Below are 144179 nucleotides of genomic sequence, written 5' to 3'. Positions count from 1 at the left end.
ATATCTTTAATTGTATCGTTGCACAAAATTTTTTGTTAACTTTGGTTAAGTTTTTGAAAAATATTTTTTGAAAATATTCATATAATGGTTTTTGATACGAGAAATTAATTTTTGAAGTTGGTTTTTTTTATTAGCTCTGCGCTAGATGGCGCATATTAAATTTCATTGAGTTTTTCAAATATTAAAGTTAGAGGCCTATTAAAAAATTCAGTCGCGATGTGAAATTTACATTAGTCGAATTACAAATACCTATTTTAAACACCACAATCAATATTTAAAACATAAAAATTTATTGTATTTCCTTTTATTCTTTTGTCTATTTTTTGAAATTTTTTCTTCTTCTTTGCTTTTTATTTCGATTATCAAAATCATCGTCATAATTATTAGATTACTCTCTTTTGAGTGTGTAATTTTGCTATTTTAGTCTTAAATCGCTGCAACAACTATTTTGATGAGCTATTTCATTTTGTATGTTTTCGATAACGGCAATTTATCCCTTTCTTTGGTGTTTTACTTAAAAAATTGGTGATTGGGAAAGAAAATGACGTAAATGCTTCACATGACAATGATGACGATGATTTCGAAAATCAAAATAAAAAGCAAAAAAAAATAAGCAAAGTTTTAAGAAGTAGGCAAGGGAAAAAAACAAAATACAATAAATTAATTAATTTTTGTTCAAAGTATTTTTAATAAAGCACTCTAATTTGAGTATTTATTTGAAAAAAAAACTCATGTAAATTCAATAAAATTGGCCTACAGCCAAAAAGGAAGTCCTCGTATCTGAAAACCCTTATATGAGTATTTGCTAAGAATATTTTCCAAGAAATTAACCTAATTATCAATAAATTGAGTGCTAGGATTCAATTAAGGATATCTTCTTTATTTGAGCCAAACTCGAAAAAAGCCATTAGCGTAGTATTATGAACATCTAAAGCTATCACTTGCATTTAGTTTTACTCGATACCGAGCCAACAAGTTTGATTTGATTTGGTCGCATAGTGTAATACGAGACAATATTAAACGATGTTAATTTATTTGCTGTATGTATTCTAACTAAGAAGCGCAATTAAGTCGTCCTCTATACTCATGCTGAGAGGACTTTGTACTATGCATAACTGTAAATTAATTAAGTTTTCCATCTTCCCGCAGATATGTATTGTAATTTTGTTAGTGGCAATCATTTTCCGTCTACGGTGATAGCGTAAAGCTCATAATATGTTTAAAAAGTAAACACATTTATAAATACATACATTCCCTTGGGGTCAGCTGATTAAGCTAAGTGACATTTTGACCAGTTTTGGCTACTTTTTATTATTTTATTTATTTTTTTTGTTTATTTAGGGCCAGTTTTTCAATGCCAGCTTAAACTTAGATTACGTAAACTGCGTTTATATTGAACAGCTAGCTGACATTTGATTGGCTAATATTATTTTAAACCAGCCAGCTCCAGCGTTTAAACTGAGTTCAAACCACAGCAATGGCCCTTAATGTCTTCAACAATTGCACACAAAAATGTTAAACTTTTTATTCAGAACTTTTAGAATTTAGGTATGCAGTTTTATAGCCCATTAAATTTTAGTAGATTAAAGTGCAAAATTCAAGACGCCAGCGTTGATTTTTAATAATTTTTTTTTTTTGATGGCGGTGCCAGACATGTTCTTCTGTACATTTAAAAGAAATTGTCGAGCATACATACTTTACTCTGAAATTTGCTTTTTAACCTATTAAAATGTAAATGGCTATAAAAGTGCATAACTAACATTTTTCTAAAAATTCAGAATAAAAAGTTTAAAATCTTTGGGTGCAATCGTTAAGCCTTCGTCGGGCGCAACTGTTCTGTGAGACACAGCCAGCACATTTTTTTACTTCGCCGTGCCCTTTTATACCGTTAACTTTGCTGACGCTCAGTAGCTGCCTCTTTTGAAGTGCTCAGTTTTTGTGTGACTCCCAGAACGGGAATTGAAGAATTCAGAATTTGATCTGAGAATCTCATTGCGCCCAAATTCGTCAAATGTATTATTTTTTGCATTATATTTTTAAATTTTATTACTCATCTAAAAGTAGCTATTATGTACATGGCCCAGAGTTGAATCTTTATGGAATGTTTGAATTTTTTCTAAACTATTTTACGTTGTATATTTTACCCAGTGTTGGCACCAATCGATTGATTTTTTAATTAATTAGTTAATTCGATTAAATTAAATCCGATTACAGTTAGTCATGATTAATTTTAATCGGATTAAGCAGTTAATCGTAACAGCAATTAAAAAAAATTAATTTTTAATCATTGACCCATGATTTGATTAAGTAGGTTTGGTGATTAATTAATTTATGGTGCAATTTTCATGTGCACACAAAGCCAGTTGATCGGTTATAGCTAAGTCGGGTTTCCTCATCAATTTAAGCAGTTTGGTGTGCATTTTCATTAAAATCTATACCAACAGACGTTTTACAAACTAGGTTTTAATATCCCTCTGCACATGTGCGCTGGGTTGTAAAAGCTCCCAGTTTAATTATTACTGATAATAATAATTATAATTTTTTTATATTATGTGCTTTTTATAAGCGTAAAACACAAAATAAATACAATAACTGGAGTTTGGTTTCAAATTCGGACCAACTAGATAACCTAATCAGATTTTCTTTTTAATTGGATTAACGATTAATGATTAAAATTAATTAATCGTAATCACAGCCAGCGATTAACGATTAAAAAAACTTAATCATTAATCGTACAGTTAATTACGATTAATTAATTTTAATCCTCAATCACGATTAACATTTTAATCGTTAATTGTTAATCGTTAATCAGATTAACATTTTGCCAACACTGGTTTTACCTTTTGATTTTTTAACTTTATTTTAAGATTTTTGTAGTAGCTGTGAAATTTGTGTCAAATATATGGTTTTTTACGAAAATGTTTACATTTAATTCTTTTCAACATCCCTAAATGTCGTGCCAGTATTCCCCAGATGTATGTATAAACAATATAATTCTTTGTTTAGTATGTGTTTTTAAAAGTGTGCCAGCTAGGCATATTGCGCCCTTATTGCGCCTGACGAAGGGTTAAAGTTTGTTGAATTTTTATAATTTTTGTACGAAGTTTGAAATATGGATATACATATGTGGTGCTGGTTATGTAATGTGTTAGACTTAAAAAATTATAAGCATTAAATAAACAAACATTAAATAATATATATAGAAATATAGCCAAAACTGGTAAAAATTTCACGTAACTAATTAGCTGACCACAAGTGTACATAAATATTAACAAATGTATGCATGTACGATTTCCTACAAAAAAGTTCCGAAACACCGAATGACTAACATCAATACTTCTCGAAATATTGGGATTTGATGTTGAGGTAATGTGGAATTTTCATGGACTATTGAGCTAAATTGTAGAAATTCTAGGTCAACTTCAAAGCCCAATATCTCAAGAAATATCGATGTTAGCGATTTGGTGTTCCTGAACTTAGCTCTTGTTATTTACGAGATAGGGCAAAGCAGTGGCGTAGCCAGGATTTGGCTTTGGGGGGGAGTGAAAAAAAATTTCTTCGATAACTTAAATCTGTGACACACAATGGCTAGAGGTGTCGCCTGAGTGCATTCTTTCATATATTTTGTATCTTTTCCTTTATTCCATGGAGTCTTCATGCTTTATTTAAATTTAAAAAATTTAATTACTATACCGTTTTAAAAATCTGAAAATTCACTGCGGGAAATTTTTTTATTCTCTTTTTGTCTTCGCCTTCTCGTTTTTGCCTTTATAAGTTTTAAAACAAGGTTTTGAACGAACCATTATATCACATTCCTATGCAAGTTTTGAAAGAATATTTTCGATACTAAATTTTATTAAAACAAAATGTTGAAATCAGCTTCATATAGAAACAGTGTCATCGTTAATTAAGAAAAGATGTTCTTAAATATCATAACTTTACGACACTCACATATTGACTAGATTTGACTATTTATTATATTATATTTTAATTTTAATTATTTGTGTATAAAAATGTAGTTTATTCCTTAACAAACACTAAATGAAAAAGGTTTAATCTTTGAGCAACATTAAAAAAAATCGACAAACTTTCGTAAAAGTTTCGAACTTTCTATTTCAATTTTATCTCTTAATATTTTGCATTTTTTTAGCTCATTCAATTTTAGTCTAATAAAGTGCAAATTTAAAGTAGCTGTGATTTACAATTAATTACAAATAATTTTCTTCCATATAATCTAAGTATGTTCGACGATTTTTTTAATGAAGAAAATGAGCAACGCCTTCATCAAAAAATAAAAATATTACAAATCAACGATTAGTCGCAGCTATGTATTTTAAACTTGCGCTTTATTTGAATTGAACTGCATACTCAAAAAAAAGCTAAAAAGCTTTACGAAAGTTTGTTGATTTTTTTAATGTTGCGCAAAGATTAAACTTTGGTACCCAAATTCATAAAAAATAAAGAACACTTTAACTGCTTTATAAATCGAAATTTTGTATGAAAATGTCACTTTATAGAGCTCTTTAAACCTATTTTATTTTTTATGAATAAGGCCATGGATTTATACGGGTTTTGANTGATCATAAGTGGGCGGTGTCACGCCCATTTTCCAAAATTTTATCATAAACGTATTTCCTGATAAAGAATTGTTACAACCATCAATTTTGAATAAATTAGCTTTAATATTTACTGATTTATCGAGGATTTCGTATTTCTCAAAACTACCGTTATATGGGATATGGGCGTGGTTATTGTCCGATTTTAAAAATTTTCGGCCATTTGGTATGCTGTACCAGGGTCAACAACTGTGCCATGTTTGGAAGAAATTGGTGCAGCGGTTACCAAAATATACACATGTAACTATAAGTGGGCGTGGCTACGCCCATTTTTCAAAAATTTATAATATTCTTATTTCTCGTCTAAAAATTATTGTAAATATCAATTTTGAGTGAATAATCTTCAGCAGTTACTAAAATATCGCTGTTTTCGTATTTCTGAAAATTACCGTTATATGGGAGGTAGGCGTGGTTATTGTCCGATTTCGCCCATTTTCAATACCATCCGTCCTACGCCCAAAATAAGTGCATATACCAAGTTTCGTTAAGATATCTCAATTTTTACTCGAGTTATCGTGTGCACAGACGGACGGACGGACGGACGGACAGACAGTCACCGCTTAATGGATTTCTCTTTTCATTCTGATCATTTATGTATACATTTGTCTATATCTATCTCGATTCGTTATGCCTGTTACAAACAACCGTTATGTGAACAAAGTTATAATACCCTTGTGCACAAGTGCGCTCGGGTATAAAAATTATAAATCGGAAGGGTAAAGTAGTATTGTGTTATTAATTAAAACAAAAAGTTTCATTTCACTGACGAAGGGGGTTCTATCCCCCCAAATAGTGATAGCACGATACCAGTACCGAGTGTAGAATATCGATACTTTTCATGAGTACTGAGTAGTATCGAGGACTCGATACTTTTTGACAAGTACTGAGTAAATATCGCGAATACGAAAAAGTATTGACGTTTTAAAAGCTTGTTTAGGTAAAAAAAAAATTGTTTGTTTTCGATTAAATTGAAAAATGTTTAAAAATTACTCCATGGGCATAACGTTCATATACTTCAATACTGTCATAACTCAAAAAACCGAAAAATTAATATATATTTTGTTCTGCTGATACTACTACTACTACTACTACTGCTACTGGTAATCGCTATGAAATTTTTATACAACATAGAAGAAGAGGTAGCAGTCATGTAGACATTTGGCTCGGTTAAAACTTCTTAAATAATTGGAAAACGAATCTCTTGCCGTACCTTCGATAACACTGGCCCACACAAAAAAAGTGGTCTTTGCTTTTAACCAGACCCACATATCGACATGTATTGAGGTCCATTTGACTCGTACACCTCCTTAAATTTGGAGTTAATTACGAAAATTGTAAAAAAGGCAAAAACGAGTCAAACGGACCTCAGATTTGGATTGAGTGGATCGAAATATGTGGCGCCAAGTGGGTCTGGTTAAAAGCACATACCAATTTTTTTTTGTGCCGGTGTAAGGAATGGGTTAGGGGGTGGTCTTCGGCTCGATAACTTAGCAATTCTCCAGAATAACGGAGCCCTCGTTTTCCAATGTATTCTACCTGGCTTTTAAATACGAAATTCAGCCCGGTTTCGAAAAAAAATGTTTGTGAAAGGGAGCTTATGTTTCCGTTAGACAATGGCTTTAGTTGCTTTTAAAAGCTTCAAATAAGCCTTTTGCTATAAACATTTATTTTACGCTTTTAAACTTATTGCAAGTTCTTTTCAAAAACTCCGTTAGAAATGCTTGTTAGATCAGACTTCAGTTATTAAAAGCAATGTCTATTCAATTTACAAAAAGAAAGAGGTCATATGTATATGTAAACCAAGCAATCTAATTGTTGTTAACTTTTCGCGTTTGCCCTAAAAATACTTGGAAACAAGAGTATTATCGATACTTTTTTGCAAATATGAGTACTGTCATCGACTCTTTTTCAGAGTATTATAAATGAGTACTAGTATCGATACTTTTCTAAAAAGTTCTATCACTACATTTACCACGTCCAACTCGGAGTACGTATGTATATATAGTGAGGAGCAAAAATGTCAAATGTTTGTCCATGATACAGGTAAGACAGATGTAATCAAAGTTTTAAATCAAAGAAAAAAATCAGAAAAATCCTTCAATTTTTCTGAGTATGTAATTTTGTGAATGTTTTAATATGAAAAAATATGCTAACATTACAAACAGTAAATATTTTGAAATTTTTGCTACTCACTTTATGTACATTGTTATCTTGTCTCTAAAATTTTGTCTCAATAATCCCGTGGGGTATAGTCGTTCTCTGGGCATGTAATTACAGTTGCACGGCCATACTTAATCGCTACTTGCGTGTATTCGGTTAAAAACCCATCGCAGCAATGGGTTGTGCGCTGAGGTTGGGACCTGCCACATAAAAACATTTAACCAATGAAATGATCCAATTGGCCTCGGATAACTGCCCTCCGAGCGTTGACGGCCCGCGCTTACGAAATAATATTTACATCTTTATGCACCTGGAACGTCCGGAATGGCCGCCTATACGGCAGGTGCCTTAATTGAATTGCTAGATGTCCACGCCTTATATTAAAATTGCATTGGCGACTTTAACGCTAAAGTGGGTAAAGAAGGCATATTTGAAACAAACGTCTAGAAGATTAGGAATGCGGGTAAAAAATTCTATCGGAAAATAAGGTACCAATCAAATTGTGTAAGCCTAGATGCCTGTAGAGACGAAGATGGAAATCTGGTAACAGATGTCCAGAGTACTCTTAACATATGGAGGGAAGGACCCGAACCGATGTATGGGGACGAATGTCACGTTCCCCAACTCGACCAAGACGGGGTGAGAACAGCAATAAGCCGGCTCTAAAAAACAACAAGGCCCACTGAATTTGCTTTGATGAATACGTGCCCGCAGAATGGAATTTCGCTTTTTCCTATCCTCAAGAACGGAGGCTCCGCCGTTTGCGCCAACTATCGAAAAATAAGCGTTCTTAATATTGCTTATAAGGTCCTGACGGCGATGTTGAATGAAAGTCTGTAGCCTTCATTTACCAACTAATTCGACCTTATCAGTGCTGCTTCAGACCTGGTATGGTTAGCATTCTCCAGATTTTCACAGCACATTTAATCCTGTAGAGGACACAAGATACGCAAATCGACACACACCATCTTTTGTCGATAACACGGCGATGCAGAGTGACATTGAGCACAAACTTCAGCGTAATAAGAGTCACCGATCTGAACCGCAGCGGCACCATAATGCTTTTTTAACGACAAGGACATAGTTAAACGCATAAAAATCTATCGATTGCGCTGGCTTGGACATGTACGCTTGGATGACGAGGATCAAGTGAAGAGATTCTTCGACTCCGCGTCCATGGATGGCCCACGAATAAAATGGATGGACCAAGTGCGCTCGAGATGAGAGACCGGCGCAAATTCGCAAACGAGAGAGGGAGTTTGCTAAGTTTTTTGGTCAGGCACAAACCAACAAACGGTTTTCGTGCCAAATGAGAAGAAGAATGCGATTTTTTTAAAATACTCGGAATGTTTTCCGAGGCTTTTTTTTTGGTTATTTTTCTATAAGAAGCTCGGCCAAACACTAACATATGTGTAAGCGCTAATCTATTATTATTATTATTATTTTTCTATAAAATTCATATATGTTATACTTCTATGTTGGGAGTATCCACAAGTCCAGTCAGTAAGGTTAAGGGGAGTACTCTTTTATTCCTCACATAGAGAGATCTCCCTTCAAGTTCTAGTGGGCTATTACGCAAAAAACACCACACAAATATAACTACATACATACTTAACATACATACATATGTGTATATGATTTTTCTTTCACCCAGAAGATAATTTTCTTCTTACTTGAAGCCACTATAAAAGGCTTACCCAAAAAGGGCTGAAAAAGTGTTTCCCTACATGCCTTCTGGAAGGGCCTTTCCTATGTACAATTTACGCATATACGTATATAAGTCTATATTATTTAGCATTACAAATGAATTTCAATACACATTTTAAGTTGTAATAAAACATATTTGATAAAAACCTTAAGTAAGCACTTTATAAAGAACTAAACTTTAAAAGAACTGTTCCAAAAGGCCATCTGAAGTACTTTCTACAAAAGCCTTTCTTGAAGGCCTTCTATGTCAAGTGAAGGCAGAAGCCTTACAGTTTTTTTCACTTCATACAAAACAGAAACGAGAAAGGAATGCAGAGTGGACGGCATCTTGATTATCAGGAAGGCCTTCAGAGAGGGAGAGCTTTTAACTTCTGAAGTTATCTACTGGGATATTGTGCTTTATAACAGTTAGACTGCAATATTGATAAGCTAATTAAATAATTTGATACGAGGGCAACTTGAGAAGTAAGTGACTTTTGAATTAAAGATGTATTTTTCGACAAAAGAGCGTTTTATTTCAGCGTTTTTTAAATTTTTTTAATTCCTACCAAATAAAAGGTTTGTTTTTCAAGATTCTTAAAATAAGCTTTTGTTTCATTCAAAAGAAAATTTCTTACCGCCCGACAATTAGGAGTTCGTAGCCCTATTGATGGATCTTTCTTTGTTGGTGATTACACAAGGGTGCATTGTCTTGATGGAACAGCACTTTTTCTTGGCCAAATGTGGTCGTTTTTGCTTCAAATCAAAATCGACTCTGTCCAAAAACTGTGAATATTATTCGCTAGTGATTGTTTTGTCCTTTTCAATTTAATCGATGTGAATGACACCGCGGGCATCCCCAAAAACTCTGTGGCCATGACCTTGTTGGCCGGCATTCCTACTTGGGCCTTCTTTGGTGCACTTCTTGAATGTTCCTTGGCCTCTAGGGTATTGTGGTGTGTGCTTACAAACTCAGCCACCTCACACATGTTCATTCTCCAATCGTTCAATATCATTCCATGGGTTTTATAGACAATTTCCGGCGTGACGGCATCTTTTGGGCGACCTGAAAGTTTGGAGTCACTTGGCTGGTACGACCACAACGGAACTCAATAAACCACTTTTCAACTATTGAAATTGATGGTGCAGAATCCGCATAGTAAATATTTATCAAGCCTTTCCTTGTTTTCGGTAATGGATTTTGTACGCAAAAAATAATGCTTAATCGCACTCGAAATTTATTTTTATCTAATTTCGTTAAAATTCACGAAGTTGTCTACTTCAAAAAAGTAAATGACGCAGCTTGCTGAAAATTTTACGAGATATATTAATCGTTGACAGTTGACCGGAGCAGTATTGCATTTAAAGTTACTGCGCGTGGAATTTAAAAAACCACTGACTTTTCAAATTGCCCTCGTATATTAATTAGTATTTTATATATCTTAAAAAACTAATTAAATTTCTCCCTCCGATAAAATACCAAGATATATTTGACAAATTTAATATTTTTATGATAGGCATATATTATTTCTTTGTGTTAATTAAAGAACTGCAACATGGGCCGAATCTCCAGAAGATCCTTAAATAGCTAGGTTTTACTAATATTAAGCAAATAATACAGCCGCGGTGAATGAGAGTCTTTCACAAATCCCAGTTCTTTGATAAAATGTGAACATGTATGTAATAAAATTAACAAAGAAATTAATGACCTTTACATATTTATAAGTATTAAAAGAAAAACAAGAATTGAACACGAGTACATTTTTTTTTAAGACCTAACGGCTAAATTTTTGTAGAGCTATTTCACTCTAAGCAATTTCAAGCAAAATCTTAAACTTTTCGGCCCTGGTTATTAGTTTCTAATCTGAATGCCTGTGATTCGAATAGAAAAATATATACAGTGACCCAAATATAAATTAGGACTCTACATTTTAGCGACGTTTGGCTATTTTTCTTTTGTTTATTTTATGTTTCGTATGCTTTTTATAGAAGTAAAACTCTTTTCCTAACAAAAACCGTATATGTAAATCCAAATTTTCGACTTTGTGCAAAAAACTATAAAAATTAATTCTGCAAAGTTTCTACGAACTTTCCATCTTTTTAATCAGAACCTTTAGAAAAAAATTTGGTTTGAAGTTTTGTAGCTCATTAAAATTTAATATAATAATGTGCTGCTCTCATTTGCTTCTCTTTTAAAAATATTATCGAACATACTTTGTACGAAAAAAATGCGTAACACCGTAAAAAAAGTTCCAAAAATTAAAGGTAAATCCTAGCTACTTCAAATTTGCACTTTATTGTACTAAGATTTAAGGAATTTTTTGGAACAAATTTTGTGGGGTAAAAATCTCGAGAAAAATATCCTATAAGTTTGAGATGCTACTTCAAGGATGCTCTTTCAGCTCTAATACATTTATGATCATTGAAGAAGGTTTTAGGATCTGTTAGCTTAAGAGCAAAATAATTGTTTGTCCCGTCTTCGGAGGGGAAGCTCGGCCAAACACTAACATATGTGTAAGCGCCAATCTATTATTATATTACACTGGTCCACAAAAAAAAAATCTATGAAAGGTTCGTTTGACCAAACCTAGTCTATTGCATGTTTCTGGGGTCGCTGAACACGAATCTGAAGTCCGTTTTGCTCCGTCACGCCTAGATTTTTTCCTAACCTCAAAAAACACCTCGGATTTTCTCTGTCAGCGACCCCAAAAACATATAACAGACTAGGTTTGGTCAAAGGAACCTGTCATCGATTTTTTTTTTTGTGCGATAACATACATAACAAAAACAAAATATTCCGACGAACTGATAACCTTCTCCTTTTTTGGAAGTCGGTTAAAAAACAGCAACACCCTCCACAAAAAAAAAAAATCTAACAAATCAACGGGAATTTTAAACGACTCGATACTTGCACTTTCTTATACTACAATTGCATGGGCTACAAAACTGAATACCCGAAATTTTATAACAGTTTAAAAATATGCCTTTTTCGCGTAAAACATGCCTTGTCCGACCACTTTGCGGTATAGAGCATATTTTCCATATAAAAAGCGTTCGGTACATGAAAAAAAAACTACACAAGACCGTCAGCAAAAAAGAAATCAAAAATCACCGATAATTTTGAGCATATATTTAACTGCCTTACCTAAAAAAGAGCGTCAGCATTGTCTGACTGTCAACAAATTGTCATACCCATACAATTTGTATGAAGCATACCGAAACAACGCGGCGTCAACGCTGAGCGGTTGGAAAATCTGATTTTGAAAGGGCTTTAGGTATTGAGGTTGGCTGCAGAAAACGGCGCAACTGTCATTTTCGGTTTACACATAAACAAATCTGTGCTAATTGTTGGTGTGATTTCTGCATTTGACGTAGCGTTGACGCTTTTGTTTAGGTAAGTATGTCACTTCGGCGTTAACGCCAGGTGTCAGAAACCGCTCCCCCAACGCTTTTGTTTAATAATAATATTAATAGATTGGCGCTTACACATATGTTAGTGTTTGGCCGAGCTTCTCCTCCGACTTGGGTGCGCCTTGATGTTGTCACACAAAGCGGAGGGACCTACAGTTTTACGCCGACTCCGAACGGCGATTGTATTTTTATGAGAAGTTGTTTTTCATGGCAGACGCTGTTAAGAAAAAACCTTTTTTCTATATTTTTTGCGATGTTGCTTTCACCAGGGTTTGAACCCAGGTGCTGCGGAATGGAAGCGCGCACTGCTTACTACTGCACCACAGCGGCCGACAACGCTTTTGTTTAGTGCTGACAATATTAGAAGTATTATAGTGGAATTAGCGGCGTCATAAAATATATGTATGTATATACCGTTAAAATAATAAAGTCAACTTAAATGCATCATTATGTTACATGCATAGTCTTTTTTTGAACAGGGATTTTTGGAAAATCCTATAAAGCGAGCAAGCAATTCATTTTCAAATTAATTAGCTTTAAGTAGAAATACCATGTGACACTAATGGTATTTTCGTTTCTACCAAAAAATGTCATCTTTTCATTGCCCCTTTCTCTTTTCGTGTGTGAATAAGGACAACATTTGCAGTGATACGCTTTTACAGTGTTGAGTATAACATCAAATACATTTTGTACCGTGGAAGGGCAACATTTTTTTGAAGAAACGAAGTCACCATATGTAAGCTCCATTTGGTGTTCCCAACGCAGATAAGTTATTCCTCCTCTCTTGCCAAAGCAACTACGAGCCTTTTCAGGGGTATGGGAATGTTTTCTATACCAACATGACCTTGCAATAACAGAATTTGTATTTGAACTCCCTAAACCACAACGCATTCGTACATACATATGTATGTAGCTTTTGTTATATGCTTCACTGTACCATACCTGAACCAAAGTCGAAAGAGGGTTAATGTAAACAAATATAGGAATTGCTTACATTTAAATATTCAAATAAGCGTACTTCATATATCGCTTTCACTTTGTTTATTACATTAAATAATAAAAACTTTACAAAATTGTAGCGAATTAAAAAAAAATAAATATTGGTGGTAAGATTAGCGTGGCCACGAGGGTATGTATGTACATTAGACTGCATCAACAAAAAAAATTGCGGTTTTTTCGGCGGGATTAAAACAAAATTTATTATGTTTGAAGGCGTCCACCAAAATATTACGTGAGCTGGACCGATGTGGAAATACCTCCAAAAATGGATTTTTTTTATGAATAAAAATAGTTTCTTCAAGAACTTTTTGAAAAGAATCCCTTCAGCTGGCAAAATAGATTAAGCTTAAAAAATTTGCATAAAAGTCTTTTCAACGGAATCGTAATAATGAGATTTTCGACTTATGGGGTCTCGGTAGAAAGGTATTTTCTCACTCTTTTTTTCTGTGCGTCATGTGCGTGAGAAAATACCTTTCCAATGATACCTCACAAGTCTAAATCGAAATAGTTTAGTTTCCGTTATTCATTATTTTATAATTCCAATGGAAACACAGTACCGATTTTTTTTTTTTGTATGGGAAACATTTCATGTCAATACGGCCACCTCTGTGCGCGACCTCTAAGGATTTGGATGAAAGGTGAAGAGATTGAAGGTCTAGGTGACATGAATATACGTGCAGCATATTTTGCCGATATGACGCAGGGTTGCCTATTTACACGGGACTTAAATTTTAAGAAAACGTCATACATACCTTCTTTAAAGTGCTGTATCTTGGAAACCTTTTAACGGAACTTAATGAAAAAAATTTATTTCTTCCGTCTTATTATGGGCTTTAATTGTAAATTTTTTACACTGTGTGCACTATTTAACGGTTATTCTATCTGTTTCGAGGGCGCGCAGCTTCTTTATAAATAGGTTTAGGTTGGTACGCACAAACCGCAGGCTGGTACTTCCTTTAGGGATGCATTACCCACAATACTCAACACTTTATTTTTAGTACCTCCCTGGATTTTCTTAAGCATTCGATACTTAGCACCACACTACCTTCCGTGCAACTCACATTTATTACTTAGAGAATCCATTTCCGAATATTCAACAAATCGATAAGGGTTCCGTTGAAAAAGCTATAATTAATGACGTTAAAAACGTTATTAAATACCAGTTGGGACATCCGCAGTAAAATCGGGAGCGTATATAAATTTAAACTAAATTTATTGAGTTATTTACATGCAGACAAACATGCATAGTACAAGATATGTAAATATGAATGTTATTGAATTAAATTATTTGCCTTTTATCTTACTTATTCTAGGTCGATTCGGAAGAAGAAAAATTACCAGAGGAAAAATTTGTTGATGAACTGTCCAAAACTCTTCCTCAAGGAACGGATAAAACGCCGGAAATTTTGGATTCAGCTTTGAAGGACCTTCCAGATAGGTAATTGAAACAAAATATAAAAAAATCCAATTAAAAGGGGAATGTTTTAAGATCTTCTGAAATAAAAATAGAGAAAAACATTTTGCAAATGTTGAATGTATACACTTACATTGTTGAGAATGTTAGTTTCATTTCAGTACATATTTCATTAAAGATCTAATTTATCTATCACCAATTGGCACTTCGCTTAAACGTCTTTCGTTTTTTGATTTAGATGGAAGAATTATGTTATTCGTGGTATCTTTACATGGATAATGATATGCGGGTTTGCACTTATCATATACGGTGGGCCTTTGGCGCTTATGATTACGGTAAGTAAATCAAGACTAGGCTAAAAAGAGAAATTATTAGTATAAACTATTTTATTCCTTTCTAGACGCTGCTTGTACAGGTAAAATGTTTCCAAGAGATCATTTCCATTGGCTATCAGGTCTATCGCATACATGGCCTACCCTGGTTCCGCAGTTTGTCCTGGTATTTCCTGTTGACATCCAATTATTTCTTCTATGGTGAAAATTTGGTCGACTATTTTGGCGTAGTCATTAACCGTGTGGTACGTTGGCGTTGTTTTAAATATTTTTTTTTTTTTTAATTTCTACAACTAATTTTTTTTTGTATTTCCTCTATTATTATTATCGTTTATCTATCTTTTAATTTATAACAGGAATATTTGAAGTTTCTGGTGACCTATCATCGCTTTCTGTCGTTTGCATTGTATTGCATCGGTTTTGTCTGGTTTGTGCTGTCGCTGGTGAAAAAGTATTATATGAAACAGTTTAGTCTGTTTGCTTGGACACATGTCTCGCTACTGATTGTGGTCACCCAAAGTTACTTGATTATCCAAAATATTTTTGAAGGTACGTGCTCATATGCAAAAATAAATTTATCTTGTGTTTTTTATACATATGTATTTCTATGTACAAGTATGTACATAAAATATAAGTATGTACCAGTATACTGCACGAGCCGATTCATTTACGTTTTCAATACAATACAATACAATTTTTGGTCAATATCTTAAGCTCGCCCAAGTCCATCAAAGTTCAAGTGCGAAAAAATCGTTTTCTTAGCTTACTTCTATTCACTTCAAAAAAGGTTCATATACCAAATTATGTAGGACTAATACTTTCGAAGATACTTGCAATTAAAAAAATAATAATTACTAATAAATATATTTAATTTGTTTTGAATTTTTCACATTATTGTTGATTTTCCACGATAAGTTTTTCATTAAAAACGTCCTCAAGCTCATTAAAAATTGTTGAATATATTTAATAATTTTTATTTTTTTGAGCACATTGAACTTTGATGGACTTGATCGAGCCTAATATATTGACCACAAATTGTCATCTTTCGCACAGATTGTTTTTAGAGCATAATGAACCATATCCAATCAAAATTTAAAAAAGCGGATTTTCAGCCAACGTTAATGTATATGCACATGGCCGATTCTACACGGAATTTAAATTTTTGTCACATGGCCTGTGTCCTTAAGACCAAATAATCTGTTTACCAAGTTTCCATTAAGAACAAATAATCTGTTAACCAAGTTTTTGCGCAGGACGCTAAAACAAAAAATAAGTAAGCGTTTCTGCGCTAAAAATGTTAAAGAAAATAGCACTGCCGATATTACAAACACTTTTATATCCTTTGGAATCGACCGGATAGATATGCCTTACAATCTTAGGTGGTACTAGGAGTGCCAGTTTTAGTCGAAATTCGACAGTTTTACTAGTTTTTTAAGAGCGCTGGAGATGTTTTCAAACTTAGCACGTCGATTAACACGTCGGCAAAACTCCTCCTTTAGAACTAAGTAAAGCGTGACTACAATTTTTTATATCTTTTTTTATTTTAAATATTTTATTAGCGATAAAGCTTAGTTGGCAAAAATTTCTCTATAAACTGTGTTTTTTTGTAAAAACCCTTTGATAGGCAGCCAAATGACCTTGATCTGAAGTATCTTAGATGTTGAACCAGAAATCAAAAATCAAATTAAGGAATTCTACAGGCAGCAACGTATAATTTTCCATGTGAAAATACAGGTGCTCGTAACAAAATATCAACCTTAGGAAATATTTGTCCCTGAGATTTGTTTATAGTCAAACGAAAAGCGGGGATGATTGCAAACTGTGTGACCTGGGACGAAAAGGGCAAGAGAAGACAAGAATAGGACAAATGAATGCAGGGGCTAATATTCGCAAGCCACATGAAATTCCAGTTAAAACTTCACAATCTAAAGACCTTTTATGCATTTGTTTCACACGCATGCGGGTACCATTGACCAAAGCGTTCTTTGTGTTTAGATTGCTTATAAGTAATGCAGTAGTATTTTTTTTTTTTTGAGTACCACTTTATGTGGAGGTAATCCGCTCCCAGTTAAAGAGTTTAAAAATTCAATAGGGTATATGTTATGATCCCGAACATTATCACAAATATTTTTATCAATACTAAAATATGACTTCTCTTATCCCGGCATACGCTCCAAAATGTCTACATTGGTAAAGGAGCAATTATACTTTTTTGGGGCAAGTATAACAGAATGCCAAATATTATCAGAAAGAATGTGTTCTCCAATATTCCCAATGATTTCTTCAATTATGTATATTATTTGAAATTTCAATAGTGTCATTTCCAAACTCACGGAAAATTTTCGGTCACCAAGTAATTTGAGAAACTCTACAAACTCAATATCATGTGGCAGGGCTCTCATATTAAGCATCAAGTCAACACAATTTTTGAATTAGGGGGACTCGGGGGGGCCATGGGGAACACCGGCAAAAATTCGGCGGAAATCACCAGACATTAAAATGGTATTTCTCCCAAATGGAACCTCTTTATTTTCCGTTGCACTTAGATCACGTAAAAGTCTGATAACTCTATGAACTTCAAAAACACTAAATTCTGACAACTTGATTAAAATCGATAACTCGACACATTTCGGTAACTATCGATAAATTTCCATAACTGTGCTTTTTCATCACTGGATAGCTCAATAAATCTCGATAACGCGATAAACTTTGGCTAACTCTATAAATTTCGATAACTCGAAACACTTGTATTCCGATGGAATTCGACAAATAGTGATAACTCGATCAACTTGTATAACTCTGTAAATTTTTATAACTATATACTTTGAAGATTCGGAAAATTTGAATTCGACAAACCGACAAATTTCGATAACTAAATACCAACAAATTTCGATTAATCAATAAATATCTATAGCTCGATAAGTTGAAAGAACTCGATACATTATGATAACTCGATAAAGATTCGATAACTACATATAATCTTGGATGTCTCGATAACTTGATAATTTTCGGTAACTAAATTTTTCATGGCTGGATATACATATTTCGATTCTTATCGAAAAATTTCAATAAATTTTCTTACCCCTTCACCATTTCTTATCATTTCTATTTTCATCTTCACATTTGTCTTTTCTTCTTCACTTCAAATACGAAGTAAAAAAAAATGCGAAAACCGCTCAAATTGAACAGGTTGCAACAACAACTATACGCAAATACGTAAATTTTAAAAGAACAATTTTGAACCAATTTGGAAATCATAAAAACTCTCCTCATCTATAGAAAAATACCTTTCCAATGGTGTTATTGGTTTTGACATCGGTTTGATAAAATCGCCAAACGAACGGAGACAAAATAAGACGTTGCAAGTTATTTTAATTATGATGAATGCTAACCCAACAAACATAGGGGTTAGAGAACGATTAGAAAGCGATTCGAATTATTATAATGTGTCTCTCTAAGCTAAAAGATTAGAAGACGATTAGAGAGTTCGTTGAGAACTATAGCATTCTCTGCAAAAAGGGGACTTAAAGCTCAGTTAGTCTAGCCTTAATTTCCGTAACTTAATTCAACTTAATATTTTGGCCAACCTGTTATATGAGAAACTGTATTGGCGGTTAGTTAAAACTTAACTTACTGTAAGAAACTTAAGAACCTGTAGATTTTAGGTTCTTAAGTTACGGCCTTACGAAAATTGAGAGCGGTGAGAGAATAAGGCTTGCCAGACTCTCGTTTTTGTATTTCTTAAAAATAAATGAACGCAAACATTTTTGTTTGCATGCATTTTTTTGATGTGGCATTTTAGGCGGTGGACTGGTAAACAGCTGAAAAAGAAAATACAAAAACAAATTAGGTCCGCTTCTGGCTTAAGTTGACGTGTTGAGTAATTATTGATGATTTCATACGGTAAGTTCAATTAAGTTAAGTCTAGACTAACTGAGCTTTTAGTTCTCGATATCGAGAAAAATGTTAGATATCTAATCGTATTCTAACGTTGAGTTTCTAATATCTAGTATTTTCCTAATCATTCTCTAATTGAATCCTAACATAGTTCTCTAGCCTGATTTTCTATTCGAGAGCTACATTCTAATTGTTATGTAAAATTAAAACATTTTTCTAATGTTAGAGAATGTGTTTGCTGGGTAAACATCCACCAGAGTCTATATTTTTACGTAAACATTTGCTGTGTTTCCTTGGACAATGATCGGCATCCGTATAAAAAATGTGCACGCAAATGCAGCAACAACGATGTTATCCTGATAGAGATCTGGTTCATTTTATGCTCCGATGTGTTGGCTGCACGGTTTGGTAGCACTGACAAATGAATGTATACACAAACAGATATTCTACCATTTGTTTCTCTTAACTTGATTCAAATAAATTGCCATTATAATAATAATAATAGATTGGCGCTTACACATATGTTAGTGTTTGGCCGAGCTTCTCCTCCGATTTGTGGCGTGCGCCTTGATATTGTCACACAAAGCGGAGGGACCTACAGTTTTACGCCGACTCCGAACGGCGATTGTATTTTTATGAGAAGCTGTTTTTCATGGCAGAAATACACTCGGAGGTTTGCCATTGCCTGCCGAGGGACGACCGCTGTTAAGAAAAACCTTTTTTCTAAATTTTTTGCGATGTTGCTTTGACCAGGGCTTGAACCCAGGTGCTGGTGAGTGAAAGCGCGCACTGCTTACCACTACACCACAGCGGCCTTTATGTTAAGAATTTGTTTAAGTTTATATTATTTTGTTTACATGTACTTTTCCTCATTTAGTGAGTTCATTTTTATAATTTCGTTTTCCTCGCGCTAGTAGTGTAAAATTAGTGCTGCCAACCCCACAATTCCTGAGTATTTTTTATCAGTATTTGGAAAAGTGGGTAAGCTAGCGTGACAGACGTGGAAAATGTGCAGTGCGTAGAACTGCTTGTACATATTGTCCTTTTGGAGCTCTTTTTCTCTAGGAACCTAGCCCTAAATTAGGAAATATTATGTTTATTGGACTTTATTTCAAATGCCCAACATTGAAATGAAAATTGTGGTCATGATAATTTTTAATCGCCTTCAAAGGAGAAGGTTATCAATTCGTCGGAAATTTTGTTTTTTTTTGCGTATGTTACCACATAACTTTGGACCACGTTAACCGTTTTCGATAGTTTTTTTTTATCGGAAATGTGATACCTTATGGGTGGCCTCATATTAGTTTTGTTTAAATCCGACAATTGGATCATGAAGAAATTAACGGTACTCTTATATTTTTATATTAGAATTGAAGTCGGTTTTGTTTTTTGCTTAAAAATTACTTGTGTATTTTTTTCCAGGTCTGATTTGGTTTATTGTTCCTGTATCGATGATTGTTTGCAACGATGTAATGGCGTACTTGTTTGGCTTCTTTTTCGGTCGTACTCCGCTAATTAAATTAAGCCCGAAAAAGACATGGGAAGGTTTTATTGGCGGCGGCTTCGCCACAGTTATCTTTGGCATCGTTTTCTCATATATCCTTTGTCATTATCAATACTTTGTTTGTCCTATACTATATTCTGAGGAGTTGGGACGCATGACAATGGCCTGTGAACCGAGTTATTTGTTCACAAAACAAGACTACAGCCTGAGTGTGGTAAGAAGCTAATAATCAGATTTTTCTCACTAGCTGCTTAACTTCATATACTTAATTTACTTTTACTTTAATTACAGTTTGGCATCGGCAAATACATCAGTATGTATCCATTTGTATGGCATTCAATTTCCCTAAGTTTATTCAGCTCGATTATTGGGCCTTTTGGAGGTTTCTTTGCTTCCGGTTTTAAACGTGCATTTAAGATAAAGGTAATAAACTCCAAATTGCTTGTGCAATTTACGCAATCTATATATTTTTTTTTCTATTTTAGGATTTTGGTGATATGATACCTGGACATGGTGGCATTATGGACCGTTTCGATTGTCAATTTTTAATGGCAACATTTGTTAATGTTTACATTTCTAGCTTTATCAGAACACCAGCTCCATCCAAAATTTTGACACAGGTACGTCGTCTATATGATTTGATTTTTTTTTTATGTAAATGAAGTTAACATTTTTATTCTCTGACAGATTTACAACTTGAGACCTGAACAGCAATTGCAAATTTACCAGTCACTCAAAGAAAGTCTTGGGGACTTAATTACAACTTAAAAAGTTTCCAAAAACGATTAAATCTAAGCGTATTATACAGACAAAACGACTGCGGATACGAATACTATTTGTTTTAAACATTATAAGTAATAATTTAACTTGTTTGTTTATTTTTATTGTAAAATTGGAATTTGTTGTTGATACTAGGTCTTCATCTTAGCTTTGTAACAAAAATAGAACATCGATCTCCGCTGTTTGTTAATGCAGACTATGTAGACAAGCAAATACATAATTAATGCATAGCCATAAAAGATCAATCAATGACTAGCAGATTCATCAATTACATGTGGATCTTTGTTCAAAAGTTGTATGCAAAACCTTTAAATGATTCCATATAGCAGGAAAACGAAAACAGGAGCAATATTGTGATTTTTTGTTTGGCTGATTGCTTCACTGGAAAACGAAAAGAATCTTCCTGTGGGGACAAAGAAATAACTTGAACTGTGGCATTCCTTATCTTTCTCTTCGAATCAAAAATAGTCAAATTCATATTAATAACCCAATATCAAATTTAATTTATAATATTTTTTAATACAATTAGGAAGTCCACAAGGTGTCGTAAACTTCAAACGGCTAAAAATATGCGACGCACGTTCGGTACCATAAAAGTCATACCTATTACGAATTTTCACAGCTCTAAAAAATAGTTGGTCGTATTTTCAAGTCCTCTAAATATTTATTTAAGCGTTTAAAGTCTACGACGTACAATAATGCGACAGTATATCACTCCTTGTGAACTCCCTAAATATTCTCCTTTTACTATTACTGTAAACTAAATGTATGTGCATAAATATACTACCATTTTTACCAAACTATCAAATTTTCAGATTATCAGATTATGCCATATATGCAACTTTAAAAGTATAATTGGGGTCCAGTTAATCTTTTAACATTTCGCTCTTGTTGTTGTAATAGCAAAATATATTTCCAAAAATGTGCTAGTGAAATCATTCAGTTCGATGGAAGAAATTTTTGTGTAAAATTGGTTAATTTTTTAAGTGATTATCTCAGATGGGGAAAGAAGTTTAAGGATGAAATTACAAAATAAGGCTAGTTTTAATGTATTTAATGGAGAAGGACCGCTTGAATTATCATTTATTTATTATTTATATTTTGTCATTACACTTGTAAACCGTTAATTTTCGAGTTGAAAATTATTANCGAACCGAACACTGATTTTGGTAATAAAATTCAATGATTTGCAAGCGTTGCTCGTTAGTAAGTCTATTCATGATGAAATGTCAAAGCATACTGAGCATCTTTCTCTTTGACACCATGTCTGAAATCCCACGTGATCTGTCAAATACTAATGCATGAAAATCCTAACCTCAAAAAAATCACCCGTTATAAGGTGACTTATATGAAGCTAGTGCAATACATAAAACTTACTAATTAATACATTCTTGCAAAGACGTGAGCGATTAAGATTAATGAAGAAAAAATAGTTTTAGTTTTTTAACTTTAATATTTTCGATATAAGAGTACATGTGTTTTTAGTCGGTATTTTATTGAATCAGTTGTTAACGATCAAACTACAAATGTATAAAAAATATACATACATAAATGCATCCATAATATTTAAAAAATAAAATAAATCTGATTGTGTATTACATAGTACATTCGATTTGATGTCCAATGAAAAACGATTGCATTAGTAATCAAATCTGTGTTGAATAAGTGAAAGTCGGACCAAGGTATTGACAAAGATTATTGATTGTCAACAAAAATGTTGAGTCTTACTGCAAATTTCACGAAAGCAATTTAAGTGAAAAATGATTTTATTTTTTTGGATGTTATATAGAAATTGACAGAAAATAAAAAAATAGTTTTCCATTTAAATTGCTGGTGAAACCGGCTATTAAAGATAATAAATATCGTTTATTTTCAAAACTATGCAAATTTATTTGATATGTTCTCTGCTCGTGGCTTAAAGTTTTTGAAACGATTGGAAATATATCTTCGTATGCACTAATTGCAAACTTAGATTACCGCTATTGTTGCAGTTCCAGCGGCATTTTTCTTATATTATTTTGCGTTCACTTGGATAAACATGTGATTTTTTTTCTCCATAGTAATTATATGTACGTGGACGAATTGAAGAAATGATCGCAGGGGCGATACTTATACACTGCCTATGGTATTTTTTAAGGCACTTAAACTTGAAAAAGGCAAAACGAGCATCAAAAAAAGGCAAAAAAGGCATTTATTTTTTTAATTTTGTTATGTACTTCCTTTATGTACAATGTGCCGGTCCAATAAAAGATATAAAAAATACATACAGTGGTCAAAAAATTATAACCGAACCATTTTTTGCCAAGTTTTAACGTATTATATTTGTTGTTATTGACCTTTTGTTATATTTTTAAATAAAAAATATAGTTCGTTCTTTAACAAAGCCCGTGGAAACCCATGTTTCCAAATTTGAGCAGTCCACTTGCAAAGGCGCGAAGAGCGAACGCGAAAAGCAAACAAAAGATAGCTATGTAAAGCTACTGTTTCAAAACTCGCTTTATTCAATTTTTATATATAAAATTTGCAAAAACTACCACATTGCCATATTGTTTTTTAATGTTATTAAGCTCTTGTTTATCCGAATTTTCAGATAATAAAGAGAAATATACAATTTGGATGTTACTTGTTGTTGTAGACGTTTTTTTAAATTATGGCTCACTATTATAAAATCGCATAACGCTGCTTGCAAGTGGACTACTCATTTGTGCAATATTAAAAAAAAATCAACAAACTTTCGTACAAATTTCAAACTTTTAAAAATTCTAAAAAATCAATCGACATTTTTAGCGATTTGAAACTACTACTACTACTACTAGAATTCATTGGGCTACAAAACTGCATACTCAGAATTTAATTAAAAAACTGGAAATTTTAACGAAAATTTGTAGATTTTTTTTAAATTGCATAAATTTTTAAGGCAGTGTCACTCGATTGGTACATTTGTACAGATTTGTAAATTTTTATATTGGGCTATTGGTAAAAAAAAAGTGCGACAATTTATCAAAATACGGACAAATCAAAATCTAGACAAATCAAAATACAGATAAATCAAAATACCGACAAATGAAAATACTGACAAATCAAAACACAGGCATGAGGGGAAAAAATGTCGGTATACAATTTTTGCAAATCAAAATCGTGTCTGTTAAGTCGTAGTTAGGCTCGCAGAGAGATCTGCGCAAAAATACTGTGGGAAAAATACTGGGGAATACTTTTCTAAAAAAATCCCGAATCCACCCCTAACCCTCTTCATCAAAACAATTTCAGTGTACCGGTATTTATTTAAAAAATTTTAATTAGTAAGTATTTACAAACAATCATTAACTACTTATATTAAATTGAGATGCTTAGCTATATTGGCTAAGTATTCTTTGGGAGCATAATTTTCCCTTTCCATAACAATTGTTTTAATAAAATGTTCTCTGTTTTCCAGGCGTCGCCGTTTAGCTTGTCTTTCTCCACTAAGCACCTTTTCAATTTTAGGTTCTACAAAAACTTGCTCTTTTATCAAATTTGATATTAGATTGAATATATTTCCATGGTATTGCCCAACTAAACATGAAAGACGCGCGATTTTTCATTCCAAATATTCGCCTGTGGCGTTTTTTATATTAAATTATATTTTAAGAAATACTGAAAGAGTGAGTGCAAAACTGTAACATCTGCCTTAATTTACATTTTTGTCTGCTGGGTTTTATATTGTTGTTGTATTGACTCCAAATCGTTATGAGAGGGAGGAGGGATGTACCAACAAGAAAATATACTACAAAAGGATGAAAGTCGTTCGAACTTGGAAATATGGCGATGGCTGAAATAAAAAGTGTTTCACCATGTTACAGTTTTGCTCGTCACTGTAAGTAGTTAATGATTGTTTGTAAATACTTACTAATTAAAATTTTTTAAATAAATACCGGTACACTGAAATTGTTTAGATGAAGAGGGTTAGGGGTGGATTCGGGATTTTTTTAGAAAAGTATTCCCCAGTATTTTTCCCACAGTATTTTTGCGCAGATCTCTCTGCGAGCCTAACTACGACTTAACAGACACGATTTTGATTTGCAAAAATTGTATACCGACATTTTTTCCCCTCATGCCTGTATTTTGATTTGTTAGTATTTTAATTTGTCGGTATTTTGATTTGTCTGTATTTTGATTTGTCGGTATTTTGATTTGTCTGTATTTTGATTTTTCTGCATTTTTGAATTTTGTCTTTATTTTGATATGTCTGGATTTTGAATTTCCGGATTATGAATGTAACCGATTTGTTTTTTAAATAATGAACACTAAACAAACAAAAGATTAAGTCAATACTGTTAAAAATGATTAGGTCCTTTCGTTTTGTTGCCTGCTCGAATCCATCGTATTACAATTTTTCGTGAAAACTACGAAAATGCGTTTAGTGTATATCGGTGAGTATTTAAATTATATGCTACGTTCGTAGCTATTCGAATTCAGTGATATAATTTTCGTAGATTTTACGAAAAAATTATGGATTCAGTGATAGGCCTTAATGTACCAATTTGACGCACTTTGCCAACTATTTTCATAAATAACACTGCCCTACAAAATTCTGTTGCGCAATATTGCAGCCGATTCTTATAGGACTTTTCCCTTAGATTTCGAATCTGGCCGTAAAGATATTGGATTGGCTCTAGTTTTCGAGCAACATAGGTTTAAAGGTGACGAAAAACGCGTTTTTGGACATTTTCGAGCCTTTGTAAAATAATAAATTGATGCAATATATCTGTCTGTGTGGGAGTATATTAAAGACTAAACACTGCCTTTTAATACCCAAAATCAAAAAATTTAGTCCGAACACTGAAAGCAATTGGATACAGTTTTTTTTATACGAGTACGCACGATTTTTTTTATTCTTGTTTTGCCTGTTTTTGATCACTTGTGTTAAATGAATCTGAGATACTGGAAATTTCAAAAGGGGTTGAAATTGAAGCTCAAACCTTCATCTAAGGGAACATAACAAAGGCCAACAAGATTGATGTGTCTTCCTCATCTTCATTTCCGCTGCTAGAGTCAGTGTCCATCGGTATTTGGGGTTAATCCATGAAACCTCGAGTTGTACTTCAAAGATTGGTACAGAAATTTTTCCATAAATTTTTGATTTTGAGTATTATAGGGCAGTGTTTGGGCTTTCATATCCTCACACACGGACAGATATATTGCATCAATTTATTGTTTTACAGAGGTTCAAAAATGTCCAAAAACGCGTTTTCGTCACTTTTGAACCTAAGTTGTTCAAAAACTAGAGCCAATCTAATATCTTCAGGGTCAGATTCGGATTATACGGCAAAAATCCTATAAGAATCGGCTGTAATATTTTAGTCAACATAACATTTTTAAAATTTTGTTGGCCTGTGTAATCTATGTGTAAGATAGAAGAAACTGTGTCAAAAGTTCGGAAGTGGCGGCTATGCCGGGCGAATTTCGATAGACAATTTATTTTTTCGAACTGTTTCTGCAGCTTATATGAACTCCAGTGTTGCTTGCAGGTACTTCAATACCCAAGCCGAAATGAGAAAAAATTTTTCGAGAACGTTCTCAATGGAAATTATATAAGAACGCCACCCGCGGAACGTCCCAAAAAAAAAAAACAAAATGAGAGCAATACTTTCGGGAACAGTTCTGGCTACGAACAAAATGGAAACAAAAGTATAAGGATCTTTCTTTCGAAGAACACTTTGGGAACTAAAGTCTCAGGAACTTTCTGACAGAGAATGCAACGGTAAAAACTCTTCTCTGAACTATTCGCGAAGAATGGAACCATTGGCATTGCAATATTAAAATTAATCAAAAAAGAACTGAAAGATAATTTTGCAAATTAGGTCAACGAAAGACTTAAGACACGAACTTTTCTTACACAGAAAATGAAAAAAATGTTCCAAAAATGGGCAGCTCATCCTAATGATAAATATTCTGGAAGTGGAAATGATCCAGCTTTCCTCTGACTTTGAATTAACAATCATGGTTCTCATTGAAATGATTTTTTATCCCAACACTCAGACGCTCCTTTCATTCTTAACGTTAAATTTTCAAAACTTTTGTTCTCGTTTTATTTTCCAGAGGAACGTTCCTCAGATTTTTGTTGTTATTTGAAAACGTTCTCGATACTTTTGTTCTAGTTTCTTTTCCATTGGAAACGGACCCAAAATTTTCGTTCTCATTCTGTTCTTCTTGAGAACATCCTTGTTCTTTCCACCTTTGTTCTTTTTGAGAATGTTCCCGAACCCTTTATTCTCATTTTGTTCCTATTCAAACTGCTCTCAATACTTTTGTTCCCGTTTGCGAACATTCTTGACATAACATTTTGTTCCCGTACAGAACTAAATCAAAACCGGAACGCGTTCTCGGTTACTGTTCATAATATACATTTTCATTTCAGTGACGATGCCGACCTATAATTTTACGATTTTCTTTTTAATTTTTTTCTTTAATCTTCCGACAACCAAAATTTCTACATTACGCCTTGGATTTAACTTTTCGAGTACGAAACTCAAGTCTGCGATGGATTCCATGATAGGGGTGATTAGAAGACAATACTAACAGATATAGTTTGGAAGATTTTAATTAACACTATTCTACTGTATTATACTTTTATGAAACTGAATTGTGTGTGCATTGTTTAAAGGTAAAAAAGAAGCGGATTTATAAAATAATCGGCCCTTAATTGTTAAACTTTATTCTTGTAAGACACAGTGGAAAATAAAGTCAGCTTATACAGAACGTACTTGATCTAATGGAAGCAAAAGATATTTATCAATAAAATTATAAGTATGTAAAAGAAATTGAATACCTGAGTATTGTGAAATAAATGTGTAAATTATGAAAAACCCCAGAAAATATATTTATTCTTTTGGCACTTAAAAATATACTTCACGAATTATTACATTTATACTCGCTTAAAAATAATCTTTGTTATACATTTGTGCTGCGTACACTATACACTTGGTATGTTCTTGAATCAGGATTTTGTTTTTTTAATTTGAACGCGTGCTTTTTAACAAGACCCCTGTATTGTCGTTTATTTATTTTAATATGAATTTCATTCTCTTATTTCATAAAAATTGTTTAGGTCCTACGATGACATGGAATTTTTCAGTATTGAAATTGTGTTATCCTATTTTTGGTTTGAGTACAAACACAGACGGATTCGTCAGGTTGTAGAAAAATTTCAAGTGAGCGAGCTTCAAATGACTTCAATAATAAACAAAACTAAATGAAAATCGAAAAACTCTATGTCAGCGCAGCTATGCTTACTTGCTGTCTCCACAGGCAAAAGTTTTTATCTTGATAATTTTATCAGGCAAAATTTTGCCCATGGAGACCGCATATTGCTCTTGGTAAGCAATAATTATCAGAGCTTTTATCTTAATAAATATTGCCAGCAATTTGGTACTTTGACAGCTACATTTTCATTTGCGCGATAGCTTCGTGGAGATAACATTATCGATATTTCAATATAAAAGCAAAAATTGAACTGTTTTCTATTAAAATTTGTGTTATTATTTGCTTGGGTGTGAAATAGCATATTTTTTAAACTTTTTAATTGATGAAATCCGGCAAAAATTGCCATCTTATAAATGCTTTTATCAAGATACAAAATGCCCACGCACAAATATTGCCGCTGATAAAATTTTTATCAGGCAATAAAAATGACAGTTGGTAGGCAAAAACTTTTGCCTGTGGAGACGGGCCGTTACCGTTAACAGTAGCAACAATGCTTCTGAGGCTATATGGGTATCACTTTGTATAGCAAGTTAATAGACTTTATAAAAACTAATTAATCCGTTACTAATAACTAAGTACTATGCTATGTATACAAAAGCAGTATGCTGATTGTTTGGCAGAGCTATAAAGTGTTATGATACACACATACAAATGTATTCGATTTTATAATAAATGAAAATGCTTATTTCCCAGCTAGCAAAATTGTCAGAAATCTGTTAGATATCCGTCAGACTCGTCGGCAAAAAAGTCAGAAATCCGTATGATTTTGGCCGATATCGGTCAGAGAAGCGTCAGAGAGGTTGACAGGAAGTTTAACCGTCACGACGTGGGAAATTCTGACTTAATTACCGACGATTCTGACCGGTATCTAACATGGAAAATAAGAATTATCAGACGTGTATGCCCGAAATCGGACATAATTCGATCAGACATATCGGATGAGGAAATAAATAAAATTCTCCAGACATTTCGCCCAGAAATCTGTACGAAACCTGTAAGACTTGTCTAAATAGTCAACTTTTTATTCCGACTTGTCTGATATCAGAAATTATCTGGCAAACGTGCTACCCGGGTTATTAGGAGCATTAATATGTTAAGCCTGTGTGTAATTTAATATATCACATTAAATTCAGTGAAAAATATGCTCTAACTATGACAAATGTGGAATTATTCCAGTCTATATTAAGATTCTACGTAACAAAACTTTCAAAGCTCTTTAACATTGTTTGTACATGCCTTATAATTTTATATATGTAAATTAAAGAAAAACGATTTCGCAAAGAAATATTCACTTGTAAATAGTGAATGGAGTACAGTAGAAAATAATATTTTACAGCCTTGAGTCGATTACATCCTCATCTGACTGAATTTCGTTTTCTCATTGGTTTAATGTAGGAACTACCGCTAGTAACTCCTTCCTTGTTGTTGCTGTCGCCGTATCTGCTGTTACTGTCGGTTTTGAAATCTTGATCTTTGGAATAACACTTCGGTGCATATCGTCCATACAATCGGCACTAAGTTCATGGTACAATTTGCGCTCGCGTGCCGAGGCTAACAGGCTACGCCAAGCCGGCACTGCCTAAAATGAGAAATTTAAAAGAATTAGGCAAATAATATTTTGCATAAAATGACTACAATATAATTGTTAATTTTCTTCAATTGCCCGAAATAATAGATAGAGGGCCTGTTCGAGACACGTAATAAAAGCGACAGCACTACCGTAATGATGAAAGTATGCAACACTATTGCAACTGCCCAACTGATAAAACATTACGTATGTAAGTGAAAGACACAGGAGATTTTCACATTTTTCTTGTTTTAAAGAACTGTCTGCATTTCTCATGACAAATCACAAAAATGTACCTTGGTCTTGCTGTAAATTTTCTGAAGAAATAAAAATACGAGCACTTTTATAAGCTTTAATTATTATTATTATTATTATGTCATCATATGTGTGTTATCAAATCTTGCAGTTAATTTTTAGCCAACTTCCGATGAACTAAAGAAATGAAACTTCAAACTTAGCCCAGAACTCGATAACAATGCAATATGAAGGATGAATTAATCAGCAAGAGTCAAGATATTTAAAAACCTGTATTTATAGTCCGATATAGTTCATATTTAGGATGCATATTACTTACATGAGAGGGAATACATACAAATTTTTTTCAAAACCAATAAATATTACTAAAAAAAATTTAATAACAATTTTTGCGTTTAAAGCTAAAGCTATTAAAATATACAACGCACATTTATCACCCCTATTCTGTAAATCTGCCATATTCGAATTTTGCTACGAATCGTAGAAATAGAATGCTGCAATCCGAATAGTATTTTGAAACTTTCGAAATTCGTAACAATGGCATGCCCAAAAACGAACAAGTAAGAAATTGAGAGCGTTTTTTGCGTAATCTTGTACGAAAACAATTCTGTGTCGGAGGCGAGATAAAAGATGTAAATCGATGTGTATTTGCAGGAAATATTAGTGGTGTTCATTTAAACAGATAAATTGCCTTTCGCATATACGTATATTTTTATCCCCTGCTTTATATAAACCAGTGATTCCCAAAGTGATCCAGGTGGACACTCAGGGGTCCACGGGAGACTCGTCGGGGTCTCCGTTGCCGGGAAAAAATATGGGGGTCCACGAGTTGTAAGAGGTGGTCGATAGTAAATAACCAAAATGGTTGCTTGATAGCCTCGTTATTTAACAATAATTTTTTTAGTGGTGTATAGTGCTCTTGACGCACTTTGTGTCTTCATACTTGAGGAATCCTTAAAGACCACCTGCAGACTAAAAGTAAACGGATGTTGGTATAACACTGAGTGTGGCGAGGCGGAAATTGCTGGTGGCAGAGATTTGAACACTTGTGTTTTTTCAATGCTACAGTCTCTTTTATTTTTAAACTATAATTGATGGAAATGTAAAATATGCGCAACCACTGTTTATTGGAACTTAGTTGCGTAAATAAGATATTTACATCAATCATAGTTTAGAAATAAATGATACAGATGCTTTGGCTTGATGCATTTCTGAGCGCACGCTCTATGACGTTGAGTTCCCCGACGCTGAATGCCGTTTTAATTCCAGCACTGAGCCTGGACTCACACATGTTCGAATCTTTACTGATGGCTTCACAACTGAGCCTGGTTCAGGAGCTGGGCTCTTCTTAAAATTAGTGGGAATAAGCTTCACTGTTCTCTGGGCAAAACTCATGTTGCCTTCAATATCAGAAGTTCGATCTAGTTTTTTGCTCTCATTGAGCAGATGGGACTGAAGACAATTTCTAGAACTGCTGACTGGTCACTTCAAACACCTGACTGTGATAAACGTAAATGACAACTCCATTTGCCCATCCTGCCTTGAAGAGGATGAGACGATGGAACACTTTTTGTGCTTCTTGCTTGCTTGGTTGTTTGTCGTCGATTTTTCTAGATTCGGTCTTTTCTTTATTGTCAGTTTCTGATTTTCAAGTTTGGCGTAAAACGTTTTGCGGTTTTGTTGTTTCTAGTTTTGTGTTTTTAAAATCTGTGATAAAATTTTTTAGCATCACTTTAAAACTCGGAGGGATAAAAATAAAAACTATTTTGCAAATACGTCACATGCAAAGTCATAAGTGATCGAACATATGTATGAGGACTTTATGGTGAACATAATAGGTTCTTTCCCGTACGCAACGCGGGATCGCGCGGGTACACAAAAAAAGCCCAGAAATCATACCCGTACTCAACAAAATGGGTAATAGAGAGCGAAAATTCGAACGTTTTGGATCGTAAGTGTCTTCTTCTTCCTGCCCGAAACAGCCCGGACTCCAGGTAAAAATGGATACAGTGTCAAAGTACATATCAGCTGCTTTGTGTTTACATGTTGCCTGCATTTACTTGGTGCTTTTAAGGAATAGTGAATGTATTTTTTTCAATCTCTATATACTTAAAATCAAATTTGTGAAACAAAAATTCAATTTCCAAGAGTTTGCAATTAAGTGACAAAAACAGAAACAACGCGAATAAGCTCTTTCTCAAATTCTGAGCACGAAATGTGGTTTTCTGCGTTCCCGTACTTGTGGATTATGTTTTATTTTTGAGAGCAAACTTTTCGCTTATTCTCTAATTACCGTATCCGGTCCGGATTGTTAGGGAAAGAACCTAATGTAAATAACGCTAGCGCTCGGAGAGCTCTGTTTTTTTAAACTTCCAAGCGTGAAATTATTTTAATAGATAGAACACAAGAAAATGTTTTATCTTTATTTTTGCCCCTCCGAATTTAGTTTTGGAACTCACCCGCGATGCAAATTTACATCGTCAGACTAATCTGTATAGTTTTTGACGAGCTTTGGGAATATGTTAGAAATGTGGCAGCAGGGGGTCCGCCGAAACCAATAAAGTTTTGAAAGGGGTCTACGAGAAAAAAGGTTCGGGAACCTCTGATATAAGCGAACAAAAAAGAATCTTTGTTGCCCCTTATCGAACCTTATTGCCGGATATTCCAGTTGAGTGCCCTCAAATCATAGTCCTTTATACATTTGCCGTGATCGTCATCAAAAGATGGCGGATATCATCCGAGGCATGTTTTTTTTTCATTGGGCTGGGTTTTAACCCAGTGCACGCGGGGTTTTACGCCCTCTCACTTTAGCTCGCTCAAAAACGGGTGTTTGGCCGTAAGCACAGGAATCACTTCTGACCAGTTCCAAGTTAAATGTACAGAATATAGTGGTCAAAGGCGAATATCTCAACTAAACCCTGATGTATTTAAATTCATAGCTCTACATACCTGTATAGCAAAACAAATAGCCGGACAAGACGATATTTAAAATAAAAAATGTAAAAAAATAAACTTTCATATTCCTTCGCAATTTTGTAAGATAAACTTACAATTTATACATCGTTGCTTTGCACCGAAATATCTTCTCTTAAATGCTATACATACATACACTTGTGATCAGCTAATTAAGCCAGCAACATTTTGATACATTTTTGACTATTTTTCTTTTGTTTATTTAATGTTTATTATTTTTCCGTATTTTTTATGCTGGTTCCATTTATGCTAAATATATTGATTTTTTGTTTTCTTTTGTCACACCGTGTCATAAATAAAAAATTCATTAAGGGCCGTTAACATTTTAAAGTACGCTTAAATCATAAGTTAAACTTAACTACAGAAAATTCTGTGTAATTCCACTACCTGTCTACGCCCTTGAGCGGGTAGAAGGTGGAGGAGCAGGAGGAGTTGGTTTGTTGCTCATGTGAGCGCGGTGAAGCCGAGGGGACCCCTTGCGTTCTTTTTTCACTTGCGGGTTGGAGGCCGTGGAAGCAAGGACTGTCGTATAACTTGAGCAACAAGGGACCAAATACCTTGTGGCTCACTCCCTATGTGACCTAAGGCCAGAACGAGTTCTTATGAGGCTCTTATCTGTGCAAATGTTGCACCCCCTGGTGCGGGGTTGGACTCAATGCAAGCCCGGAGCAGAAGGTTGTGGAACATGGATTTAAGGGGTCTGCCAAACTACATGGGTCGGGGAATACCCCTCCAGAGTTATTCTGGTGCGTAGGCTGTCGTGGGAAGTGATTTAATTATTCTTGGGTTCGGGGCTTGATCTCGAAAATCTACTGCCGACTGTCGACCACCACCCAAGCAGTTCGTTGCCCACTGTTTTACTCCCTGTGTTAGAGAGGAAGCCTCAATGTCCTTTAGCAGCGTGCAATGACAAACGGTGTCGAACGGCTTTCCCCAAATCCTGTCTTACCAGGAAAGGCTACAATATGATAATTCGCTATAGATGATAATTCACAATAGTTGATAAGTCAATTCTGCTGCAAAAATGCAACTTTTTTATTTCTAACCGCTTCTGTTCGGTGATACAAAAATTTTCTTAACCCAAAATAGTCACAGAAGTTGTTACAAGTCAATGAATACAAAAACTTTTCTTCTGTGTTGTGGAATTTGATTCGATTGGAGTTATTTTAGCTTGGAATGCGCGAACTCTTGTATTAAAATTTTTGCAAAATAAGCGCCTCAGGAAAATGAGTTGGAAAGGTCTCCTTGAAAATTTAAAAAACTAGACGTAGTAACTTTTCACTTTAAGCTAGAGACATATACATACACACATAAGTATTTGCGATAAATTTGTTTAGCTGGGATCCCAAAATTTTAAAATATCAATAAAAATATACTATTAGCCTACATTAATGTGTTAACAGCGGCTTCGAGCTGATCTAGAAAAATTTCGAGTGAATTCATAACCTAAACTACGAATTTCAACTAAATTATTATCCGGAAAATGGAGTATTCGATGACTATGATAGGGATGAATAAAAATGTAAGAAGATTAAGCATTTTAAATTGCATACTTCTAGGCGCATTATTTTAAAACTCAAAAAATGGTGGGAAATGCTGGATGCTATATAATTTAGACGTGTAGTGAATTTTATACTTCGACGCGGGTATCCGATTCGAAGGATCGAAACAAAATATTAAAGAAGAGCAAGTTGATGCGGATCGTTCCTCCACTGAAAAGATGGACATGGCTCTCCTCCACCACACACATAATCATATGCCACTTCTGATATGCCACTATTGTTATCTATATACATATATAATCCGCAAAGAATTTTTTTGTCCAGGACATAACATCTGCACCGTTAGCTCGATTTTCTCATAAACCTGATAAAAAATTGCATTCAAATTATTTTAATTAATTAATGCCATCAGATCCGCATCGTTTATTCGATTTTCAAAAATGAGGTATCAAATTAAAAGAATTGACCTTTGGATGTGCAGCAAGATCTTATTTTTACAAAAGGATATGCAACAAAAACAATTAAATTGGAATCATTTAATAAGCTAAATAAATTATTAGAATATTAGAACATGAGTGCTAAACGAAATAGTTTTAAGAAAACTTTAGTCTGAAAATATTTTTTATTAAGGTGGCACCTATTCGAAAAGTAATATCTCTCTTACTATCTGCATATGTTAAACGTGGTCCATATAGTGTTTTTTTTTAGTCCTGTCTTATTTCGACAGTGTCAGTTCCTTCCCGCTGGAAATCTTGACAGAAGTCGTATCATATCTCCGCGGAACGAAATGGTAGCTTTACGTTTGAACAACGTTAGGAAATAATGCAAACGAAATTTCTTTTCTAATGAAGCGCATTTTCATCTCCGGGATCGGGAAACCCGCACGTGATCGTGGAGAAGCCAATGCATCTTCAGAAAGTGAGAGTTTGGTGCAGATTTTGGAGCGATGGCATAAGTGGGCCACTTTTGAAAATGCTGCTGGAAACGCCATTTCGATTCACGGTGGGCGCATGATAAAAGATTTATTGTAGCCGGATGTGGAAGACCCGGACTTAGACAATTTTTTGTTTCAGCAGGATGGCGCGCCATGCAACACAACCCATGCCACAATAAAGCTTTGGTGCGGCAAATTAGGTAATCGTGTTATCAGCCGACTTGGTGATGTCAATTGGCCACCTCGGAGCTGCGTTAGACTTTTTTGTAGTGTGCGAAGAGTTCACGAACGATTTACGCCTTTAAGGTGAATATCCAGCAAGCCATTCATGAGATAGAGCCAGAAACCGTCACGAAGGTCTTGAAAAACTGGGTTAACAGGATATGCTACTGCTCATTTGTTTGAATTAAAAAAAATTCAAAAATGGTTTGTGGAATTAAATAACTGGGCCTGTAGATTAGCGTGGGCCGAAAATCCGCTTTTTTTAGAATTTGGATTGGTAATAGCAAAAGTATGGTTCATTGTACTCTAAAAACCATAATACAAAAAAAGAAGGTGCTTTCATTGTCACTTTTTCGTCGCCATATTAACAACCTGACAATTAAGGAGATTGTAACGATTTCGAGTTACTATACCCAATACCTAAAATCCTTCAAATTTTATTATTAATTTTTTTGTTTGTTTCAAAAAATTTTTTCTAATACCGAATTTCCACTAGGCATTGAAATGACAAAAAATGTATGCCATTTAAAATTATGCCAAGTGGAAATGAACTCAATGACTATTTTTTTAATGTAATGACTCGATTATTTTTTAATGCCCGACTTTATCATTTGTCATTTTTGCCATTTATTGCCTAGTGAAAACTCAGCAATAGAATCGAAATTTCAACTAGCAAATGGTGTTTTGTTGGGCACGGTTCGGTTATTTGTACAGCAATTTTGGGTTATTGTCTCCAAACGCGTAACCCGAATTAAAAAATTCTAACATACATGTGTGGTGAAACGATAAAACGTAAGTTCAAAATAATATCTCAAATGTTCGAACACAAAATTATTAATAAATTCGGTTTGAAATATGTTTTTCTTTATAAAAAATACTGTGGTCAGCGTAGCCGAAATTGGACTAATGATGGTTATTTTTTTTTAGCGCGGTTGAAGGCCTCAGCGAGGAAAGGTATTTTGCGCAAAAATCCTGTGGTTGGCTTTACCTGAGTTTTAATTTACTCGGTCAAAATTCTAATTTTATCCCATTTACCAATGTGTCCGAAGTCTGCAGAGCGGTAGCAGAGAGAAAGGGTGATTTTTTTTTTTTATTTGAACTGTTTTCTTTCTAATGGCCATTGCACCCTTTGTTTTTGAAAGAGAAGAGGGCTATTGCTCAATAAGTTGATACTTGTAGCTCTAGTTTGCGTACTAAATAGGGATGGAAAAATCGATTCCGATTCCACTCCGTAATCGTAGATTTTCTCGAAATAATTAATTTTGGTGAATCGATTATAAATTTTCTGAATCGCTCGAGAATCGATTCTTAGAACTCGATTCTCTTATTTATCATACATCTTTAGATACGCGTCATTTGTTAGAATTGTGAAATTTCTGTCATGACTAATATAAATATTAAGTAAGACTAATTGGCACATATTCATAGAGATGCAAGAAATGAGTTTATGAAAAAAAAAAACTATTTTAAGGAGCGTATTCAAATTTATTTCCTTTCCATATCAAACAGTACCGTGAATATGTTTCAATCGCACATTTTATAGCAAATGAAGCAAATTTATTATTAAAGCTCTTCTAAAAACAGTTTAAATTGACTCATTATAATAGCCATGAATGATGATAGATGATAGATTTAATAAAATAATTCGAATCTCGCCGTCGATTGATCGATTCCAAGAATCGCAAGGATTAAATAAAACTCGAGAATCGAGAATCGATTATTTTTCAAAAGTTTCCATCCCTAGTACTAACAATAAATCATCAATTTTGTTTTACACCCCTCCAATATTAAATACTAAAATATATTTATTTTTACCCAAAGAAACGACGATATTGTCAAAATATACTAGAAATTGATAGCACTCACTTCTCTGAAAGTCATGAAGCCCATGGATCCCACAGTAAATTCCACTTTCGACTTACTTAAAAGACATGTAGTTAAATGGCCAAAGACAATATGTCTGTCCGATATAGAAAACTGTAGTAGCCCTGGCTAGCTACATTGTGAAATAATCAAATAACACATATCATCATTCATCAGAGTTCAATGTGCTCAAAAAATAAAAATTATTACATACATTAATAAATATTTTTTTAAAATAAAATTGCAAGTACCTTCGAAAGTATAAGTCCTACATAATCTGGTATATTGGACCTTTTTTGAGTAGAATCGAAGTAATCTAAGTAACATTTTTTTTAGCACTAGAATTTTGATGGATTTTGGCGAGCCCAGTTATGCACACTTCGCGTTGCATGAGAGTTGTCACATAAAATCTGTTAAATGGGTTTTGCGTGTAAGCGGTTACCCAACGCATAGCACTTAACATGTAGAATTCTGTTGGATTTTGATTTTTATTGATTTTCGGACCACGCTACTGTAGATGCGCAACTAAATGATGTTTCCACGGCAAGTGATTCGATCTCCTATTCGTAATTCGCTCTCTCATTCGTGATTGGCGCCCCAATTACGAACCGAATCACGTAATTCGCCATACAAAATTTTGAGAGCGAATCACTTCATTCGTAGGTGATTCATTTGTCATCTAGGGGCGAGCGCCCACTCGTGGGCGTCACCATAATATTGTTATAATTTAGGAACTACTTGCTGTTTAAACCTCAAACTTTCCGAAAAACTTTCTTGGATATTCATCTATAAATCTGCATTAAAAAAAAGTTTTAATTTTATAACAAAACTTTTGCATTTGAAAAAACGTTGCCATTTTGTTTTTAATAAGTACTAAGAACCGTAGAAAAACTCAGGTTCTTAAGAATAGTATCAAGTGTATTGTGTAAAAATTTGAAACCAATCGATAATAAAATGTGTGAGATATAGCGAGTTTAAGTTAAAATTTCGCAAAAATTTGCCGCTGTGAAAAATCAGGTTATTTGGCATATTCGACATGAAGGCATCAGTAAAAAATTGGGTAAAATTAACGGAAATGTATTTCTGTGTAGGCTATCGATTACAATTCGTTTCAACCGATTACTTTGACCCAAACACTTTTTTAATTTCTAGAGTACTTTTTGGGGATAATCCGCACGCCTATATGTATATATGTTTCCACATATGGCCACCATTACAAAATATCCTTTCTGTAAGAGACGTTTTGGGAATGTATCTGGAATCAAACTATCGAAATATCCCTTAGGGCCTTTTGTAATGATTACGATGTTGAACATTAATATATGGATTCGTTTAGAGGAGCAATAATAAAAGCCAAAGCATCTTTGTAAGTAAAGTAAAATAAAAATTTCAACTATTTTGTTTACCTCCAAATTTTTGAAGTTTCCACACAGTATAAGGCACTTTTTCGGTCGAGTTAAAGCCACATTCAAGCGCTGATAGTTTGCCAGGAATCCAATGCCAGTGGTACGTGCATTTGAAATTATGATGACATCACATTCCATGCCTTGATAAGAGTCGATGGTATTTACCATTACATTCAAGAATCCATAATTACTATAAAACCAAAGGAGATACTTAAAATGTGATGGCTATTTGAGTACAAAAAACTCACCGCAACGCCTTTTCTAAGGCCCCTCGCTGCTGTGCATAGGGCGTTATCACACCATATGAGTTGTATTTCATAGGAATATAACCGTCCAACGTTTTAACCAGCCGAGCCACAAACTTAGCCTCTAGCTCGTTAGCAATTTGACCGCGATGACAGTTTTCATCTTGCGTATATGTCAAATTAAGTACTGAAAATGGCTTCAATGGTGTTTTGAACTGATGAGTTTTGGGATCATCGATTAGTTCGTTTTTGTAAAAGTACGAATTTGGCCATTTACAAATTTCAGGATGCATGCGGTATTGTGTTTGCAAGCTAAAAATTATATCATTGCTATCGGATAAGAATATTTTTTCTTCATCAGTTAATCCATTGGCTGCATTTTTGAGGTTGACCGATTCTATACAGCGCTGAATACGTGTGAAAAGTGAAGTTCCAAGACCGAAATCTGAAGCTTTCTATCAATAAATGAATTATGTATAGGGATTTCTTTTCAAGAGTATAAAACCAATGCAAGAAATTTTCCTGGGAAAATATTTTTGCATAATGAAAAATAAGAGCTCAAAAAATAGGAAGAATTTCAAAATCGCTTTCTTCTAGTTAAGAAACAAACCTTTGATAGCACCGTTGCGGGAAGTTGCTGCGTATCACCCACAAGCACCAATGTATTAATGCCAAATTTTAAAGGCATTAGAGTCCATGGTTCTGTACACTGTGTTGCCTCATCAATGATACAAACATCAAAATAATTCACATATCTGAAAAAAGTTACTTATATACATTTGATCAATCATAAATACTAAAACGAAAAACACACTGTGATAATTTCACGCAGCTAGACAACGTCGTGCACACGACATTAGCATTTTTCAGGTGCCAATTGTATAGACTACGCTCATCCTCTGGACGCAAAACTCCGTTCACTATATTCCGCATTAATTGGACTTGTCGTACTTTTGCAATCAACTCTTCTTCTTGCGCCGTTCCTTTCACATTTTTCTGTTTCATATGTTCGATATCAGCTTCGATTTGAATGATTTCATTCCGTAAGTACTCCTTTATGTCGATTTTATCATCAATTTGAAGATTTGTGCAAGCCACTTTAAGTTTCCTTATCTGATTACGTTCAATGATCTTTGGTAAAGTTGCATGTCGAACCTTGGGGCTGATGCGTTCCATCAAGCCAAAACGAATCAATCGAAACTGCACATCTGGCAACTTTTTTTGACCCATATTAAACAATTTTTCAGCTATAACGTCAACGGCTGCATTGCTTTGTGCACATATTAATACTTTCTGATCGAGGATGCGAATCTCGTTCCCATATAACAACTGGTGTACCAAATTTGCAATCACACAAGATTTACCCGTACCAGGCGGGCCTTGAATTAATGTTATGTTTGGTGTCGGCTCGATAGCTCGCCTATATGTACGGATCAATACCTCCTTTTGACGAGCATTTAAATCATCACAGCCGTTATATTGAATGTTGCATTGCGTAAACGGTTTGCGTTTGCATAACTGCATTGGGTCGAGTATCTGCGCGAGCAGTGGGGATTGCTCCAATTGGTATACCGCATTAAAGGCGCCAAATTCTACTCGTACAACATCTATCATTGGACGGACTTTAATTGGATTATTGGAGTTGGCACGCAGCTCTTCTAAAGACAAATCATTTGCAAGCACTTCATACACAATGGTAGTGTAATTAAACCCTAATTGAATGAATATTGTTAATAAGAAAATTAAAATGTATTTTCTTTGTCCATACCAAATCGCTTTGAAGACATATATGCGAATGTTGTAAACTTTCCCCATTCCAAAATTACGAGTTCACTTTTGGATTCAGAGCTGTTTGTGCCGGCACAGCGCCCTATTATTATGAAACGATCCAAATAAGGAGTTACTTGCTCGGCGGAGACAATAAACGTCTTACTTTTACATCGACTTTTTTCACGCTCAAGTACACTCATAAACTCCAATTTCATTAACGGTATAATTATGCTAAAAAAATAGAAACGCATTATGTCGTTAAGCCGACATAAATCAAAAAGTGGTTAGCTTAAATTACGTACCTCTTATAATGATTAAACGTAGTAAATTGATTTGGCATCGGCAATAAAATGTCACTTGCAGCGTCTACTTGCGCATTACGATTTACGAGCCATTCATTGCTCCAGCCCAATATTTGAGATATTATTTGTGCAGTCTTATCAACCATAGCGTACGCCATACGCACCATATGCGCACGATCTTGACAAGTTGGACTAGGCAATATATCTTTTCGATCAACTCGCTTATTGGCGCCGCTTACGCGTTCGATGTAGTATACAATTGGTGTCTCATTAAAGCGCACACGTTTCTTCAGTCGTTCCTTGTCGGCATCGCGTCGTATCACATTTGTTAGGCAGGAACGGTGACTAGCAAATCTTTGCAATAACTCTTGATTTTTTTTTGTTTCGGAAAAATTTTTTTGCATAGAAGCAAATGTAATTTTGTTAGTTTTACGCGCAGGTGCATTACAAGGCTTCGCTTCTGTTGGTAGACTTCCATTTCTGTTTTCTTCGGTCGAGGACGATCTCGATGTTTTCCTGTTACTACTACTAGATATACGGCGGGAAATAATTTTATCTAATTTGCTCATCTCCTGAGCAAATGCATCCACAGCTTTGGGTCGATTAGATTTAGGCGTTGTTACAGTAGCACTTGTTGAGCTCTCTTTGTGTGGCTTTGTCGATTCTGATGAACATCTCTTTATTTTAGGTATTCTGTACAGTTCAACATTCTTCTTACTGGCTTCGATATCCTCAGCTAGAAGAGCACCTCGATTCATTGTAGTGATTTTAACCTTGGCTTTTTTCTTTTCAACAACTTCAGTCTCAGATGCATGTTTGCGTTTTAGCAATTCTTTTGAAGTGTCTGCTGATTGCTTGTCAGCAAGTTCTTTTAAGCGCTCTTTGCGAGACTCCCTAATCAGACGTTTTTTCTCGATCTCCCTACGTCTCTCATCTACTGGCTTCCCAAGCCACTTCCTTTTTAGTTCATCCATATAACGTTCTTCTTTCAGTTGACCACTGAAGGCTGCGGCTTTTGTGCGAACCTCTTTTGTGGATGATGCAATTGAACGCGATTCTGCAGAAACTCCTCTGTGTTTTCCCTTATGCTTAGGTAAATTTGGGGCGTCGATTACAGATGGTGGGTGATGCAAGCGTTTTACTGGTTTGATCACCTCCTTTTTACTCACCTTTATCTTTTCTTTAGAAGTATCAGTTTTTTTGCTATCAGCGACCGTTGGCTTACTACTAGTGGACGCTTTTAGATCTAAAATGGAATTTTTTAGCTATTAATAAAGAATATTTTATAAAAGTTATGCATACCACAACCTTCAGGTTCATCGTTTAATTCACGAGTTGTCTTTATCTCCACTGGTGCTTCCTTGTAGTCCTCAATTGATTTAATTTTATCTTTTTGGTGTACAAGTTCTTTACTTCTATCGTATTCGTAACTGTCTTTTGACATTTCCTGCTCTAATGGTGACGACTTTGAATCGCTTTTAGTTTGGCCAGTTTTTTGAGCTAATGTCGCAATTACGTCATCCACAAGAGCCTCGTTGAAAAAATCATCAAGATCTTCGCTGGCACAATCTAAACCCTGATCCTCTTTGCCTTCGGCATTTTCGTCGTTATCATCTAAATTTTCTGCTTTATCATTTTGAAATTCGAAGACCTATAAACAGATGTTTTAAAACCCAACAAATAACATTACACTCGCAATTCAATTAAAGTTCAGACTTCAGCGATGAGAAACTGAAGTCAATCGTTATCATATAATACGAGTTAATTTTGCTATACGTTAGAAATCTGCCTTATTACGTACTATGATAGCCGGTTTTTAATTTCAGTTATTAAGGATACTAATTTTTTAGATGAACTTCAAATGAGTTTTCTGGTTAACAAAATTTTTTAATGAAGCAATTTAATATTACATGTATCTTCTGATAGTCTGCATACCTGTGACATATTCATCGTTTGTGATAGCAATTTAGAGCTCCAGTCAGATACCTTATGCTCGAACTCTTCATCATAATATTCATCGTCATCTTCTATTGTAATCCATACATCATTTCCTATCTCAGGATCTTTTAGTTTTTGTTCTACAGGAATCGCAGCTGAGTTCGTCTGTTCGTTATCAACTATCTCTTTTTTAATATGGGTGTCTATTAGGTTTTCTTGACTTTGTTTTCTAATCACATCATAGGGGTGGTCTTCATCAGCAAACTCAGCTTCATTATTATCAGCCATCATTTCGGACTTAATGTCGTTTAATAAAATTTGTGAAAACAACATATCATCATCCATATCGACGAACTCAGCCAATTCATCTGGAGCTTTTGCAGAATTTACCGTTGAAGGCTCAAGGTTACGATTATCTTCCGGAATATCTGCGTGCTCAATGATACAATTCCTTTGCTCATCGCCATTAGAGCTGTTAAGTGAATTATCAAAAACATTAGGACTTTTTTTTAAACTAGCATTTTGCATTAGCTCATTTTCCACAGCTATATTTTTTGTTTGATCGGCCTTTTCAGAATGTTTGTTGTATTCTGCTGCCGGCAATAGTTCACCGAACGTTTCTACATTGTGCGCAATATTAGGATCGTCATCCTCATTATCACTTAGCAAGTCAATACTATCTCCATCGTAAAGCATTTTATTCGTTTTCTTACCATTAAGTCTTGAATATAGCAAAGGATTTATTTCTTTGACACTCTCAAGAATGACATCATCAGTTCCTCCAAAGATTTCAACTACATTCTCCGTACATGAGCGTACGAATTCTCGCTTCACTTCTGGTAATATAGGTTCATGAACGGCAGCGTTGTTAGGTATATCTGGGGTGGCATTATTTGTTTTATGTATGCCAATCCGATTTGGAGGCTCTTCATTTGAATTGTTTTGTCCAGAAGGTTGCACATCCTTCATGGCTATAGAGTCTTCATAATCCTTGATATTGGAAGATTGTTTACACTCTTCTTTGATTGAGCGTACAACATCATCTTCATCGTCACTCAAAATAATTATTTGTCCAGAAAAAAGTGTCGGCAATTTTGATGAGAGTGAAGCTGGTTTAGCTTTAGATTCTGATATTTTATCATATTTTACTTCAGTCGTTGATTTGGTGCAGACCACTTCGTTGGTTGCAATTGATGATATTTGGTTAGTATCTGACGATCCAATGATATTATCTGACTTTAAATCTGAAGTTGTTACTGCAGTTGTATATTTTGTTGCCTGTTGATCTGATGTAGAAATCGCGGAAGATGTTGAAGGCAATTCAGGCGATTCCTGCTGTGCTTTTCTTTTATTACCAATTTGTATACTTTCGTCCTTAGTATTGTCTATTGCCTGAGCAATGGGCACGATTCCTGGCATAGGAGCATATATCAAGTTATATATTGGATGCTTTAGATTAGGTTCTGAATCATCGGTGACTCCAACTCCTATGCAATCATTTGCTTTTAAAACTATTTCTCCATTTTTTATTTTAATTCCATTCACAAACGTCCCATTTGCTGAATTCTAAAACAAAAACATAAAACCACAAGTTGTATTGTTATTTAGGCATCATGTTCTTCTTTATCACTTACCAGATCTTTCAGGACAATTCTCCCATCTTGGTCCACAGTAATTTCTGCATGTTTGCGTGAAACAAAACCAGAATCTATACATAGAGCCAATCCTGGCTGACGACCAACTTGCGTTACACCTATCAATAGTCTTAGGCGATCTCCAATCACCTTACGCTCCAATAACCAGGAGGAGAGGACACGATTGGCCATATCAGACATGGTGTACCACCTAAACTTTTATTATTATGGCATATGTTCAAGCAATACTCTCCTCAATTCTTTTTACTAAACCAATATTAAATTATCCTTTCTGTAATTAGTTAAATGGAAGAAAACAATTGTTTATTTACAAAAACTCCATCCCCAAACCGAAAACGAACTATATGAAATACAACCCCGTGGTGAAATCACCCCATGATGGAATTTTATACGACCATTTCACCATACAAAAGTTCTTCTTACACACAAAATATTCACAATAGAATATTAGGGGTCTTCAGCAAAAGTGATAAACTGTTGATAAACTTGATAAAATGGTAATTTATCATTTTTAAGGCCTGTATGCAGCTCTCAAGAAAAGCAAAAACTCCATATAAAATGACGTATAAGAAATGGCTAAGAAATTTTCTTGAGTCAAATTTCCTTACGGCAGTATGCTGTTCTTAAGAAATTTACTACGCTTTCTAGTACGGTTTTCTAAAGTTTTTTGTGAAAAAAGAGCACAAGCCAACCCAGGTTTGCAACAGAAATATATGCCCGTTCCATTATTTCTTGAGGAAAGAGTGAGGCAACAGGCTGTGAGGTATCAAAAATGTCAAAATTCCTTGGACACACACGCGGAATAATGGCAATTTTTTCTTGACCGTTTTCTTGAGAGCTGCATACAGAGCTTTATAAATGAATAGTCAAACTTTGTATGGAAATATATTTAACCAAAGTTAATTACTTAATCAAACGTTTTTGGTGGATAAACGTATGAATTTTAACAAAATTCAACCCTGACAGGCTGCCAGTTGGTCGCTTTTGCTACGAACACATAACAAGCAAATGAACTCAAGGGACGAGGTAAAAACGAAACGTAACCAAAGAACGTAGACAATAAGAAGGGACAACTCGTTATAATTGTAGCGAAAGTGCGCAATAGAGGCGTGTCTTCTCCTTTCATCCAATCAAAAAACGTACTAGGCCAAAAGAGAAGACACGCCCCTGTTGCTCACTTTCGCTACAATTCTAACGAGTTGTCCCTTCTTATAATTTAGGTTCTTTGACGTAACTAGCCATTTTGTGCAATTATTTACCAAGGTGCGTTCATGAAAGAATGCGGATATACAATGCCGGCGAACGGCGAACTCACCACTGCGAAATTCGCGCTGTCAAAATTAGAACGCCCGCAAGCAAGGCGAATTTATACAAGGTGGTGTTGATGGCGAATTTAGATTTTCGCCGCGGTACTTCCTAATGTCAAAATGATGTGTTTGTTGTAAAAAGGCGAATTCATACTACAACAAACACATCATTTTGACATTAAGAAGTATCGCTGTGAAAATCTAAATTCGCCATCAACATCACCTTGTATAAATTCGCCTTGCCGCAGGAATATGAAATTGAACACAACCAATGCGAAATGCGAAGTTCGCTCGGAGGCGTTTCGTGGTAATAGATTAATTTCCATCGCTCTACTGGGCGATGGCAGCTGTACGTTCCAAAGATGGCCGTATTACTTTTTTGCTTTCAAAGTTAAAAAAAAAAACAACATAAACATGAATTATTTTTGTTGTTTGGAAAATAAAGTTGTGGATTCGTTAAATCTGGCTTCAAACAAAATAATTTATAATATTTATCTTTGTCTTACATTTATATCATTACCTCATTTCTAAAAATGGTTTAGTTTTTTCTAACTATGGTCACTCAACCTATAAAGACGACCAAATGGTATCAGCTACCGCTTCAACTCTGTTAAAGTAAGCGTAATAGCTGGGCGAACGGCGAATGACAGCATCGCCCAATTCGGCAAAGTTTGCCGTTCGCCGGTATTGTATTTCAAGCAAAACTGAAAAATTTAAGCGATTTATCCCTTTACGACTTTAGATGAAGACCCCTATTATAAAGTGATGTTTATGCATGATAGGGCATTCGCACAAGCCGATTTTACGGGCAACAAATGTTGAACGCGAAATTGAATGAGAAGTTGAAAGTGAAAAAGTTGCCATCCCTATCCAGACGAGGCGATTTTCGATTCAACACGTATTGTTATTTACATTATGGAAAATGAATTTAAATCGCAAAATTTAATCAATTGGCGTTAATTTGGTAAGCCAAGTATTGGTAGCAGTGCTTTTAGCGAAGCTTAAAGATAAAATAAAAGTAACAAAGTAAAAAAAGTATGTATACAGAATGTAAACAAACACAGGGTTGCAAGGAAAAAAAGTTGAACGAGCTAAAAGTTGGCTGCCGACCAACTTTGTTGAAAGCGTTTAGTTGAAAGGCCGTTCGGACCAGGCGATTTTTGCTTTCAACTAAAAGTTGCCTGAAAAATCGCCTCGTGCGAAAGCCCTATGATGCAAATAATACAGATGCAATAATACAGGTGTTGGATGCTGGCAGCTTCTCGCTCTAATTCCGCCATATTGACTGCCTTAGGTTTTAGGTTTTTGCTGCATTTAAAATGCAACATTTAGCACTTTCGAACATATATTTTCGAAGAGCGTTCATGCTATCGCATTTAACAAATGTACATTTACGCTAGTTTGAAATCGTATGCTTTTGACAAACAGCCGTGTTCCAGTCGCTTATTCAGATCCGTATCTATTACGATCAATTCTCACGCAGAAGATAATGTGCAAAAAACCCTACTGAAAAGGAAAAAATAAATTTTATACCAAAAATTCAATACAAAAACTTGAATTGTTTTAACCATTACCGAACATTTGTTGGTGTATATACTCATTTGTCGGTGCTGTCAATTAAAATTTCCTTACCTAATTAGGAAACAAAACAAATAGAGTTGATGACAAATTGATCCAGTTTTCTATCAGCATCACATCGATGTTGAAATTGCCTAACTTTTTTTTTATCAAAATTGTAAAATAATAAATGAAATCTCGATCGGCGATACTGAAATGCAACTAGCCACTGTATACGTGAAAAAGCAATGTTTCCACCTTTTCTCATTAAACCATGTTCGAATTGTGGAAATTTTGGAAGATCACAGACTTGCTTTTATCATTTAGATTCTTAATGCAAAAATTGAGTTGCATAACTTGGTTGTCAAACACACTACAGCTGATCGTTTGACACATTTACCAGAATTTACCAGCAAAATATCTGCGGAATAAAACTGGCGAGTTCTGAGAGAGAGTGGACGTTATTTACTCTCTTTTTTGACCTCTCAGAAGTCAGAGAACCGTCCAGCGGCGCACAGCTAAATGGGGTCCGTCCACAATATGCATTGCGTAATTCATACAAATAAATGATTAAAACACCACTGACCCCTTTTAAAATTGTAATACTTATTGTAGGCAGTCTACTTATAATGCACATTGCGATTTACAAACGAAGACGTATTGTAATGAACGCCCGAAGAGTATTCTGTCACATCATACTTTCCGATTACAAACAAAACCAGTATGTAAAGGACGCTAACCACAAAGAGGCCATGCCTATGGCAAAGTAATCTGGGTTATAATCACGATTGAGAGAATACAAAGGTTGCGCCGATCTCGGACCGCTATTCCTCTCTTAACGAATTTGACAGAATCGTTGTTTGCATGACGTCACACTGGTGCAACTTGTTTACGTTTTCCTTGCAACATTTTTTCTTCTTCTTCCATTCTTGCTCACGTTTTGGCATTTCTCTCTCGCAATTGCACCAGTGTGACGTCACACAAAAGTTATTCTCAAAAATCCTCTCTGATCGGCGCAATCTTGTATTCTATCATTCTTGGGTTATAATCCATTCATTCCGATATACCGCCTTCGAAGTTTTGAAGGAGTATTCGATTACGTAATGTGCATTTGTGCCGCTGGGCCGAGTACGGGATCGATTTCCAGTAAAATGTGACTGACTATGCCTGACTAGTCCGGACTCGCACGGGATCGTAACTAATATAAAATTTGCAGAAAAGCTCAGGTGTACGTATGAGTATGAGTAACATTTTTTCCTGCTCATTTTTCATATAAAAAATCTTTGCGTATTTCCATTTGATTTTTTTTGTAACAGCACAAATGCAAAAATTTGGCACAGAACCTGTTATTTTTAATTTAATTTTTTTAATTTTCCTTTTGTTAAACTTTGAGTTTTTAAATTTTTTCATTGAAAAAAAAAATACTGGAATGATTAATTAATTTGTCAGAAACTATCAGTCCTATGGGAAAGTTATGTATATACGCATACTTGGGAGCCTATTAATCCGAGAAGTTAGAGGACATCTCAAAAGTAGATTTGAAATTTTTACTGAAATTCGGAAAAAGCGTTGGCATTCTGTGATGTCTTCTTTCACGCGTAAAAACGAGCTCCAACTGGTAACGCTAAAGACCTACCGGTGCGCTTAACGCCGGCGCCGGCCAAATTAACCTAACCTAACCTTAACCACAGAAAGATTAAAAAAATTTGTCATCAATCAGTTTGGCTTGTTAGATGTATCTACATATAACCGCACTAATAGAAAAATTAATTTAAACACATCAAAATTTGTTCTTACAAATTTATTTTTACATTATATCCAAGGTGTATTAAACAAGGTGTGATTGACAATAGATTTGTTCGTCGAGCAAAAAATTTGTACGAATTTGTACGAATTATCACGATTTTTGCCCAAATCGCGTTCGTGCAGACCAAAAAATTATCCAACACTCAAAAATTGTGAGAGCAAAGTGACAGTTCTCTTGGAGAGAAGTTGCAAATTCTTGCTGGAAAAAATTTTGCCAGCAAGAATTTGCAAACACGAAATACATGTGGTTGTGGTGCATGGTTGCATTTTTGTCTACAATAATTTGAATAAATTAGTTCGTTAAATTTAAAAATTTATAAACACGAGCGGTTTTTTTATGAAAAAAGGAAGCAAATAATTGTTGATATAATTAATTCCAATGATTTGAACTTAATTCGGCTGAAAAAAATGGTATTCGCAATCGGAATGCAATTTCAACCAGAGTTGATTTAAGAAACCCGATGAAGAAATTGAAATGTATGTTAAAGAAAGTCAGAACAACAAGAAATATACATGTATATCCTGTTTTTGGCCATCCGAAAGAATTTTAAAAATTCTATAAAAATTTTTTATGTTTGAAATGCAACCGTGGACGCCAGCTGGCAGCGAAACTTGCAAATTCCTGCAANCAGCTCTCTTTTAAGGTACTATAATGTCAAAAAGTATAAACAAACGAATTAACCCTTAGTGATGCATGTATCTTATCAGCACTGATACCCTAGACTTTTATTTCGATTATAGTTTTGTTTTACTTACATTACCTGGAATATATATATATTTCGTCAATAAAATAAAACATATTGTTTATAAAATAGTTTTAGCAATTTTCTTGTTTTTAATTGCCCAAGTTTTATGCTTTTGCGCGTTTATTTTTATATTTTAAAATTTTTTATCCTAAACATTATTCGACACTTATAAAAGTAGGGTTTTACATTTGTTTCCAATTTTATATGTGAGCTTAACTCTAACAATTTTGAAATTAAATTTTTTTCATGCGAAATAGTTTTACATTAAAGACTTTGCTTCGAGCAGCTTTAAATTAAGCTCTTCCATACTTGCTTGCATGGTTTTAATTATTTCGGTAAGAGGAAATATTTCTGTTCTCAACGCGCATTCTAAAGAGTCGCCTGTTTGAGTTTGGACATCAACAAAGAATGTATCCTGATCGCGTACTAAATCCACACTTGTATCAGTTATTTCGTATTGCATTGGGACTGCGCCTGGGTATGAACGAGCTCGTTTGAAAGTGCTTGATTCGGACGGATAACTAATGAAATCACTTTCTTGAAGTGGTTTTCACAAACGCGAGATGAATCACGTAGTACAACACCACAGCTTTCTTCCCATCGCTGCCGTCTTAATTCGCAACTAGGTGGTTTAAAACATCGCACTGTTTTCGTGTCCTGACTTTTATTGCATTCAGCGCACCGTTCAAACGTTTTGCTCCGCTTTATCTTGGTTTCCTTACATTAAATATTCNATATATATTTCGTCAATAAAATAAAACATATTGTTTATAAAATAGTTTTAGCAATTTTCTTGTTTTTAATTGCCCAAGTTTTATGCTTTTGCGCGTTTATTTTTATATTTTAAAATTTTTTATCCTAAACATTATTCGACACTTATAAAAGTAGGGTTTTACATTTGTTTCCAATTTTATATGTGAGCTTAACTCTAACAATTTTGAAATTAAATTTTTTTCATGCGAAATAGTTTTACATTAAAGACTTTGCTTCGAGCAGCTTTAAATTAAGCTCTTCCATACTTGCTTGCATGGTTTTAATTATTTCGGTAAGAGGAAATATTTCTGTTCTCAACGCGCATTCTAAAGAGTCGCCTGTTTGAGTTTGGACATCAACAAAGAATGTATCCTGATCGCGTACTAAATCCACACTTGTATCAGTTATTTCGTATTGCATTGGGACTGCGCCTGGGTATGAACGAGCTCGTTTGAAAGTGCTTGATTCGGACGGATAACTAATGAAATCACTTTCTTGAAGTGGTTTTCACAAACGCGAGATGAATCACGTAGTACAACACCACAGCTTTCTTCCCATCGCTGCCGTCTTAATTCGCAACTAGGTGGTTTAAAACATCGCACTGTTTTCGTGTCCTGACTTTTATTGCATTCAGCGCACCGTTCAAACGTTTTGCTCCGCTTTATCTTGGTTTCCTTACATTAAATATTCAAGAAAAGTCGAACGTATTTACTTATTACCCAACTTTAAATGTACTTACTAGCTCTCCTCGGCGGTTTATCTCTTAAAAATTTACCGTTTATTAAGAAAATTTGTTGCTTGAAAAATTTGTGTGTAACTTTTTTTTGAACAAATTAAAATTTGAAAAAAAATTCAAATGGGTTAAGGGAATTCATTTCAGTTTGACATTATAGCCTATTTCTTAAGAGAGCAATGTCAAAATCAATCACACTTTGTTGAATACATTTTGATTATATCTAATTTCCTATGACTGCAAATATTCAATTGTATCAAAAATTCTTTTTGATTTGGATTAGTTGTGAATGTGCGTAATTGTTTATTCGGAATCCGCTAGTCGACTTTTATTTTTTATTTTTGCCGTTGTAGTCACTTTGTCGATATCAACTGATTAGTGAATGTACGTACATTAGGGCGGATCAGTTTTTATGGGAGAATTTTTCCACTATGCCCATATAGCACAGAACGATTCTACGTGTAATTCTAAGCAAACTTACCGAAGAAACCATGGGTCTAAAAGTGCTTAATTTTGTATGAAAAAAATGCTATAAGGGGTTGTTGAGTATGAGAAATCCATTTCTGTGAAAATTTCAGTGAAAATTTTCACATTGTCTTCGAAACCTATATTTGCAAACGCCATACATATATACTAGTTCTGTACTGAAAATTTTACCTTGACACGTTATTCTTCTAAAATCACATTGTGTCACCGCCATATTAGCAAAATATTACTTATTCAAAGTCTTGTATGGAACTTTTTAATTTCTTCATATTTATTACATACATATGTATACTTATGTACATATGTATATTTAAAATATTTATAATATTAAAAAAGTGCGATAAAAAGTAGAAAAGTTGTTTTTTAATCTATTGGAATTCTATAAGATATGATTTTCCAATAGGATAAGGATACGCTTTAATAAATAAATTATTTTGTATAAGACATTATTAAAGGTTCTATATAATACATCGTGAATACATATCGCTAGCTTAGAGTGAAAACATGCTAAGTCCACTTTTTATGAAAACTCATATTTTGATATAGGAGGCTAGAGAAATTGAATACGCATCGTTTCGAAAATTATAAAGGTACTTGTTTTATTTTTTCCTCTTCATAAGCAATAAAAGGAAAATTTGCTAAGTCCAAAAGAAGCACCACAAATCCGATAAGGCGAAAATAATACGACATCTTTTAATAAATATCGAATCCTTCTGATTCTTATGGAATTTTGCTGTGCTTTAAACGCGCAAAATGTTTGATTCAAAGTCTTGCGAAATAGTTAAAGAAAATGGCTATAGGAAGATTTTTTCCTCTCCTGTAAAATTTTTGAAATAGGACTTAGCAACTTTTCATTCTAAGCTAGCGATATGTATTGTAAGTTTTAATATTTTTAAGCAGAATCTCTTATTATTTTAAAATACATCCATACGCACAAATATAAAAATGGCAGTTATTCAAATAAATATTTAGTGCAATGTTGACACGTTCATATAAATATGTATACAGACAAACATTCATATGCAGGAAATGTAAAGTTATGCCTTTTATAAGTATGTATTTATGTATGTGACTTACACTTCACTACATGTGTATGTACATACTTATACATAGTATGTACATGTATGCTTATTTTGACGAAAGTTTTGCGGCAGAGGCGTCGGCCTCTTCCTGACTTTTGGTTTTAGAAAATATTTCAGATGGTCCAACTTGCTGTATGGCTATGATCCGCTCCTTTTTCTGTTCTTCTGGTGGTGGTGGCGGAGAGGGAACACGCACAGTCAGTGCACCATCCGATGATAATGTCGACACAATGGTATCCGGATCAAAGCCTTTGGGAAGCACATAACGACGTACAAAGTGACGTGAAATATGTCCATGGTCGTCTTCACGTTCTTCGTGCTTTCCCTCAATCACCAATGAATCGTCCACTATTTTCACATTAAGATCCTCAGGTTCGAATAGGCCAACGTCAAGGTGGACTTCAAAGCCTTTTTTGCCGAAACGACTTGCAACATTGAGCTCTTGATTGTGCTTGTTAGCCACCAAATGATGAGCATGTGGACCCAAACGCGCAATCAATCCCAATGTGGCTAAATCCAATGGATGATGTTCACGCTCGTGGAATCGTCGATAAATATGATTTGGATACATATCGTGATTGACGTATGGTCTTGAGTCCAAGCTCAAAACAAATGGTGGAACATTGCGGATATTCATTTTTATATATGTATTTATGAACTTGTGTATATAATTTTTGTTTTAGAAAATTTAAAACAGCAATAATTGAATCGACTAGCTTCAAGCCGAGTTTTCAGTCGAATATGGGCAAAATGTGTATAGCAAGGATGTTTTATACCTGCGCGGACATTGTGAGCAAACTCTCTTGGAATAATTTAAAAGAGCGAAAGGGAGGTGCAGTGCTTCCAATTTTGACCCCATAATGAAATCAAATTTATTCTCTCAATTGTGTTTTGGACCGAATTTTCGCACCTGCGCTAAAGTAACCGAATATTGAATGGGTAATTAAGCTGGGTTCATCATGAATTCGTATTAATTTCATTCATATACTTTTACGTACATATTTTCGATGTCCTTAAAAAGAGAGAAATAAATTTTTCCCATATAACACTGTGCAACAATTTAAGTGTTATTGTCTGGGCGCGGAATGATTCCAACTCAGGATTAAAGACCTAGGCCCATATAGTAAGACCTCCAAATCTTTTTGCATTCTAGGGTAAACATTTTTTAATGCCCTTATTAAATTTGCAATTTTTCGCCTGAGTATTTTTAAGTGTAAAAAGGTTAAAATTCATATCGAAGCGAAATATCGCTAGCTTAAAGCTTAAACAGACGGTAGCGTTGATCTGGATTAACTCTGACTTAATTCGGATCAACTGCAGTTAATTCCGGCAGGGACGGTTCTACGGGTCGGTCGAGAAATCCGGGTTTGGTTAAGAATTTCAATTACACTATTGGTGTTGTGATTCTACTTCCGGAACAATTTCGTGCTAATTGAAATTTTTTTCTGATATGAATTTGGTCATTTCCAAATTGGCCAAAATTTGTCGACATATTTTGACACAACTTTATCTCATTTACCCGTACCTTTACCGATTAAATTATAGGCCAAAAACAGACAGATAGCCGATATAGCTGTGCATGTACATGATGACTGAAAATCTATCCTTATCGAAATCAATCGATATAGCGCATTTTAACCTCATTTGACAATGTGTTTTCACTTATCTGACGACAAATGCCATTGAATTTGACATAGTGAAAACAAGCCTTAATAGATTTTGTCGCTGAACTCTTATCTGAAAAAATATGCACAGCACTTTAAAATAAATGTCTTGTCCTTTCACAAGCCGCCCAGTGCGCTTTTTGAACACTGCATGCGAATTAATCGTAGCGCTTTCGACAGAAGCAGCATTTTGATACGAAACAAAATGGTTTTGAAAGCTAAACTGATTCCCTTTCACGTAAAAATATTGCCATTGAGTCACAATTACCTTAAAAAAATTGGTCAAAAATAGTGATCTTCAAAAAAAAAAAACATGCAAAATCCAACGAATATATTCCACAAAAAAAAATTTATTATACTAATATTATAGATTCTGAGACGAGCAACACTATTGACTGTTCAAAATTCGAAAAAATTTAACACCTTAATTAAAAAAAAAAAAAAATCATTATTTATTGCATTTTTTTCTTTTTGCCTGCAGCTTTGCATCCTTCACTAAATTTTATATCCCTCGAACAATAAGTGCGTTTTAGTGCAATTCGAGAGCCGAGTTATAATTATTCTAAACCAAACTTCGAACCTGCTGTACTAGTTTTTACTCCGAAATTAGAAAAAAAACTACCTTTAATGTCGAATGAAATTTCGATGTTTAACTTTAGAATCGTAATAATTTAACTCTCAAAGGGCCTAGCGACTTCTATCTTGGTTTAAATTGAAGGTCTTGAATAGCACTAAAACTCACTTGTTGTTCGAGGGATATAAAATTGTGTGAAGGATGCACAGCTGCAGGCAAATCAAGATATATAATGCATTTTCCAAATTGAGGGGCTGACATTTTTTTTTTCGTTTTTTAAACAGTGGAATCGTGTTTCTCGTCTCAAAATCTATAATATTAGTATAGTAAAAATACAAAAAATGTTTTTTTGTTGAATATATTCGTTGGATTTTGCATGTTTTTTTTCGAAAAACACTATTTTTGAAAAATTTTTTAAGGTCAAGGAATAATTGTGGCTCAATGGCAATATTTTTTTAGCTTTCAAAGCCGTTTTGTTTCATACAAAATATTGCTTCTGTTGAAAGCGCTACGATTAATCCGCATGAAGTGTCAAAAAAGCACACTGTGCCGTCGAATATCATATTTTTCAGTCGAGTAATGTAATTTTTTTTAATTTTCAAATTACTACGGTGTATTTCAGAGCTGGGTCGTAATGATTCCTTTAGGAATCAAATTACTCCCAATTACAGATTACAAGGAATTGTATTAATTAGGAATCAATTCCTTCAGTCCACAGCAAAGGAATCGATTACTTTTTCAATTCCTTGAAGTAATTTCATATGTAATTGGTTTTTTCTTTAATTCCATTACAAGGAATTTCATATTGTAATTGGAATAAATTACGTGCTAGTAATGTAATTTTTGTCTCCAATTCCTTTGAAAGGAATTGAAAATGTAATTGATTTTTTTTTCAATTCCATTACCTGGAATTGCAAGAGTACTTTAGTTTTTTCAATTACTCAAAGGAATTGTAAAAGTAATCGAGAAACTGAAAGTTCATTCACGAATGTACAATGTGGAATTTTCGTTGTGGTCAAAGATTAAAATCGAAAGCACACATTGGACATCTTCTATGTATATCTATATATATAAAAATGTTGTGTTCGTATGTCACGGTCATCAAAACCCGAGAACGGCTGAACCGATTTGAATAATATTTTTTTTATTATTCGGTATAATACCAGAACCAATGATATCGCAAAAATTTGGTGGGTTGCCACCTATTTTAAAATTTAATTAATTTAAAATCAATGAATTATTACAATATGGGTATTAAGTTAAAGAGGTTTAAGAAAGATAACTGCTGGAAGTATTTTTGACGAGGGTGGCCTCCTATTTGAAAATTTAAACTCAGTCAAATTGTTAAAAAAAATGAAATATTGCCATGTGGGTGTCAAACTAAAGAGTTTTAAGAAGGCTTACTGCCAAAAATATGTTTGAGGAGGGTTGCCATCTGTTTGAAAATTTAACTAAATTACATTGATAAAATAAATAAAATATTACAATATGGGTATCAAATTAAAGAGGTTTAAGAAAGATAACTGTTGGAAATATTTTTGAGGGGGGCTGCCACCTATTTGGAAATTGTAACTCAGTTAAATTGATAAAGTAAATGAAATGTTGGCATGTGGGTGTCAAACTAAAGAGTTTTGAAAAGGCTTACAGTCTACCATGAACACTTCCAGAAATATGCAATATGAAAAGTTCGGTTTATATGGGAGGTGCCACACGCCATTCTCCAACCATGCAAATTTTTCTCCATGAGTATGGAATTGGTCTTATATATGTATATAGATATCACCATACCCAGTTCTAGTCCTCTACCACAAATATATGCAGTTTGAAAAATTCGGTTTGTATGGGAGGTGCCACGCCCCCTTTCAATATCGAAACTTTTTTTAGCCTATAACCATCCGTGGAAAGTCTGCAGTATATTCCGAAATTTCAAAAAAATCGGTACGGCCTTTCTCGAGCTTTGCGAACAGAAAAAAATGCTTTTCAAAATATATATTAGTATAGACTAGCCAATATCTGCTTGTTTTGCGGCTTAAAACACTACTACCGATGAAAATCGATGGATAAATAAACAAGTTTGCAAGGGTTAGGTTGAAGTGGCTGCTAGGCCCAGAGGGCGCCAGCACACTTAGGCCCGATCATAGCCCATTGTGATTTGCAAGGGTTAAGTGAAAGTGTAATAATTTTTTGTATAAAATACTAGCAGGAAATAATGTTACCCATACGCCATATCGTACATGACCGTATGACCATGTTTAAGTTTGATTTTTTTCATTCGCAATGAAAACTTAAAATGAAAATAACTTGACTAAATGACCTTATCTAAAAAAAAACGGTATACAGTTCCGTAACATACTACTTAAAATTAATTTTACGTCTCTCGGCGTTTTTTGTGTAATTTTAGCGTCGTTACAGTGTTATCATCAAAATTTAGCCATAGCAATGAAATTTGTTTATAAAACTCTTAGGAGGTAGGATCTCCAGTCCCACAGGGCTCGTAATTCAAGCGGACTCTATCCTCATTTGTAACGCAGGATACCAGTAAGAGTACTTCAAAGGCCCCAGAAGGCACGCCATTTTGGGTAGAATTAAGGGTACCATAATATACGCAATTAACTCGGTGCATTTTTATAAATACGCAGGGATTAGTCCAAGAGAACAGCAGTGCCCAAGGCAGCAACATTTATGGGTCTCATCTGCCGCGAAGCGCGTTCGCGGTAGGATCTGGAAAATTTAACCGTTACCCTATAAACTGAACAGCTACAGTCTAAGCTATTCAGTTTTCTTAAAGTCCAATTAGTAATACTACTTAGGTATAAGTTGTTTATTCAAGGCAGTTAGCAACCAAGAAATTTAACAAAGCTATTGCAATTCAACAGTAAACAATTTTTTTTTATAAATTTTTCGATTACTTTTTAAATTACTTTGAGGAATGGAATTGGAAAAAAAATCAATTACATTTTCAATTCCTTTGAAAGGAATTGGAAAAAAAATTACATTTTCAATTCCTTTCAAAGGAATTGAAATAAAAGAAATTACATTACTAGCACGTAATTTATTCCAATTACAATATGAAATTCCTTGTAATGGAATTAAAGAAAAAAACAATTCCATTTGAAATTACTTCAAGGAATTGAAAAAGTAATCGATTCCTTTGCTGTGGGCTAAAGGAATTGAATCCTAATTACAATTACTGAGGAATGTAATTGTAATTGTAATGTAATTGCATTTACCCAGCTCTGGTGTATTTTTCTCAAAAACATATGACTCAAAACATATGATTTATAAAACTATAATTCATTTATAAACAATATATAATAAAACTAGCCAGTGCCCCCTTGCTTCGCGGTGCCTAATAAGATCTTTTGCGTTGGCCAATAAAAAAATAGCGTTTAATAGCAAAAGCGCTCTGTAAAGTAAACATTTTTAGTTTAAATTGAAACGAATAAAGAGCAGAATCCTCCTCACACATAGGCCAAGAATATTATCGCTGTGATTCCAAATGGATACTAATCCCTTTCGATGCCAAGAGTTTTACCGATGGTCTTATTTCCTACCTCTGCCAAGCGTGCGTAATATTCTTCTATGACCTTGCAACTACAACATTAGTCCGATGTACCATGTAAGCCAATAAAAGTCCTTCTAAGGAAACTTAAGAGCACAGATGAGCGTTTTCAGTTATAGGAGGGCCAAGAATCCTCGACGCCCCCCCCCCCTCCCTCCTTCCCTTAAGATGAAAAGTTTTCCCGTACATTGACTAAAAGAGTCGTGTGATCTCTTAAATATCGTTCAAATGAAGCCATGTGTTCGAATCTTTCCTTGTCGATTTGCCACTTTTACAATTTACCTTAATATTTATGAACTGGTTTCTTTGAGTATTACTGCTGTACTAACGGCCGCCCCGAGCAATTTCATCAATCGGAGGTAGGTGCAAGATTGCATTTAGGGTGTATGAGGGCGTCAGGCATAGGCGCACTTACAAAATTTCATTTAGCTATCTGAAAAGTAAACACATGGAGTTTCTATATCTATATCGTCAGCAGCGCCATCCATTGGATAAATTTTCTGCGAAATAAGCGATTTGTCTGGGAGGTTCCACGCCCCCTTTTCCAATACCTTCTACTTTCCGTCGTGAGCACAGTATTAATAACAAATCGTCGTTTAAAGTACAAAACCGCGTATAAACAAAATGCAAAGCCGCGTATGTGAGGTTGCATACATTATTTTCTAGAGAGTAAAAACACTTATAGCCTTATTCATAAAAAATAAAGTAGTAGTTTTCATACATTTTTCAATTTATAAACCTTTTATAAAGCTACTTTATTTTTTATGAATAAGGCCATTATATTTTAAAATGGTTCTCTTTTTTATGAAGCAGTCGCAATTCTGGCTAGTATATTTCAGGACGAATGGATACGGGTTGAGCCAAGAGCATGTGCGGGCAAACCCAAATTTTCGGCGGTTCAGTTACGCGGTTTTCCAGAATGACGATACGCGGTTTTGAACTTTAAACGACGATATATACATAGCTGTGTCAAATTTTCAGTACGTTGACTTAAGCGGTTCCATCGATAAGCGATATGAGAATCAGGTTGTATGCGAGGTGCCACAACCCATTTTCCAATACCTGCCACTTTTCGCTGAAAATACGGTATTGATAACATATGTGCGGCGGTTCCAGAGATAGGCGATATGAGAAGTTAAGTTTATATGGGAGGTGCCACGCCCCCTTTTCCAATAGCTCACAGTTTTCGCCATAAGTAGGGTATTTACAATTTATGCATCCGTGCTAAGTCTCAGCTCTCCAGCGCTGTTGGTTTAAGAGATATATTGGTGCCCTCAATAAAGGGGCTTCAACCTTTTTTTTTGAAGAATGTTTATGGGTACATATCTATCATTCTCCCACTGTATAAGAACGTTAGGAATTTTCCGACCCCAGCGCCTCCTTTCATGTAATTTTTTAGTTCAAATATTCCTTTTCAATTGGCTAACAAATCGATGGCTGAGTGGAAGATCGACCTATCACGGCAGCCAGTTCGAAAACGCCCTATCTCAGCTGCCGATTCAAAAACGCCCTATATCAGTATATTTTCAATACATTTTGAAGTGAGATAGGGCATTTTTGAACCGAATTTTAAAATAGGGTGTTTTTCAATTAAATTCTGGAATAGGGCGTTCTTGAAAAGTTTTTTGATATAGAGCTTTTTCGAACTGGCTGCCGAGATAGGTCGATCTTCCACTCAGCCATCGAAATGTTCTAAATACACTGAAAATAAAATTTCGTAAAAGTGCTACGAAAAACTTTCGTAGTTTTGGTTTTTGTACAATGTACGACACTTTCGTTCATAATAGTATGTACGATAACGGTTTTGTACAATCAACGAAAACTTTCGTGGCTCAAAATTACGAAAAATTTCGTAAGATTTGCGCAAGTTTTCATTATATTTACGCAGATTTTATTTTCAGTGTATGAGCCAAATCTGCAACTAAATGCAGCATTTAGGAGCATCCCGACCCAGCGCCACCTAGCGATTAAATTTTTAGCCGGAATATTTCCCTTCAAGGTGCTGACATATGTTCCAAATATGAACGAGATCGGTCCCGCCATTTGGTAGTTTCGTCTTCGTTACTTTGATTTCCTTTTTTATTCATATTTCATTAAAGTAAAATTTAAGAAATTCAATTACAATGCGTATACGTAGAACAAATTCATAAATAGCAATTTTGAAAATTACGCCTTAAAAACATAAAATGCACATATGGAATGAATCAAAATATGTATGAATGTATTAGAGAATGTATGTATTATATGTATACTATATATATATATATGAGTTATCTTTCAAACTTTCAGCCACGATTTATTTCTTTTCAGCCTCTCCGTTGGCATCTCCGATCTTCTCTTCTGCATTTTGTTTAACATTCAAATGAGCTGGACCAGTCTGTTGAATTTGTACAACACGTTCATTCGATGCTTCCTCCTGTGGCTTAGGAGCACTGACTGTTAGAACACCGTCTGACGACAGCGTGGAAATTACATTATCGGCGTTATACCCCTTTGGTAGTGCATATCGACGGACAAAGTGTCGTGAAATGTACCCATGCTCATCCTCTCGCTCCTCGTGCTTGCCCTCGACAACAATGCTGTTGTCAACGACTTTCACAGACAGCTCACTTGGCTTGAATTGTGCCACATCCATACACACTTGTAAACCATCTTTTCCTACCACCGACAATTTACCTTCGCCCTGGCGGCCTCGGCGACTCAATGGGCGTTCACCTAAACGATTTACTAAGCTTAGCGGCAGTGTATAGCCAAGAAGATTTGAAGCAGCCGGTTCATTGTGCCGGCGATGACGGTGAATGTGGTGCGGGTGCAATCCCAATCCGAAATCGTTGCCGTAGTACAAGGGGTTGTCCAACTCGTCAATCAAGTTCAATAGAATTGGCAAACTCGACATTTTTTCAAAAAAAAACGGTATATTTGTTAAATACTTTTAGTTAAAAATATTAAATTTACAATGAATTAACACACTTCCTCGAGCACGTATCAAACGTATTCTATTCCTTCGTTCGCGAAAAAATGATGGAAAAATCAGCGTTCCTTCGGCTTTTATATGTCTGTCGAAATTGCCAGTAAATTCTCGAAAATTCAAAAAAAAAAGAACAAGTCGATGAGAATGTGTATTCTCTTCGTTTAGTTATGGAACGATTCAGTTGCTGAATACGATAGAAAAGAGCATGAAAGAGACTTTTCGAACGAAGAGAGAAATTATAATTAAAAACGTTGAGATCAATGTTGCCAACTCCTGTATTTCGCCCATAGTTTGGGACTTTCGCACCATAAAAGGGCGCGTGGGATTTTGCGTCTCATTATGGGATTTTTAGGTAAATACAATTTTATGGTTCTATTGTTTTTTTATTTGCTTTTAATTCAAACTTTAAGTAATCTCTTTTTAACCCTTAATTTTGCAAGTTTCTAGTTTAGGGAACGATTCAGTTGCTGAATATGATAGAAAAGAGCGTGAGAGAGACTTTTCGAACGAAGAGAGGAATTATAATTAAAAACGTTGGTCGGTGTTATGCAGACAAACTTTTGTTTGCCAAATTAAATGGCGGCTGCTTAGTTTGCTCGGAGGTGGTTATGTCGAGTTTGGCACAGGGTTGCACGTTCATTATGGTTTTCATGGCTATTGCCAACACGAAATGAGAATTTCAGATGTACATAACGCGCAAAATTTAAAATTTTTGTATATGACAACACCGAATTTGCTGCAGTTTGACCAAACAAAATTAGTTTGCTGTGAGAGTCGCCAAACTCGCTCTCTCCGAGTTTGCTGCAACAACAATTGCACGCAGTTTGCCAAACAAAATTTCTGCATAACATCGACCGTTGAGATGATGAATTCCCCTCTTCGAATACAATAAAGAAGCGCAAGGCCAGTGATGGAAAAATAGGCACAATAGTGCCATTTCTGGCACTTTCATTCGCAGACGCCCTTTGGCACAATTCATCCTGCTTTGGTACAACCATAAATTGGGCCGTATGAATAAAAAATAAGCAATTGTTTTTTATTAAAATTTCTTACAGTTTTCTCGATTTATTCAAACAAGATTGAAGTAAAAGGTATGCAATTGTAAGGAAAAGCAATTGCTTTGTTTTTATTCATTCGGCCCATTATAGAAACTTAGCATAATATGCCAATATACTATATAACAAATAATCGCATACTACATTATAGATTGAAAAATTACAGAAAGTGAAAATTAAAAGCACTAAAAAATTAAAATAATTATGAGTTAGACTTTATATAAAATCAAAAATAAATAAAAATATTAACTGGTGAAACTGTCTCACCGCCGTTATTTCGCATATAACACGTCAGATTAGCTATAATTCTGTGCATTTCCTCTTCGTAGTTAGAATGCTGTGTTATTTTAGCATGCATTTATGTGTATATGTCTGATGGAATCCTTCATCAAAATGCTTTACTGTAATAATTTGGTTAATTAATAATTATTATATTACCTCAGTCTATTCTAAAAATATGTTGTTCTTAAAAGACCTTACAAGAAAGATATTTTAATTTTGTGGCACTTTCATTTTCTCTTCGGCACTATTTTTGAAGACCATTAGGCACATTTTGAAATTTTGGGTCCGAAGTAGTCAGAAGAATTTTTGCTGGCAAAATCTTGAAGTGTCAAACTCAACTGGATTTAAATTAACGGAAATTAAAGAATATGCAAAAAGGAATGAACCTGTTAATGCTAACGTTGCGTGCTTATTTACGTTCATATGTACTATGTGCATCTGCTAATATAAAACAAAGCCCTCAACTACTTTTAATAGAAAAATTCACATTTTTATTTCAGAAGTTTGAAATACATTATACACATAATAAAAATAATATAAATAATAAATAAATTAAGCGTATTGACGTCAAAAAATAAATTAAGGGTATTGACGACAAAAATAAATAAATTAAGCTCCAGTCCAGCTCGAGGTATGTATGTATGAAGTATGAATATCCTTGATTCTAGGAGTGTTTTTTTCAGTTAAAAGAATAGACAGACTAATTTTTCTTTTCTGGATTTTCGTTTACGTTCAAGTGTGCCGGACCAGTCTGTTGTATTTGTATAACACGTTCGTTGGACTTATCCTCTGAATATGGCTTAGGAGCAACAACCGTTAGTACACCATCCGAGGAAAGCGAACCCATTACATTGCTAGCATCATAACCTTTAGGAAGAATATAGCGGCGAACAAAATTACGAGATATATAGCCATGTTCATCCTCACGCTCTTCATGTTTGCCCTCCACGACGACGGTATTGTCGACAACTTTAACATTCAATTCGCTTGGCTTGAAATGAGCCACATCCATAGACACTTGAAAACCATCTTTGCCAACTAAAGGCGAAATTGCTCTTTCAGGTTTACCTATGCTCAATTGATGACTAAGAGGCCAGTGGTAGTTGTGATAATACGGTGAAATGGCCGTAGTCAGACGATCCATGTCGCTGATCAAACCCAATATTGCTGGCAGTGTACTCATCTCTTTCCTTTGGTTAATAATTCTTCTTTAATTTATTTCTATAACGCTTCAGCGACTCAACAAATTCCAGAGTTTAAATTCTGATGATTGTTTACAACTGTTGCCTGTTTCGTAGATTTGCCGGTATTTATACCTGAGCGGTCGCATTACCCAGCCAGCAAAAAATCCGAAAACGGAAAAAAGTCCTGGAAAACCGGATTTTTGTCCGTTTACCGATTCCATATCCGGAAACGTTAATGATCCATTTTCCCACTAAAGTGTGCGGCAGAAACGTATGTATGTACAGAAAAGTACCGAAAATGATGGTGAAAAGGATACGTTTTCGGCTGTTTTTTCTGAAATTTGTCTGATTGCATTTTTCGTTCAATACGCTTTCCTTCTGCATTTCACAGATACTTTTTCATGGTTCAAAAGAAATAAAATAATAGGAAGCGCCTGACGAAATTTGAACCCAGCATCTTCTGGAAGCTAACAAATAGCGGCACACTCCTCTGCACGCTCAGCCAATTATTACTTTCAAGTGACATCATCTTTTTCGAACGTTTTCCGGTTACGGAAATTGATGATAACTGTAGGAGTTTTTTTGTATGTGTTTTCGGATACGGAAAAATTGAACTAAACTGCAGTCGGCAAAATTTACGTTTCTTTGCTGGCTGGGTATAAATTTCAGTTATGTATGTGTGTAGATATGTATGCATGTTGTCTAGGTCATGGATGAAGTGCCGACGGTCTGCTGTTTCAAACAAGGGTTATTGACCGTGGGCAGTGTGCGGACTCTCAAATTTCATTTTAGTATCCATAGATAAGCCCTAAAAATTGTGGTAAATTTATGACGTATTTTATTAGCCTCTATTATAAAAGATGCAGTACTTAAAAATTTTTATTAAAATAGCTTAATAAATTTATCATATCACACATTTTTCTATTTTGTACATATTCATAGTCGAAATAAAGGCGACTCTAAAACTTGTTGCAGCTTTTTTGACAGATTTTCTATTAAAACTTATTGCACCAATTTACTTACACTAGCACTTAGCAAATTAGCCATGTGTTGAAACGTAATAGATGTACATACTAACACTTAGAAAATGAAATGCAAATATTAGGGCAAATTTCGCTTTCGCAATTATTCAATTAACAATAGTACATATCATTAACAGAACATTAGGGATGGCAAAATCATCTACATTGTAAGATGAGCAAAATTTGTAAAATGTGGTAGATTTTAAGCTTACAATGGTATATGTGATAGAAATGCTATTTACCGAAGATGGTGATAGATGTACCACAAAAGAGGAGTAGTCCGCACATTGCCCGTGCGTCCAGTAATCTAGAAATTTCGTATATTTAAGAATATAGCTAAAATATGAAAGATAAAATTTGCTCGAAGGTTCTCCGCTTTACTCTCATTTCAAAACAAATTGAGCTGGACGGAGTGAGTGAGAGGTCATGCAACGTAGCTGAATACCGGTATGTATTCGAAAACAGACCCTGCTATTTAAGCAGTGTTGCCAAGTTTTCAATTTGAAAAAGCGCAAAACCCAGAAAAATTGCGTTTTTTCTCGAAAAAAGCACAAAATTTTATAGTGGAGGATTTAATGGACTTTGTATGCATACACAATTTTATTTTAGGTATGCAGATTGAAATTAATAAAAATTAATGTTTCTTGCTCGCCGGTCGAAGGTTCGTTATTCATTTTAACGTTAGGAGATGCTGGTGCTTTTTAATATCCGTAAAAAATATAACAAATTCATACCAAATTAAAGGTCTAACGCTAGGCGCATATTGCATCCGATAGGCCGACCGATTTCGACCAAACAATTTGACCGTCCAAACTGATCTGCACACTTAACCAGATTATTTGCCGACCGTATTTGTACACACAAATCCCAGTTTTCATTACAATTTTGTAAGTAGTGAAATATTTTGATACATTTTAATTGACATACTCTAAACATGTGATTTTATATGTAATTGTTTTGTTTTTGCACCCAATTACTTAATTTTTCGCAGTCCATTTGGTACTTTTCACCTGACATCGGACGAGAAAAACAAACATGTTTGAATTTATCGTCACTGACGTCAACGGCCGATGTCGGTTCGGTTATCGGTTTATGTGTCAGAGCGCTCATATAATCACAAGTGTTTATTCATATCGCCCGCATATAGCCGATATCGGCCGAGCAGAATTCGGCCGATGCCGGCTGCAGTGTGCGCGTAGCGTAAAGATCAATTTCTGCCCCCAGCAAGATGGACGTTTTTGCAGGCAATGTCAAATTACCGTATGTAGTTCTGACACGATTGAAATTGCTGCCACATATTTTTTTGACAAACATATGCTCTCGCTTATGATTGTCATTGTGCCATGATTTTTTGCCCATTTTTGTAAAGTTCCTTACAACGCGAAATTATACAAGGTGGTGTAACTGGCGAATGTAGATTACAACAACAACAACCACATGTATTTTGTATTGTAGGTGTTATGCCAAATCTCAATTCGCCCCAAAGTTTACATGTATTTTGTTTTTGCTTTTGATGGGTGTGCTGTCAAATCAGTAAAAGCAAAAGCAAAATACATACATATAAGGCGCAGAAATCAGCTGATTTTACAACACCACCTTGTATAAATTCACCGTGGTTCCTTAGGAAACATCCAATTTCTCTAAATTTAACTTCTATTTTTGTTTCAGATTTACAGTTTTGGTGTCTCAAACTAAAACAAAAAGCACCAAAAAACGCACCAAGCTTCAAAAAAAACATGATGTGGCAACAGTGTACTTAAGAATTTTAAAGAGAGTGAGTACTTATAATTCCCGTTGTTGTGAGCATTCAGCGAGTGTCGAATTTTGTTTCTTTCGAAAGAGAGGATGTGCCAAACGATTTCAGTTATGCCAGGCCATCTCCGAAAATTGGAAAAATACCCAATTACCCACATACTTTTTTATTCACATATGTTTCATTTTGATACCTTGGCTGACAGAAATTAATTTTCGAAAAATATGAACAATATTACTAGTTTAAAGGTAAATAATTTTTTTCTTGTTATTTAAAGCCATAAAATTTTATATTTATTTATAAGTTTAATTTGGTTACTTTTATAAGGGAAATACAACCAGGAATGTCTTTGCAATGATTTTGTGTGGTTTAGGGGTCCTATAAGTTTGTTTTTCGTTATGCAAACAAGCATACAAATTCTCTGTATATGTTAGAGCAAGTAATAGGCATTAAGTTTTTGTTTACGACTATGGATTTAATTATAACATTCTATTTTTAATTAAAAAAAATGCACATCCAAACTTTGTTCAATATTTAAAAAAATTCAACAACTTTCGTAAAAATTTTAGTGGAAAGAAGCACATATCGAGCCCTTACTGCCAAAATAACGTAAGCGACATTATTTTTTTTTTTAATATGTAAAGCACTCAAAGTTTTCACTGTATTTTATATGGGGAAAAACAACTTTTCGTATAAATGGTATCGACTTCTTAAAAATTAATATTTTTCGATCGAAAAACTCTGGTTCCCTTTTTCTCCAGTTATATACACCATTATTTATTTAAAATTTTTTTATTACTAACGATTTTTTTTTATTATAATAATAAATTAACGGCAATTCGTGCAGGGGCTAAAAAACTGTGTACTCAAAAAAATTCTAACACTTCCGAGAAAATAGTTTGAAATTTATGTGATAATTTGTTGCACTTTTTTGTAGTTTTCTACAAATTGTTGAACTTTGATATATATGGGGTTTGTCTGGGAATGAACTGTATTTTAATTGAAAATTCTTAAAAATAAATAAATAAACATAAGTGGCACACAATGTCACTTTAAAATGGCGTGATATAGATATTACCGTACACATTCATATTTGGTACAAAACGAAATTGTAATTTTGAAAGTAAACGTGATTGTGAATGGTACTGTTAGTGTTGCGTGATGTGGTTATCGCGATTTTTTTGTTATCACCGGTGAGTGAAATATCCCTCATCGCTATTTATTTTGAAACAATTTTTGAAAATGGTGGAATTGAATAACTTGAGGGTTGAAAGTAAAAAATTGTATCTTCTTATTTTATATCTTCTGTATTTCTTTTTAGCCGTTATTGTTTTCATACTTGAATATATGTATGTGCATCTCGCGACAAAATTATACGGTTAGCCGGGTTGGGCTATATTTTTTATTTTTTTCAGATTAATTTAAATTTTTTTATATATAATTTTTGGAATATAATTTGAGAATCTATTTATGACTTTATGGGCTAGTTGGAGAGATCTCAATGATAAGTTACGTTAAATTAAGTCTACACCAACTTAAGCTATACAATGAACTGAAAGATGAACTCAGTGTAGTAGAAAAAAGGTTTATGTTTGTTGAAGGAAAACGGGAGGTAGTGTATTGAAGGAAAGGGTGAAAAGTACAATTAAGTTCAAAAAGTTACAGTTTTTATCGTTCATTTTGTACAATTTAAAACCTCAAATATCAACACAGGAACATACATACATATGTATGTATGCACTACATATGCATACCTACACCCTGCATCAATTAGGAGGCCAATTGTCCGCTAAGGACTAGTACTTCATCAAGAACGATAGAATACAAGATTGCGCATTCCCGCAGAATGACATTTGTGGCAACGGGTAAACAAAGAATATGGCGAAGAACAATGAGTTGACAGTTGTGAATTTGCAGTGAGATAACGTGTTTTCTTCTCGATTCACCAATTTCTCAAACCATCTTTGAATATAGCAAATTAAGCACTACGTTAACAAAAAATGTACAACCACTCTTGAAATGTGTTCAAAAGAATAGGTCTTATTAATTAACTATTTAGAATTTTTGTGTTTGTATTGCAGGTGCCGAAAAAGTGATAATATCTTGTCGCAGCGCATGTTTTCCTGCAGAAAGTGGTCGATGCTTGCTTACCTCCGATTTTAATTTGTAATTTGTGGTATTTCAACGTTTTCAACTTAACATGTCGTGTTTAAAAGTGGTCCGTAAAGTGCTTCATGCATATTACGCTGGTGTCTAAATTGTATGGCTTCTCCTGCCGGCAGAACTCTACCCACTTTCAGGCCAAGGCGTCGTCGCGGGGAAACAAAAAAAAACTGCATTTGGGGGCTTTACCCCTACGGCAATTCAACACACGACACGATATTTTTATAAAGTTTTTATTACAAATAAAACGTTTTTTACTTCAGTACACACGAATTACTTCGATTTTTCACTTGAAAGTACACAATACGTTTGCACTTGTTTCTAAATAAAAAGTTTGTTTACGTATTGCCATAAATGTCAAAGTCGGCAAAACCAAAGTAGCGGTTTCGGGAATGCGCCACCTTCAGTTCATTTCACCATGGTACTTCATTGGATACAATTTGACTGGTCAGAATTGGACATTTGCTTGCATCGAAAATGTCGGCCTTCGACCAGTCCCCAAGGAACCGGCCTAGAGATAGACGAAAAGTACAGTTTGGCAGTGACAGGGCGGTGTTGTCTTGCAATTCAATACAAAAAAAAAATGTAAAGAACACCACCCTGTGAATGTCCCAAGCGCTTGGTCTGGCCTGGATGCAAAGTGAACATTTGAACACACATTTACATGCGTGGCTGTAACTCAGTGCGCAGAGATGCTTGCTACTATTTATTTCAGGAGGGTCCGGGTTCAAATGCCGTCAGAAGCAACATGGTTATAAAATGATAAAATTTATTTTTTTTTGTTTCCGAATTATGGAAAAGCATCTGCGAAGTGCAGAACGCAATCTTACTCCATCGACAAAAATCTCCAAAATTGGACTAGTCCAGTCAGTGTTGATTGGACGGGTCCTTTTCCAATGACACGCCAATGCTAAAAATGGCAGTTGAAACCATTGACAGGGGGATTATGAGGGACTAGTGCTGGGAACAATAGGGACTATCTGAGGGCTAACCTAGGGTGAGTCTGAATTGCTGCAGGGCATATAAGGACATACATATGTATGTATAGATGTGATTAAAATTATTTTGAACAAAAATGGCTGAAATATCACAATTCTACTTTCAATTTCATCACCAATGGTTAAATAATAATAATGTAAACAGAGACTTTCGCAATAATGCAAAATCTAGAATCATCTCTTCTATTCGCTTTGATTTTACTCTGCCCTCATTACTCTCTCTCACTCTCTTATTGCACTAAACCTTTGTCTGAACGAATTATCTACGCTTATCGCGAATTTTCTTTTCCGTATATCAGAGAAGACACTACTACAAATAAGCCGGCTTTAAATTTGAGAGTGGGTTAGAGCGTCCAATTCATTTTGCACGCAGTCGCGTTCTCATCGCTTCGCTCTCGCTTATTTACGTATACGCGATTCTTACGCTCTTTTAGTTTCTGCTAATCTCTGTCAATGCTAATTCTATATGACTCTTTCGCTCGTATTTAATTATTTTCTCCGGCATAGCTGAATTAGCCGAGACCGGAGAATGACAAATAAAGAGAGTGTAGAATGTTTTGGGGCTGCCGCAGTAGCAGAAAAGTATAAAAGCAACCAACTTTTTGGTTCAACTCCAATCAAAAGCTAAAAATTTAAGTGAAAATCGAACAACAAATTTTGTTGTATTCTCTTATTAAAAGCAAAGGAAATAAAATTTTAGTGACAATGCGCCCGCTTCCGACTTTATGGCGTATGGCTGAGGAAATGCAGCGTTTGGCATTTCCGCGACGATCTCCATTTTCTGCATTCTACGACGATTTCTTCAACAGTCACAATACCTATTTCCCATGGAATCGTTTAAGTCGATTACAACAGGAATTGGAAAACGATGTGGTACCAAAAGTGGGCAAGGATGGCTACCAAGTATCATTGGATGTAGCGCAATTTAAGCCAAATGAATTGACCGTCAAGGTGGTGGATAACAATGTAGTCGTAGAAGGAAAGTACGATGGACGTGAGGATGAGCATGGCTTCATTTCGAAGCATTTTGTTCGTAGTTTTAGTCTGCCACGAGGTTATAAAGCCGAACAGGCCATGTCGACGCTTTCATCTGATGGCATCTTAACGGTGAATGTTCCAAAGCCCGCTGGATTGGAGGATAAGACAGCAGAACGAGTTATTCCTATACATCAGACTGGTCCGGCACATTTGAATGTAAAAAATAATGCGCCAGTTGAGGATAAGAGTGCTGAAAAGAAGGATACAAATTAAGAAAAACTTGTCGCAAGTTACTATGTACATAAAAGTGTAAATTATTTAGACTGTTATTAGTTAAACGTATGTACATATGTAGATATTATGTAGGTACAATTATGTATGTATGTAGATATTCAATAAAAAATACTATATAAGAAAATAATGCCCACCAAACAATTTGTGTTGCCGGCAATAAGAAAACGTGTCGCCCTCGGAAACAAATTTATTGCCGGTAATATTGCCATCGAATCGATTTCCTATTACCGGTCGCTCTAAAACGTCCGCCGAAGGCAACTCGCCTGGGCGAGTCGTTTTCTTATTACCTGAATGAGTCCTTTTCTTATCGCTTCAGGCGATATTTGGAATAATTTTATTCTTCTTAATACTTCATTTATTTTTTTGTATACCAAATTGCAACTTACAATCGGAATTAATTCATTTTCTCGCTGTGAGACTTCCTATTTTTTCAATCTTATCCTTGGGCATAATTTAGATGCTTTTGGCCAATGCTATTGACGCCATATTCATAAGTTTCCGAATTTTTGAGAACTTTTTTATTCAAAATTGACATGAACGAAGTGGTGTTGCCGATTTGTCACCACAGAAATAAATCGGTGAGTCGCCAATTTGTTGCCATTGACGATTGTTGCCTATTTCTCATGTTTTGCATGGTGGGTAGTTTTGTATAAAATTAAAATTTTTGTTGGAAACTGGTTTTCCAAGCAATTATTTATATATATATGTACATACGTGATTTGTATGTATGTATGTAGATTGGTTGGTTGGCTGTAGTACTCACCGAGTGGCAGGAGCAGGATGTTCGGTTATTCTAATTTTTTCTGAAGAAAAAGGGCCCGAACGTGGTATTCGATATCGAACGCATCTCGAATCAAAATTTGCACCCCTATCGCGAGTGTCGACTAGTAGTAGATAATCGACTCTTATTCGAGTATCGCTTTTCCATGGTATTGTGCATGTGACATGCAGCATGTCGGTTTCTCGCGACTTCTGTGGGAAAGCCTGGGGGGATTTTGGCGATCCGGCCGACTGGCATGAAACGAGCGGCTGCTGCGTTGATGATCTTGCAGATTTTGCGCTCTGATACACGCGCTCATTATGGTAGGGGAAGAGCACTGAATTTGCGACCGGTGAATTCTATAAAACTGTCCCTATTTGTCTACCGGATGTAATAAAACCATTCGGTTGGTTCATCGCGACTACTATGGAGAATACAGTTTATCAGACCCCCCGCTGGCTAGTTATTTCTGGCGAGCCATTGCTGTCACCCGCGACCTTGGTCGGGGCATCGTCGTTCACAGTTCAATTGCTCAACGAGCATTGTACCCCGCGGGTAATTGCCCAGATTGGAGTGCCAGAGTTCGTGGTGAGCATTGAAGTCGCCTAGCACAACCCGGTTTATACCCTCGCACTTATGTTGGGGTGATATCCAGCTGATCAACTGGTGGATGGTGGTATGTACACATTGACGATCTCTAGCTCCGTATCCCCTGACCTGATGAACAAGCCTTGACATTCAATGAATGTATCGTTGGGATCAGTTCGGGGGGTAATGAGCCGGTATTGAGCCACTTTATGCAATATGAGGGCGATGTCGCCTCCAGCGCCATGGGGACGGTCTCTTCGGAGAACTTTGAACTCGTCCTGAATCTGGGGGGCTAGAGCCGGAATGGAGTTTGGTCTCCTGGATCGCTGCAGCGAGCAGCGTCTTAGGTGGCACCAGTTGTTGCATGCGTTGCACCTAACCGATGTCGTGTCTTATCAGGTTGATGCAGACGCTGCAGAACCATCTGTCCTGGGTGGATGTCGAGGTTGCGTGCTTGGAGTTGGTCCACTGGTTGATAGTTGGGCGGGCGATGGTTGTGTGGAGATACGGGTTTATTGTTGGTTGTTGCAGCACGTTGCAACAAAATTGTTGCTCCACTCCCTATGGTTCCGAAGCCCGGATCATGCCTTTAGATAGCACCAGTTGTGCACTTGTTGCCGCGGACTGAAGTTGAGGAGTGGTGTATGTTGCGGCGGCAAACACTACATATCCAGGGCACGGGATTTTGCTCTATGCCAGCGCGGACCCCTTTTCCCTTTCATCCCTTTGCATCCATTTTTCTATAGTTCCGAACCATTTCTAAAATATAAATATATCACTTTAGATATAGATTTCTAGTGAAAAAAAAAACTGAAAAAAATTAGTTTTTTAAAAGTACCACTTTTCGCCGATTTTGCACTGGTGTGGAGCTAGTACCTATCGGACTAGTTCCTTTTTGGCGATAAAGACCTAGTACGGAACTAAAAATTTGATTCACTAGTCCGCGGTTTCCCTGCAGGGGTACAGTAAAGTATTTAGATGGATATGTATCTGTTTTTGCTGCGACCTTTTTGATTTTAATCAAACAAGCCTTTTTAATGCCGGCTCGAGGTCAGGCTGTTTATTGTATTAAAACAAATGAAAATACGTTATTTTCCGTTGGGTCATGCTCCCATGGCAAAAAATTGGATGGTTGCTGCTGTGGTCATGGTCCTTGGTCGGAGTGTGCGCTCCGAGTCAATCCGGTAACGTAGAACCGACCATCTTGGGATTGATGTCAATTTAGTAGCTAGATATAAAGTATATCAGTAGGAATATTTGTGTGTGGGCTTTTCATATCTTAATATAAGCATTTGTAAGACGCCTTCTAACAAGTATTTCTGCTGGATTTAATCGTTTAAAAAATTAGGAAATATGCTATTTCGTATCCAAGTACATAATATTGCACTAGAAACCGGCTAAATTTTTGCTTTAATGTTAAAATATCAATAATGCTTCCATCACGAAGTTTACATGCAAATGAAAATGTAGCTATCACACTAGCAAATTGCTGGCAATAGATGGCAAGATATATGCTCTGATATATATTACTCTTGGAAAGCAATAAGCCCGGTCTCCATTGGCAAATTGTATTCTGACAAAAGTATCAAGATAGAAACTTTATCCTGTGGAGACGGCCAGTAACATCCGTTCACGGATTGGAAACCATACGAAACAAAATTACGTGACACGTTAGTCGTATAAGCTGAATGGGACAGGGAGTATATTCACGTATGTTATAATCCGAAAAATGTGTTTTTACGCGACGAGTAAAGCAGGGATCACACGATTTGTACATTTGTACAGAATTGTCCATTTTCAACCTCACAGAGTGGTGTTGTTTGGAAAGTTGAAAGTGACAGCTGAACTCATTCTCATTAAAAATTTCTAGACAACACCACTCTGTGACGGTCAAATGTAGAAATGTACAAATCGTGTGATCCCTGCTTAATACGATATCGTATGCGACGATTCGAGCCCAGGTAAAAGCCAGGGGAATAGAAAAAGAACCAAACAACAGAAATTTTTAAGCAAACAACACAAAACCGACTTCAATTCTCTTATACAAATTTAAGACTACCGTTAGATTCTTCATGAGTGATCGGATCTAAACCAAATTAGTATGGGGCACATCCTGTTCCTTCAAAAAAAGAATAAAGAATAGAAATCGGCTAACGTGGTCGGTTAAAACTATAATGCTGGATTTCAACTAGGCATTAAATGGCAAATGACAAAGTCGGGCATTAAAAATTACCGTGCCATTACATTAAAAAAAAAACAGTTATTATGTTCATTTCCACGTCGCAATTTTTCTAATGGCATAAATTTTTTGTCATTTAAATGGAAATTCGGCATAACTGTAAAAGTTGGTAATAAATAATTCTAATTAAAAAAATGTAAAGAAACCGAATTAAACCTCGACTGCTTGGGTTGGAGGTAGAGTAGAACGTTTCGAATTTGAAAAGTGTAAAAAGTCTTAGTACTGTTTTCTCATGTAGGTTGTAAAAGGAAGGGAATTACCTTACCTTTAAACACATTTTTTCAGAACAAAATTTGTGTTTAAAGGGCAGATAAATTTTAAAACCTACTTGAGGAAATGGCCTTTAAAATGTTTATTTTTAGCGCAAATTCTTGATTGTTAATTACAAAACTTGTTTTAATTAAAAAGTCGTAATCACGCCTATTGCGAGTGTCGATTAGTAGTAGATAAATAAACCACAATTTGTCGATTATCGATTATCAATGGTATTTTGAATGTCGTTTTCTCGTTCAATAGGTGAGTGTGAATAGGTTTTAGGTGCTCATCCTTCTACAAACAAACAGTTGTAGAAGAATGATGAGAAAGATCGAAAATAACAATACCATGGCAAGCCGATAATCGAATAATAAGCATTTATCTACTACTAGTCGACACTCGCAATAGGGATAAATATTATTGGCAATTTCATCTCTAATTCTTTGTGCTTCGCTTTGCAAGATAATCTATCTACATACTTCGCTGTCTAATTCGCTATCGTTTTCTTCAACTTCTTCATAGTCAAATTCAAGACTGTAATACCAAGTTCTGACCGACATCGAAAACATGTTTTCGTTGCTAAAACTGGTTTTCGACCAAAACTTGTTTTCGCTGGAAATTACTTAAAATTTCACGTTCTACTCTTTCCAATCGGTGTCTGGACTAACTTTTTTCGATTATTTGTCGAAGTGGAAGTCATATTTTATCCTCTTTGATATTGTTAATTACAATACAATACAATTAAATTACAATAAGAATGAAGGAAAAAGGTTGTTAATGAGATGAAAATGAGAGAAAAGTATTTTTTTTGTAGCAAAACTTTAAACAAAGGATGTGAGAGATGTCAACGAAAACATTAACAACCGGTGTGAACAGCCTTCAGCCCACAATCCCAAAACTCGTTTTCAAAGTTTTTTCGTTGTCGGCCAGAACATGGTATAATGGCGACAAATGTTATGCAGGGCAACACATAAGTGTATTATTTATTTTCACAGACTTTATTGGTATGTACTGCAATCTTCCTAGTAAACACCGCAAAACGACTTTTGAGAACTAAAATTGTTCCTTCTTTTACGTGTCGAAGCATGTGGATCTGGATTTCTATGCGGTGTTAACAATAACCCAATAACCACAAATTGCGATCGCCAGTTGAGTTCCTTATCTCCCAGAAATAGGTAGAAGTAAGTTGCGTTCGATAACAAAATTAGCCAACACCAGCCAACCAGCTGACTTTGTTTATGTTTTATTTGTAAACAAACTGAAATTCATGTTGCCTCCATAGAGAAAAAAGGAAAGTACATAGAGAAAAAAGGAAAGTTGCCAGTACAAAATGAACGCTTCCCTTGCATCAAAATGAACGCTTCTCTTGCATCAAAATGAACACTTGCACTCTCAATTTTTGTGTGTTGGATAATTTTTTGTCGTTATCGAACGCCATCCAGTAAAAATTTGGAAAAACTATTACAAATTTTTGACTTGTCAAACGCACCTGTAGTCAGATTTAGTCCGAAAAGCGTTTCTTAACTTGAAAATGACAGCATAAATAAGAGAGCAACTATTACTCTGGTCCCTTTTATGAGTTGTATTCGATCTTCGACTGTAGTCGAAAGTGCTGATCGGACCAATTTTCATTTGGTATTCGATGAAGAACAGCGCTATTGTGAATTTCGCTTATTAAGGTTTACAAATGGAGCAGACTAAACAATGCGCTTATACATATATATTTACATATGTAAATTTGTGCAAATTGAAATTAATCAAAAAATGAAAGCGAGCTTATAAAAACTTCGTAATAATGAGTACTCTCCAAATTTCGTTGACATATCTTAACTTTTTCTCGACTTATCGTGTACACGGACAGGCGGACAGACAGACATGGTTTAATCGATCTGAGCATTTATGTATATATTTGCATATATCTATATCGATTCGTTTTGGCTGTTGCAACGTAATAAAATACGCGGGACTATCAGCTGTACATACAAAAAAATTACCAGTTGCTTATAAATACCCAAATACCACAAAAATGTACAAAGGGAGTACTCAACGATCAATCGTACGATGCTCCCAAGTTCTACTGGGTATATACATACCACTAATACATCTGTACCGTAATAAATTCATTTATTTTTGGTTAAGGAAAAATGCCAAAAAATAGTATGACCTTGCTTTTAACACTTTTTTCGATGCAAATAAATGCAACATTTGCATTTGTAAGCAGAAATTACCGGCAGGAAAAGCAACTGCTAAACAATAATCTGATTTTGGATATTCTAATCCAGCAAAAAAGTTTTCTTTAAATTTCTTTTGGATTATTGGCTTTGAAGTCCGAGGGAAACGACTTGCCCTTATCTCTCGGGATCGAATTCCGTAGAGATGATTTTCCATTGAAACCCGACTGAAGGCTAAAGTACCAGAATTATAAAAACTAGAAAAAGTTATTTATAAAAGCCACTCTTATTTACATGCATTCGTATGTATGTACATACAGTAACGAGCATAAATGGTGGAATGATGATTACTTTTGAAATTTCATAATGGTTTTAAAATTAAATTTTATATTTTTACTTTTTTAAATTCTCATCGGCTTTTTGTAATTTCTTTTGGGAACGGCCTTCAGCATTTACTTCCACGAAATAATCGAGTATATGTATGTATTTGCAAAAACTACAATTGACCCTTCAGCTGAAATAAAATGTTAAAAATTAAGGCGAGTTCTTAGCTGCTTCAATCTTGCACTTTATCACTAAAATTGCATGGGCTATACCTGCACTTTTAATCAGAATCTTAAGAAAAATTTTGATATGCAGTCTTGTAGCTCATTAAATTCTAGTCTAAAATAATTTTCATTTAAAAAAAAATAAAATTTTTTTGTAGAAATCAAAAAAAAATCAACTAATTTTCATTTAAATTTCAAATTTATTTACTCAGAAGTGTTACGATTTTTTGGAGTATGAAGCTTTATAGCAGATTTAATTTTAGCGTGATAATGTGCAAATTTAAAGAGCCTTAAAACCTTTGATTCTTTTTGTCGCATTTGCTGCCATATAACGAATAAATACAATTTATTTTTATATAAAATAAAACCGAAGCAACGGAAATTTTTAGCCACTTGAAACTTGCACGTTATTGCAATAAAATTGAAAGGACTCTAAATCTATATACTCAAAAACNAAACCGAAGCAACGGAAATTTTTAGCCACTTGAAACTTGCACGTTATTGCAATAAAATTGAAAGGACTCTAAATCTATATACTCAAAAACTTCTGAGAAAATAATTTTGACATTTGGATGAACATTTTTAGATTTTTTTAGTTTTCTACAAAGTCTTAAATTTGGGTTTATATGGATTTCTTCAGAGTATGAATTTTTTTTAATGAAAATTCTTAAAAATAAATAAACATAAGTAGAAAACAATATAACTTTGAAATGAGGTGCTCTTGATATGACTGCATGTACATTAGGGTGGTCCAAAAACAGTAAAGTCGAAATTGTAATGCGTTCATTCCCTAGGATTGTTCTATCTAGAAAAAAAGTGTACCCCTATTTTTTATTTTAATATCAAAAAATATTTAGAGGTCGCTCAAAGCGCTCAAAGTTTTCCATGTGCATGGAAATAAAAACAAATTTTCATAGAAATGGTATAGAATTCTTGAAAATCAATAATTTTCGATCGGAAAACTCTGGTTCTCCTCAGGAGACTTCCAATAATAATACGGAATTATTTATTTAACCATTTTTTTATACTAAAGATTATTTATCCCCCTACTGCATTTTTCGGGGTGTTTGTGGGTTTTTGGCGGACCTACAAATTATAGTTGCGATGAAAAAGTGGTTAAATAAACAATTGGGTATTATTATTGGGAATCCTGCAGACGAAAAGAAAAATATTAGTTTTTTTGGAAAGTTGAAGTGGAAGTTGGAAAACTTTGGGCGCTTTGAGCAACCTCTAAATATGTTTTGATTTCAAAAAAAAAAACAAATAGGGGTATATTTTTTTCGGTATAGAATCCTAGGAGGTGAGAGCATAAAGATTCCGACTTTACTATTTCACATGCATTTTCGGATCACCCTAATGTGCATATATGTTTCTCGTATTTATAAATAGATTCTCTCGATAGTAATATCGATAGTATCGATAATTGAAAACTGTCCCCACTATCGATAGTTTTTGAAAACTATCAAAGCGCTCGATGTCGATGTCGGTTTTAGCGAAACTTCTCTCTTTACATCTCTTAACATTACATTCATTTTTTTTCATCCAAGAAAATTCACAAAATATTCGGCAAACAAAAATTTTTTAGTTATTGAAATTTTTAGAAACTATAAGCTTACACTTAGTAAAATTTACTTACATAGTAAAATTTAATACGCTATAAAACCGCGCACACAAAATTTTTATAGAAATTGGAATTAAAAACCTTGAAATTTTAATGATTTTGTAGTTTTTTATGTTTTGTACAACTTTTATAAAAAATTAGTAGACACTAAACAAACAAAAAAATAGTCAAAACTGCTAAAAATGTTGTGGTGCTATTATTTTGACCAGTACTTTATTCGTTTTCTTATAATATGGTTAAACGTTAATAATTTCCGTTGTCCGGATTTTGATATGCGCCTCCGTATTTGATCTCAGTTGAACTTTTATAAGTATGACTTGTCAATTTAAACGAATATCTTTTGTTTTGTTTGTTTTGTAGTATTAGAAATGTGTTATTATAGACCATTTCACTTCTTTGCACTTCAAAAGGGACAAACATATGTATGTATATATAATTCAGACGCATAAATTAACAAGTTTTTTTTTATAATTATAGAAAGTTATTTTTGATGCAATCAAATTTAAAAAAATTTATATAATCTCTTTAATTTACAAAGTAATTTATAAATTGATTGATTATTTAATTTTCGATCAATTTAGCATTTCAATTCATTTTCAATTTTGGTGAAAATTTGCAGCCTTTTTATAATATTAGTACAAAGTTTGAAATTATCTGTTATGGTTATTTATGGCCTTATAACAATTATATTCAAAAAATTTTTATTGACCCTGAGGCCGTTTAAAACTATTGTGGAAAAGCAACAATTTGAAAAAATGGTAGAAGTGATAGCTATTAAAAACGGCCTCAAGCTTTACTTTTTATTCTGTGTTCGTATGGAACAGTAGCTTAGTAGTACGATTGCGAATGACTCACGGTCGCCGAGCCATTGAAGAACTTTTGGCAAATAAACGTGCAGAAATAGTTCCCATACTAGCAAGTCCATATTCTTATTATGTCTCATCAAAAAATTCCTTGTCGTTTAAAGAATAAAGCGAATGCAGTATTACTCGTATACTAAAGCCAGCCTTTTGACTACGCTACTGTTCCATACGAACACAGAATTATAACACAATTCCCTGATCTTTGGAAACATCCCTCGTACATTGTACAAACGATGGTCTGATATAGGCTTTAGATGAGCCATCGCACCAGTTCGAAACATTCTGCTTTTCTTGTAGGGATATATGTATGTATTGCAAATGTGTACATATTTGTGCATACTTAATTAAAAATATACCACCGTTCAACATGCATAAAGAACACACACATAAGACACATATAAAAGTACGTAAATAAACTTTTATGACTCATTTATTTTGCATTTGTACTTAGTAGAATTTTCAAACTGTTTGTTTACATATATATCTAGTATTAAATCTATTTTTTGACTTTTGGTGCACGTTGAATCAAAGTGCACTCACATCTCGCATTATATAAATATATATATTTTTTTTTCACAATTAATTGCAATAATGCACATCCATAAATAGTCTTCTTTTATTAGATTTTCTCATTTCCAGGGCAACGCCAATTTACCTGTTTCATGCACTCGTACCAAACGCTCATTCGGGGTATAGTACTTTGTAGGTGGCGGAGGTGGAGCTTTGATTGTCAATATACCATCTGATGATAGATTGGAAATCACATCGTTGGCATTGAATCCTCGCGGCAGTAAATATTTTCGAATGAAATGTCGTTCGACCAGTCCATTTCCGTCGTTTCGCTTCTCGTGGTTTCCCTGCACAATCACATAGTCATCGGTGGTTTTCACCACGATTTCATGCGGTTTAAATTGGCGCACATCGATGTCCACCTGAAACCCCTTTTCATCTACGTGCACTCGCTCACCAGCATAGTAGTTATCCCAACGCATCGGATATCTCCAATCTAGTAACGATGACTGTATTAGCTGATTGCGAACCCGACGTGTAACCAGGTCATCTAGTGGACGAAGCAGGCGATCGGAAGAGGGCCACCACAATCTTGTATCATCCCAGAGATAGGGGTAGAGTTGAAAATCGTACGGTGAATAGTAACGCGGTCGATCGAGTTCACGCGCGAAACCGTCATAAGTGGTCGGCACGAGTGTCATTTTTGTTTATAAATACGTAATTTTGTTTATAATAGAATTTGATTGAACTAAATTTTGAATGGAATAGTTGTTAGACCTACGGCGAGAGTGGATTTTATGAAAAACTTGCTAGTGAAATTGCGCCTTTTATACCTTTAGGTTGGCGCCGTTCTATTACACCTTGTGTCGACGTCATTGCAACTGCAGTGGTTGTCGTCATGTGGGCCTGTCGGAAATTTGTTTGCAAATTGTGCGCTTACTTTGAGGAAGTTTTTATGATCACTGATTATTCAGATATTATTCCTTTATGGAGGCAGTAGAGGTCTGCACGATTATATAAAAAGGCAACATGTTAATAATCGGCGAGTACAGGCTACTAAACGGTAAATTTTGCGGCATCATCATGTTAGCATCATGTTATGACATGACTAGTTACTAGGCAGCTTAAACCATGAAATTCTGCGACTTTTTCACTTACCGATCATGCACTGTGAAAATCATTATGATCGGCGCTTTGTATGGTATATGTATCTGCCATGCGACTGATTGTTTAGATATGGATTTTTGATATACATACAAATATGTATATAAAACTCTTCTATCTCAGTAGATAAGGTCAAAAATTTGATTCCCCTATTTAGTTGCCATAAATTAAAAGTTCACAATGAAAATCAATTTATTTTAATGTGTTGCTCCCAAACAACTGAATAAAAATGCAGTTATAGGCTGAAGTTAACTTTTCTGGTGTTCATGAAAGGTATGCGGCTTTTTTAATGTTAAATTCAGAGGCCTTGGGGTCATTATTTACAAATCGTACACATTTTGTGACTCTAATAATTTAGATTCGGCTAAAACTTTTTTATTAGTTGTATGCACTTAAAGGTGAAAAGGTGACAAGCAGTGTTGCCAGGTCTTCGGCATGAGAAAACGTCCCTCTTGGTCTGAAAAAACGTCATTTCCTACCCAAAAACGTATTTTCCCTGTATGCACACGGAATTGTTCTTATTAAACTTTTGTTGTATACAAAGGTACATATGTACGTAAGGTATATTAAAATGTCATTTCGACAGAGCACATTTAAAATTCATTGGTGGTATTTACCAAAGTGAGCAAGTGGCCTGGCATTCTGGCAAAACAGCAGATGAGCTCAAGCAACGACTGTTGACAACAATTTGGTGAATACCACTATTGTAAACTGGTTTGAGATCGTTAATATAAAAATCATTTTATACATACACTTGTGATCAGCTGATTAAGTCATCAACATTTTGATCGATTTTGGCTGTTTTTCTTTTGTTTATTTAATGTTTATTATTTTTTCATAAAAGCCCAGGTCATTATATAACTAAACAAAATATAAATCCACATTTCAAACTTTGTGAAAAAATTAGCTGGATTTTCAAGTTTTTATTCCGATTTTTTGAATTTTTTTCAGTATGCTAAAGAATTAAGTTGATTTTTAATGTTTTTTTTTTCTTGTAGACATTTGGTTAGGTGGTCGGTTGTCGAAAATGCTAAACTACGTTTTGCTAAGAAGGAACATAGTGCTTTTGAGAGCGTGCGTGTTGCAATAGATCGGCTCTACCTGATTTGACTTTTAATATGCAATTGCAAACATAAGCCTTGTAACCTCAAGTGTTTACACAGCCAGCCTTTGAATGCGGGATCCTTAGTCCAAGAATAAAAAAAAGCGCGTACGCTTGGTTTGCATCATATTAAAGTCATATGTGCCCAAAGAATAAATATCTTTTGAGGCACCTACTGCAAAAAACAAAGCTTGTACAGATTTATTAAGAAATTAATTCAAAATCAGTTGTACTTACAAGATTTAGTAACAAATTTGCCGAAAGAGTGAGCGTAAGTACTTACTCTACAAGCAAATAGAACGCTATACATTGAATGCACTGTACATAGATAAAAATTACTGGGAAGTTAAAAAACGACATTTTTTACACAAAAAAGGTCCAAACGTCAACAGGATAAAAAAACGTCCAAATGACGTTAAAAACATCAACCTGGCAACGCTGGTGACAAGTCCATTTTTTGAAATTTTTCAGGAGAGACGAAAAATATATGTAGTTTCGCATAATAATAATAATAAAAATAATAATAATCCCAACAGTTTTGCCCTCCGTTCCTGCCACAGTTGCCAACCGTCCCGTTTTCAGCGGGACTGTCCCGGATTTTCGAGCTATGTCCCGGTCCCGGTACAACACATGCCGGGACGCAAATTGTCCTGGTTTTGGCAAGAAAAAATGTTATACATCTCGTTGTAAAAAAATTAGAACTTTTAAAATATGTACAATTAAGGTAGTCAAATTGTTCAGAAGACAGTTTTTCGACAAATCGAATGGAATTTTCTGTTTCTCTAGATAATTCTAAGAGAAAATGTAGAAGAAACTATAAGTCGGAAATTAGTGTCTAGCCTGCGCATTTTTTAAAGAAAAATTTACTTGTTTTCAAAATTTTATTTTTTCGTTATATGCCGGTTTAACAAAGTGTTCACCCTTTGTAATAGATACAAAATGCCTATATTTTAGGTTATAACATTTTCAATTGGCTAATATTTTTTCCGTCCAAAATCCATGTCGAAATTATAAACGCACCACATATTTACAAGTTTTAACAATATATTTTCTTATCACCGTTAGTTTGGGTGACATTCCTTAAGTTTTACTATGATATTTCTGGTAGGCATAAACGCCCTTGTTGGTATCATTCGAGAGATATAGGTTTCAATTGAGCCTTTTGTCCAGAGTTACTCCTAGATACTTCGCCTCTTCTGAAAACTATATTTCTGTCACTGCCAAGGTGGGTCTAGTCAATTTGACTTTCCTTCTTTTGGCAAATGCAGGCACCGTAAATTACAGTTACTTTTTTTCAACAGCTAATCTTTATATATTTTTAAGTCGAAAATAAAAGTCCTTTCCTAATAATAAACAACCCGCTTATCCAAATTAAGCAATTCTGTATTAACTGAAAGAGGACTAAAATAGCTATAAAACTGGAATATTTAAAGCCAGCTATTGAAAAATATTTAAATAAAAAATTTTTTTTAAGTAATTACCACAGAACAAACCTTTGGTCAGGTATATGCATTTCTTTTGTATTAAATTATAAAAAAATATAAATATAAGTGGTAGCCTTCGATGGTTATTTCTGTTTAAGAGCTATATAAGTCCTCTTTTATTTGGTACCAACTTTGTTAAATTTGTATAAGCGGTTTGTTTACTATCCGGAAAGATTTTTATTTCGATCTTAAAAAATATCTGGCCAAGTTTAAAAAAATAACTGCTATTTACGGTCCCTGGGTAAATGGGACAAAGGAGGACTTTAGTGGTTTTATTGACAAGTCCTTTTTCTTTAGTACATATGTATGTATGTAGTTTGTCACAACCTTGTGGTTCAGTGCAATTTAAATTAACTTGCGCGTAAAGTATATATGCATGTTCATATTATATATTGGAAGTAATAAGGGTATACGTTTGTACTTACGAATCAGGTATATTTACATGTTTTCCGTAGTCGTTATACGAACGCTTCTGTGAAATATTCGTATAAAAAAGGTTGCTAAAATGTTTAGAGATACATATTTTATATTTTTCGCTAATAAATATTGTTGTCGTGGAACCCTACCGAAATCCAATCTAGCCTACCAACCTCCCTAATGGAAACAAATCTACCAGTTTTAGTAAAAGAAGCCTATGTGTGGCAACACTGGTGATCAGTAATCATTATCATTAAAAATTTACTGATTACTGGTATCTTCGGTGCAATTAATATAACTGCAGTGTGCCCATCTATGACAGGATGGTAAAATCTACCAAATTTTTTATTTTTTTTTATAATTTGGTTTGTTCTGCTATCTTCAATTGTATAAGTATACTTGTATACGCACATTTCCTGTAAAAAGTCAACCAAGATCGAAAAAATAAACATGTTTTTATTTTTTTTTATAAATCTTTTTAGATAATCGAAAGTTTTGATGAAATTTGTTGAGTTTTAAAATTGTCTATGCAAAGTTTTTTACTGTGGTTTTTGTTGTAATAATGAGTACATTTTTCATAAAAAATTTACGAAAAAAATAACATGAAAAATATTGTGAATATAAAAAAATTGCTGCATGTAAATATATGTAAATCTACCACATTATTTTGGAATCTATCACAAATTTTCAGGCTAATCTACCACTAAAATATTGGTTTTGGTCCGAACACTGGCCAGCATATCCCCTACAACCAATGTTACCAAATTCACAGTTTTAACTGAATATTACAGTTTTTTAGACAAGCTTACAATTTGATTAAATTTCCTTCTTTTTTTCTAAAGTTTACTGTCTTCTGAAAAGTAAATCTGGCAACATCGCCTACAATTGCAACGGCGTTTGGACAACCCATTGTAAAATGAATGAAGTTAAAAATCCAAAAGGGACTTTAGCTAATCGGTTTCAAGACGCAGAGTATCAAAATGTGTATTAAAAATCAATAAAATTTATTGTAGCTCTATATCTATAAGGGGCCGAAAATAGTTTTCTATTAAAAACAGAATTTTGTATAGTATATGAACATATCTATATTGTAAAATGTAAAATATATAAGCACTCGAAAAAGAAAACAGGGAAATCGGTTTCTCCTGAATTTAACTTACGTCGAATAACTTGGCTTCATGAATTAGTATACATATTTAATGTATGTACACTAGCCTGCACCACTCCCCATATAAAAAAAGTAAGTGCGCCTGGGCCACACTGGAGAAGTGAAACTTTCGTACATACGCACGTACATACATACATCTGCTTTTGCTTAAGGTTATATTTTTGATCTTTTTTCTATCTACGGGTATATTCCTACCTCTAGCCCTGTTCGTTCTACTTACATTTATGTTATTCTGTTTTCCTTTGTCATCATTTATCTCTATCGCTAACAAAATCGATAGTAATATCGAACAAAATATCGATCACAAAACCGATAAAAATATCGATAACAAAATCCATGACAAATTCGACGAAAATTTCGATAGCAAAATCGACAATAATTTTAGTAACAAAATCAATTAGAAAATGGATAAAAATATCGATTACAAAATCTATAAATAAACGATATCAAAATCGATAACAAAAATCGATTAGTAAATTAATAAAAGTATCGATAACAAAATCGGCAAAAATATCGATTATTACATGGGTAAGTTTCGAAACTATCGATAGAAAAATCTACAAAAATATCGATAACAAAACCGATAAACATATCGATTATTATATCGAAAAGTCACAAAATCGATAAAAATATCGATTACAAATCGATAACAAAGTCGACAAAATATCGATAAAAAAATTTATGAATATCGATAAAAAATCTATAAATATCGATAACAGAATCGAAATATATCGATAATAAAATCGATGAATATCGATAATACAATCGAAAATATCGATAACAAAATCGATAAAAATATCGCTAGCAAATTACTTAAAAATATCGATTACAAGACCGATTAAAACATGGATAACAAAATTGATAAAAATGTCGATTGTTATATCGATGAGTTCCGAAAATATCGATGGCAAAATCGATAACAATATCGATAAAAATTTTGATAACAAAATCGATAAAGATATCGATAACAAAACCAATAATAATAGCGATTATTTTATCGATAAGTCTAGAGAATACCGAAAATCTCTAAAATCCCAAAATAGTTCCCAGATTGAGTCCCTGTGTCTCTCTATATCCTTTCTTCTTTTATTACCTTTATCTTAATTTTTCTACCCCTATATTCATCTTTACTTTTATCTCATCCTCATCTTTGCTTTTACTTTTATGTTTATCATTTTCTTCATCTACATATTCCCCCTCGCCTTTGCTCTTATATATAAGTGCGGTGTTTAAATTTACCTTGGTCTTCATTTCTGCCTTAATCTTTACGCATCTTTGCTTTTGTTTTTATTTTTACCTTTGCGCTTATCCTTTTCTTTATCTATTACTTACTCACCTTAACTTTCATTCTTGTATTGGTCTTTTTCTAAGTGTTATTCTGTAACTTTTTTATTGGCAAATTTTTGGTAAATTAATACCATATGCATACACACAAGAAGCACTTGTTTCAGCCACCAACCATTTCCGTTGCACCATTTCCGTGTTTAATTTCCGTTGAATTAGCCAATTTACTCCTAACCAATCAATCGCCGCTAAAGAAGTTTCACTTCAAAAAATTGGTACTGTTTTTCCATTGGAATTATAAAATCTATTATATTTTAAGACGTCCACCAAAATACTTCGGAAAAATAGTAAGATTTAAACGAGCTGGACCTATTTGAAAACACCTCCAAAAATATAGTTTTTTATGAATAAATAGTTTCTTAAAGATGGTTGAAAAAATCCCCTCAAATGACAAAACGGTTTAAGCTTAAAAAATTTACATAATATTAAAAAAAAATAGAAAAAATTTTGAACGGAATCTAAATAATGGGCTTTTTGATGCTGCTTTTCAACCTTTTCAAAAAAGATTAGTATAAGAAAAAATTGAGTAACTGAACCAAAACTCCTCCGATTTATACTTGTGAGAAATCGCTGGAAAGGTAATTTCTGGCCCTTTTTATTTCTTACCTAATAAACTTATTCAAAGGATAAAAGAGAAAGGTAGGATGAGCGAACTTAATTCAAAATAGAATTATTGGTATTGAAAAAAGAATTGGGACACGAATGATTTTTTTTGCACATAAATAAAAATAGTGGGAAATACCTTTCTACCGAGATCCCATAAGTCTAAATCAGAATAGTTTTGTCCCAGTTATTTAAGCTTTTCGTAAATCAATCTTTGAAAAAAGTAAAAAACAGCATCAAAAATCCCATTATTGCGATTCCGTTGAAAAGGTTGTTAAATATTTTTATGCAGATTTTTTAAGCCTAATCTGTTTTGTCATCTGAGGGGACTTTTTTCAAAAAGTTCTTTAAGAAACTGTTTTTATTCATAAAAACTACATTTTTGGAGGTATCTTCAAATCGGTGCAGCTCGCTTAAATCTTAATATTTTTCCGAAATATTTTGGTACAGTCCTTAAAATATAATCAATTTTGTAATTCTAATGTACATACATATGTACATATTTTTCGTTTCAGTTAAATTACGGATTTGGCACGAAACGAGCGTGAATGACTCATAATGGCACAAATCTAAGAATACGTAATTTACTTAAAGGCATTTTGCCATCAAACGGGGAAGCTATATTTATTATTAACCCTTCTATGTTCGAAGTAATTTTATGACATGTTATAAAATTTAAAAACTCTACGATTTCTAGTTTGATCGTTATAAAATCTAGCTCAGATATTTTTTACAAAAATATTTTAGTCAAAAATAAAAACGATTTTAAAGGTCTGCTTTTTTAATTTCACTTTATTACTTAAATTTAATAACCAAAAATCTTTTGTTATCAAAAAATTAAATGTATTATGTTTTGTTTTTTAATACTGCAGAACTACCTTTTGCAATGTTTTCGTTCTGCACAAGTAGCCACAGCGAAAAGATTCTGGAAACGAATTTGTTTCATTAATTGTATGCCTTTACGGCATTCTTAAGTTATATTTAAAATGATTTTTCGAAAAAAAAAATTTTTAAACAAAAATACTTAAAAACCTATACCAACCCAAGTCGGTCATGAAAGGGATAAATATGTAGGTATGTGAAAATTGCAAGTAAAACTCATAGGAAGATAGAGGGGTAGTGGAATACATTAATGAAACAGTTTTACTTTTGAAAATATAATACCTAGTATGTTGCACGCTTTCTTTAAATACTCATAATGAATTTGTAATGTGCACTAAATAAACCTTAAAACGATATAAATAATCGCCCATATAATTAAAACACACTTTAAATGAGATTACGTTAATTTTATTGTGTATTCAGTACGACAGAATATAGCGTACATAATAGTAATTTTCATCATTATCGCCACATTCATTATTAGCAATTGTAATCAGCTTTTATAGTCGAGTTTTTTTTTTGTTTAACTTTTGTAATTTTCACTCTGTCGATAGGGATTCCATTTATTTCTCAGTATATGTATGTATGTATGCATTTGTTTAATATTGTTTACTGCATCACTACCACCGCTAGTTTTTGTTTATATTTTATATTGGTGTATACTTTTTGTCTAGAATGTTTATTAGCAATTTAGTTTCGTATTTCTTCTTAGTTTTAAATTGTTGCTGGCGCAGCTCTTTCTCTCTCTCTCTCTCTATGTTAAATTCAGACATACATACATATCAATAAAATTAATAAACAATACACAAAAGGAATGTGTTTACCCCTATTTTTTTTGTTAATTTACATAGTGGTTCAGCTTACATTGCAATTGAATAAAATGCCTATAATTGTGAAATATCTAAATAGAACATGATAACTATTTATGAAAGGAATGTAAAATTGCAAGCAATAACTGTTAATATATGCATGTAGATAATTTATATTTTATAAAAATAAAAGCTCGCTTGTTAAAAGAATCTCAAATTAAAAATAATTGCGTTGGAAATGCAGAAATTGACCGTGTCTTCTTCGATGTTGCTTAAAATATGATGCAACATTACACACTGATGCCTTATAAAAGAATTTTTATTATTTTTTATTTTATAATGATGCATCATGTGAAATTTTCTTATAGCTACTCTTGCCTTTGACAAAAATAATTTCTTAAAACAAAAGTTAAATTTCAAAACTACATATTCACTGAGCAATGTATTTTACGATTTACTTTCTTTATTCTTTATAATTAAAAAAATTAACGAAAAATACGAATAATAGAATAAAAGGTTACAGAAAATAAAAAAGGTTCAGTGAATAAAAACTACAAAAAAATTAATAAAGATAAGCCTAAAACATATGCATGTTTTTCAAATAAATTAGGAAGGAAAGATATTTACGCATGTAAATCAAGGTGATGTGTATGTATTTCAAAAAAATTTGCGAAGAAAGTTATGTATGTATGCATGTACATTAAGGTGATCCAAAGTTTTTTTTCCAGCCAGCCCTCCCCACACGGACGAATATCGAGAATAAAGATACCCGTATTTTTTTACATATATACATAATGTGATTTAGATGAATATTTACCTTTAAAATTTACTCACTCATTATCGGTTATAATCTTATCTCTTGCATACAAGAATGTGTCATTTCATGCATCCGTAAGCAGATCACGCCCATTATGTAAAAATAGTTAGTAATATTTTAAAGTTACATATGCATCATAATTTTACTTTTGAAGATTTCTGAAGGAAAATACTTTTAGTCGATTAAAAATACCATCTTTTATCAATTCTACGAAAAACTTTATTTTTCCTATACAACAAATATATATACATACATATACATATAAATATTAACCGATTTGAAGAAAAAAATACCAATCTCCATATTTTCGATATTCTTCAGTTCTGCAGGGTGACAGCGGGAAATTCTCAAAAACTTGATTTTTCTGTGTATTTTTGGATCACTCTAATGTACATATGTACATACACATATTAATGCTTGTTTATTTCATTTAATTTATGATCTGTTAGATGAAATTATAAAAAAAATTTTATTATCTCATAGCTATGAATTATATATGTATTTCACTAGGTTTTGCCTTTTATTGTTAAATGCATAGCTTTGAGGGCTCATAAAATAAATGTACACACGCATTTGGTTTAGTTTGTGTGTCTTTATATATTCGTGATTTAATTATGATTAGAAAGTGTATGAATGCTTACAGGAAATGACGTTTGGGCGCCTATCGCGATTTCTATGCGTTTTGTCTTTCTACCTTTATATCACTTTCCTTTTCTTTTTATTTCGCTTGTACAGGCTTCTACATTAATTAAGTACTTAAAATTTAAAAGTAATTTATTTTAGAAATGTATCTGCCAATATGAATTTTATAATTTATCTCTTTTCTCATCCGAAATACTCTCATTCTGTAGCGGCAGAATTTTTTGCTTACTTCTTCCTTGCTTAATTAGTTATCTCTTCGGTAGTTATTGCAAGTTTACCAGCTGCAACGTCACCTGCCCCAGAATTTACATCACATTGTGTCTTGCTTAAAAGTATGGCTGCATCGGCTGCTGCCACTAAGTCACCGGCACTGGGGGATTGTGCAACTACCACTAAATTTCCAACAGAGCTACTTTCGTCATTGCCATCTTCTACGCTCGCTCTACTCCCACCGTCACCGATTATATTAACATCTACCCCCACCCCAATGTCGGCAGCACCATCCAAATCATCCGCATCCATATCAGCATCAACGGCATCGGCAGCTTCAGACACTTCTGCTTCCAATTCTGTTGTCTCATCTATTTCTGATGCTGCCGTTTCCAAGCTGATGGTTAGACCTTCTGCCGTCTTTATTTCCGGTACGCCATTGTTGGTAACCACAATGATGTCGCTTGCTTCTACAATGGCTGAGCTCGCTAATTCGATGTCAACGCTATTAGCTGAGGTTATTTCGATACCGTTCGTCTCAACGATGTTTAAAGAGTGGTTGTTAGTTGCGAAATTATTAGAATTGGAATTGTTGTTGGATGATGACGATGAGTTAGCAACAGAATTCATGTCGCTCACGAGTGGAAGGGCGTCTTCGATATCCGATGTTAGCAATGAGTCTTCTGCCGTTTTTTTACCAACGTCTTTTACGATTTCTTCTTCTGTTTCTTCCGTCTCCATTGGCTCATCTGCAGTAACGGCAGTCATGATGGCGTCGATTGCCGGCGTTGTTGCAACAGAGGATGTGAGTGCCTTTTCATTAGTATTAAAATTGTCTGAACCGACTGTTTTCGCATCGTCCTCTGCTAAACTCTCTTTCTCTTTGATATCTGTTTTTAAATTGGGCTTGGAAGCAGCAACAGAGCTTTTAACACCGCTTCTGTTAATGTTACTGACTTCACTGTTGTCATTAATGTTGTTATTGTTCGATATATTGTCGCCATTGGAAGACGAGGCTGTCGGCTCAGCTGTGCGTGCCTCAGATTCTTGCTCTGCGAGCAGCTCATTCGGCTCAAGATTGCCATTACGCTCTCGCGTTAACTGCAAGTCTTTTATTGCGGGTTGTGCAACTTTTGTCGGCTTCTGTTGTTGCACACTTTCGACTGTTGCAACCATCTGTTGGGGCTGCTGTGGTTGCTGCTGCTTTTGTTGCAATGTTATTATAGCTGATGTTGGTAATGTTCCTGCCACTACTGCTACTGACGTGGCTGCTTGCTCCACTCCTGAGGCTGCTGCATTTGCTTGGTCTTCTTTTCCGCTGCTTATAGTGTTTGGCTCTTTAGCAGTGCTCTGTATTTGCACTGGCCCCCCAGTATGTTGTATATCGACAATGCGTTCTAGGGTTTCATCAGTCTTCATTGCTGGCGGTGGTGCCTTTACAGTCAAAATTCCATCCGAGGACAATGTTGAAAGAACTTCGTTCGGGTCATATCCCTTCGGTAGCATGTACTTTCGGATAAAGTGTCGCGAGATGACGCCATGTCCATCCTCTTTGTCTTCGTGCTGACCCTCGACGACGATACAGTTATCGATTGTCTTTACGGTCAGCTCGTTTGGTGCAAACTGCTTCACATTCATGCTGACCTGAAAGCCGTTCTTATTCACCACCGAATATGCGGATTTGCCTGCTGCTGTAGTTGATGAAACATTATGCGTGCCTGGGTTAGGCGAATGTGTATTAGCCGCCGACTCCTTGTCCCCAGCGGATGTTCCGCCGGTGGTGTTGGTGCCGGCGACGCCACCTCCACCCCCAGCAGTCGAGGACGACTCCTTTTCCAAATGATGCTCGTACACTAATTGTATGGGCGTTTTGTTACAACATGGCTTGCCTCGATAGTAGGGATGGTGACGACTTTTACTTATATTTGGCATCCAATAGAACTGCGAGAGGGGGCGTGGGCGTCGCTGTTGCGACAAATGCTGCTGCTGCGGCTGTTGCTGTTGCAGAGGATGTTGCGTCTGTGTTTGTTGTTGCTGCGGCTGCAATTCATGCGGATAGATACCAAAACCGAAGTCGTCGACATCCATACCACCGGTGGCCAGGCAACGATTGAATTCATGCAACTCATCGGCCAATTCGAGTATAAACGGAATGAGGGACATCGCTTAGGTATATACCCAATTTTCAAATATATATGTATGTATGTATATTAAATTGGTACCTATATTTTTCACTGTTACACACACTCACGCACACGTACACGCACGATAGAAATGCGTTTATAATTTCACGCCACGTTGCAAGCGGAGCAGCGTTTCCGATTTTTTAAGAAAGTCGTTACGAATTTGTTGGGCTCACGGCAGAGTAGTTCATTAATATTTTTTTTTTTTATTAAACACTATACTTTTGTTTTTAATGCCAATACTACTTGGGGTAGAAGCAGTACCATTCGAATGCAACCGATGCGCAACCGAAACACGCCCGACTTGCTTCCTAACTGGTTTTCATATGAAGGCAAATTGCTGAATGCTGCCTTTTTAAACCACCTTGCAGCGCTGAATGGAAAGCTTAGAGCAAATTCGATTGGAATTCCAAGTTCAAGCAAATGATCGGGGTGTGACAGGGAACTAACCGGCCGACTAGCCAATTCGCTGATTTACCGGCGACCGACTGTGGCATTGTGGTGCGTGTCACCAGCTTTTTGCAATACGATGCAACGAGACCTCCGAATTTCCTGCAACTGTGGGAGCCGTGCATACGTTAAAAATGTATTTTGCTCTGGTGGTTCTGAAGTTTTGCTGTCATCTCGCTCGTTCTTTGCATATGTTCACGGCAGTAAAGTTTTGTTTCTTGTTTTTAGTTTCTCTTGCAGCTATAGTTGAGCTTGGCAGGACAGTAGACAATGAATGTACACTTATTAAGAAAGAAGTCGCGTAGAAATGTGGGAACGTATATACCTATATTTATGTATGAACATAAGTGTATACATATATACAAATGTATGCTGATATGTATTTTACGAATTTATGTAAATACCAAGCAGTGCTGCCAATTTTTTTCGAATAAAAATATAAGTAAAATTGTAATAAAATGTAAAAATGTAATTTCGAATGTAAGCGAGAAAGCTGTTTTATTACTTTACCTGTTTATTGCGCCATGGTTCCATGCAAACATTTTAAGGTTTTCCAGCGATGTTTTCAACATACTAAAAATCATGCAGATAAAATTCATACAAAAGCCAATTTGCTGAGCAGTTATTAAAGACGACACTTGCCCTATATTCATATGAGTTATATCACATTTTTTGCCTAATTGTATTTTTGGAATAAACAAAGTTTTTTTTCCTTCTGTCAATAAACAGGGGGGTCAGAACGGCTCGACCCTCTTGGCATCCGCCCACATCTTTTAACTCAAATAGACCGAAGCCCATACGTAGATTTGTATTTTTAACCAACTTCGCGATGAGCTAGAGACTTGAAACTTAAAAACTTGGCTTAGAACCCGACGCATTAATCCCCTAGGTGTCGCAGGTGCAGAAACATTTGAAAAGCCCGTATTTGATTTACATTTAGAGCTTAGATTACTTAAATGGAAAGAAATAACTAAAAAAATGTTGCCGTTACGTGGTGCGAGGGTTGATCACTTTTTTGATATTTTACGCCACTTCATATTGATTGAATTTATGAAAGGGTGTTTATGCAGGCATTTTAAGCTATTTTTCATGAAATGATTTCCTGAAATGGCAAACCGGCTCGGTAAATGGCAGGGTGCTGGCTGCATTAAAATTATTTAAATTTCCTCCTCTCACTCGGCTAAGAGGCCCGGTTTCATGCAGCATGATGATGACAGTGTGGTTCGGCTCTATCTGCATAGGTAGTACATACATACATATCTGAAGAATCAAAGTTCACGCACAACATCCACTAAATTCTGCTTTCCAACAGCTGAGAGAGTAACCGCACAGCTGTTGTTATTGTTGCTGTTATCAAGTTCGTAGCCAGTAAATCGGTCGTTAAGCCGGCAAATCTACCAACTACAATTTACCGGCAAGAAACTCAATAAAAGCAATAAAAAAACAGCTGGTGGTCTGACAACAATTTTCTAGATGAGTAAGGAGACTGAGGGAGATGGGGAAAAGCAAGCGCCCTGTTTTTCACTGCGTGCTTCACTGCGCATGCTTTCAAGTATCCCCCTTACACGCGTGCATTTACAAAGGGAATGGCGTATCAGATGTGCGACGCTTCGCCTGGAAACTAAATAGTATTCAGCTGATGGCTGCAAACCGGCGGAATCATCCACTCATTACAAATATGTGCATATATATGAATATATGTTCATATTGGTGTATATTATGTATATATGTACATATGTATGTATGTATATCTATTTGTAATACGCATCTAGTAGTATCTTTATAAGCTAAATTTTTCGCATGTTATTTTGCGGTTGCAATTACTTATGCATGCATACATATGTACATATGTAGCATGCATTCACTCTATGGTGGTTGGCTGTCTAGTCACCAGCAACAAATTCATTCAAAGTGAGACTGCATTGGAAAGATGGCGACACTTCATTGGAAATGCAAAAATTACACAAAAATTATTTTAGCTAAAGAAGCTTAAAGCAAGCCATAAAGGTTGCGACTAGGCTTGCCAACTTTTAAAATGCCTAAGGGAGGACAAAACATTTTTTAAGGAGGCCACAACATTTGGTTCATTTCTTGAAAAAAATGCAGAAAAAGCCTTTTCTGCATTTTAGGCAGAACCCCATTTTAGGCAAAACTAAAAATTTGGTATACATTTGTCACATAAATTTAGCAATTCTTCCAAGTTTAGGTTATCTAAAATACCTTTCTTAGTAAGCATATTTACAATTTCTTCAACTTAATCGAAACTACAAAATCCGGAATTTAGAGATAATTTGGAAATCTTCGTTAACCAACACCGAACCATCATGCTTGTATTCTATTGCCAGTTCCATGAAATTCAATTTCAGGCGTCTCTTCGTTATCTTCTACTTTTGGAAGTAATTTACGAACTTTTTATAGAAACAATTACAAACGCGAAACAAATATAAAAAAGGAGTCTTTAGCTTGGGCAGGACGGAGGAAATTTCGTGTCAAAGGAGGACTGTCCTCCCAAAAGGCTTAATTTAAGCACCGTGTGCTCGAGATTGCAACATTGATGTGCTCATTGTATGAAGTTGTGTCTTGGTAGTACCAAGTACATATAAAAAATAATATTTTTTTGACAAGTTACACAACTCGTTCCCAGGTTAATGGGTATTCTACCATTTAGAGGATTTAAGATGCCCAATTAGGAAGAGCACCTACCATGTGGCATCCTTCGAACTGGAACTTTTTTTTGTGTGAAGGTGCTATTCCAGTTTTCCCGAACCCGGTTTTCAAGTTATTTCACAATTAAAAAACCTGTTAGAGTGGATATTTTTAATTTTTCGCGTTTGGACAACGCTTATAGTTGGTCAGAAATGAAAGCCTTATTTGGCGCTGTAACCGCCTAAGCGATTTTAGCCAAGTTCAACAGAGTGTGCCAGTGCTTACGCCAATTAGAAATGCCAAGTAAAGCCAAGTCCTTCTCCACTTGGTCTTTCCAACGCAGTGGGGGCCTCCTTCTTCCTCTGCTATCACCAGCGGGTTCCGAGTTTATTATTTTTAGAGCTGGAGCGTGGAAGTCCATTGGAACGAAATGGCCAAGCCAGCGGAGCCGTTGTATTTTAATTCGCTGCACTATATCTATGTCGTTGTAAAGCTCATACAGCTCATCATACCATCGTCTGCGGTACTTGCCATCGCTAACGCGTAAAGGCCAAAGAGCCGACTCATCGGATGTTGTCCATGCTGCGGCGCCATATGCCACTTATAGAGTGGGGGTTTCGTACGTCGAGGGAGGACTTTACTACTAAATTTCCAACTCAGTCCAATGTTGCACTTGTTGGCAAGAGTGATTCTGCGTTGGATTTCAATGCTGACATTATTATCGGTGTTGATGCTGGTTCCCAAGTAAACGAAATTCTCTACTTTCTCGAAATTATAACTGTCTACAGTGTGGTGAGTGCCAAGGCGCGAATGCGCTGACTATTTGTTTCATAACAGGAGAATCTTCGTCTTGTCCTCGTTGACGTCAGACCCATTCGCTTTGCTTTCTTATCCAACTTGGAAAAGACAGAACAGACTTGCCAACGATGATATCGATGTCATCGGCGTACCCAGCAATTATACACTCTTGTAAAAAATTGTTCCTGAGGGGTTCAGTTCTGCAGCTCTTATTATCTTCTCCCACATAAGATTAAAGAAATCGCCTGGAAGGGAGTCGCCCTGTCTGAAACCCCGTTTGGTAGCAAATGGCTCGGAGAGGTCTTTCCCAATTCTAACGGAGCTGGTCGTATTGCTCAACATCATTTTACACAGCCGTATCAGTTTCGCAGGGATGCCAAATTCAGACATCCCGGCGTATAGGCAACTCCTTTTAGTGCTATCGAAAGCGACTTTGAAGTCGACACATAGGTGGTGCGTGTCGATCCTTTTTTCGCGGGTCTTTTGCAAGATTTGACGTATTGTGAATACCTGGTCTATGGTACCTAAAGCCACACTGATAAGACCTAATCAGTTCGTTGCCGGTGGGCTTTAGTCTTTCACACAATATGCGCGATAAGACCTTGTAACCTATGCTTAGAAGGCTGATCCTGCGGTAGTTGATGCTAATGGCGGTTCGCCTTTCTTGTACATTCGGCAGAGCACACTTAAATTCCAGTCGTCGGGCATGAGTTCATCTGACCATATTCTGCACAAGAGTTGATGCATGCACCTTATCAACACCTCGCCGCCATACTTGAATAGCTCAGCTGGCAGGATGTCAGCCCCAGCAGCTTTGTTGTTTTTCAAGCGCACTATTCCTTTCGTACCTCGTCATATTCAGGTGGTGGAACATCGGCTGCGTCATCATCGACTGGGGGCTCTGGCTTGTTTTCTTCACAGCTTTCAGTGCTGCTACCATTCAGTAGGGTGAAAAAGTGCTCCCACCATAATTTAAGTATGTTAAAGACATCAGTCACTAGGTCGCCATTGTTGTTCTTACAAGAGTTCGCCCTGGTCTTAAAACCTTCCGTAAGTCGCCTAACCGCCCTTTTAAGCTCTCCACACTCAGGTATTTCGGCCTCTCTCTTCTTACTGTGGCAAATACGTCTCGCTTCCCTCTTCAGCATCTATCACGGTCCCACATGGATCGCGTTGCGCCCGATCGCAGCGTGGTCCTATAGGCGGCGTTTTTTTTTCTCTGCAGCTTCTTCACACTCCTCATCGTATCAGTTGTTCTTTCGAGATCACTGAAATCTGACTACTTCTTCGGCGGCGGTACTTAATGAACGGGAAATGTGGTTCCACTGCTTGCGCAAGAAAGTGGTCCGAGTCGATGTTTGACCCTCGGAGTGTACGTACATCTAAAACACTGGAAGCGTGCCTTCCGTCTATCACAACATAATCGATTTGGTCTCTCGTTTTTCGATCTGGAGACAGCCACGTAGTTTGATGGATCTGTTTATGCTTGAATCGATCAGCCTCAATCCGTTGTCGGACGTTTCGTCGTGGAGGATGAATTTTCTGACGGTAGTTCCAAAGATCACTTGCTTGCCCACCCTGGAATTGAAGTCGCCAAGCACGATTTTGATATCATTGCGGGGGCAGCGTTCGTATGTATGTGCACTCCAAGCGTTCATAGAAAAGATCCTTGGACGCCGCGTCTTTCTCTTCCGTCGGGGCATGAGCGCAGATTAGCGAGATCTTGAAGTGTTTCGCTTCGATGCGGATTTTGGCTAGACGCCCACGCACCACAAATCCAACACCGAATTCGCCCTCCTTTACATGGCAGCTTTAGAAGGCGTCGCAAGGCCCCAGACATTTTTTGCCTTGCCCCGTCCAACGCAATTCTTGTCTGGCGGTGATGTCAGCTTTTATCCTTACGATGACATCAACCAGCCGGGCAGAGGCACTTTCCCCATTAAGGATATGCCATTGTCGTCGTCAAGCATAACTTTGGACCATGTCAACCGATTTCGATAATTCTGCATCTGAAAGGTAGTGTCTCAGAGGTGGTCCCATACTTATCTGGTTTAGATCCGATCATTGGATCATGAAATATATATAGATATAAATATTTTTTTTAAGTCGGTTTTTTTTGCTAAAAATTACTTGTTTTCTTAGTAGTTAAAAACCTTAAAATTTCCTCATTTTCACTAAAGCGCTTCACAAAATGTATTTTTACGAAAAATTTATTTAAGCTGTATTTGGCTTAGCTTTTTTTACAGAGCTTTGTTTGACTAACATTTGTCACGTACTATGTACGTATATCGCATTTAAACAAAAAGAAAATAGGAAGAAAAAACTCGTTTGGTAAATATGCACATATTTTTAATAAACGCATATCTATTAAATGTTGCCTGCAAAGCTTCTCGTCTTTCATGTACAAAACTTGCATTAATGTTTTAAACGTGAATGCAAAAGAAAACTGTAGTTAATTTCCGAGCACATAGATTTATTGCTAAAATACCAAAAAAGAATCCAGTGAATATTAAGATGCGGTTGTATAAATATTCTAGATGAAAGTTTATTCGATATACGACAAATCGCGATCTAAAAAAAAACGCTCAAAAATTTTGATAAACCCGTTTGGAGGAACCGATCAATCACCCTAGTATGTACATTAGACCACGTCGAAAACCAAATCTTGCAATGCGACCGGAACCCGACTGAAATTTCAGTATTTGGTATAGTAATGATCTTCCATGAATCTCCTCTCCCTATGATAAATTGTTAAATTGGTTCGTAAGATATACATGATAAAGTGGAACTAGTTATGTTTTGTTTTAAGCTGAGTAACGGTAAATTACAAATATCTCGAAAACGTATCCATAGAAAAAAAAATTATTTCGATTTTTGGAATACGAGCAATTTTACACAGAAATTGGATAGTGGCATCTGGAGAACAAAAACCAATCTAAAATTTGTGATCCAGTGTTATGTATATGCCATTTAAGTATTATGTAGACTCACATTTTTTACATTCTCAAATTATACTTTTTTAATCGCTTGCCCTATTTGGGTCAAATCTAGTAAATGCAAAAAAAAATCTGCAAATTTCGCCAGAAATTTGGCAAAATTTCCCATATTGCAACAAGGTCATTGAATTTTAGCAACTTTTTTTCTGCGATCGCCCGAGGTTAGCAAAATCTTAGACTGTGTGACGTGGTGAACAACTTATCGGTACCTTATTATAGACTGATAAGAAGCTTTGTAAATTTTGAGTACATCAGCCTTGAATTTCTTTAAAATGCTGTTTTTATTATCTTTTAACAAAGCTGGATTTGGGAAGCAAATTGGTTAGGGCCATTGGTATACACATACATACATACATATATAATATACTTATGAGCAATCTCACGAGTCATTTTTTTAGTGTCACTTCCTTCTCTCGTCAGAAAATAAACGCTAAAACATTCTTTTTGTTTACTATATTTACATATTTCAAACAATGGAGTTCCAGAAACAAGTATACTTAATAACAAATAAATCAAGTATTTGAACAGTTTTTTTCTTAAAACGTTTATTTAGGCGAAAAAGTACCGAAATTACTAATTTTTTCATTGTCATTTGAAAAAAATCAAAATTGTTTTTCTTTAATAACTTTGGGAAGTTTTCAAATAGAATCTTCAAATAAAAGGCAATGGACGTTGGCATCAAATATCTGTGAAGTTTCAAAGATGTGCAACTAAATTTAAAAAATGGCAGCATGCATAATATCTGTCGTAGCTATTTTGTAATTTTCGAAATTTTACTATTTTTTAAATTTTAATAATTTAAGATAGTTCAAAATCTTTTGATAGGCAACAATGTTTTATTTTGAAAATGCAACCAAAATTTTTACTTTTTTAGTATATCTTTTTTAAATTTTCTTTGAAATACAATTTCGCGTTAGAATCTTGTTCTTTATACAAAACTGAAGATAGTGCATTTTCTAAGGTAAGTGTTGCACCATTTTCGAATAAAAACACTAAAAACACTGCTCATATGCTATACGCATACGGTGACCTATTTATGGTAGCCGAATACGGGACAAAAAATAACGTTGCCTATTTTTTCCACAAAAGCTAGAGGATCTTAAAACCTTTTTCAATTATCCTAGATTTATTAGCCCTGAAACAGCATCTTTATTTGGCTTATATTTTTTGATCTTTTGTGAAAGTAGCACATAAATATTCAGTTGTAACATCACACAATTGTAGAATATTCTTCCATAACTGTGTATTTTGTGCTCGGGATGTTTGAACCGAAAAATTTTTTACAAACAATCCTAGGCAGGGAAACATGATGAAAATATCCGACAACTTTTGCAGCACGAGTGGCATTCAACGGATTATTTTCAGACTCGGAGTTCGGCCAAGCACAATGCAGTGAATAGCATCCGGAACGAGCTGAATTCCAAAGCGTACCTTTGATGGGCTCCACTTCCCTTCCATCTTTGAGAACTTCGTCACTTTTACAACATTCTCATGTCGAAGATATAATCTCTCATGCAATCAGCAAATATTTTTTGGCGTAGTTTCGCCTAATAAATATCTCCTCTCATCACAAAATTTGAAAATTGCCCCCAAACCACGGCATATTGAACAAGTAATAGTGCCAGCGACCTGGGTGTATTTTGTTGTTGAAAGTTTGATATTTTAGAGTAAAATGTAAACAAATATTACAATTTAAAGACGAAATTTTCGACAAAAGTAATGTCAGCTGCTCTGTTGCTGCTACTTGTTCAAAAATGCGTTAAAAAAATCCTTTGAAAAGTTAAAAATTTCTTTTAGAAATTTTAACAATAATCAATAACTAATTTCGATTCATGCAAACAAATACCAAATTTTTTCTACGCAAAATTATAACTTCAGAAACCATATATGTATGTATGTGTTCCTCGATTCGAATCACAAGCGTCCAGATTTAAAAAAAAAAAAACTGGTTCAAAGGAATGTCATTTTTATGAGCTGTAAAGGATCAAAAATACTGTACTGGACAAATGCGGGGCATTAAAAGAAATAAATAAATAAATAAATTACTGGGGCAATTGACGAAAAAAGAGGACTGTCCCGTATAATCCAGGACGGATGGTCATATGCTGGAAAGTTATGACAAACTTCTTGTGTTCGAAAATGTGTTTATTATTATCGGCACGTTTGCTCTGAGCGGATGAATGCAAAAGGCACAAAGTACATATATTAAATATTTATGTACATACTATATACATATATGTATGTACTTACAAATATACATAAGCAAGCAAATTTGTATCTACCCTGCCCTGACAATACTATCGGCGCAGACGCGGAATAATTCTGTTCAAAGGCCTGCCAGCAGTGTTGCCAAGTTTTTAATTTGAAAAAGCACTATAACCCCAGAAAAATCGCGTTTTTTCTCGAAAAAAAGCACCAAGTTTTTATTGGAGTATTTAATGGACTTTGTATGCATGAAAAATTGTATTGTAGGGATGCCGATTTAATTTAATAAAAATCAATGTTTTTTGTTTGACGGTCGAATTTACTGTAATTCTGTAAATTCAAATATTTTCGTTTAAGCGACGTTAAGATTCTTGTTCTTATTTTCTAATATTTTCGCGTTTTGAATAAAGAAAAGCACCAAATTTAGTGCGAAAAGCACCCAGTTGGCAACAGTGCCTGCCAGTCTGCCACTTTATTATTATGCTTCTCTGTAAATCTCTCTTGCTATCGCGAAAGAAAATTCCATTGACATCGAATTCTCTGGGAGATTCTTACAGGTTACTGTCGTCCCTAAATTGGAGCGCTAAGCGTGGCGTTATCCATTGTCGACGAGTGTCAGCGCGCGCTATCCCCAAATCAACGCGTCGTAATTTTTGACGTTTTCTCAGATCCTCTCGTTTTTATTCTCGTTTCCTCTTTCACTTTTTTGTCCTTTCTCTTTCTTTCCGTCTTCCGCATCCAACTTCAACACGTAACGCCCTGTCAAAAATGAAAATTCCATTTGCTCGGCGTTAGCGCCGCGTTATTGTGGGATGCTTCATACAAATTGTATGGGCATGAGGATTTTTGACAGTTGTTTGGCGCTTGACGCGCCAATTTAGGGATGGCAGTTAGTGACATTGCGTCTGGCACGTTCGAGAGGCAATTTTTTTGTTGTTGTGTCGATTGACTACATACATATGCACATTCGTTTATGCGCAACGGATGGTTGTGGAGTAATATGCATGCATGTATCCTTATCACCACTACACTATTGCTGTAGCTGTTTTCGCAAAATTTTCTGCTAATATCTGCGCATATAAAAGGCCCAGTTCTGCAACAAGCCGCATCAGTTGAAAACGAAATCGCAAGGAAAACGCGCGTAGAAAAAGCGTACGGTAAAGTTCTTACTAAATACAAAGCACCAAAAAACGAATTGAAACGTAATTTTAAAACGCTGAATTATTACATTAATTGAGCAAGAATAAAAGCAAAAATGGCAAACCTACCACTAGTCTTGAGCTTGGCAAACGACTTGAGCCGACTGACACCATTCCACGAACCATTTTTCTACTCCCGCTGGCCGGCACTAGCAAACGCGCCTGGTAACCAGTTGCTTCAATTGAACAAAAATTTACCTATTGCTACTGTGGGAAAAGATGGTTTTCAAGCCAATCTGGATGTGCAGCAGTTTAAGCCCAGTGAGCTGACAGTAAAAGTAGTTGACGACCACATCGTCGTGGAGGGTAAACATGAGGAGCAAGAAGATGAACATGGATATATTTCTCGACATTTCGTTCGCCGGTATGCACTGCCTAAAGGCTATAAAGCCGATAAAGTGGTTTCAACATTGTCATCGGATGGCGTACTAACAGTCAACGTACCAAAACCCGCCATAGAGGACAAATCAAACGAACGAGTGATTCAAATTCAACAAGTTGGGCCGGCTCATTTAAATGTTAAAGAAAATCCAGAGTAGATGCCAAGTAAGCAGCAAAAAAGAGCGTTGTCAAATATTGTGCATCTTGGTCGAATCTATGAGCTGCCGAATTGCCTAAAACCGTATATTTATTTGTATTAACTAAATTACAAACATTTACAAGGTAACCTAATATTTTAATAAAAAAGTAAAATACAAAAACTCAAAAAAAAGCGTTTTTCTATTAAACAATTTCAACCTTTGAAGAATACTTCAAATGTCGCTTAATAAATTTAGATCCTACGATTATGTATGAAATTTCAAAAGAAATTCCAAGGGGATATGGTATGTTTTGGTGATAGTGCGGTTATTCATCGGCACACAGTGGCCGAATTGGTTAATCTAGCGTCAGTTAACTAAAATTTTTGCTTTAAGAAGATGTGAAATATTTAGGAGTAAGAGAATTTATTAAACAACTGATGTAAACAGCCAACCAGCGTAGTCCGCAGGGTACACAATTAGGACTCGCTGTGCAGTGCGCGTATGCTCCTAGGGAGGCTTCGAAATGATTTCTAAAAGATGATATCCGCCAGAGAAAAGAGCGTTCCCAATACAACTCCTTCAATTGAGTGATTTTGGAGTCCCAGAAAGCTCCCTCAGATAATCCGCAAAGACTCCGTGCGGACTCCCCCCCCTATGATTTTGTGGAAATGACTCTTAAAATCATCCAAAGAGTGTTTTGCGAATGCTCCGATAATAGACTGAAGAGGAAGATTCACAGTTTTCAAAATGCTCCTAATATAATTTTTAATTTATAAGGGTTCGATTTTTTATTTTGTTATTGAAAAATCTTTAAATCAACGAAAATTATTTAACCCGCATCCATCGTGTGTATCAAATTGATATGTACCAATTTCGAAAACCTATTGATATATTAAGGAAAATAGATAATATTTTGAATTGGGTTTTTGTGGAAAATGCGTATAGATCTTTCAAGCATTTTTAATCTTATTATCAGGAAGTGAATAAACGTTGGCCATTAATAAAAAATAAAACAAACCAACATTTCATTGAATACTAGGGTCTTTTTCCATATGTATGAAATTGCTGCACAACGTACTTTGTGTTACAAAAAATTTCCGATAGATGCGGGTTAACATATTATTCAGTAAAAAGTAGATAAAAGTTATGAAATAAATAAAGAAATATTTTTTATCTTTTTTTAAAGACGTGTTTTGAAGTGTGAAATCACATTGCGCTCGCTCTATTGAGTTTTTTGTGTGAACCAGCAAATTTTCTTTTAAATGCACCTAAAAAGTTCTAAAGTTAGCCAAAAGTAATTTTTTAGGCGTTATTGCTTACTTCAAAATGCATTCGCACCTGTCATAACGTCAACAGCTTGTTTTGTGGTGTTCCTTTCCAGGAAATTTCATTTTCATCTTACAGACTAGATACAAAGAAAAAAAATATTAAAAAGACACTTTGCATCCCTTTTAACTCCATATTCGGAGCGTTCCAAAAACATTCATTTGAGGTGTTGCTGTGGGAGTCCCTTATGACTCCATATTCGGAGCATTCGTAAAACGCTCTTCCGAGGTATTGCTGTGGAAGTCCTGTTCCACACCATATTCGAAGCGCTCAGCTGGATATATGTATGCCTACAATAAACAAAGTAAAGTACACAACTGTTTGTGTGCCTAACAATCTAAAAAGTGCTTAATATTTTTTCAAATGTATATCTTACTTCCATTACCAACTCTTCACTGGGTTTAGTAGCACATTTCATTTTATATTGTTTATAATATTCGCACAGCTTTGGGACTTCAAAGTCAACTCTTCGCTAGCTTAGGTGAAAAGTTGCCAAGTCCACTTTTTATGAAAGGTCATATTTTGTTATACATATCTAGGAAGCAAGAAAAATTTAAACAGGGCTATCACAGAATCCATCGTAATCCGATTTTTCGTGAAATCTACGAAAATGCTATCACTGAATCCGAATATGTACTTTGAATACACACGTTCGTAGCAATTCGGATTCAGTGATCGGATTTTCGTAGATTTCACGAAAAATCTGAATACGATGGATTCCTTGGCTCAATTAAAGAGTCGAAAAACATAAAAAAATGTTTGTTTGGATCAAATCCGCTGGAGTGTGCATGTTTTTCTCGAATAACACTATTTTTTACCAATTTTTTAAGGTCAAGGAGTAAATGTAGGTCAATGGCAGTATTTTTCCGTGAAAGGGAATAAAATTTGTCTTCAAAATATCTGTCGAAAGCGCTACGACTAATTCGCATGGAGTGTTCAAAAAGCACACTGTGCGATGTAGTGTGCAAAAGCCATTGAAATTTGGGAAAAAAGCAATTGTTTGATGCTGTTAACCCAAATTCATCTAATTAAACTCCTGCTGAAAAACAAATTGCTGAGACCATTGTACTCACCCTCATTGCGAGAGTCGTGTCGAATGCAAGTCTTCGAAAATTTCATGTCATAGACTAACAACTTGGTAGGTTCTGCAATTCACTTCCAAATGAATTTCAACCCCTCCCACTCGCCAGCGAATTACAGAACCTGCCTGCCTGTATTGTTTTCGACGATTTTCGTCATTTACTTATTTCGGCACGACAGTAGACAATGCCAATGTCGTACAATTTAGCCTAACTTACGACTTACGCGATGAGGCTTACTACAAATAAAAGGAAAAACTGTTCACCATCTTTACTTGAAACTAGCATTTTTATGCTATTTTATAAATAAAAACGACGCTTTTTATTTTTGGCAATTTTTACTTTTTTTTTATTAAATGCAAACTTAACCTACGAACAGATTTACTTTTCTCAACAATTGAATAATTTAATAAGAGTTCAACGAAATGAAAATATGTACATGTGTATGTGTTTTTCAATCAGTTCATAATACATTGTGGAAATCAAAGTTTTGTATTTTATGCCTTTGGTTTCTCTTCTCCGGCGCTATCTTTTGGATTTTCCTTCACGTTCAAGTGTGCTGGGCCAGTCTGTTGAATTTGAATGACTCGCTCGTTGGACTTGTCCTCTATGGCAGGTTTTGGTACACGGACCGTTAGTACGCCATCCGATGACAGTGTTGAAACTACTTTACCGGCATCGAAGCCTTTAGGCAGTGCATAGCGGCGAACGAAATGACGTGAAATATAGCCATGGTCATCTGCTCGCTCCTCGTGTTTACCCTCCACCACGATGTGGTCGTCAACTACTTTGACGTTCAGTTCACTGGGCTTAAACTGCTGCACATCCATACTGGCCTGAAAACCATCTTTTCCCACCGAAGCAATAGGCAGATCCTTTTCAAATTTCCTTAACTGGCCACTGGGCGAAGTGGTGATCGCGGGCCAGTGTGTGTAGAACACCGGTTCGTAGAAAGGTGTTAGGCGGCTTAAGTCGTCAGCCAAACTCAAGAGCAATGGTAGGTTCGCCATTCTAAATTTGATGTGATTGTATTTCTTTACTTTCACTTATAAACGGTATTTAAAACACGGTATCTTTTGCAAGAACGTTGGCTTCTCTAGCTTTGGTATTATAGATTGTGTGCGCTTATTCAACGCTTTGATTTGTTTGCAGTTTCGAATTCAACTATGCCGGTCGTTGCGAGTGTTGGCCTTTATATACCCGCAGCTGTTGGAGACCCGCTATGATAAGGCGAGAGATTATAGCGGTAACAATAATACTGAGCAAAATCCGCAATGAGCAACAATACCTACCTAAATACATACATATGTACATAAGTGGTACGTCGCAAATAGATAAAATATTCTCTCATTGCCCAAATGGAGAAACAAACATTCGTTCACCCATACATAAATGCATACATGTGTATGTACATATGTATGTAAGCAATTTGACATCAAGAAATTTCGACTACCAGACACTGCCAGAGCATTCTCGACCTTACCCAATAAACATTTTTGTTAAATCTCAATTTAAAAATTATTGATTTTCTCAAATCTCAAACGTTAGTTCTCAAATATTTTTTTTTTCTCTCGTTAAAAAACAAAAACAGAGTACGCTTAGGTCTCTTTGTATGCGTTTTTTATGAAGATTTGAATTTAGGCGGTTTTTGAAATAATTTTTTCGCTCTAGCGATTTTGCTTTTTTGAGAGTTTATATTATTTGTTTCACTGTGTAAGAGACAATGCTTCTGATAAATAATTTGTCTTTGTATTCTTGCATAGATAATTCATGTATTTAGGTTTTTTTTTTTGTTTTTGGTTAAAATACAGATAAAATTTTATTTATTTCAATGATGTTCAGTTTTACATGGAATAATAAGTGTTGAAGTGAAGAAATAATTTTTTTCTTCTTAATATTGCGTCACTGGATTTCTTTATGCGGTTTTTATGAATTTTTTACATGGAGTATCTGAATTTATGCGGTTTTTGAAAATGCTGGAACGCATCCTCTGTTTTTGCATGAAAGTAAAGACCTTTTTTATACGGCTTTCTGAGGAACGCATACTTTGTATGTAAATATGGAAGAAAATGCTTAGCGCCGTCGGCAAAATAAACCAAAAATTCAACGCGAATTTTTAGATTGTTAAACTTTAGATATTGTTATACTAAAATCGAATGGACTATAAAATTGGATGCTCGAAATTTTATATGAATTCTCATTAAAAAGTTTGCAATTTTGAAGTTTTACAAAATTCTTTTAATTTTCGAACAAAGCTTGAAACTTAGATATATATGAGTAGTCCACTTGCAAACAGCGTTATGTGATTTTATAATAGTAAGCCATAAATTAAAAAAAAAAAAACGTCTATAACAAAAAGTAACATCCAAATTGTATATTTCTTTATCTTATTATCTGAAAATTTGGATAAATAAGAGCCTAATATCATTAAAAATCAAAACCGCAGTGTGGTAGTTTTTGCAAATTTTATATATGTATAGAAATTAAATATAGCGAGTTTTGGAACAGTAAGTTTTATATAGCTAGACTTTTTAAGCTTTTCGCGTTCTCTCTTCCATGAAGGTTGGTCTGCTTCTTTTTTGAGACGTCTTCCACTAGGCACCTAAACTACCTCGTTTCTTGCAGTTTTCTAAGTTCATCAGAAGATGGAGACTTTTGAACTTGTATAAATATGTACAATAAATATTATAGCGGCTTTTGAAAGTGTATATACCAATACATACAGTAAGTATTATAGCGACTTTTGCTAGAGTAGCTAACATTTGATGTAATTTTTTCAGATTATATAAGGATTTTACACTGTATTGTTAGCGGACATGAAACTACATTAAATACTGGTACGTTGACCACCAAAAACTAAAAATCGAAAAAAGTTTACATAGCGCACTTTGCAAGTGAACTACTCATATGGTGTTTGTTAAAATATAAGTCGTATTTTAATAAAAAATTAAAAAAAAAAATTTTAACTTGAAAACTATTGTGAACATATCTACATACGTATGAATTTTGATTGGGATTTTTGTTGAATGAAAACAATTAAATACAAATTTTATTTTAACACATGGGAAAATGTGAAAATGTTTCCTGGGCGCAACAGTGGAAGTTTTAAGAAAACTTTAAGTACAGAAATGGATTCCTCGTACCAAAACCCTTTTCGAGCATGTTTTTTTGTTATAAAAAATTCAATCACTTCTTTATTTTACTACAGCAAATTGCTAAGTAAAAGAAACCTATTTTCGCAATTTAGCAAACTCCAAAATGATTTTGCACCCATGGTTTCTTCGGCAAATTTGCTTAGAATTACACGTAGAATTCTGCTATTATGTACGTGCATAGTAAAAAAAAAACCCCTATACAAATTGACTCGCCTTAATAAACATGTGTACATTTGAGAAAATATGAATATATAACGATTAAAATGGTTTAGTCGATATTTAACTATACAGTCATTTTATATAAAAAATTTAAAACTAAAGGCCTGATTATGCATACTTCGCATAACTTCGCCAACTATTTGTACCAGTGCAATAAATGTGTAACTTAAGAACTTAAGTTCTGCTACATGCAAAGTATATACGAAATTACAGTTTGAAGTTTATGCGAAGTTGTGCGAAGTTATGCAAAATCAGACCATAAGACATTACTGCGCTTAACACGTCTTGGGAATCCTCTACTTACATATGTGCGTAATGTGCGTATGTATTTACGTACATATGTTTCTAACTACCCTTTCGATTCGGAACGCACACTCTGAGAGAATTTTGGCGTCATAATAATTTTTGTCCTTCACACGTCTTTTAATTTGTGACCCGATGTATACATATATTTCTTATGCTGACTTTATCGAAAAGTTTTACTTTGATTTTTATAATTTTTGTTTTGACGATGTTGTATATTTTCTTCCATATAAAGTATGCTCGAAACATCCTTTTTTATGAAAAAAATTTCGCGAAACCGCTCGAAAAAAATAAAAAATAATATCATTCCAGTTTTTATAAATAGCACTTGTTAAATAAAAAAAAACCGAAAAAGTCCGACATCGAAAAAAATCCGAGATTTTCTAGCTGCCTGAAACTTTCCAAATTTAATGGTCTATATAACTGCATACCTAACATTGTTCTAAAAATTTTGAATGAATAGTTTGAAATTTTGAAGAAAATTTTTTGAATTTTTCTAATTTTTGACAAAGTTTGAAATGTTGATTTATATGCAGTTCATAATATACTTAATAAGCCAGACTTTTATAAAAAATATGACACATTAAATAAACACAAGAAAAAATTGCGAGTTTCTATTATTTCTGCCATCAATGTATGTATGCACTAATCCGTTACCTGAAATTTGTTGGTTTTGTACTTTCTTCTAGCAAAACTAAGTATAGGTATGTATATATAATAAAATTGTAACAAGCAGATGTCTGTACATTATAGATATTAAAGAAAAATTAATACACAATTAATACAGAAACACAAGCCAAAGCAACATTTTCTAGAATTTTTATCTGTCTGCATGTTTGTACGCGCATCACTCGAAAACTAATGCATGGAACTGAATGCAGTTTTCACCGATGCATTGCTAGAGGTCTAATTTAAAATATAGAAAGAAAAAAATTTGAGAGTTTGTTTGAAAATTTCAATTTGAGTAAATTGATGAGATAAAGTAAATATTGCAATATGGCTGATAAAAGAAAGAGGTTTGAGAAGGCTTAAAGCCGAAAATATTTTTCTTGAAGGTTGTCACCAGTTTGAAATTTTTAGTTCAATTTAATTGATAAGATGGATAAGATGAAGAGGTTTAGAAAAGTTGACTGCCGAAAATATTTTTGTGGAGGGTTGCTACCTGTTTGAAATTTTTTATTAAATTAAACTGATAAAATAAATGAAATATTACAATACGAGTACCAAACATCCAAAAACACTTTCAAGGCACAGTGAAGCACGTCGGAAATTTGCTTGTATAAAATACAATACAAATCTGTTACCACATTTGAGTTGGTACATTTTAGAGCTTTAGATACCCGTTCGAAACTCGTTCATTGCGCAACTGTTCAAATGTTTGTTCAGAATTGTCGAGCTTTTGAACATATTTATCAATAAAATAGAAGTTGCTTATACCTCGTACATGTTTTTAAATACCAAATAAATAATTAATAGATATTAAATACATTATATTAAATAAAAATGTATCGTCATACAAGTTGGGTGTGGCGCCATGCCTCTAGAGATATATAGGGCTCTAGTACTAAAATGTAATATATGCAACAATTTTATTAATTGTTCTGGTGGCACCGCCACGGTTCTGCAATGGCACTTGCACAAACTTCATTCGTTATCAATCTTTACATATATGATGTAAGTAGCATTAAGAGCCGCGGTGGTATAAGGGTCCTCGCCAATTGGCTCATTGAAAATTTGACCACTTCAATTATTATGTCTGTCATTTTGAAGCAACCAAAAAAGTGGTATACGCATTCAGCATCAGAAAGTTTTCTGCTTCAGCCAATCAGAAGGAGGCAAAAACTTGCTTTGACACTAAAAATTTCAAAAAATTATATGCGCAAAAATATTAAAAATTTAAAATTTCCAAAAAATATCAAAATTGTATGCATGTGATAAAGGAGGTCAATTGGTTATTTCTCATTATGCCTCATTGCTAGGGTTGCCACACCTAAAATGCCGAAAGGGGTACAGATACGAACAAATTGGGGGACTTGTGGTACAACGGAGAGAGAAAAATGGGTATTTTACGGGCAACAAATAAAACTAATTCAACAAATTTATTCGCTTATGGAACAACAGAACCGTTCATAAATAAAAATTCAATATCATTTGAATAAAACAAAGTTACACTGGCGATCAAAACTGAGTACATGGCGATTTTATTTTAAATATTTACAATGTTTTACAAGTAAATTTTTTGTTATTTTTTATAAAAATATTTGCTTTAGCAAAAACAATAAAATTAATTCGAATTTTCAAACTTAATACAAAGTCTAGAAAAATTCAACAAATTTCCATAACATTTTTGGACTTTTTAATCTGAATTCTAGGTTATGCTGTTCATGGCTCATGAAATTTAGTAAAATAAGTGCAAGTTTTACGCGGCTAAAAATTGCATGAATTCCTGATACTTTTTTGCTGATAGCTTTTTCCAAGATGAATTTAGGGAAAATGCGCAAGACCATTTGCAAGAAAATAAAAAAAAAATCAACGCCAGTTTTTGGTAAATTGCACTTCTTATATAAAAAACCGCTGTTTAAAATTTGTACTAATTTTACTAAAATTTCATAAGGCTGTAACTGCATATACAAGAATTCAGAATTAAAAGTTCAAAATTGTGATGGAAATTTGTTGCATTCATCTAAAATTTGTATTAAGGTATTATATATTAAAAAAAAATCACCATGCACACAGTTTTGATCGCCAGTGTATGTACATAAAAAATATAAATATACATATGTATACATATTTAGCCTTAAATATGGCATAAGAATATTTTCAAATAAAAATTATACTTTCCGTTCAACTAATCGCCTGTGAGAGTTGAACAATACAAACACACTTTAAGCGAAAAGTGAACGATTTCGGGCAAAAATGGGGGACCTAACCAACCTTCCGTAGCAAGGGAGACAAAAATCAAAAAAGCAGCGAAAGGTCTGTTTGAAAATGTACGAACAAAATCGAAAGCTCTAGTACATATCAAAACTCCACAGGTGAAATTTTCTTTGCACTATACACTGACCGAAAAAAATAAATAGTTTAAACCAAAGCTATGTGCCTAATTAATGTCGATAAGATTAAACAATCATATTTAATATTAACGATTTATTCAATGGTGACTACTAAGTCCTACAGTAAGTGTAGATGAGAATTGCTCAAGTACATTCGAGCAAATCGTATCTGGAAAATTCCGGTTCATAACTAAGGGTCTGATTATGCATACTTCGCATAACTTCGCACAACCATTTGTACCAAGTGTAACTTAAGAAAATGTGAAGCAAAATCTAAACTCAACAGATCGCTAAGTTTTTAAAAGTTCTGCTAATTTCTGGGTAATGGAATACATACAAAATATATACAAAGTACATACGTAATTACAGTTTGAATTTTATGCGAAGTTGTGCGAAGTTATGCGAAGTATGCATAATCAGACCATAAGTCCATATGGTATGTTTCAAATGTACAGCGTAAAAACTGACTTCTTTTATATTTGGCTTACCTTTCGACTGTTTTTCTTCGCAAAATACTTTCAAGACATATTTGGAAAATATTTTTACAAAGAACAAGAATTTCCCCAAATTGTCTTTTGGTTGACTGAATCAGGTTTTTTTAATCGACACATTTATTCACTTGACTCATTTCACTTGAATCATTTTCTAAAACATTTGAGCTTTTGCGCGAAATTATCGCTCGATTGCCGGAAAAAATGTTTTCATCCAAAATTAATATGCTTTTCTTAAACCAATTTCATTACAGTAGTCCCCGGTTGAAAAAGTTGCAAAATTTTTTGTTCAATTATTAAACGATACTCGATTAATTGAATAGTTCGTTCAATTAAAGAAATCTCGCATAATTGTACAAACTAACTAAGAAAAGGCATAGCTTCAATTGAGGGATCTACTTAATGATATTTAAATATGTATGTAATATTTTTAACTTTAAATGGAAAAGAAAGGTATTGTGCATATGTACCTACATAAGTATACCTGTAATTAACCGTGGAAAATCAAATCTTAAATCAACTATCCAGGGAACCAACTAACCGAGCTAAATTATGCTCAGAAATTTACATATATTTTATATGCAATTGACTTTAAGCGCGGACTGTAACAATTTTTTTTGTGAAATCTCCTCACAAACAAGATTAATTTTAGAATACCTACTGTACTTTGGTTTCGTAAAAATTTATTTCCTCCTATCGAATTCAATGGTTACGGACTTCGTTCCAAAATTTGCATCATGTACTCGGCAGAAAGCATTCAATCCAAAATCGATGTATACGATAAACTTGATAGACTTTGATTTATGGTATGAAGACTTTGTACTGCCTTAACAAACGGAACAGATCTCCGTACACCGTATATCAGTATGTAATTATACATACATAAATGTACACATATTTACATATATCCATGCATGCATATATAAATAATACATGCATCCATACACAGGAAAATATACATATTCACTTCGCGAAAAAATTTAAATATGTACCCAATTTGCCACAGGGCGAAGACGAGTTCGAATCGACGTCGACACGACATTGTTCTGGCGAAGTCGTTTGGATAAACTTGAAACGACGTCGAAACGAAGTCGTTTTTTCCATACAAAATACAACTCGTTCCGAACTCGGTTTTTTTCTCATCGAATCGAAGTCGTTGCGACGTCGGTCTGGTAAAGTCGTTTGGGTTAACTCGAAACGAATTCGTTTCTTCAAACCCACAAGTTTTTTGAGGAACCTTCGGCTTGGGTTGGATAAGTTCCACGCCCACATTTTTGTATATCTAAGCATAAATAAACGCCATTCATTTGGATATTAAACCGCTTTTATTATGACAATATTTTATTATGACAGAATATGGAATCCACAATGTACACTTGTGCTCAGAAACTTAAACAGCCTACATATTTTTCAAAGTATTCATAATATTTTCCATATTTTTTTTGTTTTATAAAGGTACAGTTCACTCTATTGGCCTTATTAATAAGAAATAAAATTTGTGGGTATGAAGTTATGTATAAGTGAAGTTTGGTATAAAACTGTACTTTTACTTTAAATTTGGTATACATTTTGAGCATCGTTTTGCAGTTCGCTGGTATATCGTTTTTGCGGGCTGCAGGGGAGTCGTTTTCGCAGCTCGCTAGTAAGTCGTTTTGCGACTCGCCAGTAAGTTGTTTTTGCAGTCCGCCGGCGAACTGTGCTTTTCATCCGATAGAGCGTTCAATTTCCTATAGAAATAATTGGAACTCATTTGACAATAATAATTTTTTAGTAAGTTACAAAATTCAAAATAAAAAGTTATTTTCCTTAAAATAATTCAATCATTGACCTTGAATATCTTTTAAATGGTTAGATTAATGAAAAGAGTATACGGGACCATTTTTGTAGAGCCTTCTAGTTTTCGTATGTCGGATCAAAAAAAAAAAAAAAAAATACTTGATTTTTTGACCCGCCCTAATGTACATGCATACATAATTATGAACCGAAGCATTTCAGACAGAAACAAAGCCATTGGTGTGGAGTTAATGCCTTATTTTGAAAAACAAATCTACATAGTACATGCGGTATGTATCATCATCCAGAATCGTCCAGAAACTCTCCCGAAATTTCTAGACTTGGAATATTCTGACTCTCACTTTTAATTTCCCAAAAACCAACTACAATAGCGTGCACATATATACGAGTATGTACAAATGTAAGTCTATATGTATAAACATTTAGTTGCATGGGAGAGCCCATGCCGGCTGTTTACTTGGCTAGAGTGACTCATGCTCAGTATAATTTTTGCTGCTATAATCTCTCACCTTATCACAAGCGAGCCTCCAACCGCTGAGGGTATATAAAGACCGGTACTCGCAACGACCGGCATAGTTGAATTCGAAACTGCAAACAAAGCGTAGCGTTGAATAAGCGCACAAAAACTAAATAATATACATACAATACAAAAGCTAAACAAGCTAACGTTCTTAAGGTACCGTGTATAAGTGAAAGCAAAGAAACATAAGTTAGAATGGCGAACCTACCATTGCTCTTGAGTTTGGCTGACGATTTAAGCCGCCTAACACCTTTCTACGAACCGGTGTTCTACACACGTTGGCCTGCGATCACCACTTCGCCCAGTGGTCAATTAAGGAAATTCGAAAGGGATCTGCCTATTGCCTCGGTGGGAAAAGATGGTTTTCAAGCCAGTATGAATGTGCAGCAGTTTAAGCCAAGTGAGCTGAGCGTTAAAGTAGTTGACAACCACGTCGTGGTGGAGGGTAAACACGAGGAGCGGGCAGATGACCAAGGGTATATTTCTCGACATTTCGTTCGTCGCTATGCACTGCCCAAAGGCTTCGATGCTGGTAAAGTAGTTTCAACTCTATCATCGGATGGCGTGCTAACGGTCAGTGTACCAAAACCTGCCATAGAGGACAAGTCCAACGAACGAGTGATTCAAATTCAACAGACTGGTCCAGCACACTTGAACGTGAAGGAAAATCCTAAAGATAACACAGAAGAAGAGAAACCAAGTGCGTAAAATCTCATAGAAACCACTGTGCCATTACATCAATTCATTGTTTATTTTCTTGAAATACATTGCTCTAAATTGTTAATTAATTTTAAAAGGAATAAGACAATAATTTAAGTTTATAAATAATAAATAAAATAACAAAGAAACCTTAAACAACGTATGTTTCATTTCATTACATATACACAGGTATATTTAAACATCCACACTAGGGTGCTTTTTTGCGACCATTGTTTTTTTCTCACTCCTACCTCGAAATTTTGTCGAAAACACCTAAAAAACTCCCTGAAAGTTTTAACCCTTAATATTAACATTAAGTACTCGCTGAATTCGTGCAAAGATTTCCCATTTAAAATATGTACACGTAAACTTTGATTGTTTTTCTTCAAAAATCTACAGCTCAGAGGCATTTTATTTTTTATAATCCAAAATAGCAACAGAAATTGTGATAAGTCCTAAAAAAAAACTTTTCTCTCAAAATTAATAACTAAGGTGACGAATTTTGAACTGGTTCGGAATTATAGAAAAAGGGATGCAGAAATTTGTTTGGTGGGGGTTTTCGTTCTTAAAGCATCTCTGCACACTCAGCTAAGGCAAAAGTTTTCTATGCAAACGTGTTTTCAAAAACAAGTAATTTATAAACAAAAACAAGTAATTTTTAGCAAAAAAAAGCCGACTTAAAAAAATATATATCTACATATATATATATATATTTCATGATGCAATGATCGGATCTAAACCAGATTAATATGGCACTACCTCTGAGACACTACCTTTCCGATGCAAAAATTATCGAAATCGGTTGACATGGTCCAAAGTTATGCGGTAACATACATACAAAAAAAAAAAAATCCGACGAACTGATAACCTCCTCCTTTTTTGGAAGTCGGTTAAAACACGACTTCATCTTTCATATACACATTTAAGATTATCATTCATTTCTTCATGATCCAACGATCGGATTTAGACCAAATTACTATGGGATCACCTGTATGGGAACACCTTTCCTTTAAAAAAATAATTATAGAAATGCAGTAACATACATAAAAAGAAAAAATATTCCGACGAATTTTTAACCTTCTCCTTTTTGTGAAGTCATTTAATAATTTAAAGTCGCTGAAAGTGTTCTTACACGATATGTATGTATTTCCATCTGTAAATGTGACTGTTTCGATACACATGAGTTGCGTTCCCTAACTCGCAAGAAGTTGCAAGAATTTACAGGAATTTACCAGAAAGCGTTCCCGTACTCGGTTCTCTGGCTTCTTTTGCCCTTTGACAGTTTTACAGGTTTTAACCCAGAAAAGTTGGGGAACGCAACTATGTAATTGCATCTGTCTGTCAAATCCACAGTATTTAATTAACTAATTAAAATTACGTTCTTTGAAATCGAAATAAATCAAACACAAACGAAACATTTCTATTTCGTATGTACGTCAGGGATGAAATTTCAAAATTTCAAAATGTGCCTAATGGTATTCAAAAATAGTGCCGAACAGATGATGAAAGTACCACAAAATTTAATTTCTTTTCAGGCAGTTTTGCCTATTCTTTTGATTTTTCTTATTGATTTTATGCAAAAGTCTAATTCATAATTTAATAAACACAATATATGTACAAAAAGCGGCATCTCAAACATTGTACAAACAATATAAAAATTCTGCAGGTTCTCGCAACAACAAACTTTGAATTCAGAATTTTCAGGGAGACTCCAAATTTTCGATTTTAAATCTTTTAAATGAATGAAATGTATGACACAGTCAGAAAAAAATATCAAAACTCATCGAGATATTGCAGAAACTTACACTTTTGTTTAATCAACTCAGAAACTGTAAACATAGAATCTTTCTAAAAATTCTGAATTACAAGCTTGTTGTTTCGAAAACTTACTTTTCGTACTGCGTATTCACAATAGAATTCAGCGGATTGTAAATATTTATCACGACCCTTATTTTAATTCTTTAGTGCTTTTAATTTTTACTTTCTATAATGTGGTATGTGATTTTTTTACATATTGGCATTTTATGCCTAATTTCTATATTTTATGATCGTGGCAAAACAGGATGAATTGTGCCAAAAGTGCCTCTGAGAATGAGTGCCAAAAATGGTACTATTGTGCCCACTTTTCCATCACTGATGTACAAAACAAACAAATCTAATTTGCCTTTACACGATATGTTGGCATTTCGATATGTACAAATACATATCGTATAAGAACACTTTAACATGGGGAAAACGAAAAAAACTCCGTTTGAAAAATCATGTCGCTTTTTTCGTCTGCCGAGTTTAGAATTGGTTCGGAACTATTTATAGATAAAGGGATGCAGAGCGAACTAGATCCCATCTGTCGAATATAGGACTGGTTCCGAACTATAGAAAATCTACTGCAGCAGGGGACATCGCTGTGTTACATTCGCTAGTTGTTTGCATGCAAAAGAGATTTATCGCAAACCAGTCTAAATGCACTAGAAGCGCACCAGTTCAGAACTAGAGATTTCCCTGCTGGTATGCAAGCAAATTTGTACCTATCCTAGGGTTACCAGATGAACATTTAGCTTGGTAGGACCGTTTAAAATACAAAATATTTACATATAGACTAATGATCCGCTGATTAAGTTAAGTGACCTTTTGACCAAGTTTGGCTATTTTTCTTTTCTTTATGTGATGTTTATTATTAAATATTATACCTAAGGCAATAAGGATCCAATGTACATACATATACATATCCTTATGAAAAAATGAATGCCCGACAAGCCTCGCCAAGTAAACAAAAAAACAGTTTTTTGGAAATTTGAATAAAAATAAATTTCATTTGAAAAGCTTGAAAAGAATGTGAAATCATGAAAATGTGGTTTAAAGTTATAGTGCTAGTAAATAAAAACTATTTAAAAATGTGTTAAATACTGTGGCCCCTTATCTAGCTTAGCCTAGGCAAAACTAGTTTGTCCTAAGATCGGGTATGGCCGGTAACATATACATATATGTATTGAATATGTACTATATAGTGGTTTGATTTATCCGAAACTGTGCTGATATGACACCCATATTGCGAGCGTCGACTAGTAGGAGATAAACGACTATTATTCTATTATCGCTTTTACATGGTATTCTGGATGCCGATTTCTCGTTTAATAAGCGAGTGTCAATATTTTAAGTCGCTCATCTTTCTACCACAAATTATTTTTAGAAGGATGAGCCACTAAAACTATGCACACTCATTTATTGAACGAGAAAACGATATTGCTAGTACCATAGATAGTCGGTAATCGACTAAGAGTCGTTTATCTACAACTATCTACACCCCTATTGCGAGTGTTGACTAGTTGTAGATAAATGACTCTTAGTCGATTATCGACTATCTATGGCACTACCAACGTCGTTTTCTCGGTCAATAAATGAACGTGAATAGTTTTTAGTCGCTCATCCTACTAGAAATAATTAGTTGTCGAAAAATGAGCGACTTAAATATTCACACCCGCTTATTGAACGAGAAATCGACATCCACGATACCAAGTAAAAGCGATAATAGAATAATAGTCGTTTACCTACTACTAGTCGACACTCGCAATATGGGTGATAACCTTTCAAGAACTCAGTCGCTACGATCGACCTCTACAATTGTCTCAGTTCATACAGAGTTTTATTTTGTGGTTTGGACACCATTTATATGTAGCAGCAAGGCATTGCATTTAACCCAAATCCATCTAACTGAACTTAAGCTGAAAAACGATTTGCTGAGTCCATTGCACTATAAAAGGAAACGTGTTTTTACCATTCTTACTAGAATTTAGCATTTTTATGTTATTTTATATTGTTTATATTTTTTAAATTAAATGCAATTTTAACCTACGACCAGATTTACTTTTCTCAACAATTGAATAATTTAATAATTTTCAATCAGTTCATAATACATTTTGGAAATCAAAGTTTTGATGCCTTTGGTTTCTCTTCTGCGGTGCTGTCTTTTGGATTTTCCTTCACGTTCAAGTGTGCCGGACCAGTCTGTTGAATTTGAATCACTCGTTCGTTGGACTTGTCCTCTATGGCAGGTTTTGGTACACTGACCGTTAGCACGCCATCCGATGATAGAGTTGAAACTACTTTACCAGCATCGAAGCCTTTGGGCAGTGCATAGCGACGAACGAAATGACGTGATATATAACCATGATCATCTGCCCGCTCCTCGTGTTTACCCTCCACCACGACGTGGTTGTCAACTACTTTAACGCTGAGCTCACTTGGCTTAAACTGCTGCACATCCATACTGGCTTGAAAACCATCTTTTCCCACTGAGGCAATAGGCAGATCTCTTTCGAATTTCCTTAATTGACCACTAGGCGAAGTGGTGATCGCGGGCCAGTGTGTGTAGAACACCGGTTCGTAGAAAGGTGTGAGGCGGCTTAAGTCGTCAGCCAAACTCAAGAGCAATGGTAGGTTCGCCATTCTAAATTTGATGTGATTGTATTTCTGTACTTTCACTTATAAACGGTATTTAAAACACGGTATCTTTTGCAAGAACGGTGGCTTCTCTAGCTTTGGTATTATAGATTGTGTGCGCTTATTCAACGCTTTGATATGTTTGCAGTTTCGAATTCAACTATGCCGGTTGTTGAGAGTGTCGGCCTTTATATACCCGCAGCTGTTGGTGACCCGCTTATGATAAGGTGAGGTATAGAGGCAACAATAATACTGAGCAAAGCCTGCAATGAGCAATATTACCTACTTACATACATACCCAGTAGCGAAAATGGTCACTGGTGACATCGTCACTAATGAGGATTTAGTGGCATCGTTGCACTTGCTGTGAATCCTAAACGACATATGTGACCTGGTCTACGAAAAGGGAGCTTACGTGCGAAAACTAGTTTTCTGTGAAAAAGCTGTTAAAAGTAAGCAACTCGTTTCGTCAGTTTCTCATTATCTCGTTAATTGTTCTCCGCGCCGGACGTCCAGTAAGTGGTGTTGTTGGTCCAGTAAGTAAGCAAGTTAGGATTTTCTGCTTTTCACCACGTGAAAAAGCATCTCATCTTCCATCCGAATCAACCAAAAAGTGAAAATTGATTTTTTGACACCTAAGCCCCCTTTCCGTAGACCAGGTCACATATATGTAGCTGACAATGACACTGGTGTATGTGCACAAATACCCAGGGGGAAAATGGGAATGCAGTACATTTTTCTACTAGGAAGAGATTAACAACTATTTTTGAACGAAAAGATGTATCGCTATGTAAGCGAGAAAATGACGTGCAGGTCTACCAACTTGCTTCAAACTGGCCCTATTTTACTTCAAATGGCACTTAATTTTTCAATTTGGCACAAAGTGCCAAAATGGCACTTTTGAAAAATTATAATATTTCGATACATTTTTGTGAAATCCTTTGCGTGGACTTCTTTTTATCCACTAGAAGTTTTTAATTTCTATAGTGTGCAGAACTGGTTTATCTTACTTTGGCTTTGGACTTTTGTTTTCGGAATGTGTTCTAATTTTAATGCTAAATGGGAAGAATTAAAAAGAATGACACCTTTAGTGGCACTTTTATTTTTCTATTTGGTACTTTTTTATCTTTAATATAGTACTTCGAAGCTAAGTATAGTTCGCAGCCCTGCTGACGTGTAGCTTTGAAGCTACAAACAAAACAAAAAGTTTGAAAACTAACTCAGGTATGTTTTTTTCACGTGATCTCAACAGCTGCTGTAGCCGAATGGATGCATGTTTGACTGCCGTGTTGTTGGTCACGGGTTCAAAACCGGTGGCACGGACTTAATTTTTACTTTTATTATTATTTTAAATTCTATTTATAGTTTCGTAAAGCGACAAGCAACTTTCGTATGACATCGCTGTGGGGAATTTCTTGCATCTTTTCGTGCGTAGGTCACAGGGGCTATCCATTACTTTTTGCATTCCCAGACATTACCTTTTCCTACTGGGTAGATAAAATATTCTCTCAGTATTGCCTAAAGAGAGAAACAAACATTCGTTCACCTATACATAAATAAATACAAATGCATGTATTTAAGTATGAAAGTTGGTATTTTTGCGTACATTATATTTATTTTAACATCAAGAAATTTCGACTACCAGAGACTGCCAGAGCATTCTCGTCCTTTTATTTGAAATGTTATATTCGTTTATATGAATGCACATACATACATACATACATACATACACATGTGGCGTACATATGTTCCTGTTAAATTGTAAAGGCCTGTATGCAGCTCTCAAGAAAAGCAAAAACTCCATATAAAATGACGTATAAGAAATGGCTAAGAAATTTTCTTGAGTCAAATTTCCTTAAGGCAGTACGCAGTTCTTAAGAAATTTACTACGCTTTCTACTACGGTTTTCTAAAGTTTTTTGTGAAAAAAGAGCACAAAGCAACCCAGGTTTTCAACAGAAATGTATGCCCGTTCCATTATTTCTAGAGGAAACAGTGAGGCAACAGGCTGTGAGGTATCAAAAATGTCAAAATTCGTTGGACACACACGCGAAATAATGGCTGCATACAGGGCTTAAAGAAAGAAAAGCATTATAGTAGGAGATCCGACAAAGGCACAACCTTCACCCGTCTGTTTAAGGGTTGAATGTACTTTGTATGAAATGTAACGTGTTAGGAAATATTTCGCAAGTGGGTTGGCTGAAAAAATCCTGGCCAGGATATTTTTAATTAAATATTCAAAAATTTTTATAATTTTTTTAATTTTGCACTCATTTGTTTAATGAACAAATTACATATATGTTTACCAATCGAAAGCATAAAGCCTATAGAATGTGTTAAACAGATGAGTGAAAATTACTAATATTACCTACCTCTCTTCATACCTGCCAACCCGATAGGTAGGCCACGAAAAAAATAGACAACCCCACGTTTTCACATTCTATAGGTCGTGCCTTTGTCGGATATTGAGACTATTATTGTATAAACATATTGCACGTTTAATAATATAGAGATGTAACTCAAAATTTACGATTTTGGAGATTTCATTATTGTATTCATAAGTTTGATAAGAAGAATATTTTGAGTCTAACAGATAACCAAATTTCCCAAATATGGCGAAGATATGTATGTGTCTTTCCATCCGTCTTTTTGTATACCAACTGTATGAATTGATAAAACTTTGCATTTTAGCATAAAATTGACATTTTTAAATACTTCGTTATATTATTAAACGTGCGATATACATACATACAGTATCGGTCATATCTATAGCACGCCATTTCCAAGTGATATTGTGTGCCCCTTATGTTTATTTATTTATTTTTAAGAATTTTCAATTAAAATTTAGTTCATTCTCAGACAAACCCCATATATACCCAATTTCAACAATTTGTAGAAACCTACAAAAAAGTGTAAAAAAATTTCACCTAAATTTGAAACTTTTTTCCCGGAAGAGTACACAGTTTTTTAGACCCTGCAGTTTTAGTCTGATAATGTGCAAATTTCAAGTGGCTACGAATTACCGTTAATTTTTTAGAATTTTTTTTTTGTCGCATTGGATTTTTTATTTTTTGTCAATTTTCTATATAACTTTCAAAAAAATAAAATAATTTTTCACTTAAACTGCTTTTGTGAAATTGGCTGTAAGAATTGGCGTTGTTTTTTTAGTAGTATAATAAACGCTTTAATTTCCCATTTAGTAAGCAGACGTTCTCGAAATGTTAGCGGAAAGAATTATTAAAAATCTGCCTCATTTTCTTAAACATTTGAGCTTTTGTGCGAAATATTTCGCTCGATTTCTGGAAAAATGTTTTAATCCTAAACTAATATCGAGGGCTTATATTCAAAACCTTTTGCACTTTTCACAAAAATTCTGATACAAAAATCCACCTAAGGCTTAACTGTCATCGGTGATATTTAGTTATTAATGCTGATCTTGTACAACTCTTGACAGAAGAATTTACTATTAAATTACAGAATTAATCAGAATTAACATCAGTGATGACAGGTAAGTCCCAGAAGGGTTCTAATATTTCCAAATAGACAGTTTTTGTGAAAATTGCAGATAGAGGGTATCGAATATAAGCCCTCGATATGCTTTTCTTAAACTAATTTCACCACAGTAGTCCCCAGTTAAAAATGTTGGAAAATTTTATGTTCAATTATTAAACGATACAGAAATTACAGAATTACAATTACAACCTAACCCAGAAAAGCAATTTGGGCAATTTATTTAATGATATTTAAATACGTACGTATATGTATATGTATATGTAATATTTTTGACTTTAAATGGAAAAACTAAGAGAAACAAGCCCAATTCATACTTATTATCAGAGACGTGAATCGGATAAAAAATTTGGTCGGTTCGATTCAGCGGTTCGAACCGTTTTTGCACTTTTGGATTGGTTCGTCAAAACGGTTTTTTTGGTATTTCAACCAGGGTTTCGGTTCAAGTGCAACAACGCGCAAGGTTAAGGGTCAAGTGTCTGTCCAATGAGACGGGTTGCCTTTACATTTGATATTGTCACATGGTAAACAAACATGGTAGGTATTACCATGTTTAAAAAACCCGAAAAAAGGTGGGTGCATTTATCTATTGGAAATTGATTGAAACGAACCTTTAAACCTTTATAGAAAATGGTTCGGTTTTCGGTTTAAACCTTTATCGTTTTCAGTTGGGATCAATCATTTGTGGAAAATTTCGGTTCGGTTAATGGTTCAGTTAATTAATAGAAAAAAGCGGTTTTCCGGTTCAAAACCGGTTCACGTCCCTGCTTATTATTGTATACAAATACACATATCGGATCTTATGTAAAGAATAGTCGCAACTCGAATTTTTTCAACATCGATTTTTTCCCATAAAACAGTTCACAGTTCTTTCTAACTGGAAAATTACCATTAAGACTGTTTTTTGTTGCTTGCATCTCTGATTTTTCGAGTTGTGGTTATTTTTGAATGCATATGTACATATGTACATATGTAATTATGTACAAAATGTGGATATTATCTTGCTTGCTAATAAAATCATCACAAACAAGATTAAATTTGGAACACCTACTGTGCCTTGGTTTCGTAAAAATTTATTTTCTACTAACGAATTCAATGGTTACGGACTTCGTTCCAAAACTTGCATCATATACTCGACAGAAAGCATTCAATCCATATTCAATGTTTACGATAAAGATATGGAATGAAGACTTTTTATTGCCTTTACAGATCTGTGTACATATATCAGTACTTATATAGTAATAATAATAATATTCACATATCGCACACCCATCTTCAAAAGAGTCACCACTCAAAATATGGCATTTTTGAGATTATGCGCTAAAAATGTATGCAGAGCTTTTATTTACCTTTCAGCAAAAGCTGGAGCAAATTTTTGTTATAATTTGTAAAAAAAAACCTAAGGTAAAGTCGCCCTGCCCATATGATTTGAAGACGGTGTGCGATATGAACATACTAACGGGTGATTTTTTTGAGGTTAGGATTTTCATGCATTAGTATTTGACAGATCACGTGGGATTTCAGACATGGTGTCAAAGAGAAAGATGCTCAGTATGCTTTGACATTTCATCATGAATAGACTTACTAACGAGCAACGCTTGCAAATCATTGAATTTTATTACCAAAATCAGTGTTCGGTTCGAAATGTGTTTCGCAAACCCAATTGCTGCGAACGGCGACGAATCGACATTTCACGGTCTTCAGCAACACTCTCAGAAACAGACGCAATATTCTCTTCTGTACGCACTGTACGCATTCGTGTGGTTGGTTTAATGTCCAATAAAGTAAACTGAGTGCGAAACTTGGTCACAATCGCATTAATTGTTTGCTCACTTGGTCGATTATGTAGACCATAAATCGGACGTAAAGCGAACCGAACACTGATTTTGGTAATAAAATTCAATGATTTGCAAGCGTTGCTCGTTAGTAAGTCTATTCATGATGAAATGTCAAAGCATACTGAGCATCTTTCTCTTTGACACCATGTCTGAAATCCCACGTGATCTGTCAAATACTAATGCATGAAAATCCTAACCTCAAAAAAATCACCCGTTATGTACATATGTACTACAATAGGCTTGGGTAGTTCTGGAACTAACTAAACATGTCAATGAACTAGTGCAGTAGTTCGGTCTTTTAATTGAACTAAATTTGTCAGTGCTACAATTTCTCATTTTAGATCACGATAGGGGTATTCTCTGAGTCTTGCAAAGCCCTTGCATGGTGCACAGATTGCACGGATTGCACGGTAAAAACCGGTTTTCGTATGGGACAGCAAGGGCTTTGCAAGACTCAGAGAATACCCCTGATGTATTCAAATATTCTTTGCACGAACGTATGACGTGTAAACCCATTTTCGCAGATACCTTTTACAACGCATTTGCATTTTTGCTATGAGGGCAGAGAAAATACTAAACTAGCGTACAACGCTTTTAAAATCAAACCAGCTTTCGAATTTAATTGGGTTGTTCACACTTGCCTGGGTATCAGGTTATCTGGTTAAAAATTATTGTTCTGTAGTAGTAAAAATTATTATTCTGTAGTGTATTTTATTGTTATAAACTGAGTAAAAATATAACCACATACCTAACCAGATAACCTGATAACCAGGCAAGTGTGAACAACCCAAATGTTTTTGCTCAGTAATATGGAAGCGTTTACATGTCGTACATACAAACGTATGTACATACATACGTATATGTATTAGTTTGTTCCAGTATTCTTCGTGCAAAACATGTGGAACCGCCAACAGTTAGCGAGCGGCGAAACGAACGAACTCAATGAGGTACAACCAAATTCGCTATCGTCTATCCATGCTAGCTAACTTTGTTGTTGCTTTCGCATGCAAAAATCTTCTTTAAGCGACCGGAACTAAAACATAGCGAGCGAGAAGTGGCGAATCGATGACGGCTTATGTAACTAAATATTTATGTGCAACAACAATAATGGTAGAAAGATTACCATTACTGTAAATATATGTACATATCGCCGCCTGGGTAAAAGATTGTCGTATGTTAATTTCGGCAGGTTGTGGGAAATCGCGATTAAAGTTTAGAACGCAATTTCTCAAAAATGCGAAGATATATTTTCTCCAAACTTTCTGAACACATAAAATTCTTAAATTATGCACTTTTTAAAGTGTATTGTTATTAGTTTTGAGTTTATGAAGGATTTTTTGTAAGCCTCATTTGTCCACAATTTGGCCGCCACTTTGTATGAAATACGACAAAATGCGATCACAATTTCGACCAAATTAACGACGCGTTTTACTCAATATCTCGGAAACTAAAGGAGATATCCAAAAATGGAGAACGCCATTTTTAAGATATTGATTAGTTTAATATGACTGCAACACCAACTAAATTTTTACTAAATTATCGAAAAATTTGTGGTCATTATCTCGGAAACTAAAAGAGATATCTAAAAACTGATAACACCAATCGAAAGAAGTTATTTCAAAATATTTAACCGCATTTAGAACTAAAAGTCGTCAAAATGGCGCTTACGACATTCTTTTACCCAGGCGACGATATGCCGTCGATTGAAAAATACTGCATAATTTTTATGTGATTCATGTTCCTAAACATATTTATGTGCGTTTTTTATGTTTGTAAAAGTATTCTGCGAACTCAAATTGCCTTAGTTTTTATTTTGTATGTAAATGAACTGAATAAACTAAAGAACTAGTTCCCTAAGGTAAGCGAACTACAATTGAACAGTGCACTCAAAAGAACTAAAGCGCCCAACTCTAATGAACAATGTACATACATGCATACATACACATGAGAATATATTAATTTCGCAAAAAAAACTAAATATATATTTTAAAGTTGGTAAAATGGAAGAAAAAGCAAAGACAATGAAAATTGGACAAGGGTCAGTGGGGGCAATGTGTAGAAATATGTACATATGTATGTATGTATGTACATGCATAAGTATGAACATGAACATTGCAAACAAACAAACAGCCATTGATGTGGAGTTGACGCCTTATTTTGAAAAACAAATCTACATCGTACCTACGGTATGTATCATTATCCAGAATCGTCCAGAAACTCTCCCGAAATTTCTAGACTTGGAATATTCTGACTCTCACTTTTAATCTGCCAAAACCAACTACAATAGCATGCACATATATACGAGTATGTACAAATGTAAGTCTGTATGTATAAACATTTAGTTGCTTGGGAGAGCCCATGCCGGCTGTTTACTTGGCTAGAGTGACTCAATCTTAGTATAATTTTTGCTGCTATAATCTCTCACCTTATCATAAGCGAGCCTCCAACCGCTGAGGGTATATAAAGACCGACACTCGCAACGACCGGCATAGTTGAATTCGAAATTGCAAACAAAGCGTAGCGTTGAATAAGCGCACAAAAACTAAATAACGTACATACAGTACAAAAGCTAAACAAGCTAACGTTCTTAAGGTACCGTGTATAAGTGAAAGCAAAGAAACATAAGTTAGAATGGCGAACCTACCATTGCTCTTGAGTTTGGCTGACGACTTCAGCCGCTTAACACCTTTCTACGAACCGGTGTTCTACACACGTTGGCCTGCGATCACCACTTCGCCCAGTGGTCAATTAAGGAAATTCGAAAGGGATCTGCCTATTGCCTCGGTGGGAAAAGATGGTTTTCAGGCCAGTATGGATGTGCAGCAGTTTAAGCCAAGTGAGCTGAGCGTTAAAGTAGTTGACAACCACGTCGTANTGCTGGCAGCTGGCGAATTTCACATTTCGATGTCCAATACTTCCGAACCAGTTCTATGTACATAAATGGGGTATTTACAACGGCGCACACTGGCCCGATTTCAATCTTTTTTAGCATAAATTCTAAAAAGAAAGTTATCATTTTTAAGCTTGGTACATATGTTCTTCATGCGTATAGCAATGGTAAAACTTTTGGGCCGATCAGACAACCCGTACGCCTTTCCCTATCCCCATATATAACATTGATTTTGAATGATAGATAACATTTTTCAAAACTTTTTTAAAACTTACTTGAACTTCTTTAGTCTGGCACCCATATTTCAATTATCTAAGAGCCACAATTCAAGTTGAATTTGCTTTTTTATACATGTGGCAACTCTACTAAATATAGTTCTGAATAAAGCCTTTCAAACGCATTGCGATTGATACCAATCTCCTCAAACCAAAAATTTTTTAGCACTCCTTCGTTTCGTATTTTCAAACAGGTGGCAACCCTCACGAAAAAATAAAAGCTTATTGCACATCCATGGACTGTATCCTTTCACTTTGTACCTAATTTTTACTATGAAGATATTATAATTCTCAAAGTGGTGGCAGCCCTCCAAAAAAAAAAAATAATTCATTATTGGATATCTAGAGGCCAAGCACCTTCATTTGACACCTCATTCTCGGTAATGCAACGTACGATGCGGATCTTATAATTTTGAAGACAGATGGCAACCCTATAGAAATTCTCAGGCCTAAAGATTGTACCTCTATTAAAAAAATTTTGAAAAATCCGTTCAATAGTTTTCGAGATTAAAAAATCCCGAATTTGCTTTATTCTATGTAAGGAGGATATATATGTAGTTTTCTACGTGTACTGCGCTTAAAACGTTAAATTTTCGAAAAATTAGCAACTGTGATATTAGCAACTCAAATAAAATCGAATTATTATTAAGCATTTTTTTATTGTTAATTCGCATCAGCACTTGTCAGCTTGCTAGTTCCAGTCCACGGAACACAAAAATATTGTTTAGTAGTTTTCTTTAAATACGCACAACAAACACATTAAATAACAACAAACAAACCCACACACGATATGCACATTTACTAATTATTATTATAAATACCTTGACCTTTATTTTCCATATCTAATTTTGTTTTTTATTTATGTATATTAACGCAACCTTTCACAAGCTCATCACAATTGACTAAAAATTTTGCACCAATTCTTACAAAATATCAGCTAATCATACACATGACTTTGAAAGCACTCTGAAAGCACAGGGTTGAAACTCCAATTCTGTTATTTGGAAATTTTCTTAGTTGACATATGTACTTTTATAAAAATAACTGATATCAAGAATATATTGCAATAAAAATCTTGAATTTATGCCAAATCAAACCCAATATCGGCCACTGTGCATTGTTCTTTACGTTTACAGGCTATTTGTTTTTCTACGACTGGGAGTAAGCTTATTCTTCAGGAATTAAACAATACCAAAAAGGATAGAAAATCGGATCCACATTAACTGCAATCAACATATCTGTGGTCATAAGCAATAATCGCCTAAGTCGACTTAAGAAAGAATTGAGTTATATGCGCTATCGAATTCTGCAACTACTATTCCTTGTGTATGTGAAATCGCCATCTCGCCACCTAGGCTATTTAAAAAGTTATAGACGAACATATTTTGGTTTCCCCATAAGATTAACATTACTATCCAAATGTTTAAAACGGTTTCACTCGAAATCGGGTTTTTTCGACTTAGGCGGTTATTGCTTATTTACATACATACGCTGCGATTAGGTTATAAATATTGCGCCATCTCTTACTCAAAAGCCGAAATACTTACACACACATACTTTTTCTCTCCTTCTCTCACGTCCAGCGCAGGCACGTGTGAAGATATTTGAAGAAAATAAACATACATACATACTTAGAAGATATCAAGCAATACTTCCCATATACCTAACGAAAGAGAAAAACTTGGAGTTTTTGATTAAAGAAAACAAAATCATTCGAGCGGTTTTCGAGGATCTTGGTAATAACAAAAATTGCAAATTTAAAAAAAAAAATTGTTGCCTTAAAATGCTCAATATTTGCTGACTGTATATAAAATTTGTATTTCTATTGCTCCAAAGAACCTATATCCCGAAAATGAAAGTTATATCTGCAAATAATAAGATGCTAGATCACTTTAAAGGCTAAAAATTGACTCCAAAATAAGCCAATATTTACCGTTGTTTCTACGACAGAAACCGAATAAGTTATTTACAGAAATGAATCCCTCGATAGGTTTGGAATTTTGCCTTTGAAACGCCATACTTTTCTTTGAAATCACTTCATTAGTTATCGTGCAGTAAACGTTTCCGTGAAGCTCTAAAAATTAAAACTACATACAACATTTGAGCATACATAGCCTCCATATCGAAATGTAAGACGTATTCTACGTCAAAACTGTATATAAAAGCACCGTAAATACATTTTAAAATGATCCGATACTATCGATAGTTTGTTGATAAACGAGCCCAGAGCAGATGTCATTATTTCGCTGCGACAGTATTTTGAAAAGCCTAATACACCTCAATACGCGAATCCATTGCTTATTTGGAAGGTACTGTTTAAGTTAAATCGTTCATATTATTTTATGTTACTAAATTTAATTATTCCCTTTTACCGTCAGCTGGCTGCGGAAAGGTTCGAACCTTAGTGGAAGCTATGATGAAGCACTTCCGTGGGGTCCAAACGTATATTTAGTAAAGCCAGTCGGGAGTGTCTCGTTACGCTGCATTACAAAACTTTACATCGCGAAATTCTGCAAAATGTTAAAAGAATTCTGCTGGATCAAAATTCGGTATTTTTTTAATCCTGCTTTTCCTAATTCTTCTTTTTCAAAATTCTGTTTTTGAAAGTTTCGCATTTTGAAATTCTGTCTCACAAAATTCTATTTTTCGCGCTTTCGTCTTTCAAAATTCTGCTTTTGTGGTAGATAAGATCTGGCAAAATTTACCATATCTTTGGCTGTGTGCCAATCGGTAACTTTTTTCTCCGTGGCCAGTCGGATTGGAACAACCTACAATGGTGTACGAATAAATTAAATGCTGTGCCAAATGCAAAGTAAAATTTTGACAGTTGAAAAACCAAATCAACGCTCGTGCGAATGCTCTTTTTTTGTGTTTTGCCTTTTTATGATTTTTTCAGCTTTCATTTTGATTTTGACTCTTTATTACCGCCAAACAATATTATGTATATCGCTAGCTTAGGAAGAAAAGTTGCTAAGTCCCATTTTAAAAATTTTACAGGAGAGGAAAAAATCTTCCTATAGCCATTTTCTTTAACTATTTCGCAAGACTTTGAATCAAACGTTTTGCGCGTTAAAAGCAAGGCAAAACTCCATAAGAATCAGAAGGATTCGATATTTATTAAAAGATGTCGTATTATTTTGGCCTTATCGGATTTGTGGTGCTTCTTTTGGACTTAGCAAATTTTCCTTTTGGTATTCAATTTCTCTAGCCTCCTATATCAAAATATGAGTTTTCATAAAAAGTGGAATAATTTTGTAGGCAAACTTTGGGTCTTTCAATACGAAAACAATGCCAATTTTTTCAAATGAGCATTTTAGGGATTTTTTCAAAGAACGGGATTTTTGTATTTTCGACGTAATCGACTCACATTTACAATAACATATAATTTGTGCAGATTGCGCTCCACAACATCTACATTTCTCTTTCGATTTTCATTATTTTAGGCTCAAAATTTACTGTAATGATAAATCTTTTATAATGAGTTTTAAAAATAATTGAAAAAAATCAAGTAAAACTATGTAGTTGACTGAAAATCTCACTTCGACTTTCGACTTTGATCGCTTGTAGCACTAATAATTTTCATTGAAATCGGCACATATATATATATGTATACCGGCAGCTATATATTTTTGGAAGGAACACAGCAATACCTTGCGAACTGTAAGTCGCCCACGTTGATTGGGAGATTATTTCACGAGATATTGAAGAAAAGCTCTGAAGATAACCAAAAAACAGGGTTTTTGAAAAAATCAGGGATGGAAAATTATCATTACTTTTATACTCACGTATTCTGTTCATACATTCTACTGTAATTGAGAATGACTTTTATATTTTGAGTTTAACAAATAAAAATTAAAGATAATAATTAATATTTGAGTTTTATTTTTCCGCTCAAAAGTAATGATTATTTTATGATTTTTTTTTTCGATCAAAAATAATGATTATTTTATGATTTTTATTTTTTCGCTCAAAGATAATAATTGTTATTGAGTGTTTTATTTTTTCACTTGAGCGAAAAAATAAGCTCAATAATAATAATTAAAAAAATATATAAATATATATAAATGACCAAACTGTCTACCTTTGGCTGATCAGATACAGATAAGAGATCAATTAAGGACCGCACCAGAGGTAATAAGTGACATAAAACGTTTTGCAGTATCACCGACGATATACAAATATAAAAACATGCAAATGTTCTTAAAAACAAGTAGCGCCTCAAATTGTTTTAATTGCAAACATTTTGTCCAAGCAGCTGGTATTTCGTAAGCCTTTATAGTAGAACCAGCGAAATCTCTCGAAATCAAATTATCTGCCTGACTTTGCCTTTAATAAACAATATATGTATATACATATGTATGTGCAGGGCGCTTTCTAGAGGGAAAGAAATTTCGGTTGTTCTTGCGCGAAAAAATGCATGCATATTTATGTATTTACATTAGGGTGGCACAAAAAAAAATTATTTTTCTTGGAAAAGCGAAATAACTCCAATTCGTTCTAATACAAAAAAAATGCATTTTTTTATTTTCGAAAAATTTACTATTAACACGTGCAATGAATGCATCTAAATTTTTCCATATAAAATGTATAGAAAAATTTTAAATTTTCGAAAAATCAAGATCATTAGCCAGGTTTGTAAAAAGGTTAACGTTAATTTAGGAACTATTGTTCTTAAATCCTAGCAATTTAGAAAATATATAACTTTAAATACAGCGCACCCGGACCCCGTACAGCACCGCCCAAATTTTACAGAAGGGGTAACAATTTAAGTTATACGGGTCATTTTAAATCCCAGTAGTTTAATGTTAACTGTATTAAAACCCTGGCTAATGAACTTGATTTTTTGAAAATTTAAGATATTCCTTGCATTGTAAATATTAAAATTTTCGAAAATAAAAAATACGAACACATTTCCTTTTTTGTTATTAGAACAAATTAGGGGTTTCTTTGCTTTTTTCCACGATAAAAAATTGTGCAATGTATTTTTGGGTCACCCGAATGTATACATTACATACATATATACGCACAAATGTCGCACAAACGCAACGAAATGTTCTCGGTCAGCCACGGCGTGCTATGAAAATACATATAAAGGCTGGCACTCGCAGCGGCCAGCGTAGTTGTCAAAGCGTCGAATAGGCGTACAAATCAGTCCGTTCCAGTGCCAGTCAGATTTATAGGATTTAGACAGAAATTACAGGAATACATTACTGAAGATATTAGAAATTTGCATACGGAAACCAATTCTGACTAAATCGCGTAAATCTGACTGGTAGTGGAATAGATTTAGATCTTTTAAACAGAAGCTAAACAAGTTAACGTTTTTTCAACAGATACCGTGTTTTAGCTATCTACCGTTTTTAAGTGAAAGTAAGTAAATACCATATCCACGTTATAATGGCGAGTCCACCATTGCTATTGAGTTTGATTGACGATTTAAGCCGCCTGACACCTTTCTACGAACCGGTGGCCTCCACAGACTGGCCTGCGATCGTCACTTCGCCCAGTGGCCAATTCAGGAAATTTGAAGGAGATCTGCCTGTTACCTCGGTTGGGAAAGATGGTTTTCAAGCCAGTATGAATGTGCAGCAGTTTAAGCCAAGTGAGCTCAGCGTTAAAGTAGTTGACGACCACATCGTGGTGGAGGGTAAACACGAGGAGCGAGCAGATGACCATGGTTATATTTCACGTCATTTCATTCGTCGCTTTGAAGTGCCCAAAGGCTTCGATGCCGCTAAAATGGTTTCCACACTGTCATCGGATGGCGTCCTAACAGTCAGCGTACCAAACCCCGCCATAGAGGACAACTCCAACAAACGAGTCATCCAAATTAAACAGACTATACCAGCGCTTAGGAAGAAACCTAAAGATAATCCAAAGGAGAACCCAAAAGAATAGAACGCCAAGGTAGAGAATACCTATGAGTAACCACCCAAACGGATTCATTTACTCATAAAATTTTTTTCATTTAATAGTGATAAATGTTGAATAATTGTGCTGGGTGCAATCATGGCAATCATGGACTACATTGTCGTTCTAAATCGATGTACCCGAAATTCGCTATTAGCATACAAACAAGTGATGTGACTTTGGAAAATACGAATCTCGCATAGTTTGACCAATCTATCGAAATTACGTATAAACGTATAGATGTGTACATAAATCTGGACAGAAAAGTATACCAGTCCGATTTTTATTTCGGCCGACTTCCAAATGTGCCAATTCAATAGGGCTGTTCAGGATGTTGTGGAAATGGTCTTGGATTTTCAGTTGGAATTGCATTTGGAAATTTTATGATTGCTGTCATGGCAACCGTGTGCGCGTTGTTGTTGTGAATTTACAAATGCACCAAATATGCAAATGCAAGAGCATATGCACAGCCCTAATGTTTGGTTACTGTTCTACCGCGATATTTAAACTGTTTGTATATGCAGAGTTGATAAACATTCCATATTTGGAATATTTAATATAACAACGATCACCCAAACAAACGAAGCATCAGCTTTGTTTCTGATGCGCTCATTACTCTGGCGATGCGTTTCGATAACTTTTCGGATGCGTTTTGAAAAGTATAGTACATTGTCTACATTTTGTAGTTCGGGAGTTGTTATGGAACATTATAGTTTGTACGGATGCAAAGCAATTGACGTTTCGGAAGTCAGCCCTTCTTTCAAATATTGTACATATTAGTGATTATCGGTATTCTCCATATCTGTCAGCTACTTCTGACGCTAATTATTATCGTGACCGAGCATTTTGTGTTTAATATTTTGCTACTTTTTTCGAAAGATTTTTGACGAACCAACAACAGCTTTCAATACTACAACAAGTAATTTTTAAGCAAAAAACAAAACCGACTTCAATTCTCATATAAAACTTTAAGATTATCATTAATTACTACATGATCCGATGATCAGATTTGAACCAAATTAATATGGGGCCACCTGTGAGGTAACACCTTATTGAAATCGATTAACGTGGTCCAAAGTTATGCGGTAACATACATAGAAAAAAACTATTCCGACGAATTGATAACCTTTATTTTTTTTTTGTGAAGTCGGTTAAAAAGGAAAAGTACAAATATATACAAGCTTTCATTAAGTTTTTGTGGCTGCTAAAGTTCTGTACGACAGAAAATAAATAAGTTTAACAGTATACATACGTTCCAAGTTAACGAAAAATTCGTTTAGAACTCCTACTAAGTCGTAATGGAAAAACTAAAAAAGTTTTTTTCGGGAGGACCCAAAAGAATATATAACATGTTTGATTAATATTGTCGATATCATATTGATGCCATGTGGAAAAAAAAGGAAACCGTAGCAGACTTTGTTGCACAACTACCTAATAAATAAATGTAACGTGGCCGGTTTTTCTCTTTTTATTTAAAATTTTTGTATTGACTTGACGATTCTCATTTCATTTTAGCAATAAATAATAAGACATATTTAAGAAAGTATTTGCGTGAACAATTGCGACTTGAGCATTATACTACTTAACTTTGATGAATATTCTATTTAAATAAAGCGACACTAACATATGGTAAATATGCCTTGAAATCTGTATCTCTTAAGATTTTGATTATATGTATATTTGCATGGAATTCAATGAAATTTTTTGCAACATATGAAACTGATTATGTATGGAAAAGAAAAACGATGATTCAGAAAGGATTGAAAATATAACAGAACATAGTACTTAAGATGTATTTATGCATATTTTAAGTTTGTAAACATGAGTGTGTTTTTGCAGTACAGTTCAATAAATATTATTCGAGATACTATGAATATGAGCATAAGATAGATGTGGTAAGATTTTTGACCTAGTTAGAAATTTTAACGATAATTGCATATATTTTTTAATCCTTCCCAATTTTAGCTCAAATAGTTTTTTTTCAGTGGCGTTTTCGTTTCTACAAAAAATATTGTCTTCTCATCGCCCTCTTCTAGTGTTTGTGCGTAGGGGGCAAGAAAAAGGTTGCATTTTTCGGTAGAAACGAAATCGGCATAAATGACAGAATATGTAGGAATGTGAAGCAAAAATGGATAAGCAAATTCTTTGGGTTAAACCATACGTGTACCGTAGCCAGTGTTTTTGTGTCTTTACCAGTGCCCAAATTTTATAGAGAGAAATTGTCAAAAAACTAAAGTTAAGAACAATTGAGTATGCAGAAACTAGCAATATGTATTCGGTTACCCAGTTCGCGGAAAATTCAAAGTTTTCTGACGCGATCTATCATTGAACTTCCAAATAGTGTAACCTGACCAGTGCACATTTGAATGCCCATACCATTGACGTCAAAGAAATTATTATACCCCTTTTTACAGAAACATAGACTCGACTATGCCTAATCATATAACCTTAAAGACCTAGGTGGTTTTCCGTTATTTGGTTTACAATTGATCCATATTTAAAAAGAAATGCGTACGAATGTAACGTTTCCAGTCAAATAATCGGTCATATGTATAAGTATGTACATTAAGGGTACCCATATTTTTACAAATCAAAATTTCAATGGTCGCCGCCCGGTGCTTGTTTCTTTTCCTCTAAACGACTTACATACGTCAAAATTTGGGGTCGATAGGATAACGCTTGATGGAAGCGAAAATTACTTAAAAAGGAAATATTTGTTTTGCTTTAGAAATTAAGTTATTTTATTATTGCAGCAATAGCTCAGATCCAATACTTTTCGTATTAAATCCTGTAAAAATGTCAAACAGTAAAATTACTCTCTGATTTACAAAAAGTTTGGGAACAAAAAAACATTTTTCCTGTAAGAACGTCAACCAGTGAACGCTTGATACTTTTCAAGATTTTACCAGAAGAAAAAGTTCTGTTAAAATCTTGCAACTCTACACAACTCTACAAAAATCGCTCTAATTTACAGGATTTTAGAGCACGGAATAATTTTTCCTGTAACTTCCTGCAAGTTCGGGTCAAAACCTTTAAGTTCATGGAGTATTAGATCAGAGCATATATTAGGTGCATTCTTTTGCAACCGAGCTACAAACGAAGACTCGCTTAATACCATGTTCTGACCGACAACGAAAACACATTGAAAACGAGTTTTGGGATTGCGTGCTGGGATTGTGTGGGCTGTTCACACCGGTTGTTAGTGTTTTCGTTGAAATTTCTTACATCTTTTGACTACAGTTTTGCTACAAAAAAAACGAAACCAAAACACTTTCCCTTCATTTTCTTTTCATTTACAACCTTTAACTTTTCTTCTTATTTTACTTTGGCCAGCCAATTAACAATAAATCCGAAATGGCGTATTAAAGATGATAAAATATGACTTCCACTTCAATGAATAATCGAAAAAAAGACTAGTGAAGACGCCGATTGGAATGAGTGGAACGTGAGTTTTCAAGTAGTTTCCAGCGAAAACTGATTTTCGTGTGACAAATTTTATATGGACGAAAACATATCGTCGTTTAAAGTGCAAAACCGCGTATCAACAAAACGCAAAACCGCGTATCAGCAAAATGCAAAACCGCGTATGTGAAGTTGAAGAAATTATTTTCTAGAGCGTAAAAACACTCATATTTCAAAATGGTTCTCTGTTTTAAAACGCAATCGAATTTCTGGCTAGTATACTTCAGGACAAATGGCTAAGGATTGAGCCAAGAGCTTGTGTTTGCAAATCCAATTTTTGGCAGCCAATGTCAGTTACGCGGTTTTGCGGAATGACGATACGCGGTTTTGTGTTTTAAACGACGATATGTTTTAGGTCGAAAAACAGTTCTAGCAACGAAAACATATTTTCGACGTCTGTCAGAACATGGTATAAATGACGAAACGCACGCAAAGCAACAACACAAAAACTCGGCTATTTATCCGACCGAGTTCAGCCAGGTCGGTTAAAAAGTATGCGACCTGAACGGTAGTGTTGTGAAGTGAAACAAGTAAGAAAGTCTAAGTTCGGGCGAAGCCGAACATTAAATACCCGGCGCAAGTACTAAGTATATGATTTTCACCTTTGCGAAAGCTACCGCTACATGGTAAGCCGGTGTGTATCAATTTTGAGTAAATTAGCGTCCTTAAATTTCGAAATATTGAAGTTTCAAGCATTTCTGAAATTTACCGTTATATGGGAGGTAGGCGTGGTTATTGTCCGATTTTGCCCATTTTCAATACCATCCGTCCTACGCCCGAAAGAAGTACACGTACCAAGTTTCGTTAAGATATCTTAATTTTTACTCGAGTTATCGTGTGCACAGACGGACGGACAGACGGACGGACGGACGGACAGACAGTCACCGCTTAATCGATTTCTCTTTTCATCCTGATCATTTATGTATACATTTGTCTATATCTATCTCGATTCGTTTTGCCTGTTACAAACAACCGTTATGTGAACAAAGTTATAATACCCTTGTGCACAAGTGCGCTCGGGTATAAAAACAGGCGAATCTGATGAGTATGCTCTGACTTTGATGTAAAAAATAATTATAGACCAGCAAAATACATACATACATATCTATGCACATACCACTTCCACAACATACATAAATATATTCTACTATTTAGTCCCCTTTCGGACACGTCAAGTCTTGAAAGCAATTTTTTCGCATTCTCTTTTGTGTTTTCTATTTGCTTCCACACGCGTCTACTTTAATTGAATTCAAGTCCTTGGTTCTTTAAATAGGAAGCAACGAAAAGATCAAAAGAGACAAGAAAACTTGAAACGAATTGACGGTACGCCTACGAACGAGCAGACTTGAAAGCAAGACTTGACGTGTCTGAAAGGGGACTTAATGTAATCGCTTGCAATTGGAATCCGACAATTAACAAAGGTAAAAAGTGTGGGGTAGACAGCGTCCACTCTACATTAGAAAATGTTTTCAATCCACCGATATATTCACCAATGGATTATATAAGCCGTATGCGACAGGCATTTAGGGTAAACATTTTTCTTTTACAACTATAAGGCCTGGGGAAGCACCAGTATGCAATATCAGAGGATTGCTTTATGTCCATGGTGAAGTCAAATTCAAGTTACGTCATACCGACTGCTGGACATCATTGCCACAAAAACGAGCTCTGTTATTACAGCAATACGAAGCGGAGCTATTGTACGATGGTCCAAAAAGATGTATCAATCTAAACACAACATCATTCAAACGTTAAAGCAATATATACATAAAGATTTCCATTCGTTTCATGATAATCTACCTCGATAAATACTTAGTTTTACATTTTAATGCAATTTGTTTCACTCCCCGTGGGTCCGCCACTGACTGACACGTAGTTTAACCCCCACAACCCCCCGCTGGATCCTCCACTGAAACGGTGCAACAAATTTTGTGATAACACGAGGCAATATTCGTTTTAAGTTTAAATTGCTATAAAAACGACTTTATAACTTGAAATTGGTAATTTTTTCAGCTAACATAATAAGGGATATTTACAGCCTTAAAGCCAATATCGAATTTTGTGTTTCCTTTTATGTATTTTTTAAATTAAGGTTTTTCGGGGCAGAAAATATTTTTTTTTAGCTTTAAAATCTTATTTTGAAGATTTTTATTCAAAGTAAGTTACGTGTAATCCAGAGCAGTCGCTCGGAGTAGTTCGGTGCTTGGAAATAACTTCAGCTGCACGTTATTTTGCAACTGACAACGTAATGTGTCGTCGGAGGGGTTCATTTTGCGCTTTACTAGTAGATAACATTGGCCATGATGACAATTTTGGTACTAAAAACTGAAAGAAACCATGGCTTACCTCGTAAGGTGCTTACCTATTTTCCTAGTGGGATATAAAAACATGCAAGTGTCTTGAAAACAAGTTAATCACGGTTACCACTGGTTACAAAAATAGCCAACCAAAATCTGAAAAAAACAACCAAATGGAAAAAAACCAAATTTGTTCTCCACGTATCTATTACAAAAAGCAAAACTTATTACAAAAAACAATTTTATTGAGCTTGATGTCGTTTTTTTTAGTAAAAATTTTGTGGGAAATATAGCTGCTATTTCGGAAAACAATAATTATTCAAATACTTGTGCGTTCAACACATATTTACTTTTTATATGTACATTAGGGTGGTCCTTAAAAATGAAATGAACGATTGTTTCAGTCTCACCCTCTCAATCGGTAATACCACAGTCACAGATATCACATATAAACTTTGGTTTCGATTGGAGACGGTTAAGGCGTGTCAGAAAGGAGGCAAAGTTCCCATTCCTCTAAAAAGACTCAAGAAAATTTGAATTTACTTTTTTCATCTAATACCCAAAATCGATACTACCGTAGTCAAAGATATCACATACATATAAATTTTGGTCTCGATTGGAGTCGGTTAAGGCGTGTCACAAAGGGGTTAAAGGCCAGATGCTTCTATGGAGACTCGAAAAATTTAAAATATTTTTTTTCATTCAATACCGAAAATTGATATCATTAATGTCGAGGATATCACATACAAATTTTGGTCCCGATTTCAGTCGGTTAAGACGTTTTCATTTGGTGATCGGAACTTTGACCCCTGTGCGACACGCCTTAACCGACTCCAGGTGGGGCCAAATTTTATACATATATGATATCTTCGACTAAATTAGTGCAGATTTTGGGTATTAGACGAAAAAATTTTTTTTTTAATTTTTCGAGTCTCCCCCTGTGCGACACACCTTAACCGTCTCCAATCAGGACCAAAATTTATATGTGATATCTTCGACTATAGTAGCATCGTCATAGGGGTTGGGGCTTACGAAATGTGATGTAAAAATTTACATACATTTAAGGACCACCTTAATGGGCATATAAAACATGTTACATTAAAAATAGGAATTGGAAAAATTTATTTATTCATTTTGGCATTCAGTATGCAATAATACTTTTTGTAAAGAAAAAATTTCTAATTTCCAATAAAAAAAAAAACATTCAAGCCAGAGAAAAAACTACCAAACAACCAAATTAGAAAATATAAATGAAAGAAAATCAACATAGTTTGGTTGGAAATAACCAACCTTGGCAACCGTGGTCTTAATAGTAAACATTTTGACCAAGCAGCAGTTATTTCGTAAGCCTTTATAGTGCAGAACCAGCGAAATGTCTCGAAATCAAATTATCTCGCTGACTTCGCCTTTAATAAACAAGCTACATATGTACATATATAGTTATGTATGTTGTATGTGCAGGACGCTTTCTAGAGGGAAAGAAATTTCGGTTGTTCTTGCGCGAGAAAATGCATGCATAATACATATGTATGTATGTATGTACATTAGGGTGGCACAATAAAAAAGTATTTTTTTCTGGAAAGAAGCAAAAAAAAAAACGAATTTGTTCTAATGCCAAAAAAGGATAAACGAATTCTTTTCTCGAAAATTTTACTGTTAAAGGGTCGTTTCCAGCTCTCAAGACAAACGAAAAAATTCATATAAAATGACGTACAAGAAATGGAAAAGAAATTTTTGTTTTATAAAAATTTCTTAAGTCAATTTGAAGCTCTCAGAAAAAAATGCTCGTATATTTATTTCATCAAGAAAATTTACAGCTTTTTCAAGTATGTAACAGAAATATTGATAATTATTTCTTTTCATTTTTCTTGAGAGCTGGATTCCAGCTTAACACGTGCCACCGATCAATTTTCGAAAAATCAAGATCATTAGCCAGGTTTTTAAAAAGGTTGGCTTTAAACTATGTATAAGGATTTAAAAAGGATTTTCTTAGTAATTTGGCATATATTACTTTAAATAATGAGCATCCGGACCCCGTACTGCAATGTCCCAAATTTCACAGAAAGGGAAACTTTGTGGTATAG

At 34.7% G+C, this 144179-nt stretch overlaps 13 protein-coding genes and 3 long non-coding RNA genes across 20 annotated transcripts in view; 5 read left to right on the top strand and 11 right to left on the bottom strand.

The window, feature by feature from the left end:
• Cds (CDP-diacylglycerol synthase) overlaps positions 1–20997 on the top strand; it is a 23138-nt gene extending 2141 nt beyond the window's left edge. Inside the window, exons 2-9 of the mRNA XM_017609434.1 lie at positions 14186–14310; positions 14525–14621; positions 14687–14863; positions 14975–15167; positions 19938–20233; positions 20311–20442; positions 20505–20639; positions 20707–20997. Of these exons, the coding sequence (XP_017464923.1) occupies positions 14186–14310; positions 14525–14621; positions 14687–14863; positions 14975–15167; positions 19938–20233; positions 20311–20442; positions 20505–20639; positions 20707–20787 (1236 nt within the window). The 3' untranslated portion in view covers positions 20788–20997. The remainder of the gene's footprint in view (positions 1–14185; positions 14311–14524; positions 14622–14686; positions 14864–14974; positions 15168–19937; positions 20234–20310; positions 20443–20504; positions 20640–20706) is intronic.
• An 8195-nt stretch (positions 20998–29192) lies between these two features.
• Setx (probable helicase senataxin) lies at positions 29193–45161 on the bottom strand. Of its 3 annotated transcripts, none has more exons than XM_017609431.1 (10): positions 44653–45161; positions 43016–44584; positions 42383–42731; positions 41081–42326; positions 40777–41009; positions 39823–40720; positions 39619–39763; positions 39012–39463; positions 38764–38953; positions 29193–29620 (listed from the first exon to the last, which is right to left on the bottom strand). In XM_017609431.1, the coding sequence occupies exons 1-10, from the start codon at positions 44851–44853 to the stop codon at positions 29420–29422; spliced, it is 5484 nt and encodes a 1827-aa protein (XP_017464920.1). In that variant the 5' UTR covers positions 44854–45161; the 3' UTR covers positions 29193–29419. The 3 variants fall into 3 exon arrangements, with proteins under 3 accessions (XP_017464920.1, XP_017464922.1, XP_017464921.1); XM_017609433.1 differs by having other exon boundaries at positions 41081–42317; XM_017609432.1 differs by having other exon boundaries at positions 42389–42731; positions 44653–45160.
• A 5827-nt stretch (positions 45162–50988) lies between these two features.
• Positions 50989–69037, bottom strand: LOC108358227 (uncharacterized). Its single transcript, XR_001846734.1, has 3 exons — positions 69026–69037; positions 52027–52030; positions 50989–51565 (listed from the first exon to the last, which is right to left on the bottom strand). It is a non-coding gene; the product is annotated as an uncharacterized LOC108358227 (long non-coding RNA).
• Hsp67Bc (Heat shock gene 67Bc) lies at positions 52418–53897 on the bottom strand. Its single transcript, XM_017609428.1, has 2 exons — positions 52929–53897; positions 52418–52541 (listed from the first exon to the last, which is right to left on the bottom strand). The coding sequence occupies exon 1, from the start codon at positions 53778–53780 to the stop codon at positions 53190–53192; it is 591 nt and encodes a 196-aa protein (XP_017464917.1). The 5' UTR covers positions 53781–53897; the 3' UTR covers positions 52418–52541; positions 52929–53189.
• LOC108358224 (heat shock protein 23-like) lies at positions 61208–61978 on the bottom strand. The gene has a single exon (XM_017609427.1). It carries the CDS (start codon positions 61837–61839, stop codon positions 61240–61242), a length of 600 nt encoding a protein of 199 aa, XP_017464916.1. The 5' UTR covers positions 61840–61978; the 3' UTR covers positions 61208–61239.
• LOC108358226 (heat shock protein 23-like) lies at positions 63840–64546 on the bottom strand. The gene has a single exon (XM_017609430.1). It carries the CDS (start codon positions 64432–64434, stop codon positions 63952–63954), a length of 483 nt encoding a protein of 160 aa, XP_017464919.1. The 5' UTR covers positions 64435–64546; the 3' UTR covers positions 63840–63951.
• Positions 69038–70977: 1940 nt separating the features above from the next.
• On the top strand, positions 70978–85488 carry LOC108358214 (heat shock protein 23-like). Its single transcript, XM_017609417.1, has 2 exons — positions 70978–71638; positions 85445–85488. Exon 1 carries the CDS (start codon positions 71077–71079, stop codon positions 71620–71622), a length of 546 nt encoding a protein of 181 aa, XP_017464906.1. The 5' UTR covers positions 70978–71076; the 3' UTR covers positions 71623–71638; positions 85445–85488.
• On the bottom strand, positions 78595–78825 carry LOC108358223 (uncharacterized). Its single transcript, XR_001846733.1, has 2 exons — positions 78727–78825; positions 78595–78636 (listed from the first exon to the last, which is right to left on the bottom strand). It is a non-coding gene; the product is annotated as an uncharacterized LOC108358223 (long non-coding RNA).
• LOC108358213 (heat shock protein 27) lies at positions 80691–82908 on the bottom strand. The gene is made up of 2 exons (XM_017609416.1): positions 82032–82908; positions 80691–81975 (listed from the first exon to the last, which is right to left on the bottom strand). The coding sequence occupies exon 2, from the start codon at positions 81897–81899 to the stop codon at positions 81318–81320; it is 582 nt and encodes a 193-aa protein (XP_017464905.1). The 5' UTR covers positions 81900–81975; positions 82032–82908; the 3' UTR covers positions 80691–81317.
• Positions 85489–91806: 6318 nt separating the features above from the next.
• Positions 91807–94626, bottom strand: LOC108358208 (WD repeat-containing protein DDB_G0292056-like). Its single transcript, XM_017609397.1, has one exon. It carries the CDS (start codon positions 94001–94003, stop codon positions 91871–91873), a length of 2133 nt encoding a protein of 710 aa, XP_017464886.1. The 5' UTR covers positions 94004–94626; the 3' UTR covers positions 91807–91870.
• Positions 94627–104205: 9579 nt separating this feature from the next.
• Positions 104206–104884, top strand: LOC108358219 (heat shock protein 23-like). The gene has a single exon (XM_017609425.1). It carries the CDS (start codon positions 104374–104376, stop codon positions 104854–104856), a length of 483 nt encoding a protein of 160 aa, XP_017464914.1. The 5' UTR covers positions 104206–104373; the 3' UTR covers positions 104857–104884.
• A 750-nt stretch (positions 104885–105634) lies between these two features.
• LOC108358221 (uncharacterized) lies at positions 105635–106727 on the bottom strand. The gene is made up of 2 exons (XR_001846731.1): positions 106159–106727; positions 105635–106106 (listed from the first exon to the last, which is right to left on the bottom strand). It is a non-coding gene; the product is annotated as an uncharacterized LOC108358221 (long non-coding RNA).
• Positions 106728–107656: 929 nt separating this feature from the next.
• LOC108358217 (heat shock protein 23-like) lies at positions 107657–108422 on the bottom strand. Its single transcript, XM_017609420.1, has one exon. The coding sequence runs from the start codon at positions 108251–108253 to the stop codon at positions 107741–107743; it is 513 nt and encodes a 170-aa protein (XP_017464909.1). The 5' UTR covers positions 108254–108422; the 3' UTR covers positions 107657–107740.
• Positions 108423–116793: 8371 nt separating this feature from the next.
• LOC108358216 (heat shock protein 23-like) lies at positions 116794–117562 on the top strand. The gene has a single exon (XM_017609419.1). It carries the CDS (start codon positions 116974–116976, stop codon positions 117484–117486), a length of 513 nt encoding a protein of 170 aa, XP_017464908.1. The 5' UTR covers positions 116794–116973; the 3' UTR covers positions 117487–117562.
• Positions 117563–121339: 3777 nt separating this feature from the next.
• Positions 121340–122131, bottom strand: LOC108358215 (heat shock protein 23-like). Its single transcript, XM_017609418.1, has one exon. It carries the CDS (start codon positions 121918–121920, stop codon positions 121399–121401), a length of 522 nt encoding a protein of 173 aa, XP_017464907.1. The 5' UTR covers positions 121921–122131; the 3' UTR covers positions 121340–121398.
• Positions 122132–135483: 13352 nt separating this feature from the next.
• Positions 135484–138098, top strand: LOC108358218 (heat shock protein 23-like). 3 transcript variants are annotated; one of them, XM_017609424.1, is made up of 3 exons: positions 135484–135567; positions 135760–136333; positions 136402–138098. In XM_017609424.1, exon 2 carries the CDS (start codon positions 135824–135826, stop codon positions 136322–136324), a length of 501 nt encoding a protein of 166 aa, XP_017464913.1. In that variant the 5' UTR covers positions 135484–135567; positions 135760–135823; the 3' UTR covers positions 136325–136333; positions 136402–138098. The 3 variants fall into 3 exon arrangements, with proteins under 3 accessions (XP_017464913.1, XP_017464910.1, XP_017464911.1); XM_017609421.1 differs by having other exon boundaries at positions 135517–135698; XM_017609422.1 differs by having other exon boundaries at positions 135517–135698; positions 135760–136361; positions 136431–138098.
• Positions 138099–144179: the final 6081 nt, after the last annotated feature.

The sequence above is a fragment of the Rhagoletis zephyria genome, unplaced genomic scaffold (genome assembly GCF_001687245.7).
Source record: "Rhagoletis zephyria isolate East Lansing unplaced genomic scaffold, Rhagoletis_zephyria_1.1 Rzeph_scaffold_00223, whole genome shotgun sequence".
Taxonomy (NCBI): Eukaryota; Metazoa; Arthropoda; class Insecta; order Diptera; family Tephritidae; genus Rhagoletis; species Rhagoletis zephyria.
The sequence above is the reverse complement of the archived record's forward strand: the minus strand, read 5'-3'. Positions and strand labels throughout refer to the sequence as shown.

Coding starts and splice junctions, on each gene's coding strand:
- Setx (XM_017609431.1), bottom strand. CDS start 44,853: ATGTCTGATATGGCCAATCGTGTCCTCTCCTCCTGGTTATTGGAGCGT. Junction 42,327..42,382: donor CGATGAACCTGAAGGTTGTG/GTATGCATAACT, acceptor ATTCCATTTTAG/ATCTAAAAGCGTCCACTAGT. Junction 29,621..38,763: donor GAAACTTCAAAAATTTGGAG/GTAAACAAAATA, acceptor TTCTCATTTTAG/GCAGTGCCGGCTTGGCGTAG.
- Hsp67Bc (XM_017609428.1), bottom strand. CDS start 53,780: ATGAATATCCGCAATGTTCCACCATTTGTTTTGAGCTTGGACTCAAGA.
- LOC108358224 (XM_017609427.1), bottom strand. CDS start 61,839: ATGTCGAGTTTGCCAATTCTATTGAACTTGATTGACGAGTTGGACAAC.
- LOC108358226 (XM_017609430.1), bottom strand. CDS start 64,434: ATGAGTACACTGCCAGCAATATTGGGTTTGATCAGCGACATGGATCGT.
- LOC108358214 (XM_017609417.1), top strand. CDS start 71,077: ATGCGCCCGCTTCCGACTTTATGGCGTATGGCTGAGGAAATGCAGCGT.
- LOC108358213 (XM_017609416.1), bottom strand. CDS start 81,899: ATGACACTCGTGCCGACCACTTATGACGGTTTCGCGCGTGAACTCGAT.
- LOC108358208 (XM_017609397.1), bottom strand. CDS start 94,003: ATGTCCCTCATTCCGTTTATACTCGAATTGGCCGATGAGTTGCATGAA.
- LOC108358219 (XM_017609425.1), top strand. CDS start 104,374: ATGGCAAACCTACCACTAGTCTTGAGCTTGGCAAACGACTTGAGCCGA.
- LOC108358217 (XM_017609420.1), bottom strand. CDS start 108,253: ATGGCGAACCTACCATTGCTCTTGAGTTTGGCTGACGACTTAAGCCGC.
- LOC108358216 (XM_017609419.1), top strand. CDS start 116,974: ATGGCGAACCTACCATTGCTCTTGAGTTTGGCTGACGATTTAAGCCGC.
- LOC108358215 (XM_017609418.1), bottom strand. CDS start 121,920: ATGGCGAACCTACCATTGCTCTTGAGTTTGGCTGACGACTTAAGCCGC.
- LOC108358218 (XM_017609424.1), top strand. CDS start 135,824: ATGGCGAGTCCACCATTGCTATTGAGTTTGATTGACGATTTAAGCCGC.